This window comes from Petromyzon marinus, chromosome 41 (genome assembly GCF_048934315.1).
Source record: "Petromyzon marinus isolate PM22_M1 ecotype Great Lakes invasive population chromosome 41, UKy_Petmar_22M1.pri1.0, whole genome shotgun sequence".
NCBI lineage: Eukaryota > Metazoa > Chordata > Hyperoartia > Petromyzontiformes > Petromyzontidae > Petromyzon > Petromyzon marinus.
This window is the reverse complement of record NC_133707.1, coordinates 137,676-281,854: the sequence shown is the minus strand read 5'-3', so window position 1 is coordinate 281,854 and position 144,179 is coordinate 137,676. Positions and strand designations below refer to the sequence as shown.

Below are 144,179 nucleotides of genomic sequence, written 5' to 3'. Positions count from 1 at the left end.
AGACAACGACACACACACACAAGACAACGACACACACAAGACAACGACACACACAAGACAACGACACACACACAAGACAACGACACACACAAGACAACGACACACACAAGACAACGACACACACAAGACAACGACACACACAAGACAACGACACACACACACACAAGACAACGACACACACACACACAAGACAACGACACACACACACACAAGACAACGACACACACACACACAAGACAACGACACACACACACAAGACAACGACACACACACACAAGACAACGACACACACACAAGACAACGACACACACACACGACAACGACACACACACACAAGACAACGACACACACACAAGACAACGACACACACACAAGACAACGACACACACACAAGACAACGACACACACACAAGACAACGACACACACACACAAGACAACGACACACACACACAAGACAACGACACACACACACAAGACAACGACACACACACACAAGACAACGACACACACACACAAGACAACGACACACACAAGACAACGACACACACACAAGACAACGACACACACACAAGACAACGACACACGCGTGTGGGCAGCGCGCACCTGCGTGACCGCACGCGTCACACACACAGCTTGGCCACGCCCACTTGAGTTTCACACCGTGGCAGGATTTTAAGGGGACCTAAAGTATATCTATCTTTAACCGTTCAAGTAGGGCATGCAGAGCTCATGTGGACAAATAACATTTTACGTAAAAATGCAAGACATATACAAGCACAGTGTGTACAGATTATGGGGGTGGGAGCGAGGGGGGTTAAAACAAGTTTTTTTATAAGTATGATATTCTTAGAGGCGCGCATGTTGGCAAAGGATATAAAATCGTCGCTTGTTGGTGAAGGAAAATGTTGAATTTGCAAGAAACCGAGCAATATATCCTTAATCTTTTTCGCCACCCCTCATGGAATACCGTCATTCACAGTTTTTGTTTTCCCCCGAACCCACTCTTTTGATTTTTTTCGAAGACTGGTTAAAACACGTTTACTAATCACGGAAACATCTGTGGGAACACCGTTTTGACCAAATATAGTGGTATAGCAATCCAAGGAAAAACACCTTCGTAACGGAATATAAACAAGTTATTTCCTTTGCTCTGTCGTAACAATGACGAGGCAAAAGTGTGAACCGTTTACACAAAATAACATTTTCCTCACGATAACCCTTGCTCTTTAGCAATTAAAACACAGTGGTGGTGGATTGGGGGGGGGGGGTTGTTGGTGGGGTTGGGGGGGATGAACTTAATAATCGGCCATGATTTTTGCTCCGCTCGAAATGAACAGCTCATTGTAGTTATTTTTTGTAACTGCAAAAAATGATGGTTATGTGCGAGACGGTTACCGTATTCACCGGATTACAACATGCTGGTTGTGGTGGAGGGAGGGTGGGCGGTGACGGGGAAATGCTTGTCATCCGGAAAATACGGCGAGTGATGCAGCTGTTTATACAAACACGTGTCATAATACAGCGGCAACAACAAACTATGTCTACAGCGTGTGAATTTCGGCGCTCGAAACCGAGCGTACTCGGGAGTTGGTGGACAATTTCCTGGCTGGGCTTTTTGGGGAGGTGCGTGTTTTTTAATGGAAAAAGAGGGGCTCTACTTCCTTCCCACGGTCATTTTGCGACGAATATCTACTTCCAGAGACAACTCGTATTTCATCTCGCCGCTTTCAACAGGGATCCGGACAGCGGCCGGGCTAAATATAAGCTCGCAGACGCTATGTTTAGACGCACGCACGCAGGTGAGCCTTTTCCAGGGGCTCGCTTTGCCCTGGCTTTGTAGGACACCTTTTGGTGTGCGCTTTGGGTGAGTTTTTATGGTTAAATATCGCGTGAGCTTATTCTGGTCTGTGTGGTACGCAGTCGAGCTCTCTTGCTTTTGTGATTGGTGGTGGTGCTGCTGCTGCTGTATCCTTTGGAATTTATATTGAGGTTTTTATCTCCCAGATTAATCTAAATGTAGTAAATGTACATACGCAGTACGTGTGCGCGCGTGGGTATATATGGTCTATAGCATCATGGGAGCGTGACACGCAATGGCTAGTCGAGTTCGTTGCAGTGCCCATCTTTAAATTATCGAAGTTCAATTCCTGGTCACGAAACAACACCAATTTGTGATTTGGATTCTGAACCTGGTTTACTCTTAGATAAACTCAGCCTTAAATGAGTATCTGTGGTGTCTCTTCGTTGGCACCAGGGATACTACAAGAGTATTGTGCATTCGTAACGTTGCATGCAAACCATATCATCGTTCCAACCTCAATAGGTGCTCGATGCTTGCACTGGTCTATGCTGTTGCTGTGACACGTAGAATATATACATGCACACATTTGCATAAGTTAACACTTGGGATGGGTCGTATGATATAGCTGCAGTGAAGTACTCTGAGTGTGACATCGCCCGTTAAGTTCTCTGGAAAGATATATAGAGGCAAATAGCTCATGCTTTGTACATCTTAACATTCTTAATGGTACGCAGTATTCATAGACTTCTTTCTTTTGCAATCGGCTCAGCTTGTGAGGTGTGCGAAGGAGCGTGTACATATGCACATGTTTACACGCATCGGGGTGCTGTGGTGGAGGCGGTGGTTGTGACGATGGGCGGGGATCTTCTTTGCTGCGTTTTTTTTTGTTGAGACTCCACGGCGGCTCACGTTCTCTGGGGGTGGGTCACGCCGGCTTCTCTTTGCCTTATGAGCTGCTCAGCAGGAGAGACTCTTTGGTTTTGCGATGGCAACGCAAGGGGTGGGGCCTTGGCGTGCGGACTTCACGCCAGATCAGTCTCGCCTCGATCAATCCGAAGGGCCCTCGAGCTTTTGGCGATTTTTTTTTCTCGGTCCCCCCCCTCGCCGTTAAATATTTGCTGTTTTTTTGCTGCTAACATTTCATATTGTGGAGGTGAAATAAAAAACTGCAACATTCCACTGAATTGATTTTGGGTGGGAGTTGAGGGGAGAGGCGTGGGAGCGGGGTGGGGGGAAAGGGGTTAATTTTTAGTTTGCAGTTTTGTGATCGTAGTGGAAATTTACAAAAATAAAAAATAGCAAAAAAATGTACCTGATTAAAAAAAAGCATGCCAAAAAAAACCTGTCACTTGCTTGGGGCCTGCAGCAGCAGGGTGTCTCCTGCTCGGGGGAATGAAGTGTCATTGTCGTAATTCAAGGGGGCACTTTGGGGTGCAGGGCTCTCTTGCAGCTGGGTTCACACTGGACTGCGTGTCGTAATTCCCCACATCGCACGTAAAGGTACGCAGTAAAAGATATATGCAAAGGTCTGGAATTCTCAGCACTGGTGCGGCTGCCCTTCACTCGGTGCGGGTTGATCGTATGAAAGCTGAGCTGTAGTGTTCCCCGGTGATAAAACATTTCATTGCAAGGCAGCAAACGTTTTCTCGCATGTGAGAAAGTGTCCCCCCTGGTTTGCAAATAAAAACATCAACTTGAAGGGATTTCAGAAATAAGTCTGCAGGCCATTCTCCAACACCACGTTGAAATCCTGTGAGAGTTAAATATTTTTTTCGTCTCGGTTACACGACGCAGGACCAGCATTGCGATTTACATTTTGGATAAAGAGTGAATATAAAAACTATTTTTAATTATGCACTACTCGCGTAGATGTAGCTAGGAGCGACCAAGTCTAACGGCCGCCTGCTTGCCGCTTGCACATTCTGCGCAACTGAAACGCGCTTCCAAATCCTCGTGGGCGTACGGGGGGTAAGGGGGGAGGTTCATCGCTCCGTCGTTGCTCTAAGGGGCCAGCCCCGCGACCCCCCTCCGCCCCCCCAAGCGTCAAGCCGCAAGCGATCAGAGCAGTCAGTTGTCTGTTCCACACGCGGCAGCTCGGATTGAGCTGAGATAGGAGCGACTTGAACTCGTGACGCTGCGTACTGCAGTCCAGTGGGAATTCTGCAAAGCCCCTTGAGGATTTCCCCGACCCCCCCCCCCCTTTGCTGTATGCGGTCGCCCTTGCAGCATGGTCCACTTTAACGAAACACGTTTTTGTTGCACGGGAACGCCTCTGAGTTGATGAGACGAGCCCAGTACTCTTAATCTCTTTTTATAGTCATGGCTCTCGCGTTAATTGGCACCGGAGCTGTATAGTTTCACTATCGTCGTGACTGTGTTTTACAAATATTGCGAAGATTGCTAGCTGTTACTCAAATGAGAATCTGTCGTGCAACAATGGGAATTTATTACTTGTAATACAGTTATTAATAATGATGATTATTAGTTCGTTATTTGGATGCTGTGCGTTCAGCTGTGTATAGCCTATAAACCTGGGCACCGATTAGTTCGATTTTCGATTGAGACGAGCACTTGCCCCACCCTCTCTCGTTCACCCACCTGCACACACACACGATCCCTGTCACCAATTCCCTCGGCTTGATAATTTGGTGGTGCATTGGCCTGCATTTGAGTGGTTTGATCCAGCCGTGAGTTGCTGGGGAAGGTTGAAGGCAGGGGTTACGCAGGGAATTCTAATCAGTTTCGTCACTGGTGTCAAGAGAATGTTCTGTTCGAATATTTGTTCTCCCAGGGACGAATATTAAATTCTCCTGAGGGATATTGGTATTCATGGTTTTTTTCGTTCCCACTTGCAAATGTGTACCCCATTCATTTCGTAAGAAGATCAAGTATATCGATGCATTTTCAATTAAAACCCGAATTTCACGACAATTTTCCAAACATTTGTGAAACCGTTGCTCAGATTGTATTTTGATCATTTAACTGATTTGATCCATCCGTTGGTCCTCGCTTTATCTTAACCAATGTATAGCGCCCAACTCCTGAAATTAGTTCGTAACTATCCATTAATTCTACCCTGGAACCATTGGTCCTAACCCCGAATTCTAACCCTAACCCCTAAACACGAATCACAAACCCCTCGCCCATAACACTTTCACCCAGCTCATAATCCTAACCGCTCGCCATAACCCAGGGAAAACAAGTAGGGGGAACAACTTTGCCGGTGGGAACAAATGTCCATTTCCATGGATGAACTCGCCACAACTCGGGTGTGTGAATTGAGCCCTCACTGGCACCGCACCGCCCCTCTGCCGAGCGGATTGCGTCTTCTGTGCAGATTGGATGTAATAATAAAAAAATATTGTCCGCGCACGCGTTGATCGGGATAGGTGTCTCTGTACATACCTACTTACCACTGGGGTCCGGTGAATGTTATTATTGTTATACTAATTATACATGTGATTTAATGGTCAATAAACTTATTGGGAAAATGTCCAGTGTTATCGCCCCGTGATTTAATGCTCGTGTGTTTGTCCTTACCGCGGTAAGTCGTTGGTGTAAAGTTAAGAATCCTATGGCATTTGTAAACAATATATACATTACAATCTCTACCAATGGCGGAGCGAGGATTTTCAAGTAGGGGGGGCAACCCCTCCAGCAATTAAAAATTATCGGCGTTAGTAAGTAAGGACTTGTCCCTTGCTTTTTATTCGACGCGTGTGAGGCGATGGCACAGCCATCGAGCGAGGGTCGAATTTGAACCGCGTTGTGTGATCGCATCGCGCTCGCTGAAGGTGAATGCCTTCAGGGAAGTCGTGGACTGTATACGCAACTGCGCACAATTCTGAGTCACTTATAACTGCTTTGCCGTTACTTATTGCCAATTATGGACTCAGACTATTGTCCTATTATCTCAGAGTCCCTGGCACATAATAATATGCTACACAGTGGCAGTGGGGGTCGCAAAATGCCGATTTATTGCTAATAAACCCCAATGATCCGATCGAAATTAGTTGGGGGGGGGGGGCACGTGCCACCCCCCTCCCACTGGCTCCGCCAGTAATCTCTACAATCTATTGTGCAAAGATATCCAACTGCATCGAGTAACACATTCGTAATCCATCAACCAGGAGGTGGGAGTTGTATATGTTTGGTCAACTTCTTCCGCACCCAACCGTGCTAATCGGAGTTCGCGGTTTACACAAATAACACCGCCACCATTTCCGAGAGTTTTCATCCAGATACAAAGTACGGTGCGCATGAATTTCGACATACAGTACATATTCTTGGTGCTTTCGGTAAAGTCGCGTAAATGGAAACTAAAAAAATAATCAGATAAAATAAAAAAAGAATTATAAAATAAAAATAGAAAATGATAAAAGCAAAAAACCCACGACGTTTCAATCGCAACACAAGCGGTCTTCATCAGGTGCGGAGAGAAAAGTGGGGGCAAGCCTCCAAATGTAGCTGCTTATAAGGGTTCCAGAGTGAGTGGGCGGGAGAAAGGGCTGCGCAAGAGACACGGGGAGAGGGAGGGGGGGGGGGGTAGAGATAGGAGGGGGGGAATTTCACCTCGCTGCACACATCCACACTGCTGACGGTAGAGGTTGGCAAGAAGACAAATTCAAGTAATGATCAAAAGTGGTTGATGACATCTTTCCAATGATTGCTGAGTTTAAAACCGTCATCTCGGTTGAAATTGTGCCTGTGTCCGTATGTAAGGATGGCTTCGTGAACGAATCTTTGTTGATAGCCAGTCGACTTACAAGGTACCATCGTCTTAGAGAAATCAATTTCATGTGAGCCAGCCGCATTAAAATAATGATCAGCTATGGCAGAAGTATTGGTCTTACCGTGTTTCAGATCTGCCTTGTGTACACGTACACGGTCCGAGACATGTCGCTTAGTTTCCCCAATGTAACTGCTGCCACAGATACAGCTTAGTTTGTAGATGCTGGGATATTACATGTCAGGAATCTTGTCCTTCACAGATGGGATCAGGTCACGAATTTTGTACACTGTGTTAAATCGGACCTGGATCTTGTGTTCAGGATTTTTTAAATATTTTTGGTTATTCCTGCTATGTAAGGTAAGGTGATGGTTTTGATTAGATCTTCATATGGCACCTTCCTCACGGTTGGGGTGATGGCTTTGCAGATTGTGTAGTCTGAATATCCATTCGCCTTGAGAGCTTAGTGTACATCTTGGTTCTTTCGGTAAAGTCAGGTAAAAGGGAAATAATAAAATAATAAAACATAATAAAAGAAAATTCTCACGACGTTTCGGCCACAATGCAAGCAGCTGTCCTCAGGTGAAGAAACAGAGCTGTCGGAAAGAAGCGTCTTAATGAACACTGCTAAGCTTGGCAGCGTATTTTAAGCTGGGTGGCAAGAGGAGAGAGCCTTGACAAAGGAGTTTACATATCAACAGAGGAATTAGCATGTTGATGACAAATGCAGATATGGGGTTAGTTACTCCTTGTGGAATGTGTAGACGGTGGGGGGGGGGGTCTTAAAGTCATATTATGCTAGTATATTATGTAGGATTAGCAGTAATAAAGGGAGGGAAATTTTAATAATAAAGAACTGCAGCAGCCAAGCCACCGCGTATAAAGCTAGTGCATTGTTGAAAACAAAAAAAGGAGTTTCTAAAGAACTACAAAAACCCTACTACCATACAATAAACCGATGGAAAAAAACTAAACATTAACTACATCAATATAATCAATGTACTCAATATACTCTCCAATAAGTTGAGCTATTAACATAAAGTAACTGGGTATACACTATACTATATCTTGTTTGGTTCTTTCGGTAAAGTCACGTAGAATGAGAATAAAATAATAAATTGATAAAATAAAATAACAATAATATTCTCACGACGTTTCGGCCACAGCGCTGTTCTCTAGACAGTCTCGTCCCTTCACCTGATGAAGGCCGCTTGTGTTGTGGCCGAAACGTCGTGAGAATATTATTGTTATTTTATTTTATCAATTTATTATTTTATTCTCATTCTATGTGACTTTACCGAAAGAACCAAAGAAGATGAATGCTTGCAGTCACGAAAGCTTTAAATCGAAACTATACTATATAATGAATACCATATAGTAAACTGATTAAACAAACTAAAATATAAACTACATCAATAGTTTTAAATTTTGACCTCTGCTGCTGTAACTTCTTCTAATGCGAAACGAATTCTTTTCAAAACTAGCTTAGCTCTTATCTCAGAAAAAATCAGACTTATACGCACAGAACTAGATCAGTTAGACAAGACAATCTACAAATCACACTTATCATTGACGGCAATAATGTCCACATCGGATTGGGAACATGTAGACAATATGACTGCCTCTTCAGCTGCTACTATGTCGACCAAATGTAGGGAAAACCTGATTTCCAAATTTAACCTCCTCTTCAACAAAAGACCGGACCCACACACCAAAAAGTTAGACGTTAATAAAGTCGTAATTAATCGCAGTAACAGTTCTATTTCCGATGGTCTGAAATCCGTTTTAGCTAAAGGTCTAAACTTTGCAGTCACACCTAAACACATACCAGTTAATGATATAATTGCCCAAGTAGACGTTGCTCTCAGGGGCCTGGGTCACATCGCTGCAGACGTAGCAAGATCTGAAATCGCTGCAACCCTCAAAAACGCTAAGATGCCAGCTAGCAACCTCAGAAAAGATGAGCGTTTTGAATTATATAAATTAAAAAAGAGGAATGATATTGTAGTCCTCTCAGCTGACAAAGGCAATGCTACTGTCATCATGGATAAAATAGAATACAACAACAAAATTAAAGAATTACTCGACGATGGTAGTTATACAAAAATAAAAAGAGATCCCACCAACAGCCTCGTCACACAAACCAACAAAATAATTTCTGATTCAACCGCATTAATTGATCAATCTAAACAGTTTTCGTTGAAACCTTCTGCTGCCAGGCCACCAAGATTATACGGCTTACCAAAAATACATAAAGTTGATACACCTCTTCGTCCCATAGTCTCTACTATCAGCTCCCCCACCTACAAACTAGCTCGTTTTTTGTCTGAAATCCTGCGTCCTTTCACTGGAAAGACCACCTCTGCGGTACAAAATTCTACTCACCTGGTATCGACAATCAAGGGTATTTCCCTGTCCCCAGACGACCTGCTTGTCAGTTTTGATGTAGTTTCCTTATTCACCAAGGTTCCTGTACCTGACACCATTGCAATCATTGAAGACTTGGTTCATCAAGGACTAAACACTGAGGTACCCCCCTGGTGAGACACTGTTTAACCAATACAAACTTCACTTGGAATGGAACTTTCTACAAACAAACTGAGGGCACCCCAATGGGCTCCCCCCTCTCTCCAGTTATAGCTAACATTTTCATGGAGAAATTTGAGACTGACGCCATCCAGACTGCCACTCTGCGCCCAACCTTATGGAAGAGGTACGTGGATGACACTTTTGTCATCTGGCCACATGGCCGGCCTGCTCTAGACCAATTCTTCGACCACATCAATTCCATACACCCAGCCATCAGATTTACCATGGAAGTCGAAATAGATGGCAAGATACCTTTTTTGGATGTCCTAATTAAAAAGAGACCTCATGGTTCAATGAGCCACTCTGTCTACAGGAAAGCTACCCATACGGATGCTTATCTGAAACCGGATTCCCACCACCATCCATCACAGAAGAATTCTCTCATCAAGACTCTGTATCATAGAGCCCAATGCATATTCGACCAGGAACACATAAGCAGTGAACTCAAGCACGTACACCAAGCTCTTAGGGCTAATGGTTACTCCGACTATACAATCCGCAAAGCTATCACTCAAACCATGAAGAAGAACCCTCTTGAGGAGCCTTTCAAAACCATCACTTTACCCTACATTGCTGGGATCACAAAAAAGATCTCCAAAATCTTGAATAAACACAAGATCCAGGTCCGTTTCAACACATTACATAAAATCCGTGATCTGGTTCCGTCTGTAAAAGATGTGATTCCGGACATACAATACCCTGGTGTCTACAAACTAAGTTGCCTCTGTGGTAGTAGTTACATTGGAGAAACCAAACGCCATGTCTCGGACCGCATTCGTGAACATAAAGCAGACCTTAAACACGGTAGGACCAACACCTCGGCCGTAGCAGATCATTGTTCTAATTCAGTAGGCTCACATGCCATTGACTTTTCCAAGACGGAGGTTCTTTGTAAGCCATCTGGCTTCAATGAGAGATTCGTTCATGAGGCTATCCACATATACAAGCACAGAGACAATTTCAACCGAGAAGATGGATTCTATCTTAGCAATCATTGGAAAGATTTGATAAACCATTTCAGTTCTTAATTGATTGTTCACGCTTACAGTGGCTTTCAGACAGCATACATTATAAAAAATTTCGTCTCCCCCCTCCTCTTTTCAAAAAAAAAATAGATGGACTAGTTCTGGGCAAACTGCCAATCGCTGCGCATGACGCCAACGTTTTTTTTATAAATAAATAAATGTGCCGTTTAAAAATAAATTTATGCAAACCAACACACCTGATGATGACCGTTTGAGTTATGGTCGAAACGTCGTGAGAATTTTTTATTGTTTTATATATATTTTGTTATTTTGTTGTTTCTCTTCAACGTGACTTTACCGAAAAAACTAAGAATATACATCAATAGTATCAATAAACTCTCCAATCAGCTGAGCTACTAACAATAAGTCACTATACATTACAATTCTATGTCTAAAAAGTGGCGGTTTCTTTTTCCTCAACGTTAGCACCACGAAAGCGGCGAGCGTTGTTCAGACGGACGAGTCCATCTATGCACGGAACGGAGGAGGGGGGAGAGAGAGAGAAACAGCCACGGTGCGCTCCTCTGTCTTGTGCTGCGTTACAACTATGTTATAAACTAAACTACTATACACTACAATATTATACCTTCCAATCTAAACTACACTGTATAATATCGTATACACAGCCCAATATAACCTCTAACATTATGCATTATATTGATATGCCGCCAACTAAACTTTTCTCTACATTACACGACTATACACCATAATATACACTGCCATAGACAAACCCCACCATTGAATGATACAATGCGTTACTATACACTACCCTATACTTTAGTCTATACTTTAGACTAATATTAGACTTGTAATATTACACTATGTATTATTCTACTGACCCTACTATATACCACACTGCTGTATATTCACTATACAATTACGATACTATATATATTGACTTATAAATTATATTAAACATTACACTTATACTATTTATTATTATACAATATGCTGTAAACCATACCATTGACCGTCGCGTGAAAGGTACTAAGAGGCAATGCCAGCGAATGGACTGCGGTCTGAAAGTCACCGTAAAACACATACATAGTGTAATATTACAAGTCTAATATTATTATAGTCTAAAGTATAGGGTAGTGTATAGTAACGTACTGTCAATGGTGGGGTTTGTCTATGGCAGTGTATAGTACGGTGTATAGTCGTGTAATGTAAAGAAAAGTTTAGCTGGAGGCATATCAATATATTGCATATGGTTTGAGCTTATTTTGGGCTGTGTATACGATATTACACAGTGTAGTTTAGATTGGAAGGTATAATATTGTAGTGTATAGTAGTTTAGACAGAGGAGCGCACCGTGGCTGTTTCTCTCTCTCTCCCCCCTCCTCCGTTCCGTGCATAGATGGACTCGTCCGTCTGAACAACGCTCGCCGCTTTCCGTGGTGCTAACGTTCAGGAAAAAGAAACCGCCACTTTTTTAGACAGAATTGTAATGTATAGTGACTTATTGCTAGTAGCTCAGCTGATTGGAGAGTTTATCAGTTTACTATATGGTATTCATTATATAGTGTAGTGTATACCCATTTACTTTATGTTAATAGCTCAACTTATTGGAGAGTATATTGAGTACATTGATTATATTGATGTAATTTATATTTATTTTTTCCCATCGGTTTATTGTATGGTAGGGTATTTGTATTTCTTTAGAAACTCCTTTTTTGTTTTCCAAATAAAGCACTAGCTTGATACGTGGTGGTTTGGCTGCTGCAGTTCTTTGTTATTAAAATTTCCCTCCCTTTATTACTGCTAATCCTACATAATACACTAGCATAATATGACTTTGAGACCCCCCACCGCTTACATATTCCTCAAGGAGTGACTAACCCTATATCTGCATTTGTCATCAATATGCTAAATTCCTCTGTTGATATGTAAACTCCTTTGTCAAGGCGCTCTCCTCCTCCCACCCAGCTTAAAATACGCTGCCAAGCTTAGCAGTGTTCATTATGACGCTGTCTTTCCGATAGCTATGTTTCTTCACCTGAGGACGGCTGCTTGCATTGTGGCCGAAACGTCGTGAGAATTTTATGTTTTATTTGTATTATTTTATTATTTCCCTTCTACGTGACTTTACCAAAAGAACCAAGAAGATGAATCCCTGCAGTCACGAAAGCTTTAAATAGAAAAAGCTTAATGTACGTGTTTGATTTCACTGGTTTTGTGGTCATGGTCGGAGATACATTGAGCTCTATAGTCTAGTGTTTTGATGAGGGAATTATTCTGGCATGTTTAGTGGTGAAGATCAGGTTTTAGGTAGGCGTCAGTATGGGTTACTTTCCTGTTGGCAGAATGGCTTATTGAGCCATCTGGTCTCTTCTTGATTAGGACATCCAAGAAGGGTAGCATGTCATCCTTTTTCTACTCCATGGTGAATTTGATGGCTGGGTGGATGGAATTGATGTGGTTGAGGAATTGTTTCAGAGCCAGTCGGCCATGTGGCCAGATGACAAACGTGTCATCCACGTACCTCCTCCACAAGGACGGGTGTAGAGTGGATGCCTGGATGCCGTCCGTCTCAATTTTTTTTCCATGAAAATGTTGGCCACAACTGGAGATAAGCAGAAACTTATATACGGACAGAGACACAATTTCAACCGAGACGACGGTTTTAAACTCAGCAATCCTTGGAAAGATGTCATCAACCACTTTGGGTCATGACTTGAATTTGTGTTTTCTTGTCAACCTCTACCGTCAGCAGTGTGGATGGGTGTAGCGAGGTGCAATCCCCCCCCTCCCATCTCTATCCGTCTCTCCTCCCCTCTCTATCCCTCTCTCCGCCCCCCTATCTCTGCCCCACCCCCTCTCTCTCCCCCTGTCTCTTGCACAGCTCTTTCCCCGGCCCACTCACTCTGGAACCCATTTAAGCAGCTGCATTTGGAGGCTTGCCCCCACTTTTCTCTCCTCCTGATGAAGACCGCTTGTGTTGCGATCGAAACGTCGTGGGTTTTTTGCTTTTATTATTTTCAATTAATTGTTTTTATTTTATTACTTTATCTTATTATTATTCTATTTTTTTTATTTTCGTGACCTTACCCAAAGAACCAAGGATATTAATTCCTGCAGTCACGAAAGTTTTAAGTGAATATAGAGTACATAACAAAGCAGCCTTCGCATAGGACCAGATCACAAGTTTCAAGTTTCATTTATTAGGTATAGCCCTGTGAGCCATGCGGCTCTTGAGTCGGGTGTAACCGCAACAAACACAATATGAACAGAGAACATCTTAAAGCGACGACGTGCAACAGAAGCATCCTGGATAAACCAGCAAATCTTCCAGAAAAAAACCCACCGTATTACAACGCTGTGTGCAAAAATCCCAGTGTGATGCAAGTCAAACAATAACAACCATAAGACAATTTAGATTAAAGTGATCAGGCCAACTCCGCACTTCCGCAAGAAACATGGCTTAACCATGTTTTAGAAATCGCCAAAATAAAGCTATAAAATACAATGTAACAACAGTAATCATAGGAACTTTGATTGAAATTTAACAATAAACGATATACATAACATGTACGAACAAACTTGCAGCCATATCTGTCAGCATGACACTCCCCGTGTATGATGTGTGAGTGAGTCAATGGTAGTGAGTGTATGATGTGTGAGTCAGCGTATGATAAGTGAGTCAGTGTATGATGTGTGAGTCAGTGGTAGTGTGAGTGAGTGTATGATGTGTGAGTGAGTCAGCGTATTATGAGTGAGTCGGTGTATGATGTGTGAGTGAGTCAGTGTATGATGTGTGAGTGAGTCAGTGTAAGATGAGTGAGTGTATCACGGCATCCTCCCCGCCAACGCGGCCTCCTCCACGCCATCGCGGCCTCCTCCATGCCATCGCGGCCTCCTCCACGCCATCGTGGCCTCCTCTCCGCAATCGTGGCCTTCTCCACGCCATCATGACACTAATCAAGTAACACACAGAGCCCCGTGTCGGCATCTTCAGGCTGAGTCGACCTCGAGGAGGCCCAGACAGGGTTCAGATTTCTCCCGCCATCAAGCACAGCGAGTTGGTAGTCTTAGCCCAACCATACCAATCGCTGCAGAACATTAGTCTTTCACTTAATGTGGCTTTTTTCTGGTTATATATTTTGTTTGCCCTTTGCAGGGCAGTGCCTCAAGCATGTATGTATATTAAAAAAAGGAAGTCACTCTGGAAAACGCTTTCTCAAGTAATTTCGTGGCCTTTCTGACTCAGGATGGTGCACTGCCCATTGTAAAAACAAAAAAAAATAATCTTCATCTTGTTCGATGCCAGTATAGCACAACTGAAATGCACGTGAAAATAATTTGTTTATAGATACATAAAAAGATGACAACTAAGAGTGTTATTGCTACGTATATGTATCAGTCGGTGGCGGATCATTGTTTCAACGCTGTGGGCACACGTGACATTGTTTTCTCCGAGACCAAGATGCTTTGCAAACCCTGGGGCCACCATCAGAGATTTGTTCATGATGCCATCCAGATATACACACACAGACAAAACTTTAATCGAGAAGATGGATTCAGATTGAGCAATCATTGAAAGGATGTGATAAACCGCGCCAAGTTTTAACTGCTATGAGTTCCATTCACCCACCCGGTTGTCTTGTTGTCCGATTACTAATTCGAGCTCCTTGCTAATTTCTCCAGCCCCACCTGTCCCTGCACGCCACAAACCCCCCTCTCCCCCGTGAACTCCTACAGCCACGACTCAACAAAACTCCTTACCCCCTCGTTGCCCCTCCCCACCCCTCCCGTGCCTATATGAAGCCACATTAGCAGATAATTTTCTCACCTGAAGACGGACGCTTGTGTTGCGACCGAAACGTGGTATTTTCTTTCATTTTTTTCTATCTACGGTACTTTACCGAAAGAACCAGAGAGTACGCATATGTATGTTGGACATTTTTTTTGCGGCGTGCGTAGCCAACCGTGCTAATCGGAGGCACTGTGTTATTTAGTATTCTTGAGCTGAGGTCAAATTGTCTATCATACTCAACCAGAATGTCAAGGTGGACCTGCAAGTAAAATCGGTCAATTGTTTAACATCAAGCGTTATAGTAGGTGACATTACCAGGGTTAATTCCTCTTTTGTGTCGGTATGGAGTGCAATGAACGATTAGGGCATTATAAAAAGCTAGCTGCTCTTGCCATGAAGTGGACAAGGTTTGTTGTGTACAAGGCTTGGGTATTACGAGTCACTTTCCAATTTTCATCTGGTAAATGACGACACTCACTGGTTGGCTTTGTCCATTCATTGACCTGGCCACACATTAACCCATTACGACGATGCCTATCACACCGCGGGTTTCCGCAATGTCTTTGCACGCCACCTGGTGTTCGCCACCGATAATTCCACAACAGCATATGCTTTGGTTCTTTCGGTAAAGTCACGTAGATATAATTTTTTAAAATAAAAATCAAGTGAATAAAAAACCACGAACGTAGACTGTAATCGGAATGAGTGTACTGTCACAATCCTGCGGTGAGGCTCGTGAAGGACGCTCGGCGTTGGCAAAGGAAGGACGCTCGCAACCACGAGCGGAGCGCCGAGCGGGTAAATTGCAGCAAGGTGGCACAGTAGGGGACAGCTGGTGCATCTGCCAGTCATCTCGGTCGGTCAACCCATGCCCCCTGGGTCTGTCCCGTGACCTCCCGTCAGCGAGCCTTCGCCACTTCACGTGGTGACCTCAGGGCACCTGGCCTGGCACAGGCACCGTGGTGACATCACTTCCACTGTGGCGAATGGCGGCTGTTGTTGTTGACATTTTAGGCCCCTGCCAGGAATTATTTCTTTGTACCTCCACCTCCTGACAATGGAGCGCATTGGACATGCCACTACTAAGGGGGCCTTGATAATTTAGATCACAGCTAATCGGGCAAGGAGGTTATTCTTGTCAACGCTTCTGGCTTTACTCAGGAAATGCTGTGCCCTTTCCCTAAGCCAGCCAGGTAACAACAGTGTCCTGAATAAAAAGCTAGAGGAGAATTTGGTGCCAATCTAACAGGCTCGCTATAAAAGCCTGGAAATTAAGCCTAATTTTTACTATCGCATTTGGCAGTGATGCACAAGCACAGATAATAAAAACTAATCTTGTATTAAGCTGACCGGAAGAGGAAAATATAGTTGACATTTCAAGCAGTGTCCTGAATAAAAGAACGGTCTCTGCAATTAAAATCCATTGCTTAACAATGCAGATGTGTATTCCTATAAAAGACCATTGCCTGAATGTTGCCTGTTGTGTAATTGTTCCATTTGAGGGCAGTGTTATTGATGTTTTTTTGGAAATTAAGGTCTGAATTTCAACAAATAGGACTGAACAGGATTTGGAGCAATCAGTACTGGGCAGATATTGAGGAGCTGCTCAAGTCAGATGCGCTTTGCATGTCGAATGTAATATTGACCTCTGAAACTAAACTATTATATTTACCAGGTAAAGTCCACAGAACGTTTAGCTCTTCTTGTTCAAACTTGACCTGGTCGCACATGATAGATCATCGAAGTGGCTTATCGTAATCTGAGATTTATAGTCGCCAAATAATCTGAATGCACGTTTCTAAATGTGGAGGTGCAAGACCTGGATAAAAATCCACGCGACCACAGGTTGAAAATGCAAACTTAATATACAGGGGAGTCAGGGTCGTGATTGAATCCACGACCTCCTGCATAACAGGTGAGGGAGATGATATCTCGTCAGCGCGGCACTTTGAGGCTTGGTGCTGGAGAAATGGTGAATGCCATGTCGTGTAATATTGCATTGATCATGAGGCTTAGTTGTGGAAGTTGTCCAAAAAGGGGTTAGCATGATACCAAATAGAGTAGGAGACAAGAGGAGCCACGATCTTCCAGGATACTTTGTTTATTTTTGTTCACTCCGGGTAAGGGGCCGTCCATAAATGACGTAACGCGATTTTGGACGATTTTTGACCCTCCCCCCCTCGTCACACGGCGTCACAAAAAGTCAGACCCCCCTCAAATATGACGTCACAAAGCTCTGCCCCCCCAAAAAAAAACATGCTTCAAATCGCTTTAAACTATTGTCATTGTAGTGCTTAATTAATGTGGCGCTGCACTCTGACGTTGAAGAAAACATGTATTAAAAAGTCTATTTAATTAAGTAGAACGTGTTGTCTATATTTATTTAAAGTTGCGCATTTTGATGTGACGTCACATTTCTCAAACCCCCGCCCCCCTCGTCACACATCGTCACAAATGTCTGCCCCCCCCCCCCCCCCCAAGTACTTGACGTCATTTATGGACGGCCCCTAAGGCCCATTGAGCTAGAAAGCTTTCTTGTTCAAAAGCGATTAAAGGGGGTGGGCAGAGAGATATCAATGGATACAATAAAAATATGCGACCAGAAATCAGGGTGGCATATCATTGAAAACTTAAACTATAACAGTGAATAATTTGAAAAGGGCTACAAATTGAGACATTCAGCATTGTAGACATTGCAGCAGGGCGTTTACTGGATCAAAATCAATAATAATAAGTTTGTTGAGTCAGATAAGACCCATTAGGTCAAAGGTAGCTCCATTGAGCCGGTCTCTTTTCAATCTCCCTTTTAAAAAGCACACTACAATTGAAGGAACCCCAGGCTGCTTTACACTATGAAGACACACAACCACATATTTAGTTTAGATAAGCAAAGCAATGTAGTTTTAAACGAATTGCAATTTGTGGTGTGCGCGATGGTTGTGTGCAATAAACACTTGTAAATAGTGATAATGGTTACCAAACGTCATGAAGAACAGCACTCGGATCACATACCTGTCAACTGTTGTATATGAGCCTTTTCCAAAATTGATATTAACAATAATATTTGCCGTTATGTATATCATATTTTTTTTAACAAACGAAAAAAATAATCAATAAAACCCGTAAGCCAGGCACACGAAAAACCAGATGTCGGTCATAAACAGGCCATTAATAAATAAAGAAATAATAAAACTCTCGAGGCGAGGATGTTAGCAGCTATCTGCGAAGATCTCCAGATGAACAAGAGTTTGATGTGCCCTAAGGGAGGTCACGCAGAGGGAAGCCCTCCGCAAGCCAGAAACGAGGACGCCCACGGGTTAAACCATATATATATATTTTTCCTCTGTCATTAAAACAACGGTTCAAAATTAAAATGCAATAACAAGAATAAGCTAAAGTTAGCGGTCCTCGCGCTCACTCCAATTAAGACCAGGCCACCAGATACATCAGTGAATTATTATCCAATAATTAATTCGTTATCAAATGATTTTCACCTTTAATACTTTTACTGTTAAAACAAAGCTTGGAGCAGGAATACCGAGTCACATCAAAGGTTATCGAGAAGGAATGAGGCGAACGGGCAAACTTACGAAAGAGTTTAAACAATATCCCAAGCAACCCCGACCACCTTTGTCTCTCCCGAAGAGCGCGAGAGAGGAATTTCACGCCAGGGCAAACAGATCGTTATCGCAGGAGCCATCTGTACACACACACACGAACTCGCACACACAGACCCCGCCCCACCCCCCCTTTTACACTGCGCAGAGAGAATTGCCTTTGAATATAACGGTCAGCCGCATTTTCAAAAGTCAGTGAAGTTAAGTCAAGAGTCAAGACAGATCAGCGAGTCAAGACGTCCACAGGACGAGCAGTCGCATGGAGCGGCTGGCTCCGAGCCTCGCTGAGTAGCGAGGATCGCTGAGTCGCGATGTATCAACAAAAGTGAGTCATACAGCAGTGGAGGAAACCTGCTGTCAGCGAACCAGCACGGGCGCGTTCGCGCACTTCAACAGAGAGCACGTGCGACTCAACTCACTCAACAGAAGAAAGAGCGCGGCCAGCAACGCCAAGCAAGAGCGTGCAGAAGCTCAGCCAGCAGTGGAGAGAAACTGCTATCAGCGAACCAGCATGGGCGCGTTCGCGCATCTTCAAGGAGAGGGAGCGCGCGCCACCAGCGTGCCATCAGCACCAGCATCAGCACCAGCGCGTGCCAACAGCGCGCCACCAGCGTGCCACCAGCACCAGCACCAGCGCGTGCCAACAGCGTGCCACCAGCGTGCTACAGCGCGCAACTTCGCGTCACCAGGGCTGAGAGGGAAGCGGCCCCGCACTCAACACCCATCGGCGCGACGACGGCGAGCGTCGTGCTGACTCATCCAGCCAGCGGTGGACAGAAACTGGCAGTCGTTCGTACGCCCCTCCCCCACACTCCCTTCTCACTCCCCCACCGCTACACAACGAACAAACATTTTTTTGGTTTAACACGTAGGCTTTCGCGACCAATATTATTCATAATAAAGGGTTTTGGGTTAGATCGCGTTTATTTATAAATGTGTCGTAACCCTCCACCACCCGACACGGCCAATCAGCAAAAAAAGTGTCACGTTGACAAAAGACAAACAATTCACTACTTCAGCCCACCGGTGTGTTGAAGAGTTAATCCACATTTACAGTTTGAGTACGACGTTTCGCTGGTAAATACTTCCAGCATCATCGGGCAATTCGCCAGAATGGTAAAGCCCTCGCTTGCTCCCGGTTTTATATAGAGCAGCAGGGTGACGTCATCACTTAACTCATCAGGTGCAGTGATTAGAGGCGGAGGGGGGGGGTAATGTAATTATATAATCGATTAGTAATCAGTCATTGGTTATGATTAGTAATGAGTTGTAGATTAGTAATTCTTTAAATAAAAATGTAATGTGTATTATTTAATAATACGCTTCCAGGCCGCACTAAGCCGGTAGCTGTCAGAGCGATTAAAGTTATTCTTGTTCCTCTCAATTTCAATGGATTCTCTAATTAGTCTTTGCCAGTAATAATTAGTTTTACACACCACTGCAACATTGTCAAAATCAATTGAGTGTCCTTGTTGACAAGCATGTTCTGCCACTGCCGACAGTTGTGTTTGAGATAATTTAATATTTCTCTGATGTTCTTTTAGTCTTACGCTGATGTTACGTCCCGTCTGCCCAATGTAGCAGCTGCCACATGAACAATTAATCCGATATACACCTTCTGTTGATAGTTTAGGTAATGCGTCTTTAGTGCAAGATACTAGTTTTTGAATTTTGTGTACTGTACCAAATCTTACTGTAATGTTTTGCTTTTGCAAAACGCGGGCTAATTTGTCAGTTACTCCTGAGATATATGGAATTTTTATTGTTTTAACAATCTGGTCGCTTTCAGCAGTATTGCTTTGCGATCGTGATTTGGCATTCAGTGCTCTGTTAATTTGAGCATTATTGTAGCCATTCTGTCGTAGTGCGTCTTTAACGTGTTTAATCTCTCTCACTAGACTCTCACCATCTGACACTGTTTTCGCCCGATGTACGAGCGTCTTGATAAGAGAGGATTTTTGAGCTGGATGATGATGTGATTCTGCATTCAGATAGGCATCAGTGTGCGTTTGCTTTCTGTAAACGCTGTGTGTTATTTTACCGTTTAGGCCATGTCCAAGCAAAATATCTAGGAATGGGAGTGTGTTATTCACCTCCATTTCCATGGTGAACTGGATGGCCGGGTTTTGGGCATTGAGATGATTTAGAAAATCATTAAGTGTATCTTTACCATGTGGCCAGACAACCAAAGTGTCATCCACATACCTAAACCAAAAGGATGGTTTTAATGTGCTCGAGGCAAGTGCTCTTATTTCAAAGTTTTCCATGTACAAATTTGCTATAGCAGGGGATAAAGGAGAACCCATTGCTGCTCCTTCCTTTTGTTTAAAGAAATCCTCTCTCCATAAGAAGTAAGTGTTATTTAAACAATGGCCAGCAAGTTTCGGAATATCTTTTTGTAAACCGGTATTCTTAACTAGTGTATCAAGTAATTTAAGCGATTCGTCCACTGGAACCTTAGTGAATAGAGAAATCACATCAAAACTTACCAGAATATCATCAGGAGTAAGTTTAATATCTTTAATCACATTCACAAGATGTTCTGAATTTTTTATGAATGAAGATGTCTTACCAATGTAGGGCTGTATTTGTTTGGTTATATATTTTGCTAATTGATATGTGGCAGAGCCAATTGTACTGACTATGGGTCGTAATGGGATGCCGATTTTATGAATCTTTGGTAGCCCATAGAGTCTAGGTGGTTTTGAGGCCCTTGGCTTAATTAGGTATTGCTCATTTTTAGGGATTAATGAATTTGCAATTATTGCAGTGGTCTTACGTTCTAAAGTATTAGTTGGATCTCGTTTAATTTTAATGTAGGTACTTTCCTCTAGTAAATTTCTAATTTTATTATCATAATCGGCTCGTGACATCACTACAGTAGTGCGGCCTTTATCAGCTGCTAGGATTTGGATATCCTTATTTACACGCAGCTCTCTTAAGGCTTTTGCCTCGTTAGAGCTAATATTTACTTTTGGAACTTTGCTATTCTCAATTATTTTAGCAACCTCATGTCTAGTCATCTCTGCCTCATTATGTGGAAGGAGTCTAACTGCTGATTCTACCTCAGCAATTATCTCATCCACTGGAATTGTGCGTGGGGTAACGGCAAAGTTAAGGTCTTTAGAAAGGATAGAGACCATGTCACCGGTTAATACAGTGTTGGTCAAGTTCAGTACAGTTTTGTTTTTACATTTTTGGTTTTCAGTAGGGATTTGTTTATTATGTAGTCTAGAAAATTTATTAATTTGGTTAGTTTTTGTTAGTTTAAACACATTATCAGCCGATTGTTGTGTTATGTTATCGATTATATTCCAATAATGCATAGATACACTATTGCTTATATCTAAGTGTAACTGCTTTAGCGATTCCGAAATGTAAGATAATTCACTCCTATTGTGCTGTATTCTCTCTATTAATAATAATTCGCTAGCTTTGTGTAGTATTTGGTTAGCTTTAGAAGACTTTATGTGATGTGTTATTTTAACTGCGTTTGGTATTACCTTTGAATCTCTGCACCTTTTGAGGAACGCCAGTGAAGATATCAATTTCATCCGCTTAATGCGAAGCTTCTCCAATTTTCTGGTTTTAAGAAAAGTATCCTCCCCATAGAGGTTAGTCAGTTTAACACGTAGGCTTTCGCGACCAATATTATTCATAATAAAGGGTTTTGGGTTAGATCGCGTTTATTTATAAATGTGTCGTAACCCTCCACCACCCGACACGGCCAATCAGCAAAAAAAGTGTCACGTTGACAAAAGACAAACAATTCACTACTTCAGCCCACCGGTGTGTTGAAGAGTTAATCCACATTTACAGTTTGAGTACGACGTTTCGCTGGTAAATACTTCCAGCATCATCAGGCAATTCGCCAGAATGGTAAAGCCCTCGCTTGCTCCCGGTTTTATATAGAGCAGCAGGGTGACGTCATCACTTAACTCATCAGGTGCAGTGATTAGAGGCGGAGGGGGGGGGGTAATGTAATTATATAATCGATTAGTAATCAGTCATTGGTTATGATTAGTAATGAGTTGTAGATTAGTAATTCTTTAAATAAAAAATGTAATGTGTATTATTTAATAATACGCTTCCAGGCCGCACTAAGCCGGTAGCTGTCAGAGCGATTAAAGTTATTCTTGTTCCTCTCAATTTCAATGGATTCTCTAATTAGTCTTTGCCAGTAATAATTAGTTTTACACACCACTGCAACATTGTCAAAATCAATTGAGTGTCCTTGTTGACAAGCATGTTCTGCCACTGCCGACAGTTGTGTTTGAGATAATTTAATATTTCTCTGATGTTCTTTTAGTCTTACGCTGATGTTACGTCCCGTCTGCCCAATGTAGCAGCTGCCACATGAACAATTAATCCGATATACACCTTCTGTTGATAGTTTAGGTAATGCGTCTTTAGTGCAAGATACTAGTTTTTGAATTTTGTGTACTGTACCAAATCTTACTGTAATGTTTTGCTTTTGCAAAACGCGGGCTAATTTGTCAGTTACTCCTGAGATATATGGAATTTTTATTGTTTTAACAATCTGGTCGCTTTCAGTAGTATTGCTTTGCTAATCATAACCAATGACTGATTACTAATCGATTATATAATTACATTACCCCCCCCCTCCGCCTCTAATCACTGCACCTGATGAGTTAAGTGATGACGTCACCCTGCTGCTCTATATAAAACCGGGAGCAAGCGAGGGCTTTACCATTCTGGCGAATTGCCCGATGATGCTGGAAGTATTTACCAGCGAAACGTCGTACTCAAACTGTAAATGTGGATTAACTCTTCAACACACCGGTGGGCTGAAGTAGTGAATTGTTTGTCTTTTGTCAACGTGACACTTTTTTTGCTGATTGGCCGTGTCGGGTGGTGGAGGGTTACGACACATTTATAAATAAACGCGATCTAACCCAAAACCCTTTATTATGAATAATATTGGTCGCGAAAGCCTACGTGTTAAACTGACTAACCTCTATGGGGAGGATACTTTTCTTAAAACCAGAAAATTGGAGAAGCTTCGCATTAAGCGGATGAAATTGATATCTTCACTGGCGTTCCTCAAAAGGTGCAGAGATTCAAAGGTAATACCAAACGCAGTTAAAATAACACATCACATAAAGTCTTCTAAAGCTAACCAAATACTACACAAAGCTAGCGAATTATTATTAATAGAGAGAATACAGCACAATAGGAGTGAATTATCTTACATTTCGGAATCGCTAAAGCAGTTACACTTAGATATAAGCAATAGTGTATCTATGCATTATTGGAATATAATCGATAACATAACACAACAATCGGCTGATAATGTGTTTAAACTAACAAAAACTAACCAAATTAATAAATTTTCTAGACTACATAATAAACAAATCCCTACTGAAAACCAAAAATGTAAAAACAAAACTGTACTGAACTTGACCAACACTGTATTAACCGGTGACATGGTCTCTATCCTTTCTAAAGGCCTTAACTTTGCCGTTACCCCACGCACAATTCCAGTGGATGAGATAATTGCTGAGGTAGAATCAGCAGTTAGACTCCTTCCACATAATGAGGCAGAGATGACTAGACATGAGGTTGCTAAAATAATTGAGAATAGCAAAGTTCCAAAAGTAAATATTAGCTCTAACGAGGCAAAAGCCTTAAGAGAGCTGCGTGTAAATAAGGATATCCAAATCCTAGCAGCTGATAAAGGCCGCACTACTGTAGTGATGTCACGAGCCGATTATGATAATAAAATTAGAAATTTACTAGAGGAAAGTACCTACATTAAAATTAAACGAGATCCAACTAATACTTTAGAACGTAAGACCACTGCAATAATTGCAAATTCATTAATCCCTAAAAATGAGCAATACCTAATTAAGCCAAGGGCCTCAAAACCACCTAGACTCTATGGGCTACCAAAGATTCATAAAATCGGCATCCCATTACGACCCATAGTCAGTACAATTGGCTCTGCCACATATCAATTAGCAAAATATATAACCAAACAAATACAGCCCTACATTGGTAAGACATCTTCATTCATAAAAAAATCAGAACATCTTGTGAATGTGATTAAAGATATTAAACTTACTCCTGATGATATTCTGGTAAGTTTTGATGTGATTTCTCTATTCACTAAGGTTCCAGTGGACGAATCGCTTAAATTACTTGATACACTAGTTAAGAATACCGGTTTACAAAAAGATATTCCGAAACTTGCTGGCCATTGTTTAAATAACACTTACTTCTTATGGAGAGGGGATTTCTTTAAACAAAAGGAAGGAGCAGCAATGGGTTCTCCTTTATCCCCTGCTATAGCAAATTTGTACATGGAAAACTTTGAAATAAGAGCACTTGCCTCGAGCACATTAAAACCATCCTTTTGGTTTAGGTATGTGGATGACACTTTGGTTGTCTGGCCACATGGTAAAGATACACTTAATGATTTTCTAAATCATCTCAATGCCCAAAACCCGGCCATCCAGTTCACCATGGAAATGGAGGTGAATAACACACTCCCATTCCTAGATATTTTGCTTGGACATGGCCTAAACGGTAAAATAACACACAGCGTTTACAGAAAGCAAACGCACACTGATGCCTATCTGAATGCAGAATCACATCATCATCCAGCTCAAAAATCCTCTCTTATCAAGACGCTCGTACATCGGGCGAAAACAGTGTCAGATGGTGAGAGTCTAGTGAGAGAGATTAAACACGTTAAAGACGCACTACGACAGAATGGCTACAATAATGCTCAAATTAACAGAGCACTGAATGCCAAATCACGATCGCAAAGCAATACTACTGAAAGCGACCAGATTGTTAAAACAATAAAAATTCCATATATCTCAGGAGTAACTGACAAATTAGCCCGCGTTTTGCAAAAGCAAAACATTACAGTAAGATTTGGTACAGTACACAAAATTCAAAAACTAGTATCTTGCACTAAAGACGCATTACCTAAACTATCAACAGAAGGTGTATATCGGATTAATTGTTCATGTGGCAGCTGCTACATTGGGCAGACGGGACGTAACATCAGCGTAAGACTAAAAGAACATCAGAGAAATATTAAATTATCTCAAACACAACTGTCGGCAGTGGCAGAACATGCTTGTCAACAAGGACACTCAATTGATTTTGACAATGTTGCAGTGGTGTGTAAAACTAATTATTACTGGCAAAGACTAATTAGAGAATCCATTGAAATTGAGAGGAACAAGAATAACTTTAATCGCTCTGACAGCTACCGGCTTAGTGCGGCCTGGAAGCGTATTATTAAATAATACACATTACATTTTTATTTAAAGAATTACTAATCTACAACTCATTACTAATCATAACCAATGACTGATTACTAATCGATTATATAATTACATTACCCCCCCCCTCCGCCTCTAATCACTGCACCTGATGAGTTAAGTGATGACGTCACCCTGCTGCTCTATATCAAACCGGGAGCAAGCGAGGGCTTTACCATTCTGGCGAATTGCCCGATGATGCTGGAAGTATTTACCAGCGAAACGTCGTACTCAAACTGTAAATGTGGATTAACTCTTCAACACACCGGTGGGCTGAAGTAGTGAATTGTTTGTCTTTTGTCAACGTGACACTTTTTTGCTGATTGGCCGTGTCGGGTGGTGGAGGGTTACGACACATTTATAAATAAACGCGATCTAACCCAAAACCCTTTATTATGAAACATTTTTTTGACAAGGAAATCAACCTAGGCGTTTGCTCAACGCAAGAAATCAACAACCCTCCCATTAAACATACAAGACTCATGATAACTGCGTCAACTATTAGCTGATAACGAAAAACATCGCCACCCATTGAGTTACGTTGATGAGGCAATCAGAATTATTTCAGTCGAACGCTTTAATTGCATAATCATTGATGAATCAATGAACGAACATCGCCGTGGTACTGTGCTGACGATTTCAAGCATAATAATTTCGCATATCAGAATGTGTTAAGGATTGGATACGAATCAAAGACTGAGTGCCGTGTTGTGTAATCATTCAAGAATACGAGTTTGCATATTATAAGGTTAAGGTTTTGATAGAATAGTTCGCATGTTTTTAATCTCTCTCTCAACAACCGATCGATTGCGTTACGCGTCGGGAATTAACCACAGGTGCCGCTATCGAGGTGAAACAACGCAATCGTGATGGTATCATGTTAACGCTGTGTTGAAATTCCAACATCCCGAGATTGAGTTTCCATATTATCCAAAAATTAAAGTTAGCTAGAAAATAAAATTGATCAAAGCAGAAGGTTTGTGTGTGATTCTTCCTGAAATTCTGCATAATATTGTTCTGCGTATGAGATCTGAATCCTGGGGACCTATCATAAGCACACTATCACCACACATAATCCATAACACACAAAATCCATAATGTTCAATCGAGAGTAATCGTATCCTTATCGATAATACGGAATTAAAGAGCAGAGTCGAATCGACTCTCTCTCATTCACGCTCACAACGCCTGCGTCACTGCATACGATTAATTGCGTTATTCCAATTCATAACACAATCCTCGTCACCGAGGCTCGACCTGATAATCCATAACGACCTGCATTATCATAACCACGCCCACTCGCACAAATTAATACGATTATCTCTCGAATCAGCATAATTTATGCGCATAATTACACTGATTAACATAATTTTGGATAAATTATGCAAATCTCTAATTTCATTTAATTTTCATTATTTTCATCAATTTTCATAACACCTATATATATACAACACAACCCATATGGTTTACCCGTATTCTTGTCCAGGGAAATTGAGTTTTCAGGTCCATATGGCGTACAGCCGTTTCAATATGGGCAACTACAAAAATCATACGGCCAAATAAAAAAAGTCGTTGGACAGCATCAACATGCAAGATCACAGACAGTAGCATAAGTAGCATAATTGACACCTCTAATTTCATTTAATTTTCATTATTTTCATCAATTTTCATAACACCTATATATACAACACAACCCATATGGTTTACCCGTATTCTTGTCCAGGGAAATTGAGTTTTCAGGTCCATATGGCGTACAGCCGTTTCAATATGGGCAACTACAAAAATCATACGGCCAAATAAAAAAAGTCGTTGGACAGCATCAACATGCAAGATCACAGACAGTAGCATAAGTAGCATAATTGACACCAATTGTTAAACTTAGTACATTAAAATTGTTTAGTAAAATATTTTTGGTCTATTTGTTTGTTTCTCCCTTTCGAGGGGGCTTTGTAGGATGAACGTTGACATTTATAAGGGCACGGGGTGACTAATAAGGTCTGAATTGGTCTGTGGTAAGGTAGGCACTGATTAGGGGTTGACAGGTATGGGATCCATATTTATGTAGATAGAAGAAAATCTTATTTTTTTTCTATCTACGTAAATATGGATCTTCAATAACAGGAGTCTTTATTACTTCCATCTATCTACGTGGCTTCACCGAAAGACCCAAAGAATATTAATTCCTGCAGTCACGAAAGCTTTAAGTCAAAGTATGGGATCATTATGTATAGGTGCACATTGCACTCCAATTGTAGGTAGTAGCATTTCGGATAATACCTATTAAGAAATAAAACCCTGCTTACTAATGCAGTGATTCATTCACAACCAAAAAAAAAATGCTCAGTCGACGTTAAAATACTCAACCAACGTTGTGTAGACGGCGTGCGTGACACAGACAGTCATGAAGTAAAACAAGGCCCTCTGATTGGTACTTAACGGGCCTGAAAGGGCATTTGGTTAGAGGCAGGGAAATTAAGGCATTGGAGGAGAAGTACAACATGGAAAGAGTGGGAAAGTGAGGATGATTGAAAGGGATGATGGTTGGAATCCGTTAGAAAAAATTGAATGTGATTGGCTGGAGGGAAAGCAGAAGGTCAAGGAACCTTAGGGAAAAGAGGCTTGAGGGCAAGCGAGAGAGTTCGGGAGGCTTGGCAAAGGAATCTTTGAAGACAGTGTCTCGTGATGGAAGTAATAAAGACGCCTGTTATTGAAGACTACTGTGTCGGGTGTCAGTACACTAATATTTAAACCTAAAACGCATCAGGGCTCTATAGTCAACCATACGTAACGGCGGCCATACAGCATAGAAAACCCAATCTCTGTTACGAACTGCAATGAAGCAGTGTTGTCTTCGTGAACATAACCGTACATAGGTGCATCCCCATGAAATTTGGTGAGAAGAGCTGCCATGCACTTGTGCATGAGTGCATGAGTCCCTTTCTGCGGTAGTCAGGTTTTACATATGCAAATTCCATTCATCTGTTTAAGTGGGTGAGGAGCCAGGCGACCGGATTTCCAGAACCGTCCAGTACAGAGCTATTGGGCAATCCTTTCGATATGCAAACCTGGATTAAGCTAAGACTGTCAGGCTCGCCTCTGTGCTTCCACGAGTTCCACACCAATTCAACGTGGCTTGTATTCAATGTAGACATTTCCAGATCCAATTCAGGCTTTCGAATTCTGCAAAACAGAAAAAATATATGCACAAGTGATTGACTGTCATGTCTTGAATTCACGGCTATGGTTACCACTGCTGAGGTACAAAAAACTATAAAACTCAACTATTTTTATTTTTCTTCTTTGGTTCTTTCGGTAAAGTCACGTAGAATGAGAATAAAATAATAAAATAAAATAAGACAATAAAATTCTCACGACGTTTCGGCCACAACACAAGTGGCCTTCTTCAGGTCTGTACGGAAGACAGAGCTCGAATGTTATCAGCACAAATTCCACCTTTAAATTATACAATGCGTTGCTTTAACCTACCCTATACTTTAGATTATAAACCATTTGACTTGTGATATTACACTGTCTTATTCTATGAACCCAACTATATACCACACTGCTATATATTCACTATACAATTACGATGCTATATATTGCTTTATGAGTTATGTTAAATATTACAATGCTATATTGTTAATTATTATACTACATGTTATAAACCATACCATTGACCGTGGTGTGAGAAGTATTAAGAGGCAGTGTCAGCGAAAGGACTGCGGTCTGAAAGTCACCGTAAAATACAATCAATTAAGAACCGAAGTGGTTTAAAACATCTTTCCAACGGTTACTAAGCCAGAATCCATCTTCTCGGTTGAAATTGTTTCTATGCTTGTATATGTGGATGGCCTCATGAACGAATCTCTCATGGTAGCCGGTTAGCTTGCAAATAACCTCCGTCTTGGAGGAGTCAATGTCATGTGAGCCCACTGAATTATAACAGTGATCTGTCATGGAAGAGGCGTTCGTCCTACCGTGTTTCAAGTCTGCTTTATGTTATTTATGTTATTTTACCAGGTAAGGCCCACTTTTTTGAGAGCTATATATAATAGCTCAACAATGTGGCTTATCACGTGCAAACTTATATCATCCAAATAATCTAAACACATTTCTAAATCATTAGACCTGAAACTTTTTTTTACAAGGAATCATGTGTGCATTAACTACAATACTTCTGGTCAAAATGCAAACAAAAAACACATTCTGATAATATATGTATGAAAAAGGGAAAAACCCCTATTATTATATTTTGGTACTGGCAAAGGAGGTCGAATGATGTAGATGCTTACCCCGAGCCCTCATTACTTTGATAGTGCATTGTCCTTGAGCTGTATGCCTTTTGGCGTCCTCTGGTCTAGCACCAATTGAGACGAGGCTCAAAAGAAAGCTGTCTCTGGTGTGGACCAATCAGTTTGAAGGACAATGCATATATTATCAGTGTTTTTTTTTGCATTTTGACCACAAGTATTGTGGTTAATGCAGACATGATTCCTTGTAAAGAGGTTTCAGTTTTGTTGCCAGAAAAAAAAGGGAAAAACCCTATTATTACATTTCTAAATGCGGAGGGAAAACCAGAGGACCTGGAGCAAAATCCCCACGACCACAGGGAGAACATGCAAACTCCAAATATACAGGCGTCAGGGTCGAACTCACGACTTCCTGTATACCAGGCAAGGTAGTTAACATCTCACCACCATGGCACCCCTGGACATATCGTGGGAAGAATATCTCACATGTCACAAGGGAGCAAAAATACATGTACGATGTTTTACACAAATGACAAAAAAGGCCTTTTTTAATTTCCCAGCAAGACTTATGGATTTCCCAAGAAAGCTACTTCAAAAAAGAGGATAGAGACTGGGAAAACCAGGGAATGTGGAAACCCTAATTCGATGATGAGATCCACAAGACCAAGGTGGAGGCCAAAAAGCCAAGAGGCTGAAGCTCCAGTCAATGCGAAGAGCGTCAGTAAAGGTCGGATCCTCTAGCTGAGTGGTTTGCGACCTGTGCTGCTTGTGGACCACTGGCGGTCCACAAGGTTGTGGAAGTAGTCTGTGGAACTGTTTCAGATACTACAATTGAGAGAGTCGTTTAATTTTGGTGAACAAAGAAACTACATCGAAACTAACGAGCAAATCACCTAAAGACAGTAAACCCAAGATCTAAATAGCACCCCTAAAAATAATATCTGCGTTTAAATATATTTTTGTATGTTCCGGTAATACGAATAATTGAGTGTGACTGTTTTTTATAGATAGAAGCGAATGCGTTTTGTCACTCGGGGTGGGAAAGCTGGGTGGTCCACTTTCAGGTGATGGGTTCTACCCAAGCCCACTTACTTTTCATAGCAATGAACATGATGCCTCTTAACTCGTGTACGTTCTCAAATCATTGTGCTCCTCTGTCTCAGTGTAATTTAAAGCAGTGGTTCTCAAGCGGGGGTATGCGGACCACTGGGGGTACGTGGCAATGTCCCAGGGGGTACGGGAGGTCATTTATTAATGTGTGAAATGATATCATACATGAGAGCCATTGGTGAATAATCGTGTATGAATCTATCAATATAAAATAACTACATTTTTTTATCCATACGGTAACCTAGAACGATGTAAAATACCTTTCTAAACTCATTGATCGTAAAGAATGCGCTTTCCGAGAGTAACCACTGAGTGTGAACAAACGTCGTCTTGCATGCAGAGCGCTCGTTTTTTTAATTCACTTGCAGTTTCCAGCTAGTTAGCATACCTCACAAAATGGACAATTGGTTAAAATATTGATGTACATTTATTTCTCAGAGCCATGTTGGATCAGGCAAGGTGGCACTCTGTTGAAGCAATTCAACAAGGGGTAAAGTAGCCAAAAAAGGTTAAGAACCACTGATTTAAAGCATGCATTTCCATGCCCTGTTAGATGAACTAAATTGTGAACTTCATAAGCAGGAATGGTTTTAAAGCAGAGCAATATAAACCTCTCAGATCACTCACCAAAATACTGGGCATGCAACTTTCATTAATCAATTAATCACCATCATCCATTTTAAATCGCCTTTACATGTCCAAGAGGCTTGTTGAGGGCATTGTAGACCTCAGTGGCTGCGCAAGATAGGGGCACCCATACTAGTCGAATACTTGGCAAGAGACGGGACAAAATGTGGTGCCTTCAACCCCTACTGACCCCATAAATATAACTCACCTGGTACGTTCGGCCGAGAGTCCACGTAAACGTCCATTGGCCCCGACATGCTGTCCAGTCCATAGTACAACCACCCATACGTCTACAGACACACAATTCTGTAGTTCATTCATTATTGCAGTTTAGAGATTAAGATTATGGGAGATGATGACAATGGATGTATGCATGCACGTTGAACTTCTTTCGCACCATACGTAGCCAACCATGCTAAATCGAAGGTGCGTTGGGAAGGACAACAAACCAAACACAAAAAGCAGTTCTAAAGAAATGAGTGTTCAATCTAGATTATTTAAAAGCGCATAGCTCCAGCGGCTTCCTAATGTTGGAAGGAAGAGCATTTCAGACGGCCGCAGAAGCGCGCCTGAAAGAGCGCGATGCGGTGACCATCTTTGTTAGATGGCCAGCCAGAAGCCGCTGCGAGGATCACCGAAGTTCGCTTCATGGTTTATGCTCCTCCACGGAGCAGTATGGACATAACAGATTATAACAATGGATAAAGAGACCTTCAACAATAATGAAACGTTAGGGGAATGGAGATTTGATGACCTTGACTAAGATTTCGATTCTGGACGTATAATGAAGACTCTGATAAGAGATAGGTAAAGTTGAGCGAGGTGAAAGGAGGATGGTGTATTACGGAGATGATAATGACGATGTAGATTACGTGACGATTGTATTTATTACGCTTCTTCACTCAGGAAGGCCTCACCGAGTCCAAGACTATATCAAGAGGAATCTTGACTTGAAGCTTTCGTGACTGCAGGAATTCATATTCTTTGGGTCTTTCGGTAAAGCCACGTAGATAGAACAATAATAAAAATATCACGACGTTTCGTTCGCAACACAAGCAATCATCATCAGGTGAAAAAATATAGCGGGAAAGCTACTGAGGCAGGAAAATGTTTTTATCGGGACAGCTGCTGAGGTAGGATGTTATAAAGGTTTGAGATTGGTGTAGCCCAAGGGTCATAAGCGAAGTGGACGGGGCTAGAGATTAAATTTGCATGTAAATGTAAGATCGGAGAGCTGAGCTTCCCCCACGACGAAAAAGCTGTGGAGGTGGCCATTGTATTAGGAGAGATTAGCATATCAATGTAAGAAAAACAAGAGCCACCGCCACATCGAGGAAAACGAGCAATGGTGGCTGTGTTAGTGATACATTTCGCCTGTGAATATAAAGACATTTAACCTGGTAATGTAACTCAGAGTCGAAAATAACTGCTAACATCGGCAGGTAGGATGGAACATCACAGCCAGTTATGACTTAAACTGGTTAATAACGTCTTTCTGATGATTGCTCAGTTTGTACCCATCTTTTCAGTCGAAATTGTCCTGTGTTTATATATCTGGATGGCTTCATGAACGAATTTTGCTGATAAACAGTGGGTTTGCAGAGTACCTTTGTCTCGGAAAAATACATTTTGTGTGTGCCCACAGCGTTAAGACAATGATCAGTCACGGCTGAGGTATTGGTCCTACCGTGTTTCAGATCTGCTTTATGTTCACGAACACGGTCCGAGACATGTCGCTTAGTTTCCCCAATGTAACTACTGCCGCAGACACAGCTTAGTTTGTAGACACCGGGGTTTTGCATGTCAAGTATCACATCCTTCACATATGGGATCAGATCACGAATTTTATGTACTGTGTTGAATCGAACCTAGATCATGATTTTGGAAATATTTTTGGTAACCCCTGCTATGTATGGCAAGGTGATGGTTTTGATTGGGTCCTGAGATGGTTCTTTCTCAACGGTTGGGGTGATAGCTTTACAGATTGTGTACACTGAATATCCATTCATCTTGAGGGCTTTGTGTACGTGCTACAGTTCACTGGCTAGGTGGTGATGGTCGGAAATACAACGAGCTCTATGGTGTAGAGTTTTGATGAGGGAATTCTTCTGGGATGGATGGTGGTGGGAGTCAGATTTAGGTAGGCATCCGTATGGGTGGCTTTCCTGTAGACAGTGTCCTAATTAGCCATCTGGTCTCTTTTCGATTAGAACATCCAAGAATGGTAGCTTGCCATCCTTTTCTACCTCCATGGTGAATGTGATGGCTGGGTGTATGGAATTGATGTGGTTGAAGAATTGACCCAGAGCTGGTAGGCCATGTGGCCAGATGACGAACATGTCATCTACATATCTCTTCCACAAGGAAGGACGTAGGGTGGATGCCTGGATGACATCTTTCTCAAAATTTTCCATGAAAACATTGGCTACAACTGGAGATAAGGGAGAACCCATTGCGGTACCTTCAACTTGTTTGTAGAATTCTACATTGTATTTGGTGCACTGCCCTCTCCTGTCCATAACGTACCTCTGCAGCATCCTACAGCACCTGTGTCATGCGTGTTGATGGCCCATCCAAGCACTATCCGGTGCTCAAACTCTGCTTAGCTTCGAAGAGCTGATGAGATCGGGTGCATTCAGGGTGCTTTAGTCAGAGGCAATCAGACAGAGCTCCAGTTAATACCAAGCAGGTGCTGCTGAGTTCGCTCACCTCGGCTGAGTGAGGAAGGCAGCGAGACAAGGCCACCATCAGCTCCCTCAAGTGCTGCCTGTTGCGCAGAATGATCATTCTCTTGTATGTGAGACCACGGTCAGCGAATGGAACACACACATGTACGTAGCAACACAATTATCAGTTACTGGTTACAAATTTTGGATATACATTCTTGACCAAAGGCACTCCACCAACTCACGATGACAAGACAAATAAAAAAAGCACTCGTGTTCGAATCAATCTTTGGAAGAACGTAATCAACCAGGTGGGGTGTTGACTGTTGTGTTGGCCGACTCTTTGTGTTGTATTATATTTCAAAGTTTACTATGTTTGTTTTCTCATTCATTTGTATCTGATGATGGTTGATTGTGTTGCAATCGAAACGTCGTATTCTATTATTATTTTATTTATTTCTATGTGACTTTACCGAAAGAACCAAAGAGTAATTCCTGCAGTCACGAAAGCTTCGAACCCATTTATGAGTTACGAAACTTTTGACGTGTCGTCTGCTGGCCTTCGCGTGTCGTCTGCGGCTTTTGCAAAACTCCCAAAAATTCCCCAAAAAATCCTTATTTAATTACTTATGCCGACCCCGCGATATGTCGAAACCGCCATCGGGAAAGTCGCGATGCAGAAGGGTCGACTGTATATTATTTGTTTTTGTTTTATTTAAAACAAAAATGAATATGCAACGGGAAACAATATTAGGGGTCAATTAATTGGGGGGAGGTGGTGGGGGGGGTCACAAGATATCTGAACCACCCTGTGGAGTAATAACCATTCAGCCATGCGATCAATTAACACAGCAGCACGATGAATACACAATTGAGGTATATTAATGTCAGAGCACCCCCTCCAAATGTATAGCGGGCGTTGTGCGTCCGCTCCGTGGTACAATGACAACACATGCCAACATAGAATAACCCACGTAAATCTCGGTGAGATTTAAAAACTAAAATACAGTTACGAGTGGAGTGCTGTGCAGATGCCGATTGTAATTCGGCTGTTGTGGATCGTGGCGAGCTAGCACTGGAAGAGCTGGTTTGTGAGAAATGTATCGTTATTGCGAGCGTGTGTGGAGGTAGTGTATCCCAAACAGGCGTGGTGCACCTTCGTACGTTAAGGGCTCACAAGTGACGTCATCACAGCTACTATATTTTAAGGAACGAAACAGGAGGACTTCTCCACAAATCTGGCTGTTGCCTGATGAGGCGAGTTGTAATTACTGGTGAAACGTCGTACTCAGATTGTAAATGTTGTGGATTTGCTCTCCAACACACAACCGGTGTGCTGTACTAGTGACGAATTTCCATGTTCTGTTTACGTGACAAACCTTACTAAGTTTTCAAGTTTAATTTATTAGGTATAACCCTGTGAGCCATGCGGCTCTTAAGTCGGGTGCAACCGCAACAAACAAAATTGGCTGTGTCGGGTGGTAGCGGGTTTAAAGAAACATTTATATTTACGCGATCTAACACCAAAAATAAACCTGTATGATGGATATGATGATTCAACGGACAAAACGACGAGCTGGCCCGATTGTCCACATTCTTTGATATCTCTCGCATGTGGCTGACTAATGACACCGTTCAAACCACACACTCCAAAACAAATGTTCGTTGCTGTCTGTGGCCCGTGTTGGACTCACCTGTGATGGTGATGATGATGGATCGCTCGCTACCTATGGAGTCGTGCACTACTGCAACGTTCATAGCAGCACACGGGAAACCTCAGGAGGGAGGGCCACCCTTTTGTGTCACATTCCGCTGCTTGTACAGGAATCGCATCGGGTAAGCCAGGTGCGGCATTTTAATTGTGAATGAAGGCAGCGGCGATGCACGGGAGACCGCGCCTCAGCAGCGTGTAGATTATTCAGTCTATCCGTCAATTGTCTCCGCAAGATTTGTTTTGCGTGTGCATACCGGTGAAGCTGATGAGTTTCATCAGGCAAATAGCCCGATGAAGCTGATTGCAATACGGTTTACCCCGTATTCTTGTACAGGGAAATTGAGTTTTCAGGTCCATACTGCATACAGCCGTTTCAATACGGGCAAAAAATGTTGTCTATTTGTTTGTGTTTCTACCTTGTGATGGGACTTTGTAGGATGAACGTTGGGATTTATAAGGGCACTGGGTGGCCAAAACAAGGCTGGCACGGCCCGGTTTTATTCATTCGGGTTTTAATCGGTTTTTATATAAAACCGGAGCACCTGGATCCTGCCCAAATCCGGTTTTATTCGGTCTTATTAAAGTTAAGTCGGGATTTCAGTCGCACGCACCCATTAGCTTTCAGCTCCTGGCCAAGCGGAGGAAGACCCCGCTAGAGTGGTGGCTGACCGACGGCAGCGACTATCCCGCGCTCCAGAAGATCGCCATCAAACTGTTCAGCATGGCCATGTCGACCGCTGCGTCTGAGCGAAACTTCTCGACGATGGGATTTATCCATTCCAAGTTGAGGAACAACCTGGCGCCCAACACAGTCGAGAAGCTCGTCTTCATTAAGTCGAACCTCAACGCGTTCTACGACTACCCGACGACGGCGACAACACTGAGTCCAGCGGCGAGAGCGACGACGAAGACGATGCGGCGGCGGACGACGACGAGGAGCAGGATTGAAGTGTGCACGAGACGCTGATAATAAAACCAGGTTTTAATCTGCAAAATCGGGTTTAATTCCAATAAAACAAATAACCCGATTTGTCGGGCAAAAAAATCGGGTTTTTTCCACCCTTGGCCGCCAAAAAGGTCTGAATTGGTCTGTAATCAGGTAGGCACTGATGAGGGGTTTACAGGTGCGCAATCACCAGCTAAGCGGCGTAGTCAAAATTGTTAATGAGGTGGATTTACTCTCCAACACGCAGGTGTGCTGAAGTAGTAACCAATCGGCACGTTTTGTTTACGTGACAAACCTTCCTATGTTGGCTGTGCTTCGGGTAGTGGTGGGTTAACGACACATTTTCATTGACGCGGTCTAACCCCCCACCAAAACTTCATATTATGAAGGGTATTGCTCGCGAAAGCCTACTACTACGTGTTAGAAACTACGTCTCTACTACTACTACGTGTTCAACCCTCGAGGTTGAGTTGTCGAACTCGGAGCGCGGTGTCCCACGGCGTAAGCATTGCAGAGGTTTGAGACGATGAGAGAGCAAGCGAGCTTCCGGAGAGTTTGGAGCTCGCAAAAATTCAATCCTCTGGTTGAACCGTGAGTTCATCCAGGGACTTGGGTACCTAACGAGCACCGCGATGTGAACGTTGATCCATTGCTGCTGTATTCACAGTCACTCGTGATATTGGCCAGACCATTGCACCCGGGCGTTCATTTTAGGTGGAGTGAAGCGAGATGCCCAGGCTAACGCACAAGATGATCAATTTCCACTTACGTTGCGTATAGCAAGCAGTCGAACCGAGGTCACTGGGATGGGGGGGGGGGATATGCAATGAGCACTATATGATTATACTCTTTGGTTCTTTCGGTAAAGTCACGTAGGTAGAAAAAATAAATAATAAATCACGTTTCGATCGCAACACAAGCAATCGCCATCAGGTAGAAAGGTACCGCGGTAGAACTGCTGAACAAGAAAGGGCTGCTGCAACAAGAGGTTATATAGAGGTTTGAGGTGGGTGTCACCCAAGAGTAAGTAGGCGGGGTCAGAGATGGAAAGGAGTCCCTTCGCCGTGTGCACGCACAAATGCTCCAAGGATTGGCATTGCTCATGCAAACGAGTACAATGGGAAATGAGCCCCGTCGTCGTACGCACAGCAGCCGCGTCCAAGGAGGATTGCCATGCTAAAGTCAACATGGGACTAAATGATAAGACGTCCATACAAAATGCTTTAAAGTAGATAATTAATTGATTGATGCCGATTTTGATACAGGCATGCATTGTCACCGGATCTGAGTACGTGTGCAAAATGTGGAATTGATTGGACAACGGGAATTTTGATTTTTATTACAAGATTTGACCCAGACAAACAGAGGAATGAAGTTAAGTAAAACCGTTGAAAAACTGTTGAATAAAACCATTGAAAAAACAAGTTAACGCTGGACAATTACTTTGATCATCAGTAATCACGATCTATATCCACTGCCAAAAGAAGGTCTCTCCAAGTCAACAGAATCTCTCAGAGTCGTTGTCATGCAGCAATCCATCGAGCACCTGCACACGGGACAATAACATCGCTGCCACCCCACGGGAGACATCCCCTCGGGCGTGTTCCCTTATTTGTAGGTATGAACAGTACAGGAGTTCACGTTCAGGGACTCTTCTACTTACGAACGAGTTAGAGCCATCCACAGAAACTCCTCTACTTACGAACAAGTTAGGTCCATGTGTAATGTGTTTTTTTATGGAGACGGAGATGTTGAAGTAGAAGCAACACGGTGTGTTTATTTTTAGCTTATAATAACTCTCTTACACCCTATACCTAGGGAGGTACGGCCTCCGGGCTATTGTGACCTAAACACTGCCCCCTGCTGGCTTCCAGGCCTCCGGCTATTCATGTCCTAGGGGAGGCTATCCTGACCCGACCCAGCCAAGGTACGGGTCCGACCACTGGTCCAAGCTTGACCCGGCCCTTACAAGGGCAGTGGGCTCGAGGTTCCAGGGTCCTAGTCTAGCTGGCCTTCAGTCTTCGGTCTTCAGTCTTCAACTGCTCTTAACCTCTCCAGAGGTCCGCCTTATATACAGTTTCTATGCCGAGGGGCGGAGCTCTGTGGGATCGTAGAACACCTCACAGCCCCCACCCGTTGGGAGGGGCCACGAGGGATCGTAGAACACCCCGCAGCCCCCACCAGTTGGGAGGGGCTGCGGGGGATCCCAGGATACCCTGCAGCCTCCTTCCCCCGGGCTGGGAATCGTAACGGTTTTTCCCGCCGGCTCGCGGTACCGCCCCTGATGGGCACTGTCCGCCATTGCGGATAATTGCAGTCCATCTACGGCGCTACACACTTATTTATACGTGATCCGACGCTACACATGTAGAGGGACTCTTCTACTTACGAACGAGTTAGGTCCCCCCATCACATTACCATATATAGCTGGCGTTACCAAAAAGATTTCCAAAATCTTAAACAAACACAAGATCCAGGTCCGATTCAGTACAGTACACAAAGTCCGTGATCTAATCCCATCCGTGAATGATGTCATTCCTGACATGCAATACCCTGGAGTCTACAAACTAAGTTGCACTTGTGGTGATTGTTACATTGGGGAAATGAAACGACATATATCGGACCATATTCGCGAGCACAAGGCAGATCTGAAACACGGCTGAACTAACTCCTCCGCCGTGGCTGATCACTGCTATGATGCTGTGGGCTCTCATGATATTGTTTTTTTCCGAGACCAAGGTGCTCTGCAAACCATCAGGCTACTATCAAAGGTTTGTTCATGAAGCCATCTAGATATATAAAATAGACATAACTTCAACCGGGAAGATGAATACAAACTGAGTAATCATTGGAAGGACGTTATTAACCAAGTAAAGTTATAACTGACTGTGATGTTTCCATCCTACCTGCCTGTTTCAGCTATTATTTCCGACTCTCCGAGTACATCACCAGGCTAAATATCTGTGTGGCAGCCCAGGCAGAGGATTCTCACCACCTCCGGTGGCTGGGGACCTTCTCACATTGACATGCTAATCTTTCACATTTACGTACAAATTTCTTCTCTAGCTCCGCACACTTACCCTTGGGTGAGGCAGCCCAGGCACAGGATTCCCACCACCTCCGGTGGCTGGGACCATCTTACATTGACATGCTAATTTCTCACATTTACATTTACGTACAAATTCCTTTTCTAGCTCCTCCCACTTACCATTGGGTTGAGCCCACCAAAATCCGATATAAAGTCTTGTTGCAGCAGCTCTTTCTCCTATGTCAGCAGTTCTCCTGCTGTATCTGTTCCACCTGATGACGGTCACTTGTGTTGCCATCGAAACGTCGTGATTTAATTTATTTTAGACCTACGTGACTTTACCGAAAGAACCAAAAAGTCCTCTACTTACGAATGAGTTAGGTCCATGGACAGTGACTCTTCTACTTATGAACAAGTTATGTCCATAAGGGACTCCTCTACTTACGAACACGTTAGTTCCGTATAAAGGACTCCTCTTCTTACGAACGAGTTAGGTCCATGTGCAGGAACTCTTCTACTTATGAACAAGTCATGTCCATAAGGGACTCCTCTACTTACGAAAACGTTAGTTCCGTATAAAGGACTCCTCTTCTTACGAACGAGTTAGGCCCATATAAGGACTCCTCTACTTACGAACGAGTTAGGTTCATGTGTAGTGACTGACTCAGAGACACTAAGAGTAAGAGGCACTCTGTTTATTAAATGGCCTTAACAGTTGGCACTTGGCAACTACGGTTCCCAGTCAGGACAGCTGGTAGACTGCCTGACTGGCGATGCCGAGATGGTGAAGGCAGAGACGGCGGCGAAGACTCCAGCAGCACGACGAGGATCCCGTTCCACACAACAGCCCCGAGGTCCCCTCCCGGGGCCCCTCTTATAGTGTCAGTGTGGCCTGGCTCCGCCTCCGGCCACGCCCCCCTTCTGAAACCTACTAGCGGGTTCTCGATGTGCCCTTTCAGTGACCTTTCCCCTACATCCCTCTCTGGTCTATCACATGATCTGCTGTCAGTCAGGGCTGCTGTAAGCTGCAGATCCCCTTCCCTGCCAGCAGCCAGCACTATGCTGCTACGTGACCAATTCTATGTCACTACACATGTGTAGTGAGCCACTTCGGAGGCACTAGTAGTAGGAGGCACTCACATTTATTCTAGCCATCACAGGCACAGGGGATAACTATATAACTGGTCATGACAGCTGGCACACTGCCTGAACAAAAACGTCGAGGAGGTGAAGACGTAGACGTAGCACGATGGGTTCCATTCCAGACTGCAGGTATTGTGGTTAATGCATACATGAATCCTTGTAAAAATGTTTCAGTTTTGTTGCCAGAAAAAAAGGGGAAAACCCTATAATTTCATTTTGGTACTGGCAAAGGAGGTTTAATGATGTAGATGCTCACCCCAAGCCCTCATTACTTTGATAGTGCATTGTCTTTGAGATGTACGCCTTTTGGCGTCGTCTGGTCGAGCACCAATTGGGTCGAGGCTCAAAAGAAAGCCGTCCCTTGGTGTGGACCAATCAGTTTCAAGGACAATGAATATATTATCATAGTATGTTTTTTGTTTGCATTTTGACTGCAGGTATTGTGGTTAATGCAGACATGAATCCTCGTAAAAAGGTTTCAGTTTTGTTGCCAGAAAAAAATGGGAAAACCCTATTATTAACTTCATAATTGTTTAATAGTATGTGCATGCATTATTCAAATAATTTAACAGCACAAAATGAATTCGTCATAATCATATGTTTTATCATTGGTAGAGCTATGGAATTATGGAGCATATGGGAGTACGCAGATAGGAGGTGGAGAATATCATTCTGGGTGTTCATGACAAAATGTCACTTTCATTTGCCTGTTTTCTTAACTGGACTCCATATCTCTTCCAGCACGCTGCAGACGATGGCCCTGTGGCTGAGATCGAGTCTCGTAATGCTGCTCTTGAAGTAGAAAATGCTGTTGCCGGTGACGTCTGCCTTAGACAGCCACTCACAAGAGCAGGGGAAGTGTCAGATGAGCTACATGGGACTGCCGGGGATACAGGGAAACCCTGGGATCCCGGGGAACCCAGGGAATCTGGGCCCAGTCGGCCCTACTGGAAGCAACGGGCGAGAATTAAACCAGGGCCAGCCTGGCAAGAACGGCGAGAGAGAAGACCGGGGGGATCATGGCGTGAAAGGGGACAAAGGGGGCGCAGGAGAGGCCGGTACCAAAAAAAACCCTGCACTGCCACTTGCACCATTTCCGGACATTGCAAAGTCTAGTACAGTAGATGTAAACTCAGTAGCAGCGCAGCTATGCGGTGTGTCTATTGCGTTTAGCAGACTGTTTGTAACACATTATTTTTATTTGATGAAGGCTATCATATTCAGCATTGCTCATATATATTTGTTAATACAGTATACATTTTGGGTATTTTTTTAAATGTTCCTACCAGTCAATGGAACAATTAATGCCGTGTTTTTTCGTAAAAACACAAATCAGGCCCGTACTACACGTAGGAGTTTTAAAACATGGCTGTCACATCGTTGCAATTCAATTATGGTCCCATTTTTATGCAATTATATATTTACTTATGAATACAGTTTGACGAAAAAAAAACTTGCCTTACAGTAAATGGAAAAATAATTCTACGGGACATTTTTGCAAGTATCATGATGCCTTGTAATCGGTATATATATTTGGGGCTGGAACATCTTAACACCGCATCCGCGAACATAAAGCAGACTTGAAACACGGTAGGACGAACTCCTCTGCCGTGGCAGATCACTGTTATAATTCAGTGGGCTCACATGACATTGACTTCTCCAAGACAGAGGTTCTTTGCAAACCAACCGGCTACCATGAGAGATTCGTTCATGAGGCCATTCACATATACAAGCACAGAGACAATTTCAACCGAGAAGATGGATTCTGGCTTAGTAACCATTGGAAAGATGTTTTAAACCATTTTTATTCTTAATTAATTGTATTTTACGATGACCTTCAGACCGCAGCTCTTTCGCCAGCATTGACTCTTAATACCTCTCACACCACGGTTAATGGTATGGTTTATAACATGGAGTATAATAGCGCCTCGCAGCTGTCTCTCTCCCCCTCCTCTGTTCCGACCATGGATGAACTCGTCCGTCTGAACGGGGCCCGTAGCTATCCGTGGTGCTAAAGTTGAGGGTAAGAATCCACCCATTTTTTCGCCATATAGCACTGTGATATATAACGACTTATTGTTGGTAGCTTAGCTGATTGGAGAATATAGAGTTTATTGATAACATTAAGGTAATTTATATTTTAGTTTTTTTATTGGTTCACTATATAGTACTGTGAATAGCTCAGATGTGTAGGCCTTGACTTCAACATAGTAATTTCTGTGACCAGTCACTAGCTAATCACTCAGTTATTTAAATGCTAAATTCGCCTAGTTATTTCAATGCTAAATTCTCCTGTTTGATTTGTACTAAGTGCCTCGGTGAATGTGTATGCTCTGACTTTAACGTAGCTATTTCTGTGACCAGTTACAAGCTAATCACTCAGCTATTTCAATGCTAAATTCTATGCTAATTCCTTTGTCAAGGGGTGCCTCTGCGGATGTGTATGCTTTAACTTTTAACATAGCTATTTCTGTGACCAGTCACAAGCTAATCACTCAGCCATTTCAATGCTAAATTATATGCTAATTCCTTTGTCAAGGCGCTTTGTTTCCTCTCACACAGCTTAAAGGTCGTGATCTGAACGTGGCTCTTTCACTCCAGCGCTGTCCTACCAGACAGTCTCGTCCCTTCACCTGATGAAGGCCGCTTGTGTTGTGGCCGAAACGTCGTGAGAATATTATTGTGTTATTTTATTTTATCAATTTATTATTTTATTCTCATTCTACGTGACTTTACCGAAAGAACCAAAGAAGATCTTAACACCTGTTTTATTGCCAGAAAGAGTAAACGACCATTCTTCTTTGTTTCGTCATTCTTTACAATCCATTCGCAGGGTTGCCTGGAAAGATCGGACGGATGGGTCCCGCTAGAGAGAGAGGGGATCGTGGACTTCAGCGTGAAAAGGGAGACAAAGGAGAAGTCCCGGCTGCCATCCCCAGATCCGCATTCACTGTGGGTCTGTCTGTATCAAACCCTCCCAGCGGATCTCCCATCAGATTCAGCAAGGTCATGTACAATGAGCAGAATCATTACGACACACTCACCGACAGGTTCACTTGCCATTTCCCGGGCATCTATTACTTTTCTTACCATATCACCGGAGCATCTGGCACCACCCAGGTCTCCTTGAGACACAATAGACAAGCAGTTCAGAATACATATTTCTAAACCAGCAGCGTTTACAGCCTGTCCGGCGCCTCAGTGCTGTGCTTGAGAAAGGGCGATGAAGTGTGGGTGCAGACCGAAGGTGCTCACATCAAGGCTTACACAGACGTTACCACTGACAGCACTTTCTCAGGTTTCTTGATGTACCCTGGCCTAACTTAACGGTTGCATTCAATTACTCGATTAGCTCTGCTGGAAGTCCGACACTTAACATGTAAGGTACGCGATGCAAAAAACACACAAATAGTACGTGAGCATACGTACACTATTAGACGGTACATGAGCCAACCCATACCTAGCATACTACCGGATCGTTTTTCATGGTTACGCTGCATAGAACTCCGATGTGCTTTTGGTTGTACCGCGTCTTGTTCAGCATAATGCCTGACGTTTTGGTCCAAGTGCTGGTAGCTTCTTCAGAATGCTTCTATCTGATAGGCAAAGAAAAGCTGTCAGCACGCACAAATTTACCCTGGCCGTGCATATTTGTACGTTTTTTAATCTGGAATCTGGATATTCACTTTTGCTATCAAGTACCAGCGAAAACTGCCATTAGCCACGAGTTAAAGACCAAAAAATGTGCTTGCTGGTTATAACAAGTGGACTCCCTTGCCGTCCAGCCTCTCTACAGAGGCTGCTGAATCCACAAGCTGCCAGCATCAGTCCTTCACGTTTGGCAATAACCATATTTTATTATGCCTCTCCATTCTAGTCCGTCTTCAACTCCATCAGTCCATCCTTTCTTAGTCGTCCCCTGCCTCTGTTTCCTTCCACCACCAGCGTTGCTTTTGCTGGATTCCTGTTTGGTGGCCTTCCTCTGGCATGACCAATCCATAGCAGTCTGCTATTTTTAAGAATGTAAATACAAATATACACACGAACTGTGATCATGTATTTTCAAGGAGCATTAACCATCACGCGAATTTTGGTCATCCTCACAGTGGCGGCTTTTGGCTGGCCATCGAACAAAGATGGCCACTGCATCGCGCGCTTTCAGATGAGTTCCTGTGCAATCGGGAACGCTCTTCCTTCCGATATTAGGAAGCCACTTTTAAATCTAGATGAAATACTAATTTTTAGTATTGCGTTTTGTGTTTAGTTTGTTGCCCCCCCCCCCCCCCCGCACCTCCGATTAGCACGGTTGGCAACGTACGGTGCGAAATAAGTTCAGCATACTGCACATATAAACACATGTAAGCCATTTTAAATGCAACACGCAGGCATCTTCATAAAATAATTGTAGGGTTTTTTTGTATATTGCACAATGCAATACTCAAACGTTGATATTCTTTTTTGTGGAAGTATATATACGTGTTAATACAGGTATAAAAATGCACATGAACTCATAATTGCATACCAGTAGCCAAATGCATAAAATATATTATTCAACATAACACAATAGATGATAAGTACACAATTTGTGGTGACTTTATACAGACCAGATTTTAAAATGTTATCAAATCGGATATGTACTCATTTGATATGGTATGTTATATGGTGAAAGATAATATATTTTTAATCTTTGTATTTTAAAAATATATATCTGATGATTGAAAATGAATTAGAACTGTACTTTCTTTATTAATTCAAAATAATCCATTTGAAATGTAATTGTCGGTGTTTGAGAGCAATGCTGATGAGTATATGTCGAGAATGATTTAACATAATCAACAAGCAGACAAAATAAAGCATTACATTGAGTAACACGTTGTGTTTACTGTCTGTTTATACATTTAAGCCACTGCTTCAAGAACTATCATAAGAACAATCATAATGATAAGTCAATGGGTCCCACGTCATCATACTAATAGTCTCCTCTAAAGCAGTTTTCTCGTACAATATTTGGCAATAACAGGCTTTACAGGCATGGGGCACCGCTGTGGTGAGATGTTAACAACCTCACCTGGTATACAGAAGGTGGTGGGTTTGATCCCGACACAGGCGCCTGCATGTTGAGAGTTTGCGGGCTCTTCCCGTGGCCACGTGGATTTGTCTCCGGGTTCTCCGGTCTGTCCCCCCACATTTTGAAACAACGCGTTTAGAGTATTTAGTTGCTATACATTTCCATATGATAAGCGACTTAGTTGAGCAATCATTTGTGGCCAGGTCGCTTAATATATCTAACAACTTAAAAAACTCATAATTATAGCATAGTACAGATGTTATTTGGGAAGCATTGGTGTAGTGGTTTGCACACTGCAATACTGGACATCTGTGAAAAAGAGCTTCATAGCTCATCAGACTCGTTCGTTCGTTTCTCAATCCGCTTGTCCTGGTGAGGGCCGCAGCGGCAGCATGTTGAGTCGGGGGGTCAAGACCTCCCTTTCCCTGACGCCAGACTCTAGCACTACCTTACTATACACTACTACACTATACACTACTATACACTACACTATATACGACTATACATTACTACACTATACACTACATTATACACTACTATAAACAGAATCTAGCTCTTTCTGGGGAATTCCCAGGCGTTCCCAGGTCAGCCGAGCGACATCGTCCCGCCAGCAGCAGCGTGTCCTGGGCCGGCCCCGGGGTCTTCACCCAGCGGGAGGTTGCTGCTGCTGCTGCCCGTAGAGTTCCAGGGGGGAGTCTTTCCGGGGGCATCCTTATCAGGCGCCCGAACCACATCAACTGGCTCCTCTCGATCAGGAGGAGGCATCTGATTCCTCCAGTCTACATAAAGATTTTGATTCTTAAAAAAAACATCTTAGTGGCGATAGATATCTAGACTCGGTCCTGAGCTACCATGTCCAGTGTACATTACCTATGGCATATGGATCAATGTGAATGCATACTTATCTACAGCCCCTTTCGTGAATTCACGACTGCATAAGGGCCACCCCTTGTCGTGTGGGTCACGGTGTTTGTTTCACCATGCTTCACGTTGACCAGTGTAAAGCGAGTGGCGCTTGGCTCCCACGTCAAGAACCCACACTGACCAGCGGGGTCAAGTATGGCCACATAAGCCATACTTATGTGAATACTACAAATGTTGCAAATGACCAGTTCATGATTTCTGTATCACCTGAAGTTGCCTTGGAGGCGCAGATTGTTCTCAGGGTCCGCGTGATGCTGAAGTGCAACAGAATGAGTCCTAAAATATGGAGGGATCATCAGACTCAGAATATTGATTTATACTGGAGGAATCCGATGGGCTATAAAGCTCTTTTTCAAAGATGTCCAATAGGGGCGGGTCAGAACGTTACAACAACAAACAGTACAAGAACACGATAGTGCAAAGTACGAGGAAGGTAACCAAATCACCTAAACACACAAATGCAACTAAACCATCCCCATCCTACCAGCCAAATCCCACTGAGGTATTGGCTTATTTTAAGAAGCGACCTGGCCACAAATGACGATAGCTTAACAAAGTGGCTTATAATTTGGACATTTATAGCAGCAAGTTAATCTAAATAATCTCAATGTGTGAACCGAATGGGATCGAACTGTTGTAGATGTCAGTTTGAGATCCAGCATGAGGTCGAGCTTGGAATTGAGCTGGTATGGGGTTGGAGCGTTGGGATCTTGGATGGGGTTGAGCAAGAATTCTAAATCGCGATTTTTTTGTTCTACCGATTCACGTTCAAATCTGGCTGTCGTACTAGAACTGTAAATGTTGTGTTTACTCTCCAACACACCGGTGTGCTGTACTAGTAACGAATTGCCATGTTTTGTTTACGTGACAGTCCTTACTAGTTGGCTCTTTCAGATGGTGGCGAGTTTCACAACACATTTATATTTACGCAATCTAACCCAAAAAACGCACATTATGTTTTCCTGTTCCATAACTGAGCAAGCACACGCCCATGCAAGCACACCAGCACACATCAAGGTAACCTCATTTGGACATGACACACCTGCATTACTTAAGTATGAAAAATAAGAATTGGTCTTACCCTTTCTGGCAATAAAACAGGTGTTAAGATGTTCAAATACCAAATAGATACCATTTGCAAGGAATGAAGTCCGCATTCACCACACGTACCTGTGGCAAAACATGCAAACAAGCGTGCTCTGATAATTATCATAATATATGGATTGTCTTTGAAACTGATTGGCCTACACCAGAGGTGGCCGAGTCTCATCAGCGTTAGACCAGGGCGAACAGTAACAAAGACGATGCACGTATCAGAAGCATTTATAGCTCGGGTTGAGCAGTTAAGTAGATTACACCTCAAAATATAGATTACACCTTCTTAACATTATAATTATTTGCCATCTCGATATTTGTTATGGACTCATTACATTGCACAGAGATCAGCCGTACCATCCCGGCTACCCACTCGTTGGGTTCGCCATGAATAAAATCCCGCACGTCACCACCACGCAGTGGCGGCACGGGGAGTGTGTTCTTCGCTGCGGTACGATTTCCTACGAACAGGAATGTATTGTGACGCCAGGCGTAGTGTAGAAAACGAATCCGATTATCCGAGGGTTATCCACGAGTATTGACGGACCCTCTTTTTTAACCGGCATGTACTTGAATAAATTATGAACATTACTCATGCTAACATGTTATGTGATAACAGCGATTACTATTGATAGACGATCAACGTTATCAAAGGCCCACCTGAGTGATATAATAACGTCTTTATTTTATTCTTGCATATGGCAGTATGTCCAGGCGCCAAATGCCGAGGTCTGGTGGCCCACTAAAGGGATTCAGGAGAGAGATATGATAGTTCGTGTCTGAAGATGTTTGCAAGCCAGTGTTGCCATCCATTTAGTTCCAGGTTCTTGAGGAATTCTGTACACAGGCCATCACATCCCGGTCCTGTTGCTTGTTTATGCGAATTGATTAAAGGTGATGATGGTGAGTTAATTCTGGGAAGCTTGTTTGATGAGCTTATCATTGGTGCTTTTGGAGATCTCCTCTCAACTGTGGCGATGTGAAGGATGATCATCATGGATCCCATCATCCGCAATTTGATCTCCGAATTTAATCCACTTATCTATTAAATTTTTTGCAGATAATTACGGATAAATGGTCGTCAATAAGAGGTCATATATAATACTGGTGTTTCTGGTGTTAATTTGTATATGGAATACAGTAGAACTCTTATCCTCTGCCCTATTACCCACTGCTTCTATTATCTGTGAGTGCTATAGGGCCCACTAAAACTTCTATTATTTACACCTCAATTCATATTATTCCCCTGTCCATTATAGAACGTTTTACTTTCATCCGTTACTTTTTCTCGGATAGATGTTGTGTGGCAGATTTATTCTATTATCTGGGGGTTATCCATGGGTATTTGGACATATAGGCGGTCCACCGGTGCAGCATAACACCAGAACTCATAAAACTGTCTAAAATCGATGGTTCATTCAGCCTACTGAGACTTGCAAATAAAGGTCAATAATGGCCATTGATTTTGGTCCGTTGAATCGAGGAACCGTCCGACCAAGTCTAGGGCACGAGGAGTCAAATTTGCCTTTGGCATACGGAGAAGCCAATCGTCATCAGGTTGGGTGCTTGCTATACGTCAACAGACTGAGGCTTCGTGTTCAGCCCGCTCATATAAACGTTCTCGAGAACTGATTTTGAAGCACCACCATCACCCCGCAATATTTTCTGACCGGCGTTGCGAATCGTGGGAAAAGAAATAACAATACCTAAAATGTGCTGTTTTTATAAACCGTGCACCACCAATGTACCGCCAATACGTTCACATGCATTATCAAAGCTCCTGAAGTAGTGGCACACATCCTGGACAATATACACGGCAGATGACTCATTGCAATGCTTTATTTTGTCTATTTATGATATGAAATCATCCTCCGCAAATACTATGCAGCATTCTTGATTTGAAGCTTGCGTGACTGCAGGAATCCATACTCTTTGGTTCTTTCGGTAAAGTCACGTAGGCAGAAGAAAAATAATAATAGATCACGACGTTTCGATCGCCACACAGGCAACCGTCTTCAGGTGTCTTCAGGTGACGACGGTTTGCATGTGTGGCGATTGAAACGTCGTGATTTATTATAAAAAAAAATCTACCTACGTGACTTTACCGAAAGAATCAAAGAGTACTATGCAGCTTTGTTTTGACACATCAACCATTACTTTTAAAATGTATTATTTTACATTTTGAAAAGTAATGCACAATAGTTGCAATACAATTGAAGTGATCAGAATAATTTTAAAAAAATGTAATTTACAAACAACTAATCATCATTTAAAAAAAAAATCATAGAAGTACATATGCAACATTTGAATTAAATGTTTTTATTTGTATACAATCAATGCACATTGTTTTAGCAATAATTAACTCATCATCTATTATTGTTGTGTCTTTAGCTATTTGTAACTGTGAGTCTATGTGAATTAATCTGAGAGCCATAGAGCTCAACCATGAACACCTACACACTGGCACGCCATGTACGTATATGCTGACGTATTGTCTCCCAGACTACACACATTTCTACGTGCTGTTTACGTGCTGTTTTGCACCACACCTTACGCGTTCAACGTCAGACTTCAAGCAAAGCTATATGGAGCAGTTCTTAGGTTAAAAAGCGCCTGTTCAAGACAGGTCAGGGTAGATCAAGACACCCGAGAAAGTGCTGTCAGTGTTAACGTCTGTGTAAGCCTTGATGTGAGCACCTTCGGTCTGCACCCACACTTCATTGCCCTTTCTCAAGCGCAGCACTGAGGCGCCGGACAGGCTATAAACGCTGCTGGTTGAGGAATATGTATTCTGAACTGCTTGTCCATTGTATCTCAAAGAGACCTGGGTGGTGCCAGATGCTCCGGTGATATGGTAAGAAAAGTAATAGATGCCCGGGAAATGGCAAGTGAACCTGCCGGTAAACGTGTCGTAATGATTCTGCTCATTGTACATGACCTTGCTGAATCTGATGGGAGATCCGCTGGGAGGGTTCGATACAGACAGACCCACAGTGAATGCGGATCTAGGGATGGCAGCCGGAACTTCTCCTTTGTCTCCCTTTTCACCCTGAAGTCCACGATCCCCTCTCTCTCCAGCGGGACCCATCGGTCCGAATTTTCCAGGCAATCCTGTGAAGGGATTATAAAGAGTTTCTGCACATAGAAAAATGAAGCATTTGCTTTGGGTTGCTGTAAGTCATGATTTTGGAAAACGGAGTTTATTATTATTTTCAGACTTGTATTTATCACGAATATTTTTGTTGGTATTCATGACTGGCCCATAATTTAAGTGTAGACATTTTTTTGCAAAGTCCTACATTTAGTAAAAATATTGTTCTATTTAAATTTTTGACAATGCCAGACTTCACTTTAATCATTTGCCTCAATGTTTTAATGGGATATCAACACATTTATAAAAAAGTTATATTTAAAAAAAACTTTTAAAAACACGCTTTAATGAAATGTACCGTACTAGTAATGGAAGAACTCCACGACTCCAAGAAATGGCCCTGAAGCTGCCATAACGTAAGGGACCGTGGTCAATTACAGCCAACGTGAGTTGAGCGTGGACAATTATACCCAAGACGAAACATAACATATAAAAAAGAATGTTTTAAAATATGTTTTTTTTAATGATAGAATATAGTATTGTCATCAGTATGACATAAGTATACCAAATTTGCAGTCGATATCACATTGGGAAGTGGATTAAAATTGAGTTACAAGATTTGAGGATACAACAACGACGACAACAACAACAGACAGAGTGAGTTAAATAAAAGCGTGTAAAAATCAGTCTTATACGCTTGAATTAGGCAGAATATATCGCATATCCAAAAATATATTTAGGTAATGTTTAGAGGAGGACCTTTGTCAACATAGGAATACATTGGTCTAATAGTCTGCTTAATGCAAGAGGCACACTGAATATGTGTGCTGTCACTAGAGGTTACATCTACTGGAAGGCCCAGCATTGGTGCAGTAAAAGTGCAGGGGATTTACCGGCCTCTCCTGCGCTCCCTTTGTCCCCTTTCAGGCCCTGATCGCCCTGGTCTCCTTTCTCGCCATTCTTTCCAGGCTGGCCCAGGTGACCTTCTCGCCCGTCCCTTCCTGATGGACCGACTGGGCCCAGACTGCCTGGGTTCCCTGGGATCCCAGGGTTTCCCGGTAACCCAGGTATTCCCGTGTAGCTCATCTGACACTTCCCCTGCTCGGCGGGGTGGATATCTGTGGCAGCCTTCGCTGGCAGCAGCAGCATTAGCAGCAGGAGGCTGGATCCCAACCACAGGGCCATCTTCCGTAGCGGCTGCAAGTAACGAAGTCCAGGAACCATAGAGGCAAATGCAAAAGTGACATCGGGGTTATCAGCATCCGCAAGGATATTCTCCATATGACCCACAATTTTTTTCGGCCGACTGATGTTAAATTTAAAAGTAACCGTAACAGGTGCAACCCTGCAATTCCTTGCTCAAACCACTGCTGACAGATGGGCCTACACTTGTGAGCTCTGTAGAGGGTACTTTGCGTACTCTTCCACGCTGGGCAGACATCTTGCCAGAGGTGGGAGTGCCCACACTTTACCTCACCTGTCAATCGACTAACCTGTATCAATGTATAACTGCTGGGTGAACAGAGGCAGTGGGATTAAAGAAACTTGCACCATTATTTCAGCTGCAAGATAGAATAGAATCGATCACGTCTGGGTTGCAAGTCCATTGTGCCAACCTTTACACCAGGGCGGCAAGTCTCATCTGATGAAAAGGTCCCATTATATAACTCCCATCTGTCTACCCCATTATGATCCATAATTCCATAACTCCACCAATCATGTGAACACATAATGAAGCATAATGTACGCTCTGCTGTTAAATTGTTTTCAGTACTAAATTAGCAGACTGCACAAAAATTGTGAAATTGACTGTTTACCCAAATGTTTCTATGCTGAAATGAAGACACCGTTGTTTAATGCCTCCATATCGTTCACCTTGATCCTAAAATCAAGCGCCGAGTCTTTTGCACGGCTTCATTTTGAAGAAGCGCTCCCATGTGAAATTACAAAGCGATAAACAAAACATAACCTCACTTCATTACATGGTTCAACTAAAGCCACCAATTGATGTGTGGTTAGAATTGTGATATTAACTTAAACTTCGACCAGAACACAATGCTATGCGATGCCTCTAGCTGTGGCGTAAGAGAGTGATTGAGGAGCCATTGTGAAAGCCATAAGTCTATTTCCCCCACGGGCCGGGACTCGAAATAAACCGGGAATACCTCAAAGTTACGCGGACGCTGATACGACGCCGGCGGCCGCAACGTTCAAAGGGGAACGGCCCTCACTGATACTGAAGGTAAATGCCTCCTTTTTATAGCTGGGCCAGTAGGCGTGTCGGAGTGCCAGGGAAGGGAACGGGCTCAGGGTTGAGACATTTTGGGTACATGGGGGGGGGGGGGGGGGACAGGCGCCGAGTCCATCGCTCCTGGCAGAGGGACTCTCTGGGTGCGCGGCTCGGGTGACAGCTGACTCGGACATCGCATTCGCAGTGAAGATCAAAGCGATGGAATGAAGCCTGATTACATTCGTGGTTTTTATGTATTGTTCAATTTCAGTACGCTGCAATCTTGCGCCACAAGTTCACGCGTGATTGTTCTCGAGCAAATTATCTGGATTTAAAGCTTTCGTGACTGCAAGGATTCATCTTCTTTGGTTCTTTCGGTAAAGTCACGTAGAATGAGAATGAAATAATAAATTGATAAAATAAAATAACACAATAAAATTCTCACGACGTTTCGGCCACAACACAAGCGGCCTTCATCAGGTGAAGGGAAAAGACCGTCTGGAGGACAGTCTTGTCTGGAGGACAGTCTCGTCCCTTCACCTGATGAAGGCCGCTTGTTTTGTGGCCGAAACGTCGTGAGAATTTTATTGTTATTTTATTTTATAAATTGTATTCTCATTCTACGTGACTTTGCCGAAAGAACCAAAGAAGACAAATTATCTGGATTGAGGATTAAACCCGTGCTTTCAAATAAATAAATAAAGAGCTGCGACTCACTCTGAATCGGTGCCCACGTGACTGCTGGTAATCGAACCACGTCAAGAAGCAGTACGGAGAGACGATACAATCTACAACTTCACCGCCCCATTCTTTGCAGGTCATAAATTAATGTTTTTTATATGCTAATTCAATGTTTAGCATTTTTGATATAAACTGTGAATTGTGACGCTGTATAGTTTATTCTATATGAGCGATTTTCATCACCTCTTGCAGCCGTGTCCCCTGAATGGAGCCTGTCTTGATTACAAAATTAAGGCTGCGCCTGTCAAGGACTCATTCAAATGTTTGCGTAAATTCGTGGGAAAATCTTACATAACCCAAAGAAAATATTTGATGATGATGAAAAAAAAGTGGCATCTCGTGAAACAGTCCCAGTAAAAGCACTTGGTTTTCATCACGAAAGGTAAGAGTTTGTTTTACCTTCGTCTGTTCCCCTTCCCCCGCACCTCCGATTAGCACGGTTTGCTACGTACGGTTCCAAAGAAGTTCAACGTACATGCTTACATTCTCTCGGAGCAGTCATACCGTACAAGCATGCTACCTCATTCGCCATTGTCTCTGGCTGACTTTAAGTCCTTTTATTTAAGGAACTGCTATCAATGTGTGGATGCGTGTGTGCGGATCTACAACACCCAATTGTCTAAAGTTATGCGATTATGACCACTTACATTTCCGTAAAACCTCAGGGTCGGGTCATATGGGCTGACCCCATTGAGAAGTCTCCAGTTTCCGAATGTGTGTTTAGGTGTTTTTATTCCCATTTGAGTTTTTTCTTCCAATTCGTGAAACAGAAGTGCCCCCACCCCCCCCCCCCCTTTTTGTAATCACAGAATGAGCTCACGCACGTGTGCACCCGCGGATGCACACGCGTGTGTGTCGCGTGTGTGTAAGTATCGTGTGGATGTGAGAATGAGTGGGAGCGGCGGTGTAACGGTTAGCACGCAGCGCTACAAAACCCGGCGAGCCGAGTTCGATTCTCGCTCACGACCAACACCAGTGATGATTATCTGAACCAGTGATGATTTTCTGAACCGATCCTGGGCTTCTCCTAGGTCGACTCAGTCTCAAATGAGTACCTGGTGCGGTGTGTAAACATCGCCACTGGGGAGACAAAGGCGGTCGGGCGTGGTGCTGGCCGCCCTCCCCCTCGTGTGCTGTGCCGACCTTCGTAGGTGCTCGCAAACAGCACTTGCCCCAACAATCTGTTAAGGTTATGCGGAGGACCTTTGTCTTTGTGTGCGTGGGGCTGGTAACCTTTCCACCTTAATTACCTAACCAGTTAACCAGGGTGGACACAATGAAATGAGCTTGTGCCGGGGGGACAGGCATCTATGAAATTCTCATTTGGCAGACACGGAAAGAAACCACTGCGGTTGGCCACGTGGAATGTGCAAGTAGTCACTGTGGAGGAGAGACTGCCATTGCTCTGGGGGAACGAGACCAGTATTTCCTACTGGTCCAGTTACTCTGGTGGAATACAGGCGATCCGGTTGATTGGTTGTGGCTCCAATCACCATGAGGTGTGAACAGTCCTCCACTCGAGCCAGGAACCTGCCAAACAACAGGGAGTGGCTCTTCTTCTGAAGAAAACAATGAGGGATAACGCGGAGGGGAAGTGTCGGACGTTGTGAGACTGCCCATCACGTGAAGTGGACACATTTCTCTCATCAACGTAAGGTGAGGAATGGAGGTGATGATGGCTTATGCAACACGAATGATATCCTGTCCCAGGTGCTGTTTAAAGTGGCCTCCCGGGATAGAATCGTCTTATTGGGTGGCTTTAATGCCCGAGTGGATCGTGACACAAGCACCTGGGCTGTAGTAATTGGAAGGCATGGGCCAGATCAGCTCAATAACAATAGGAGGAGGCTGCTCGACGTATGTGCAGCTCACGGGCTTGTAATCACCAACACTGTTCCGGCATCAGCAAGAACATCTATATTGTAGTCACGGAGCAGCAGACGTGTGCCCACGCCCTTGACACCAGGACCTACCATGGAACTGATCTGCCCACTGACCACTGGCTTGTCATCTGTAAGATGCGTCTGACATACTTCCACTGCGGTGGTGGTCATCCAACCTAGGACCCCATGCAAACCCCCAATAGCCTGGTCTCATTTAGCTGATGAAGGTTGCAAGCGAGGATTTCATCATCACTTACAGCTGGGGTTCGTATCGTTCCCCCCAACCCCTGCTTCTGATGCCGTTGGGGAGTGCGTGAGATTCAGAACTGTGGCTAATAGACTGTTGAGGCAAGTGGTTGTTGGTGATTACCTAATGAAGTCAACGCGTACACGGCATATTTGCATGAGACATAGTGTATAGTGGTATAGTGCATAGTGTATTGCTCTGCAATCAGAGTGACCTAGGTCCGATTCCTGCTATGCGCAATGCAAGTGGAAATTATCTGTGCCTTGGCCTGACCTAAAAACACATTCCTGCGGAGGGAGCTGGTAGGAACGTTGGGTTGCTCGGTCAATGGTGGCGTGGTGTATTCCACAAATATGCCCGACTGTGAGGGCAGCCACAAGCCGGCTTGAGTAGGTTAAACGTTGAGTTTTGTAAGGGCACCACAGGGTGACCAGCCCCTCCCCACTCAGCCCCACCCCTCCCACCCCCCACCCCTCCCACCCCCCACCCAGCCCCTCCTCACCCTCCCCACCCAGCCCCTCCCCACCCAGCCCCTCTCCACCCTCCCCTCCCCACCCAGCCCCTCCCCACCCTCCCCTCCCCACCCAGCCCCTCCCTCCCCACCCAGCCCCTCCCCTCTCCATCCAGCCCCACCCCTCCCATTTTTGGATGCACGACGGACGGACGGACACAATAATTCCCTGTGGGCTGGTGTAACCAGGAGGTTCCTACCAGTATGAGTGGATGATGCAATGGCCTGGCCAACATCAGTACTATATAAACAAAGTGTTGGCCACAAGGACTTACTGTGCGTTGCGCAAGCCTGATAGATGTTTGCTAACAGCAATTTCCCCATTTTGTCTATCTCGGCTAAAAGTGGAAATTATGTGCATTGCAAGTGAGAAGTAGCTTTCCATGCATGTGACTGGAGAAATTATCTTCTAACTTTAAGACACCACCCTTTAAAGTTTCCATTGCATGTTTAACGATGACAAATCATGCAGGGAATACCGTTTTCACGGGAATTAAAATTGCTCAGCAAGTCGCAGGAGGGCCACTCCTAATCATGTATATAATGCACACAGAAACCCCACTAAATCTTGACTTAAAGCTTTCGTGATTGCAGGAATTCATATTCTTTGGGTCTTTTCGGTAAAGTCAGGTAGATAGGTTCAAAGAAAATAAAAAAAAAAACCTACGACGTTTGGATCGTAACACAAGCATTCGTCATCAGGAAGAAAAAGAGGGGGACAGCTGCAGAGGCAGACTCTTTTAAAGGTTTGAAATGGGTTTAGCCCAAGGGTCATAAACGAAGTGGGTAGGGCTAGTGATGTTAATGTGAGAAATTAGCATGTTAATGGGAGATCGGAGAGCGGCCTCCGCTACGAGGGCGTGCAGGTGGCTATGTTACTGTGAGAGATTAGCGTGGTAATGGGTGAATGGAGAGCAGCAACGTTGATCTCGGCGAGTGAGGTGGCTGTGTTTCTTTGGGAAATATTACCTGTTAATGTAAAATCAGAGAGCCGAAAATAACATCGGAAAGTGGTAGGATGGGAACATCATAGCCAGTTATGACTTAAACTGGTTGATAACGTCCTTCCAATGATTGCTGAGTTTATACCCATCTTCTCGATTGAAGTTGTGTATGTGTCTGTATATGTGGATGGCTTCATGAACGAATCTTTGTTGATATCAAATGGGTTTGCAAAGTACCTTCGTCTTAGAGAAATCAATTTCGTGAGCCCACCGCATTAAAACAATAATCAGCCACGGCCGAGGTATTGGTCCTACCGTGTTTTAGATCTGCCTTATGTTCACGAACACAGCCCCAATGTAACTACTGCGGCAGACACAGCTTAGTTTGTAGACACCGGGGTATTGCATGTCAGGTATTGCAACCTTCACAGATGGGATCAGATCACGAATTTTATGTACTGTGTTGAATCTTGTGTTTGCTCATGATTTTGGAAATCTTTTTGGTGACCCCTGCTATGTATGGCAAGGTGATGGTTTCGATTGGGTCCTCGGATGGTTCTTTCCCAACGGTTGGGGTGATAGCTTTTACGGATTGTGTATTCTGAATATCCATTCATCTTGAGAGCTTGGTGTACGTGTTTCAGTTCACTGGCTAGATGATGATGGTCGGAAATACATCGTCATGGAGGTCGCCCTCCGATCTTACAGAAACATGCTCATTTCTCACATTAACATCACTAGCCCTGCCAACTTCGTTTATGACCCTTGGACTACACCCATTTTAAACCTTTAAAACAGTCTGCCTCAGCAGCTGTCCCCCTCTTTTTTTCTTCCTGATGACGAACGCTTGTGCTACGATCAACACGTTGTATTTTTATATATTTTTTATATTCTTTGAACCTATCTACGTGACTTTACCTAAAGACCCAAATAATAAGAAACCCCACTTTTAGCCTTAAGACAGCTGGGACAGTTGCTGTTATCGAGCACCTATTGAGGTCAGAATGCCAGATGCCGGTATAGTCGGCCAGCACCATGCATGTCTTGGCGACCTTTGTCTCCTTACTTGTGTGATGTTGACTGCACGACCGTACGTACCAGGTACTCATAGTAATCCGAGTCTAAACTCAGACCAAGGGACCAGAAAGCAAGGAAGCCAGCCACGTGATGTATAGCAAGGATAACAACCTGGATTAATGCGAAAGTAGGAGTGCAATGTACCGTATCAAACTGATAAGCCACTGTTATTCATCCCAAAAAAACAACAATCCTCCATTATAGCCGTAAACAACTGTGGGCACATGTTCCGTTAATTGAGCACCCATTAAGGTCCGAATAATGTACAGAGGGGTCGTGTTGACATAAACATGCCTGGTCACCTTTGTTAACCCAGTGCTGTTGGTCACATACTACTGCCAAAGTGACTTATTTTAGGCTGTGTTGAATTATGGCAGGCCCAGAATTGGACCACATATCGCTCGCCATTGATGTCAGCCGTTGCCGGGAATCAAACCCAGGTCATCAGGTTTGTAGTGCAGTGCGCCAAACACCAGGAGCACTGCTCTCCGCAACAAACAAACTACACACATCCACACACGTTAGCTTTTGGTTGGCCATCGAACAAAGACGGTCTCTACATCGCACGCTTTCAGATGCACTTCTGCGACTGTCTGGAAATATCTTCCTTATGATATAAGGAAGTCACTAGAGTTGTACACTTTTAAATCATCTAGGTTTAAAACTAATTTCTTTAGAACTGCTTTTTGTGTTTAGTTTGTTGTACTTCCCCTGCACCTCTGGTGAGCACGGTTGGCAACGTACGGTGCGCAATAAGTTCAATATACATACAAATGCATCACCAACTCGCACTGTTATTACAAAACAGTCTGGTAGCAGAAGAACTACTTCTGTTTTATGATGTATATCTGATCAAATATTGCACATTCCAAAACTCGTAAGTTCTCATTGTGGTAAATCTCGTTTACCAATTTCATCATGCAACCCAAGGGACACTTTGTTCACACACACATTGATAGAGCGGCAATGCAGCGGTTAGCGTGCTGCGCTACGAATCCAGCGACCCGAGTTCGATTCCCGCTTATGGCGAACACCAGTGACGATTATTTGAACCGGTCCTGGGCCACCCCTAGGTCGACTCTGCCTCAAATGAGTACCTGGTGCGGTGTATAAAATCATCGCCACGAGGAAGACAAAGGTGGACGGGCGTGGTGCTGGCCACCCACCCCCTCGTGTGCCGTGCCGGCCTTCATAGGTGCTACTCGCTAACAGCACTTTCCCCAACAGTCTGTTAAGGCTATACGGGGGATCTTTGTCCTTTTGATGGCATTTACTGGTAGAATGTGCGTGAGATGACTACTCAGACACTGCGGTTATTATTGCCACTGCTTGTTGTGTGACAAACAAGTGCTTTCGTTTGGAGGTTTTTTTTTTAGCAGATATAAATTTTGCATTTAACAAAATATTTGTAAGTTTATTATGCAAAGTCTCCTGTATATGCATATATATATAACAGGATCACTGCGTGATAAAATAGTGCTATCCGTGGGAGGTATAGCTATGTGATGTACGGCCTATTTGTCACTGCTGGAATAGCGTCTCTCCATGCCATGTTGTTTGACCATATTTCACCATGCTGATCATAATCAGAATCTTTATTTAGACTGAAGGAATCCGATGACCTATGAAGCTCTTTGCGGGTTGGCCAAGTGAGGAAACTGTTCAGAACCGGTTTTAAATATCACTCGCAATAACCAGTTTTAGCAATTATCGTAAAATAAAATTCAAGTTGCCGGGGTTCAAAGGGCAGTGTGCTAACCACAGCAAAATCCCTCTAACCCGGTCACCGATGGCTCACATCCTGAAAACATCTCCGTGGACCAATCTGTTGTCTGCACATCATATTATTGCTATTACCTGTGATTTGAAAGCGGCCTCTTTGAAGCCAATCATTCATCCTGTTATCCAAACTTTGTTGATAATAGCATCAGACAATAGCATCCCAAAACATTTGGCGCTGGTATGAGGCGTTTCACTGAAGTAGTTTAATGGGGTTTTTTATTCTCACAAGCAGCATTGTGATGATTACAATGTTGGATAACTTTTCTTGATGTGCCTGAAATACGCCTTTGAAAAAGAGACCTAGGGAAATATTGGGAACTTAGGTCAGATCCAAAAACGATGAAAAGATAAAGAGTTTTGTGTGGAAATCAATTTATTAAAACGAAGAGGAAAATATATTTCGAATTAGTAAAAGTGCACAGTATAACAATGCAAAATATGCAAATATAAAAAAGCCAACACGAAAAGTTACATCAGCTATCATCCTCATCATCACCGTTAACATCATTATCATCATCCAAAATTACTTCATATTGTTACATTTATTTGGAAATAAACGCTATGAGGTGAAGCAGTAATGCAGTGGCGTGCGTACAGCTTTATGCACCCGGCGACCTGAGTTTGATTCCCGGCCGCGTCTAACATCAGTGGTGAGTGATAGTAGAACCCACCACTCCCCCTTCACCAACCTGGCATGAGCGCCGTGTTGCTGAAGAAGCGTGGGGAGGCCTTCAACATTGGGGGAAGGCCTCCCCATGCACCATGGATGATCAAGATACTGTGTAGGGTGCACACATCCACACAATGAACCATCCACACATTTCCCCCCAAGAAAAGCAATCATCTCCAAAACTAAACTATTTCAACATAATTTATATTTATAAAAGCGCCCTTAAACAATAGTTCTCAGGGCGCTATAATAGAAACGTGAGGGAATATTTTAAAACATTCAGACAGACGAGCAAGAAAAGTAGGGGAAGATACCAAAAGGAAACAAACAAAGAGCTAAACAAGAGGAGAGGAGAATCTGAAGGCGGCGGGAGGCAAGGGCGATGAGACGAGATGCCGGCGTCACCTGCCAACCCAGAAATCAGAATGTTTATTTTACCAGGTAAGGGCCCACTGAGCTACGTAGCTCTTTTTCAGAAGCGACCTGGCTATCACAAATGATAAGCTCGACGAAGTGGCTTGTCGTGTGGAGATTTATCTCAGCCAAATACTCAAACGTACGTTTTTAAATGTGGAGGGGTAAAAATCGGAAGACCCGGATAAAAATTCACGTGACCACAGGGAGAACATGCAAACTCCAAATATACAGCAGGCGTCAGGGTCGGGATCGAACTCACGTCCTCCTGCATACCAGGCGAGGGAGTTACCATCTCCGAGCCACCGTAGCGAGATCTCACAGCGCCGTGGTGGCCACTTTCGGCACCGTCCCTCATCTTTTTGTCAATGCTTGCTCCAGCTGCTGCCTCAGCGGTAGCGTCCATATCGGCTCCATCCCCTTGTCTCGCACTGGTTGCCCTGCCGATACCGAAACCTCCGACCGGTCCCCCCCACCGGCCACTCGCTTTGGTGCTCCAGCACCCTTCCACCTCTTCAGACCCAATCCTTGCTCCGGCAATTGCTCCGGCGCCGGCTGCTGCCCGGCCCTGTGGCGGTGCAGCGTCTTCATCCGGGCGTGCAGCTGCAGGACGCGCCTGCTCTCCACCTCGGGGAAGAAGGAGGCGGCGATCTTGCGGCGCAGGCGGTAGGCGTACGAGCCCAGGAAGACGAGGACGAGCGCCAGCAGCAGCAGCGCGTACACGCCGATCGTCGCGTGTGGCGCCGGCGGGGACAGCTCCGTGTGGCACCGCGCGAACTCCAGGGTGAAGTTGGGCCGACGCAGCACTTTCGTCAGGTAGCGCCGGTTTTGAAACGTCTGGTCGATGTAAACCTGCAGGGCCCCACAGAGGGATTCATGATGATCATGGTGCTGATGGTGCTGATGATGATACAACTAGGAGTTTGCATTGGCGATGTCGGATTAGCCGAAGGCGGCGTTTTCTAACCGATGGAAATTAATTATCGGAAACTATTTAAGAACTTCATAAAAGAAGGTTGCGTGGAGGAAAATTAATGGCAAACACGGCAGGACATTTATACCTTGGCAAAATTATTAAAATCTGATTTAAGATACAACCAATTAAATATATCGGTAAACAATAGGATTAATGTATATGGTGCTTTTTCTGGAAGATTTAATTGTTTTTATAGAGGATGTTTAAATTTGCGTGCAGTAAATTTTAAATGTATCTTGTAATTTTATTGTTTGTTGCGGTTGCACCCGAATAAAGAGCCGAATGGCTCACAGGGTAAAACCAAATAAATGAAACTGAAAAACTGACGCTGATGAATTTATCTTGGAAAAAAATATTTGTTCATTAAAAATAGCATTACATCATTGCCAGCTATGACGGACTGACCAGAAACATTGACAAAGATAATGGGGAAAAAGCTGAAATGTGCACAAAAAGAGCGTGGAAAGGTGCACGCTTGGCATTACACTGACACAGGAGGAGGAACACGTGGGTTCGAGAAAAGTTAGAGACAGGGTTGTCTTATCATCCCCTTGGGCTGTCCCATTCTATCAACGAAGCTCCCCTTACTGCTTTCTCCACCATTTGGCGTGGTCCCACCTCTGTTGGCCAGTCTCAACACTCAACAGACACCCAACAATACTCACCACTCAGCCCACAAAACTCATCACTCACCCGACACCACTGCTAAATCACCCACATGACATTCAAAAGATATCTGACACTCACCAGGCGCGACTCACTAGATACCTCACCACTCCCACGACACTACCACTAATCATTCATCCACCTCTCTCATTCGTACCTTATCCAAGCACGCATTCCTCTTATTCATTCTTATTCTTACCTCATTCAATCACTTATTACTATCATTATTTTTCGATTTAAAGCTTTCGTGACTGCAAGGATTCATCTTCTTCGTGTTGTGGCCGAAACGTCGTGAGAATATTATTGTGTTATTTTATTTTATCAATTTATTATTTTATTCTCATTCTACGTGACTTTACCGAAAGAACCAAAGAAGACTATCATTATTATCTCATATAATAACGTATTCTTCTTATTCATTCTCATTCTCAACTCATTCACCCAATCATTCCATCCAGCACCTCCCGCGAGGCTCCCTGATACTCTCCTGTGACCTCCGGCAGGCCCAGCCATTGCTAGGGACGCCTGTCAGAATCACTATTCATACCGGAGGAATCTGATGAGCTATAAAGCTCTTTTTCACAGATCTTGTTGCTCGGCTGATGGGCCTTTCGGCCAGCAGAGAAACGTTTGATTTGGTAGTACACAAGCTTGTAAGAGTTGATAGGTTTTTTTTTTAAATGCTGCAGTCCATATGTAGTGACATCGGGGACATCGGGGATGTCACTGAATGGTGCTAGCCCGTGCCGTTCGATGTTCATGCATCGTGGACAGCATCGTGGGGGTGGCTGTGTGTAGTACCAGCCCTAACGGGGCTTGACGAGCACTGGGATAGTGCGGGCACCACGCACAGCGTGTGGTGGGGGCTCCCCCGAGGGGGAGGGGGTGAGTGTGAGCCCAGGGGCAGGGTTGCCCCGGGCCGTGGCACTCTGGTTGACCCCGTAGACACGTGATTGGGACTGTCCACACAGGGGGCCCCAGGTGGGGGGACTAGTGGGTGATCACGTGTCCGGGGAGAGCTCTTGAGAAGGTTGGAGAGGGAACGAGAATGTTCAAGAAGGCGGGCAGGGCCGAGGGCAGTGCGGCCCCGACCGGAGAGGGATATAAGGCGGGTCCCTGAGAGGGACCGGGGTTTCTTCGTTCTACAAGCTGGAAGCTCTGCGTCTCAAGCTGGAAGTGCTTTTTCCTACGAGGGACCGCGTGGTCGGAGACCCGAGTGAGGGTCCGACCCTTCGTGGCAGTAACTCCCTTGTATAGTGTAGTTAGCTGGGTGGTCACCACCCGAGGTTGTGGCCTGGTAAAGGGGCAGTTACCCCTTTGTGTTACGGTGTTACAAATAAAAGTGTTGCCCCTAAAAGGAACAATGTCTGCAACTCAGTTGGACCCACTACACATATAAGAACATTTTTAGTTTTTCTTCTTTGGTTCTTTCGGTAAAGTCACGTAGAATGATAATAAAAAAGATGAATCATTGCAGTCACGAAAGCTTTAAATCGAAATTTTTAGTTTTGTGCCCATAACTCGGCAAGGTCTGGTGGCCTAGACTAATGATGGAGTGGCAGCCCTAAGTGATATCCATTTTATTGACCACAGACGAATGCTGGGCTGAGTCGACCTCCAAACCAGATTTGAATTCACAACCTTCCGTTGAGCACTCTTAACTGCAGTGCCACTCAATCAAACATTTACACTCTGGGATGCTGCTGTGGTGTAAAATGGTTAGCACACTCGACTTGCAATTCTAAGGGTTGCCGGTTCGACCTCAGCACGGCAGTTGAAACAACGGTGCCAATTTATTTAACCTATCCCGCGGGGCTCTGTCCACCATGGAGCATAAAAGGGGTCACCACAGTTAGTTTAATGGTAAGTCTCGAGTTTTTTTTTAATGGGGGCCCTTCCACCAGCAATGGCATGAGCAAGCCATTTTAGGGCCACACTTTTTACCTTTCTAATGATGAAATAGCTTGAGACAAAGATCCCTCTTATAGCCTAAACAGACTGTTGGGGCAAGTGCTGTCAGCAAATAGCACCTATGAGGGCCGGCACAGCACACGAGTTGGTGAGTGGCCAACACCACGCCCGGCCGTCTTTGTCTCCCGAGTGGTGATGTTTTACACACCGCACCAGGTACTCATTTAAGGTGGAGTCAACCTAGTTCGATTCCCGTGAGCAGGTATCGAATTCTGATCGCCGGGTTAATAACGCAGCGCGCAAACCGCGACATTACAGACTCACGTACGTGCCTCATAGTAGAGTCGCACTTCGGCATGTGCCGGTGGGATGGTATCGGCCAGGGCGAGCAACGTGTCGGTGAGAGCGTAGACCCCGTACTCGACGCCGATTGCAAGGGACACGAGGAGCAGCCAGGTGAAGAGGGTAAGGATGCTTAGGGGCCAGTTCTCCGTCTCCTTCCTTGACAGCCTCAGCGAGGTGGAGTCGACAAGCTGCCGCCTGCCATCCGCCTTGAGGCACCTCATGGCCTCCCCGCTTGGGTCGGTCTGCCGAGCCAGCGCGCGCAGCTCCTCTGTGATGTAGATGTTGTCGAAGAGGACGTTGGTGAGGTAGCTCCGCAGGTAGGCGGCCGACAGCGCGAGCACCAACAGCACAGACGCGACGGAAAACACCGTGCTGAGCACCGCGCGGACCTTCTCCACGGTGGCCTGGAACGTCTTGAAGTTCGCCGCAACGTTGCGCGTCACGTTCTCCACCTTGAGCCTCAGCGAGTCGAGCTCCGTCGAGACGTCTCTGGTCTTGACGTCAAAGACGTAATTTGACTGGACGGAGTGGAACTGCAAGAGGCCCTTGACGGTCTGCGTCTCGACCGTGGCGTATTCGCGCACGACGGCCTCCCTGCGCGCCGAGTTGTTGATGACACTGCGGATGCCGCTCAGGGCCTTGCACAGGGACACCTCGCCCAGCGCCCTGAGGTTGTGGAACGTGTTGGGAGCCGTGTGGACTGCGAGCAGCCCCGCCGCGGCGTACAAGATGTACTCGCGGCCACGCTTCGTGCCCAGTGCCGGCACGACGAGCAACGAAATGCAGCGCAGCTGCTTGGAAGAGAAGAGCAACGCGGCAGTCAGGGCCACGTAGGTGGCCGTCACGCCCAGGCGAATGGGTGGCCGCACCTCCTCCGCCTCCCACACCACCTTGAGCACGAAGCAGCTGCTGAGCGTGGACGTTAGCAGGCACAGTGCGAGCAGAAGGCCACGCTCGCCCCGCGTAGTCGCGTGCGGCAGGCGGTACACGGAGTAAGCGGCGCGCAGGAGCTGTGCCGAGGCACAGAATGTCACCTTCGGCCGATCGCGCGAGTCATTCATGGTGGCGAGCGGCGGTCGATCTGTGGGCGGAGAGATGCGCAGAGGCTCCTTCTGGTTAACGGAAATCCACGTTCGCACACGCTCATAGCGTGGCATCCTTCGATAATTTTCATAGGATAGGGCCACTTTCGCTAATAAGATATCATCAGCGTGAGGGCCATCACACATTTGAAACCATTGGGGTTTGACAGCACGATGATGGGGTGTTTTCACATGTGTACTGTTGGAGGCCGCACGTTAGGGGCCGCACTGAAGGCCACCAGGGACCGCCATTGGCCTGTAGGCCTTGCAGTTAAGAACAGTGTCCTATACTGATTGAAATTTAAGAATAGCCCATGGTGTGACTGAGGTCATCAATCTCAAACCATGAAGCACAGAGTACAGCGCTGCCTTGTTCAACCATTAGCCAGCATAATTTCAGATATTCATCAGACTGCTCCTGAAGCTATCCACCTTGCCACTGAACATGCTAACATTGCCGATCAACACTCAACCATACGAAAGAATGGGAAAGCCAATCGGTATAAAACGCGTGTTTGATGAATTCCCAAGAGACAATATTTATGTAATGAGATATATAGGGAAATAGGCATAATGTTCAACTAAAATCATCATACGACTATTAAAAATAATATATACCTCCAGTTTCTGGCTGGCTACTGGCCGGGTTGCGGGCCGTTTCTCACAAAACTAGCTGGGTAGCTGGCTGAAAGGGATTCTCCGTGCAACAATTAAAAATTTACATGAATTGAAACGGCACAATTTTGGAAAACTTATGACAGCGACACCGAAGAGCTGGGAGTAACATATACCCATGACTGACACGTTTTTTTATTGCTCAAACTGCTAGGAATGTAATTATTTCACAAGAACATTACTTTTAGTACTCCGATTACAGGATTGCAGGAAGATTAAGAATGACAGCTGTCTCTGATTTTAAGTAAAGTTAATTTTCACACTATTTTACATTTTTAAATTATATTTTACCAGGCAAGGCCCACCGAGCTATATAGCTCTTTTTCAGAATCGACCTGGCACATAAATTATAGCTCAACGAAGTGGCTTATCATTTGGACATTTACAACAGCCAAATTCTCTAAACGCATGTTTCTGAATGTCGAAGAGAGAAAACCGGAGGACCCGGAGAAAAATCCACGCGGACACGGGGAGAGAGAAACGCAAACTACAAATATACGGGCGTCAGAGTCGGGATCGAATCCAAGACCTGTATACCAGCAAGTTAACAAACACAGCCCACTTCATCTAGCAGTGGTTTGAAAAATGACTGTTGAGAATAATTATTGTTATTACTATATAGAACATGACATAATCGTGAGTCATTGAAATCAGTACATGTGAAAAAGTTAACCTCTGTTTTTTTCACGAGTAGAAGTGTGCAGCTTACTTTGCTGAGGAGAGTGTTTTCTCATAGCTGAGTCTCGTCTTCGCATGAGCGACCACGAGGTTTCTCCTCCAAGACACCTCTTCAGGAGGAAGTAATTTTTTTTAAGTTGTTGACAGATTGCAAAACCATAATCTCCGTCTCAAAATGAGAAAAGAGGAAATTCGCACATGACGTACCTACCCCCGGTCCCTTTTCCGTGAGCTGTTGGTTAATGATCGGCGCAAACAGCAAGGTTTCGCCAGCATGGGAACACGTCGATGTAGGTGTCATGTCACTGAAATGCATTTTTTTTAAAATTAATCTCTTTATTTTATTAAAGAACGTTTCAATTGCAGGTGACACTATGACCTTGTTTTGTAAATAACTGTCAGGTTAATGTAGGCCGTGCAATTACATATAATTAGTTTGACTTGCAATGTTCTAAAATTGTATGGTGTAAAAATCTGTATTTTGTTCATTTAATTATACATCGTTTGCTGGTACTGTTACTGGTGCTCAAGCACAAATAACAAAATAACTTTACACATTTGTGAACAAAAACTTCCTTAAAATATTGTTTTTCCTCTTAAGGCAGTGTTATTGCACAAATAAAAAAATAACTTTACAGTCCCCACCAAAACTTCCTTAAAATATTTTAGTTTCTCTTAAGGCAGAGTTATTGTGCAAATAATAAAATAAATGAACACACTCGTCAACAAAACTTCCTTAATATTTTTTTTCCTTTTAATGTAGTGTTATTGATGAATGTGAGCATTTCGTAGGTTTGTTTAAAGGTTTGTCAATGAAAAATCAAGCATTTTGGGTATGTACGTTTGTAAACATTTTTTTTATCACATACTGTATAAATGATGTGTATTTTCCGTATTTCATGTGTTACTTGGTAAGTGTCGGAGAATTTTGATTTATTTTTAGTGTGCATGTGGGGCTAGTCTGTTCTCCTGTAACGCGTCGTTTTCATAACGTGAAATGGATATAACGCGATTAATGTATGAGGGAACACATTTTTTATAATGCAGATGCAAATTGGACATGACGCGATTGAGTATAAATAAGCGGTTGTACGGCTGCCTCAGCATAGTATCACGCAAGGCAGGATGCTGCTCGATGCTTCGAGATGCTACGTGTGTACGCATTTAATAATAATAATGCCATTTATAATGCGCGCAGATTTGCGGACGTAATGGCCGCAGCTTAGAGGCGCGGAGCCAAGCTCAGAGTCACTCGAAAGCGTGGTTGTAGAGGTAAGTTTTTAAGTGTCTCTTGAAGGAGACAATTGAGGTGATGCTGCGAATGTGTTGAGGGATGGCGTTCCAGAGTGTTGGGGCTGCCACCGAGAAGCGGCACATAGACGTGATCGTCCTGGATCTTGGTATCAAGAGGAGGTTGTGAGTCGCACTGCGCAGGCATCTGCCATGTGCTGTGCCACAAGTCGTCAATAATGAAGAGAGGTACGGGGGGCAGGCAGATGTGAAGGCGCGGTGGCAGAGGCAGGCGATCTTGTATGTGACCCTGCTGGCGATGGGTAGCCAGTGGAGGGCACGGAGAGAGGCCGAGCGAGTCGAGACGGGGATGAGTGCGGCCAATGACGACGCGCGCCAGGTCGTTTTGAAGTCTTTGAAGTTTTTGAGGTTGCCAGAGGATGACTGGACTAGGACGGAGTTGCAAAAGTCGAGGCGAGACCCAACTCTGCAACATGCCAATGTGTTGGCAGTTTCATTGAGAGGACGTAGGTGTCTGAGAGCCTTCAGATGAAAGTTACATGAACTGATGATATGATTGGTTTGATGGTCGAAGGATAAAGTTGAATCTAGGATGACACCGAGGTAGCTGAAGTGATCGGTGAGCCTGATGCTGTGACCAAAGATGTGTACGTGTGTCGGGAGCACGGATGAGTTGAGACGTTGCCTGGTACCTAACATGATGGCTACTGACTTTGACGTATTAAGGGCAAGGTTGTGTGCAGAGAACCACTGTTGCAGGGCAGTGGTGCATTCCGAGAGCCTCTCAAATCCAGACACATTGGTAGAATTGATGGCGGTGATCAGAATAGTGTCGTGGTGCTTAACACCGAAGCTTGCGATGAGGCGTCCGATCGGGGAAGGGTAGGCCGTGAACAGCAGAGGACCGAGGACGGAGCCCTGGGGGACGCCACATAACGCTTGTTTCAGGAGATGTGGACGAGCCCACCCTGACTGAGGATTGCCGATCAGAAGGTACGACAGTATCCACTTGAGTGCTGAGCCACATATACCGAAGTCGGATTTCAGGAGGGAAGTAAGGAGCAAGTGGTTGATGGTGTCAAAGGCTGATGAAATGTCCAGACTTACAAGAGCAATGATGGAGCCGGAGTCAATGATCATTAAAATGTCACCGAGGGCTCTGGTGAGTGTTGTTTCTGTGGAGTAGTTTTGACGGTAAGCTGACTGGAAGGAGCAGAGGTGATGTGGGGTTTTGGCTGGGCAAGGGCAAGTCTTTTGAAGAGTTTAGAGAGGTTCGAGAGATGAGTGATGGGACGATAGCTAGACGGGTCATCAAGGTCGAGACTTGGTTTCTTTAACAGGGGAGAAACCAGGCCAGATTTGAGGTTGGATGGAAAACACCCCATAGAGAATGAGGCATTTGCGATGTTCCTGATCATGATGGCGAGTTCTGGAGCACATTGCTTGAAGAAGGAACCTGGGAGGACGTCGAGTGGAGATGACTTCATATGAAGTGATTGAATCAAAGAGAATACATCTTTTGAAGACACCAGCTTGAAGGTGGTTAGAAAGGTGTCTGGGTGAGTGCTTAAAATTTCAGAAAAAGGGAGAGGAGTACGATGGTGCAATGTGAGGGAAGACGTGCATAAGTTTGCGATGGTGATCAGCTTGTTGGTGAAGTAAGTTTTGAAGGAGGTGGCAAGTTTCAGTGAGGCCAGGGGATCGCTAAGGTGAGGGACCATGTTGTTACCAGGATGTAGAAGATCCTTGAGTATTTTCCAAAGGATGCGTGGTTTTCCGGTAGCTGTTTTGATGCGTTCTTCAATGTAGGAGAAACGTGAGGCAAGGATAAGTTCGTTGGTTTTCCAAGCAGGCAGCTTTGCAGGCAACTCGATCAGCAAGAAGACCACTGCGGAACACGATCCTTTCAAGGCACCTCCTGATTCGCTTAGCAAGGATGGCATCTCTTGAGAGCCAGCGAGCGTCGTGGGAAGGCTGCCTTGTGGTTCGTGGTTTTAATGGTGCCAGCTTGTCCAGCGCTGCCCTCAGGTCAGCTTCTAGTTGAAGAGCGCATACAGTTGGATCGGATGATGGGGATAACATTGAAGGTGAAGTTGCGAGGAGGTGCTGTAGAGTGGAAAACTTGATACCCTTGAAATTACGGGAGTGGCGTGTGATTTTGATGGTGATTGGCTTGGGAATTTGAAGGAAAAATAGTATGAGGTGGTGGTTGGTGTAAACCAGTTTGGAAAACTCCCAGTGCTGAGATGCGACGATCCAGGTCAGGTTCCAGAACCAGGTCGAGCATACTCTCAACATTTGTTGAGGAAGCTCTGGTGGGGCCTGAGTTGGTGATTTCCAGGTTATGGCAGGCCAAGTTTGACTCAATGGAGGCTGGGGTAGTGACGGGGCAGTCAACGTCTCCAGTAAGCACGAGCCTGTGAGATGGGTTAGGAATGAAGTAAAGAAATTCGGAAAGCTCGTTTAAGAAGGTCGTGATGCTGACATCTGGAGGGCAATAGATGGAAATGAGGGAAAAGCACTCGGTGTTAGTAGTGAGGGACACGGACTGGACCTCAAAGGTGGCGGGAACCATCGGTAGATAGAGCTCTTCAATTTCCCAGTGAGCATTGTGGATGACCGCTAAGCCACCACCCCACTGGTTAGTTGCGCGAGGTTTGTGAAGAACCTTGTATCCCGGGGGCGCGATATCCAAAGAGTTGGCTGGCGGGGAGTCTGGCCTGCGCCAGGTCTCGGTAATAAGTAAAAGGTCGATGTGGTGGTCCGAGATGGTATCGTGAATCAGGGCTGATTTATTGGTAATGGAGCGTGAGTTGAGTTGGCCGAGGTGGATGGGTAAACGTGGATGTGAAGATCCTAAGAGGCGTGGCATCGAGAGTTTAGAGGAAATAGCTGGTTGAAGGTTGACCTGTGAAAAGCGGCCCCTACCGCCTCTGCAACCACGGTGCCGATGCAGTCTCTGACGTTGACCGCGAAGAAGCCCGAGGCCAGAGAGCGTCTTCAGGAGCGCGGATTCCAGGTGCAGGTGATGAAGAGATGGTGCGTGTCGAAGCCCTGTTATATCAACCCACGCTGTACGGGTGGTGGTGTTGGGGGGGGGGGCAGGATTCGGGTGGACTCCGATCAGCGGCTGTGCTGCCCGGAGCAGCTAGTCCAGGTAGTGGTGGCCAAGATCTATGCCGTCAGCACATGCTCCCACGCACGTGGCGGGTGCGTACACGCCTACGTGGACCTTCGCTGAGCACGCACGCGGGAGGACAAGACCACGCACGTGGCGTGTACGATGGAGCGGCCAGAAGAACACGCGGTCCAGTGGAGTAGCTGCCACGCGCTGTGCTCCAGGTCGCAGATGATGCGGCAGGGTGGACGAACCTCGCCGAGCTCCTATTCACTGGTGATGCTGGGCAGCAGGCAAACCCACTCTCTCGTGTTGAGCAGTGGACAGTCTGCGTCACGTTCCCACTCGCTGGTGGTGTTGAACAGTGAATGGAACACGGCGAGCTGCCACTTGCTGGCGATGCTGAGGCACGCCAAGCTCCCACTCACTGATATAGGCGGAAGAGGTGCTTTGTGAGGACGTCGCTGGCAGGAAATGGACCCGGGACGGCTGTTAAGCTGCACCGCATTAACAGTGCAGCCGGCGTCCTCCAGCCTCGTGCGTGGGAGCAGCCGGCCTCGTTCACCCACACAGCCCCTCAAGCTGTGCGAGGCGGCAGGTAAGCCGGGATGTGCCACACCGTGGCAGCCGGCATTTGACAAAACTCGGGCGTCGCCAAAGTAATACTGATGAAAATAACAATAATAAGAAAGATGTCGTGAAAGATGCAAGTAAAAAGAGCAGGGGATAGTGAAGACCAGAGGCGTCCTCTGGTCTAACACCGTTTGAGACGAGGCTCAAAAGAAAGCTGTCTCTGGTGTGGACCAATCAGTTTCAAGGACAATGCATATATTATCAGAGTATGTTTTTTGTTTGCATCCTAACCACAATCATTGTGGTTAATGCAGACATGATTCCTTGTAAAAGGTTTCAGTTAGGTGTTTTAACATCTTAACACCTGTTTTGTTGCCAGAAAAACAGGGGAAAACCCTATTATCAGAGATAGGATTGGTCGATTGATAAATCGGACATATTGAGAATGTAGTGACTCGCTTACCATTTTCTCTTTTTCACTCCTATCATTTTCTTTGCATTGTCCTCTGTTGTAACTTGCTGACTCGCCAATACTGGACATCTTTGTAAAAGAGCTTCATAGCTCATCGGATTCCTCCTGCAGACCAAATAAATATTCTGATTCTCAGTGCACCGCGCTGCTAGCCCAGTGCCCTGAGTCCGTTTCGCGGCCACAGCTAACATCAGTGGTGAGTGATAACTGAATTGGTTCTGGTTGACCCAACTTTCACCAAACCACACGGACCAGCGTGGTGAAGTATGATCACATCCCCCCCCCCCCCCCCCCCCACGACTTTCGTGGTTAAACAAGAATAATATGTTAAAGAGTCTACCTCTATTCTGTCACGTAAGCAGGTCCCAATGAGGCTGGACGAACTTCTTCCAATCTTTTTTTTATCTGCCTCGCCCGGTATGCAGGAGGCGTGGGTTCAATCAGGAACCTGACACCTGCTGTATATTTGGAGTCTGCATGTCTCTCCCCGTGTTCGCATCTAATTTTCTCGGGGTCCTCCGGTTTTTCCCGCCAACATTTATAAACTTGCGTTTAGAGTATTTGCTGCAATTTCCACTTCGTTGAGCTATGATTTGTGATGGCCAGGTCGCTTCTGAAAAAAAAACAGCTTCATATCTCAGTGGGCCTTACCTGGTAAAGTAAAAACAATTAAGAGTTATAGTTTAATATAGAGGGAGCTCATGAGAACCACTCAACAGGGTATCTGTCCTACTCTTCCACGCTGGAGTACCCGCACATGACCCAAGCACACGCGGCCTGCTGATTGACCAACTGGTGTGTAGCCACATACACTGCGGGCTGAAAAGAGGCGGGGAAGAATAAACTTGCCCGTTGTTTGTGCTCGGAGATCGAGTCGAACTGGCAAATTCTGGATTGCAGAGTCCAGCGTGGTAACCATTATACCGTGGTTAACTTTTCCTTTGTGTTTGCCTTCCTCGTTTGTTGTAAGCATTGTGTAAAGAAAGAAAATTTCCGTGGGTGTCGCTAACCAGGGCCCGAGTTCTCAATGACGGCCTCCCAGAGCCTCTCGTCACTGGCATTCTGCGGAGGCACCCTGCGCTCACCCCGGCAGCGGCTGGGCCTCCTGGGTGGCTGCGCGCTCATGTCGTCCGTCTGCGGCGCCGCGCTCTTCTGCAGCCTCTGCTTCGGCTTTGGCTGCGGTCTCGCCACGTCGCTGCTCGTGGCCGGGCCGCTCGCCGCCGCTGCCGCCGTCCTCGCGTTCCTCTCCCGGCAGGTGCGATGCCTGGCGGCGCTGGTCGTCCTCGCGAGCGGCGCCAAAGAGGCACGGGCCGCCCTCGCCTCGGCAGCCGTCGTCCTCGCGCTCACGCGCAGCCTGAGCAACGTGACGCGGAACATCGACATCCTCATCGATTGCTTCGAGTGCGTCGTCAAAGCCTCCCTGCAGGGCATCAAAGAGTTCGTGTGCACCGTCAAAGAGGCCGTCGATTTGCTCTATGCCATCACTAAAGAGATCATGAGAGCGCTCAACGACTTTTTCGGGGGCATGACGTTTAGCAAGATTGGGGACGAGCGCTCCGTGGGAACCGTGGTGACATGCAACGCGAGCCTGCAGGTCATCGAGGGCATCAGGAACTACACGGAGGGCATCTTCGCGCGGCTCAATGTTATCGCCGACGTGCTCTGTCATCCGCTGTTCAATGCCGTCCTGGTCATCCTCAACCTGCTGATCATGCTCATCTTGGCAGGCCACTACTTCAGGCGCTACAGGCAGAAGCTAAGTTTTGACAACGTCTACATCACCAACCAGTTCTGCAGCATTGACAGGGAGCTGAGGCGGCGTGGGGAGGAACACGTGCTCCCATTGCTGAAGGTCGAGCGGGAAAAATTGGTCATCCTCAGCTCCCTAGCACTGTCAAGCGTGGAACGACGGGCGATGGTGCGTTACGCCGTGCCGGTTATTACCAACGGCCTGCTCTGTGTCGTGGCCATTGTGGTGGACTACGGGGTGTTCCTGCTCGTCGATATCGTCTACAGGCACATGGACAGCATCGCACACGAGCACATATCATTGGATATGAACGTCGAGGTAGGAGAGCTGAAGAGTTTGTTTCTTTGGATCAGATCCTTAGATGTACGAGAGATAAATTGCATATTTACACGTTTTAAATTTGGGGGCTTTCAAAAAAATGTGAATTATTTTTACGTTTTCATATCATTTAAATTGTATAATAATGTAACGTGCCTTCGTGCTAGCGAAATTGACATCATCTGATGGCAGGTGACACAACAACCTTGTGGGAAATGGGTGGAAGTGATATCAAGGAAGTGGTCACTTCTTGCGAAATCACACCTTTAGATTAACATGACATAAAAACAAACTCGGTGAAAGGCCTTCATTTGCACATGTCTGAAGTGCAGAGAACTGGAGGAAAGGTGCTGCACATGGCGATGTGCTATTTTTCAGTGCCATTTCTTCATAGGCAAGGGTTTTATCTGAGCACTCGAGTCTCCTGTATTGGCCAAAGCTGTGTAATACAAAGAGGAACCTCTTAAAGAAGAACACACATAGGATAGATAATTTTTGTTTCCTGTCCTTTATATAATTCGCAATTGTTGGCACAAGATAAAAATAGAAATGACTGTCATGAATATCCTAAGGCAATGTTCGTCGGGAACATAAGGTCTGGATAATTAATGCTAACCACTCCTACTTCACATCCGCTTCACCTGAGTGACCTCATTTGAGCCTGACATTAAACTCAATGCATTTCTGAGTGTTGTATTAAGCTCATACGTCTGTCCGTCTATCGTCATTGCTCTACTAACTTTGGAAATGTTTTATTTTTGTTTATCCTTCTTTCAGGTCAACTTATTCATGATTGTGTTTTTCCCCGTGCTGAAGAGAAGCCAATCGTTTCAGAACAACCTGTCACTCATTGCCGACAAGTGTTTCGACAAAAATCGCCCTCCGACGCCTCCCGACAAGGGCACGATCGTCAAGGTGTGCGTGCTCTTCACTGCGCTCGCCCTCTTCTCGCTCTCGTCAGCCTTCATCAACCGGCTGCGGCGCAAGGTCGTCAGTCTATTCTACCCCGAGAGGGAGGTGCAGCGCATCCTGTATCTCCACAAGAAGATCTTGGACAAGCGCAGGAAACGGCCCAGGGAAACCATAAAACTGCACAGGACCTTACTCCAAAGGTGTGTGAGTAGGTCCCTATCAAATAATAAGTACATTCTGGTGTTCTCGTCATTCTCATCGGACGATGCTATCACGGATGTGCTACATTTTTCAGTGTGGTAGCTTTTGCAGTAGGCAGGCAATGTATATTCTAAATAAGAGTAATTTTCAGATAAATTTTTTTTAAAATTTTGACCATGTCACGGGACCTTTGACATCCACTGTGAAGTAGATACAGTAATGCATCTCTGGTTAATATGCTAAGTGTTATCCAGGGTCGGCCATGTGTCTTGAAACACGAATCTTTGCAACAAGCGGCAAACGTGCCACTTCTCGGCTCTACTCTCTGAGAGCCTTTTCTGGTTAGCATTATAAACCAAAAATCTTTTATTTTACCAGAACTGTTTAAAGGAGCAGCACGACAGTGACTCAAAAAGGGCTCCCACAAGAGAGCTCAAGAGGACATTTTGGCCCACTCTTCCATGCTGGACAGATGGTGTAGAAAGACCCACACTTGACTCCACCACACGTGACCTGCCAATCAACTGTGGTGTACCAATTTACACTGTCGAGTGTGAACTATGTGTTTAACTTCTTTCGCACCGTATGTAGCCAACCGTGCTAATCATAGGTGGACAGAGGTGGAGAATTTAATAAACTTTCCCAACTACCGTACTGGTAAATGTTACAAAATTGTCGACTTATGGATTACAAGTCAGTGTATTAACCTGTAAGCCAGGCAGTATCCTTCCCCAAAAAAGCCTCACTGAATCTAAACATAACTTTTCACGCACAATGAATCTGGCATGATCCACCTCTATAAACGAGTGTCCAGTGCAGCGTGTTAGAATCAAAATATATATGATGCGCTATAAAGCTTTTTTCACAGATGCCCAGTTGGGGCGGATCAGAAAGTTATAACAATTTAAACTTCTTAACTAATTTTTAGTTTACCAGGTAAGGCTCACTGAGCTACGTAGCTCTTTTTCCGAAGCTACTTGGCCACAAATGATAGCTTAATGAAGTGGCTTAATACGTGGAAACTTATAGCAGCCATATACTCTTAAGCAAATGTTTCTAAATGTGGAGGGATAAATCGGAGAACCCGGAGAAAAATCCACACCACCACAGGGAGAACTTGCAAACTCCAAATATAGTATAGGAAAGGTAACCACATCACTAAAAATATACAAAAACTAAACTTTTATTTTACCAGGTAAAGCCCACTAGCTATTATCTTCTTTTTTCAGAGGTTACCTGGCCACAAATTATAGCTCAACCAAGTGGCTCATCATCTGGAAATGTATGGCAGCCATGGGCATTGGAAAATATAGGCAGCTGAATGTTGTCACACGATCACTTTGTGCGCTGTACCCGCCTTCATACGGGATTACAAAAAATATATACTTGTCCTAGCAATAAAGAATTAAAGCTTTCGTGACTGCATAAATTACTCATTGTTTTTTCGGTAAAGTCACGTATGTAGAAATGCCATAAAATTATATTAAAATAAATCAATCACGACGTTTCGATCGCAACACAAGCGATCTTCATCAGGTATAAAAAAAATCACGGAGGTAAATACAACCAGTATAGACAGAGTGAACAAATACGAGGTACAAATAAGCAGAAATACATATACAGAGACACCAAGAGGCAAGGAGAGGAAAGACGGACAGAGAAGCAAGGAAAAATAAAAAAGGGCCGGAGGAATGAAAAGGGCCGGAGGAATGCCTTTTAAATAAGTGGAGGTGGGGGGGAGGGGCCGGAGAGAGAGGCCACGGCTGCAGAGGCGGGGGGAGGGGTAGGAGCGAGCAAAGGGGTGCACTACGTTTAGGACAGAATTGTAAAGGTAACTTCCCCGTAGAAGTGTGTTAATAAAGAATTAAAGCTTTCGTGACTGCATAAATTACTCGTTGTTTTTTTTCGGTAAAGTCACGTATGTAGAAATACCATAAAATTACATTAAAATAAATCAATCACGACGTTTCGACCGCAACACAAGCGATCTTCATCAGGTGTAACACACTTCTACGGGGAAGTTACCTTTACAATTCTGTCCTAAACGTAGTGCACCCCTTGCTCGCTCCTACCCCTCCCCCCGCCTCTGCTGCGTTGCAGCCCTTGCTTTCTCCTGCTCCTCCCCCCCGCCTCTGCAGCCGTGCCCTATCTCTCCGGCCCCCCCACCTCCACTTCTTATTTAAAAGGCTCCTGTTCATTCCCCCGGCCCTTTTTTCTTTTCCTTGCTTCTCTGTCCGTCTTTCCTCTCCTTGCCTCTTGGTGTCTCTGTATATGTATTTCTGCTGACTTGTACCTCGTATTTGTTCACTCTGTCTATGCTGGTTTGTTCAATCCAGAGGTTGAACACGAAATTTAACACTTCTGAAATTCGTGGTCCGCCAGGTGTCTGTGTTGTTGGCCTGACTGGTTGTGCATCGTATTTTTTGTTAGGTTTGTTGAATTCTCGTCTCTCATCTTCTTGTTGTATTTACCTCCGTGATTTTTTTTTACACCTGATGAAGATCGCTTGTGTTGCGGTCGAAATGTCGTGATTGATTCATTTTAATATAATTTTATGGTATTTCTACATACGTGACTTTACCGAACAAAACAATGAGTTGTCCTAGCAATGTTTGATAAGGATCTTTTTGTCTTCGTACATCAAAGTAAATGATTTCATGTTATTTATGCGCGACACATTTTTATTACACACGTATCCAATTATGGATCTGTGCAGAATATTAGCAGCATATACTCATCACGTGTGCTTCTCCCGATTTTTTGCAGTATAATGAAACGTGGCAAGCGGGACACCTCGAAGGAACTTGAGCCACTTGGGAGTTTCTAATCTATGTACCTTCTGCCTTCATCAGTGAGAGGCAGCAATCACGTAAACAAAAATCTTACCTTGTAGATATGTCCAGATTGTGTGTTAAAGCTGTCGAGCACATTTATAATCATTATCATTGCTTTTTCCTAGCTGTCGGCATCTCTCGATGTAACAATCCTGAAGGTTCCTGCACACGAGATGTTTTCATCACTTCATCTCCATAATGGGTGTCTGCTCGGGAATGTTCCCTTCTGTTGGCTGCCAATTCATTATTAACATTAACCACCCAGCTCCTAATGAGTGAAGTGTCCAGCCCAAGACCACTTAAGTTAATATTTCTGCCTCTTAAAATGCATGGTCTCGAATCCATTTACCCTTTTTCTGCCTCTCGGTGTAATTCCAAGCACGCATCTCTCTCCGGTTCTGCAACTGTTAAAACTTGTATCCCATGTACAGAATAAAATCTTCACGAACTATGCCTTTTCCTTCAACCTATCACTTGACTTGGCGATGACAAAACACTTTCTACAGATGTGCTCCTGCAGTGTGCTCCTCACATTTATTGGTATAACCAAGGGGGTCTGCAACCAAAATAAGAGCAATTTTTTATCGAATTCGGTAAAAAAAAACATTTCCAGAGCCGCAATGCACGTGGTGAATACGAGAGTCCCCAATAAATAACGTCAGGAAGCAGTCCTTACACAGCCGAACGGTTCTGGAACCGAACGTTGCCAACCCCTGGTATATCCTGTTGCACTGTTAATAACATAAACGCTCACTGTGCACCCGAATCAAACTGGCACGTGAACTGAATCAACGGAAGAGCGCAAAGTCTCGAGTGCCTTTGAGTATACACATAAAACCATTAATATGTAACTGCATCTACATCTTAAATGACACTATATGGTATGTAGCTGCAAAAATTCCAGTATTATTTCATGTGACCATATCGCCTGGAGTGTGCCGATCTCATCAGATTTTGGAAGCAAAGCAGTGAGCCTGGTTAGCACAGGCCGTTCGTTATATGCTGTGGGAGCTTCGTGGTGGGCAGAGGAGCAAAATCCATTGTTTCACTACTTCTATGTTCACACGTCTGCCTTCGCCACTGACTAGTCTTCAACATGGTCAAATGTCTCAACCTGCACGGCTTAGGAGGCCCTCATCCAGCAATGAATTTATAAAAGGGCTATAGGTGTGTATGTACTTATTTAGTGTACACAATCAGGCCTTGTGACAACTGCTTATTAAGATGGCTCGACCTGTGATCGCAACGTTGCGAGCTTAAATCCCAGTGGAGGGATAACTCAGCCCAAAAACCCAATCAGGGCTACGAAAACTATTACGGTGTTGTGAAGTCAACAGAAGTTGTTCAAGTAACACCTCAACCTCGACCAGATATTCAACTTTTCCCATTGGCTCAGGACTGTATGGCAGAAGGATAATTAAAACGCAATCTACATTAACAACCATTAAGTTTATAAAACTGTTCACTATAAGATGGGAGTATGGGTGAGTATTTAAAAAAGAAAAACAAGTCTAAAGCATATTTATTGCTGCAACAATTTCACAAAATATCAAAACACATCACAATAGAACGTATTTCATCTTATGCTATTGTGTCAAATATAGTTTGCCACACCACTGTGCAGAACACTTGCACTGCATTCCTGTACTTGTTCTTCAGTAATACAATGAGCCTGAGGTTGCAGTTTGCATCTTCGTTTGCTTGCAACTGACAGAAATTTAGTATTTGCTACACATACAAACGTGAAGTTCTGTGCATTTATGCACAAACGCTACCTCGAATTTAACGTACAAAATGACATGTAAATTGCATTAATGTTACTTTAAGATCTGTAGATTTCGCTTCATTTGATAAACAAGTCTAGTGGTACAAAAATGTACATGAGGACCAATTCTGAGATCTGGCCAAATTGCAATCAGACGTGATCCAGATGAAGTGGTAAAAGGGACCTGCCACTCATTTCCCATCGCACTGATCAAACCCTTAAAATTACAGAAGTAATATTTTAACTCAACCGTTCCGTTCATCAACTGCACTCCACAAGCTCAACACAACTTTTAATGTGCTATGCTATGGGTTTGCAAGGGCTAAGCGCAAACATATGCAGTGTCAACATACGAATGCACTACACCTTACCCACAGCAATGAGATCATCACCATCCCAGCAATGCCACCAGCAAAAAAAACCCAACTGCGTACGACTGAGAGACGACTGGCCATGTGCACATGCCCTGTTGGCTCAAGTCTTATGGAATCCGGCTCTGGTGCAGTGCTGCACAAACCTCGTGACACGGACATTTACTTAAGCTTGGGATGTACAAAACGCAGGATACAAGAGTATACTCAAAGATAACGTGGGCAGACATTCAATGCCCTGCATATAAATGGGGATTTATTTGCAGACCCCTCAAAATTTTAACGTTTAAAATAAATTAATTTAAAATCACACTTGAAACCCACTTGAACAGAACTCAATGCAATGCAGACCAGTTGTCAGTTACGTGTGCACGCTGTGTGGAAATGTCACGTGCCAGAGTCCCAGTTAAGAACTATACTGCACAGCATTTAATGGTAGCACTAGATTGTGCGTTGCAGAAATCGCTCGTTGATCTTCGTCAGTTTCGGTGTTTTTTTCTCCAACTTTCCTTTGTATTTTCATCATGTAAAAAGTAAGCTAAATAAAATTACAAGCTGTAAATGTCCTCAATTTGCCCACGATGGAAATAGCAGGGTTTTGTTGAAAAAACCCCCAGATATTTCCGGGGCACCCATTCCTTTAATTTTATAGTATTTCTTGGACACACCTTAGCATAAAAAAATTCCCAGAAAGCACAATGGCTCAGCACTAGACAATTCCACAGTGGCAGACCTCTATAAAGGTGTGAACACAGGGGGTTCCGTAAGGACAAAGAAATGATTCTCCCACAGGGGTTGACTTTGTTCTCAGGTATTAATATGGGTGTTTTGGTTCGGCACCCAACAGAATCAGGAAACGCACCAAAGAACAAGACTGTCACAAATCTGACTTTTTTTTACTTACACGCATTAATATGCTCTACTTTCCTGTGGCCAGATTACCATGTTGCCAACAGACAACTGCGTTATCACCACCGGACCACGTGCACCAGCCAGCCGAACCCCCACTAGGAGCGACGGCTACAGTTTTTGCCACAATTACATCATCCACCAATCTCTGCAGGTCATGCGTCAGCCCCATTCTCCACAGGCTCTTCCGCTGCCGGTTTCGTCTCCTCTTCGAGTTTCTGTTCAACAGAAAATAAGACGTTGGTGAAACAAAGCCTTGGGCCAATGACTGATTTTCGCTCAGCTCACAAAGGATCATGGTCTCTTTAATGCTGTCAATGCGAACCATAAGCACTTGCGTCCCATCAAATTTTGTTCTGTGTCTCGTGATTATCATACAATTGCGGTTCTTATTTTACAAAGGTGTAAAATGAAGCAACCCAAATATGTAATGTGTAATATGAACTGACATCCATTGCCTCAATATGGCTGAAACCCACTATACACCACACATCATGATGCAGCTGTAGTGCCAAGTTTTTCCACCTTGTCTCGAAAGTTATGGCAGTGATGTCACGATGCACGTCATGAGGGCGCTTTTGCGGCGCTGCTTAGTCATGTGTGATGACCCACAGCCTAGGTAAAACACATCTAGGAGCACGTATGGTTTTTGTGTTGCATTTTCTTTTAATATAATGAATTGGGCTTTAACAGACGCTCAGACAGCAAGGAGACGTGGCGATAATGAGCTCACCTCCTTGACAGCGCCGGTGATGCCGGCCAGCAGGTTGGAGAGGCCAAATGAGGTGCTCTGCAGCAGCTTGGTGAAGGCGCTGTGGCGCTGCTCTAGGCTCCGTAGCTTGTCCTCCACCCCGCTCAAACGGCCGTTTGTCTCCTTCAGCTCCAGCGACAGCGCCAGGTTCGTGTCCCCGGTGGCACTCATGCTGGCGTTGAGCTCCTCTGCACAAGTGAGAAATTGCCGAAACCGGGACGTTTCAGAAGTTTAAACGGAGTCCTTTATGTGCCAGACCTTGCCCTCGTGGAACTATGGCAGAGAGGGTAACTCATAATTGTGAAGTTGTAAGTTTTAATCCCAGCCTTCAACTCGCTTGGTCAAGCATCATTGAGGGGTTCATAAAATTATCATACATTTGTGGAAAGTCAGCAGAGGTTGTACTATGACTTGAATTTAAAGACACATTTACTCATTTTAAAAAAAAATATGTACGTAAAAATGTCCTGCATGGGATACCTACTCGTTATCATCCACCTTGTTAATCTTACAAAAAACAATATCACACACACACACAACTTTGAGGAAATGCCAAATGCTTACCCATCTTCAGCTGTAGAGCCTGATACTGGCACTCCAGGTCGTCGCGCGCTCGCTCGCTCCGCTCCAGTTTTTGCAGGAGGCTGCCCACATCCACCAGCGCCCCCTGATAGGTGACCATGCTGGACTGAATTTCCGCCTCGCCAGGCTTCCTCTTTGCCGCAACCCTGCTGAGCGTGAAGGGCAGCATAGGCCTGTTTCCTGCGTCGTGGCCATACACACATGGCACGGGCAAGGTCACACGTCGCTATCGCGGCCGTCATCCAGCAGCAGACTGACAAAAGGGACCGTAACGTGAGCACTTAGAGACATTTAAGTGGGGTGTGGTCAGACTCAGATAACCTCCCCCCCACCTTGCGCGAGAATTTCCTCCAACGTGGAGCTTTGTTCGGGCCGCGTCTCGCTCACCGACTCTCCCTCCAAGGCGTCCGTCAGCTTGCGGTAGTTACACACGTCGCGTACCATCACTTTGGACAGCAGCTTCTTGATCTGGAATGCAGACGAAACGTCAACACCGTGACTGCCGCCCCCCAAGTGGGGTGTGCAATCCACGACAATGAATATTCGGCGATATTTTCAGGACCGCTCCTTAATATCATTCAGACCATCCACGTTTAAATGATTGTGGCGGAGGATGCAGGAGATGGGTACATGGGCACATTGTCATGCAAGCCATTAGGTAACCCAGTTTTAAATTTGTAATTACACCTGCAGGTCATGGGGGTTATTTAACCATATTTTACAATGCTGGTCAGTGTGAATTAAAAACCCAGAGCATTCATTTGAGAGCAAAGATGTACAGTAAAACAAGGTAGTTTGACAGCCTTTAAGACTTGTTATGAAAGGTGGTAAACTATACAAGTACTATCCATGCTCAAACCAGCTTAACTTCCGAGAAATTACATTAGGCACATTCCAGGCGTTTTGGTCAAAGGCTCATTCGTCATAGCAAATGTGTCACTAAATTTATACAGAGCCACGTTACGGGAAGGTACAAATTAGGCAAGAGTCGTGCAGTGCATTAACTTTGGGGATGGCAGGTGTGTCTATTCGTACTTGCGCTCGTGACATGTGCAGACCCAGCGTGTACAGGATTTCCTCCAAGTCCTTCTCCTGCAGGTAGCCCGTGTGGCTCTGGTCAAAGTATCCGAAAGCGAGCAGGAGGTCTCGGTATACAGTGACCTTCTTCTCCTGCCAGGTCAGCACACAAACGAGGCGTGTAAACACCCGCCAATCAAAAAAGAGAAGCATAACATTGACTTAAAGCTTTCGTGACTGCAGGATGTCATATTATTTGGGTCTTTCGGTAAAGTCACCTATCTACGTGACTTTGCCGAAAGACCCAAAGAATATTAATAAACATAACATTATAGTCTTGGTTCTTTCGGTAAAGTCACGTAGAATGGAAACAATAAAATAAAAAAGTATATTTTATTGTTTCCCTTCTATGTGGCCTAACCGGAAGAACCAAGAATATGAATTCCTGCAGTCACGAAAGCTTTAAATCAAAACATAACATTGTCGACGTGAAGGGGCTTTGGGTTAAAACGCACCTCAGAATAGTAGTTGGCTATGTAGGGTACGAAACAAGTTAAACATACATACATACGTAACTAAGCACCAAGGATTTGTGTTCCCGGGCTGCCCGCCGTGAGTTTAAAGTCAGTGATAATGTTCACGTATCTTTCAGAGGTTTTCACACCACAGCGACATTGCTGGAATGCTACTGGCGGCAATCCTGAAGTGAAGTTATTTTTTCATTAACGAAACTTCAAACTAAGACAGCCTAGGAAAGAATCTACATGAGATATCTTCTTCATGGAGGGCTGTCTTCCTTTAAGCCACACTCCAGTGTCTCTATGGCCGCAGTTCCTTCTGGTTTTCAATTCAATAGAGTTCTAAAAAACTTAACCGAACCCATTATTGATATCATGTTTAAATAGGCCTTTTTTCAGTGTTTTCTGCTGTTAAGCAGTTAAATATTTTAAGCTCTCTATGAAACGTGTAGGATTCTGGTATACGAGGACTGAAGTTGTGCACCCCTACTTTAAGTTCCCAAGTGATAATTATGAAGTTTTACAGTGACATTTTTTATTATAACTACCTTTTCTTTCACAGTTTTTTCTTTGGCTTTCCGGTCTCCTTTTTTGTCATCTTTTTTGTCATCTGCAATTCAACAAAACAGCAGGCAGCATAAATTCGTAACACGTTGTAGCTGTGTTCTGCGACTTGTGATATTTTGGATTTAATATTCTTAATTATTTTAAACCTTGCTTGCAGGAACAAGATGAGCACTTTTAAGCATAATTTTCGACCAAACAGCATGTGTATATTGTAGAAATCCATAACATTGCATGTAGGTTCCCACCAGTTTTTGTGGCTGTGGCGAACTCACCCTCTTTATCATCATCTTCATCTTCCTCGTCGGCCGAGTTAGAAGCCTCCTCTTCCCTCGACTCGGAGTCCTTGTCCTCCTCCTCCTCCTCCTCTGCCCCTCGCTGCCCCTCGCTCTCCTCTGCCTTTATATACAAACAGAACATTATCAGCATCATAGTCGCCATCACCGAACATCACCAAAAACCGTCGCCCACATACCCAGTTCCACCCGAGTAAGAATTGTGCGGTGACTAACACAGGGCATGTATGGTGCTTTGTTAATGACACAGCTGAAATGCAGCGAATAGTGGATTTCTAGTTTATGAGATTGGTGGGGGAAATGAGATGCCAGTCAGAATCATTATAGCAAGTAAGTGTCCAACAGGCAAGCGGTATAGTGAAGTGTTATCAACACCCTCTGGTTTCCTTCTACATGTAACAATGTAAACATATAGGCCTTTTTTTTCAATCCACTGCTGGATGATGGCTTCCACACGCCATGCTGGTCGTGGGGGTTATTTTAACATACTTCAACAGGGTGGTCAGTGGCGGGATGGTGAATGTGGGAATCACTGATGTTGAAACATTGCTGCATTTCCCTCTGCTGTACAAAATGTATAAATGTTAAAATACTTTACATCCCGAATTATAATCCATCTGAAAATTCATCTCTATAATATAGTGAGGATTTCTCTTGGATACACATCATATTATGCTCTAATAAATATTAAGGCACACAAAAAAATGCAACCAAGTTAAAAGCATACTCTTTGGTTCTTTCAGTAAAGTCATGTAGATAGAAAATTAATAGATCATGACGTTTCGATCGCAACACAAGCGATCGTCTTCAGGTGAGAGAGAGAAAGCTACTTGTAACTTTCTCTCTCTCACGGTCGCTTGTGTTGCGATCGAAACGTTATCATCTATTAATTTTCTACCTACGTTACTTTACCGAATGAACCAAAGAGTATAGATTCCTGCAGTCACGAAAGCTTCAAATCAAGTTAAAAGCAGAAAATAAAAGGATTACTTTTTCATCTTTCTCGTCGTCGGTTTTCCGTTTCTTGGCTTTCGGCTCTTCCTGATCTTTGCTCTCGTTTTCCACCTTCTCCTTTTTCACTACAACCTTCTCCGTGTCCTTGTCGTCGCTGTCCTTCTTGGCCACTTTCTTCTCCACCTCTTTCTTCTCCACCTCTTTCTTCTCCACCTCTTTCTTCTCCATCTCTTTCTTCTCCACCTCTTTCTTCTCCACCTCCTTCTTCTTCGAATCCTTTTTGTCAGTCTCTTTCTTATCCCTCTTGTCCTTTTTCTCATCCTTCTTCTCTGGAGCGGCCATCAGCGCCCGGTAGATGCGGAACCCAAAGTCCCTCTGCAGCATTTCATTGAAGAGCTCTGCAAAGAGCGACACCTACGTGGGAGGTGAGGGGGAGTGGGCAGTGAAATCTGAGGCAGAGGCGTCAGCTGGACTTGCGCTGCAATGTGAAGTACGTGAGAGCTGGATACAAGCACACCTTATCGAAGTAACACATCCTAAAATTACAGTGAAAGTAATTTACTTCTGTTTACACGCATTCAACGAGAGGTGTGTGTGGTTTCGGCTTTAAGTGGATCATGAGCCGGGTACCTCAAACGAATGCTCCTTGTTATCTTCAATTCGGTAGTCGAGCAGCACGCTGAGCGACATGACGCTGCAGTCGAACTTTCCGCTCTTGGCAGTGCGGTTGGGGTGCACGATGATGGAAGGCATCTCGGGCAGCGTGTAACGCCGCTCTTTGCGCAGGCGTTCGCTTTCCTCCTGCCGCTTCTTCTCCTCGTCCTGAGACAAAGCGGTTATACGGTCGAATTTAGTTGCTGAGTTTATCCAGCCAGGTGGTGGGGTGAATTTTGACTTGAAACTTTCGTGAATGCAGGAATTCATATTCTTTGGTTCTTTCGGTAAAGTCACGCAGATAGAAAAATAATAACAAAAATAAAGTGAATAAAAATAATAAAAATAATAAAAAGAAATAAACCACTAATGTCGACTGTAGCCTGGTTTTGATTTAAAGCTTTCGTGACTGCAGGGATTCATCTTCTTGGTTCTTTCGGTAAAGTCACGTAGAATGGAAATAAAATAATTGTTTTATTTTTATTATTTTTATTTCCATTCTACGTGACTTTACCGAAAGAACCAAGAAGATGTAGAGCCTGGTTCTTAATCGGAGTGAGTGTACTGATCAATCTATAATGTGGACTGTAGCCTGGTTATTAAGCTGGGTGAGTGTACTGGTAGTCTATAATGTAGAATGTAGCCTGATTCTTAACCTTGGTGAGTGTACTGGCAGTCTATAATGAAGACTGTAGCCTGGTTTTAAGCTGGTGAGGGTATTGGCAGTCTATAATGTAGACTGTAGCAATGGTTATTAAACTGAGTGAGTGTAATGGCAGTCTATAATACAGACCGAAGCCTGGTTCTTAACCTGAGTGAGCCCACTGGCAGTCTATAATGTTGAGTTATACTGGTTCTTTCAGTAACAAAAAGAAAAAAACAAAAACCACGACGTTTCGATCGCAACACAAGCGGTCGTCATCAGGAACAGGGGGGTTAGCCTCTGAAGGCAAACTGTTTATAAAGGTTTAGAGATGGGCGGGGCAGCTAATGTTAATGAAGGAGAAAACCCTGACACCGACAGTAGGTCTACACCAATCAAAGCATTGCACCTCTCTCAACACATCCACACTGCTGACGGTGGAGGTTGACAAGAAAACACAAATCAAGTCATGACCCAAAGTGGTTGATGATATCTTATGACCATCCTCTCGGTTTAAATTGTGTCTGTGTCTGAAAAAATGGATGGCTTCATAAACGAATCTTTGTTGATAGCCAGTAGGCTTGTGAAGTACCATCGTCTTAGAGAAATCAATTTCGTGTGAGCCAGCTGCATTAAATTAATGATCAGCCACGGCAGAAGTATTGGTCCTACCGTGTTTCAAATCTGCCTTATGCTCACAAACACGGTCCGAGACATGTAGCTTAGTTTCCCCAATGTAACTGCTGCCGCAGATACAGCTTAGTTTGTAGACACTGGGATATTGCATGTCAGGAATATTGTCCTTCACAAATGGAATCAGACCACGAATTTCATGTACTGTGTTAAATCAAAACCATCACCTTGCCATACATAGCAGGGGTAACCAAAAAGATTTAAAAAATCATGAACACATTATAGACTGCCAATATGCTCACCAGCTTAAAACCAGGCTGCAGTCTACATTATAGACTGCCAGTACACTCACCCAGCTTAACCATTGCTATAGTCAACATTGTAGACTGCCAGTACACTCGACAAACTTAATAACCAGGCTACAGTCCACATTATAGATTGCCAGTACACTCACTCCGATTAAGAACCAGGCTACAGTCAACATTTTGTGGGTTGGTTAAAGAACCTGTCTCTCATTCAGGTCACAAGTTTAAATCCCTGAAGGGTGCCGACCAGGACTATTATCAGGTAGTTGTTACTTGCCTACTCATTTGGAATAATTTTGGAATACTTCGATGATAAATAAAACAAAAAAGAGTGTGTAATACATCAATGAACGTTCATTGCAACGAGTGGCATCACCTCTTCGGTCTCCTCGGCGGGCTTCTCCTCATCCACCTCCTCAGCCTCGGCCTTCTCACTCGCTTCCTGCTCCTCCACCTCCACCTCCTGCTTCAGCTGTTTGATTAGCCGCGCCACCAGCTGCGACTTGAGACCCTTGGCATTCATGCTCCTCACCTCTAGCTCCTTGCGCAGAGAACTCACCTGCCGGAGTGAGCATGGGCACGGCACAGGATCACACAGATACACACACGTTCACAAGTGAATCATTGCATACGATATGGCCCATTACTTGTGCAGCCCTTTGTAAATCCATTGCTCGATGAGGGTGTCTTTCCACCATGTGCAGGTTGTGGCGGTTGACCATTCTGGTCAGGATGAGTTAGCAAAGGAAAAATAGATGTGGTGGCATACAATTACAGATGTTTTATACTGACAACTGCTTGCCAGCACGTAGCCCGGCAACAACTATCCCATGACACATATGCATACTAAAGACAATTTAAACATGGTGATCAAACACCAAAGTTTGAAAATGTGTGATGCAAGCAAAGAAAATGAAGAAGAGCATGCGAGCCGCAAGGTCAAAATACCATCATGATCCTAAGCTGCTGATGTCACCAAACGCCTCCATCTATTATGTTATGTTTCTAGACGCCATAGCCATTGCAGCATCAACCCAAGCCTGTTCTGGCAGTGTAAACAACGGTCAAGCAAAAATCCACTTGGTCTTACCTTCATCGTCTTGGGATCCAGCTTAGAGTGGTGTGTCGGAGTCGTGAGTTTACCATTTTCATCCTTTTCTTCATCATCCTGTCCAAACAGATTGGAGACACGCTAAATTAGCCACGCATAGAAAAGGCACGTCCTCCCATGCAAGCTGCCTTCAAACCTTCCACCAACAGCGCTTGCTCTCGTTTGGAAAGATATACTTCCTTCTGCTTAAGACATTCCTGTGACGCTTTAGACACAGTCCGAGATGCCCCTAAGTGAATGGACACATGAGCTCTGATGCAACAAGTCAATCACAAGAGAAATCTGCAAATCACAAAAGCATTTCATCAGTGTTGGGGTAAACAGGGCAAGGGCTTCGGTAGGGGGCATAGATGGGACAAGACACAGGGAGGGCAAGGGTAGGGAGAAGCTTTGACAGTTCCTACCTACAACAGCACGCTATTCACTATGAATTTTTATAAACTTACTGTGTTTTTTAGTTGATGGAGTGGAACTGTAAACTTCATACGAGGACATAGTAAGTATGGAAATGGCACAAAAATCCAGCTGTAAGATTATCCTTGTTTGTAGTGGTCTGGAGCTCTCCGATTACATTATTACTATACCCACGGCCAACAAAGGATGGCCGCATTTTCACAAAAGACTACGTTCGTGTATTAAAAATCTTACTTCCAACAGTGGAGACATAAGGACACACTCAGGGTTTTTTCTTTTCTTTAAAAATTTGGCTCCAGGCACTCCATGCGTCTCCCAATTGGAAACGTTCAGATGAGGCACGAACTGCACCAACGGGGGACATCACGCTAACGAAAAAGCCACGAGAGTTGGCGCACCGATCCAAACCACAGGCCGCGCATCTTCTCGGCGGCGACACTGAAAAGTAGATCTCCTCCAGCTGGCGTCGAGCGTCAACCGCGACAACACAAAGGGAATGATTTTGAAAGAGGAGGACGTGTAGAACGCTACACTGGCGACATTGGCTCAGCGAGTACACTTTGGCCAACATCATCTTCCCGTAGTCCACCAACACCACCAACAATTCAACGTCAACAACAACACCAAAGAGACATGTGCAGCCTAAACGGTATAGGAAGCGGGAAGGGGGTTCCGGGATTGAGGGGGGCAGGGAGCGGGCGGTGGAAGTAGAATGAAGGGTTGGGGTAATGGGGGAGAGCGCAGGAATGACGGGAGCTAGGGCACAAGGGCAGGCGGGTGGACGAGTGGGATTGGTTTCAGTGCCTGTTCTCCGTCCACCTCCTTGTTCGCGGCCTGCGATTTGCCCGTCAGCTGCTGCTTGTAGCCTCGCGAGAGCGCCTCCCACTCCAAACGGGTGGGGGTGCAGTGCCAAACATCCGGGAGAAAAATAACCACAGTCTCCACGCGAGCCGCCACCTTCCGCCCTTTGTGCAGCTCCTCCGGGCGGTGGTAGCGGATCTCTGCAAAACGGTACCTGCCGCCCCCGTAAAGGGGCGCACCACCGGAAAAGGAAAGACCTGTCAGGACCTTTGTTATTAATGCTATTAATATCATCTTCATCGTCAACATCGTCATATCTTAAAAAATAAAAATCACTTACCACTTTCACAAATAAGACAGGATAATTCTGAACGGGTTTCAGTCACCGATAAGAGTGTAGGCTTATTGATGGAATTTGTCAGAGAGAATGGGTGCAAAGGAAGAATGAATTTCGACCATTGACAGTTGACGAGTGCACAAGACGTGGGGACGCGACACTCTCACCCTCCCTCCCTCGGCCCTCCCAAGGAAGCACACACAAATGCACAGGAACGACAGCTGTCACGTGGGGGCACGGTGAGACAAAAACGGACAATCGTACACGCAGCGGCACAAGCAGACACCAACGACAGCACGCGCTTTGGATACTTGACAAACGCTGTTAAAAATCGCATGAAGTGCAATGCTCCTTGGGTTTGTCTTGAGGGTGGTATAAAGGCACAAAAATGTCACTGTTGGCAGATATTTTTTGGAGTGAAATAAGCAAAGATTAGATATAGCTGGGCAATGGAAAAAATACGTACATGGTTTGTATACTCATTGCTAATTATATAAACATACATACAACTATAACAAAATTATGGATATTAACATGAATGTACATTTAATTTCAGCCAATATCTGTAAACATACAGCTTACAAATGAAGACAGGCATGTACAACTTTCACGTGTTTAAAGGACAAGACATAAAATCTTAATTACCCCTTAAAATAACGAGGAGCTAACATTTCGAGTTGTCTCTGGTTTGAGGTCGCATGACTTGTTATTGGGACTTTTCAGCTACAGGATTTGGAAGTTGAAAAGTTATTTTAATTATTCTTCAACTAATTAAGCAATCATTGGAGGACAAGTTGCTGCATATTTTATATTTTGATATCATGTCATTTATATATCTAAGAATGGCTTCAATGAGTACCGAAAGACACTTGCATTTGTATGTTTGTGCAAATCCATTTTAATGCATTATTTTGCATGTGGGTAAACCAGGGTACCTGGAAAAATAATCCTTGCATACCATAGCGTGCAAAGATCCATAAAGACAGATTCATGAACCCACTCGCTCTACTGCAATCTCGTGGCCACCCCACAACTAGTAGGTTTTGGAATTTCCCAAATGTACATGATCTACCAAAACTTTCCTACAAAACACTGGATTACAGGCCATGTGCCAATTCACCCGCTTCATGAGTTGCATCCGAAATATAATTAACCTCGTTACAACAACATCGAAAAGTTTTCCCAAATTTTTAAGCACAAAGTGAATTGTGTTAGGCCCCTGGGCCCTGCTTACCACTGCGTGCAGGTACTCAGGTCGATGCCGGTGAGGGCCCGTGTGCAGCGCACGGCTGTTTTGATGAGCACGGAAGGGTCCATGTCAGGGTTGGGCCCATCCAAGGATGGGGACCATGGGCCTCCGATGGCCATGGCCTCGTCTTTACCCTTTTGTCCGACAAGGAACTGAGACAATGATCGAGGGCGGTCAGTGACCGAGCGGTCACATCACAGGGTACTACTGTACAAATCATGCTGTGCAATCATCTCTGACAATGGTGTTCTTCTACGCAAATAAATTACACCTTTATACCGCATTTCAACATCAATGTGGCACATGAAGGTTAGGGTAACAAGTTGTTAAAATAGCTTAGGCTTGTCATTAAATAACACTAGCTTAAAGCGGGACGTTTCTGGTTGGGTCAGAGTACCAAGCTTGTAACACAGATCCTGGATTCAAATCTGAGTAGCCGTCCATGGTTGAATCAGGTTCTCTAGTGAAAAAAATATCAAGTTGACTGCCATGCAACAAACAGTACCCTCAAGCATGGTGGGTGGAAAATGTCACCTAGCCTGGATCCAGAAGTTACTCAATATATCATAAGCAGTTCTGAAATAGATCCTTCCATGGAACATTCTCGAACACAGAGGGCTGCACTGCTCTGTGAATGTTCCTCCCGGATTCTTAGTCTCATGCAATTAAGGTGATGGATAGCACAACTGGGATTACAATTGAGAAAAATAAACAGATTAAGGCAAGGTATTACCTTGATAAGCCGTGCCGGATGTTGGAAAGTCTCCTTGGCTTCATCTAAGACCTCAGCCAGAACACAGGACTTCTGATAAATCTCGTCCAGCGATGGGCTGGCCATGAGCATCACCTGAAAACAACGAATGCACCAGACAAGACCATGTATGTTTAACACGTAGGCTTTCGCGACCAATATTATTAAAAATAAAGATTTTTGGGTTAGATCGAAACCCTCCACCACCCAATACAGCCAATCGGTAAGGGATTTGTCATATAAACAAAATGCCAAATAGTTGTGGATTCACTCTTCAACACACCAGTGGGCTGAAGTAGTAACTATTTCTTGACTTAAAGCTTTTGTGACTGCAGGAATTCATATTCTTTGCGTCTTTCGGTAAAGTCACGTAGATAGGTTGAAACCTATTCACGTAGATAGGTTTCAACCTGTCTACGTGACTTTACCGAAAGACCCAAAGAATCGTAACTATTTGGCGTTTTATTTAGGTGACAAATCCCTTACCGATTGGCCGTGTCGGGTGGTGGAGGGTTTCAACACATTTATATTTACGCGATCTAACCCAAAAATCTTTTTTATGAAGACCATGTATGTACTCATATCAGTATATGGACTTCTACAAATAAATATATCCATTTTCCATCGCATTTTCACCATCCCATGTGTACTGTTTCTAATTTCTCCGTTTTATTTGTACAATTTTGCATGATTCGTTCGCACAAAAAACATTATAATATGATTTGCATATAATTCGTCGTAAATGAGTTCTTAAATGCAATCGATGAAAGTCTAACATAAAAATCTATATTAATTGATGAATCGATGCATCATTACCCACCTGATGGGTACATATCTCCATGTCAAATAGTTTTTTTTGGTTGGGTCTTTCTTATAAAACGCAAAGACTTTGTCAGTCGGGCTTGCTCAATCATTGGCAGTAAAATAACACTCTCGACACTGCTGGGCATCTCATATTTGATTTGTTGTTGTGTCTTTCCCCCCCTTCCCTGTTACTTTGTCCCCTTGTCCCTAACTTGTTCTCCCTACGTCCTTATTACCGATTAAATAAAACGGTAAAAAAAGAAAGGGGAGCAAGTGTTAGGAGCTCGTCGTAACCAACCTTGGCACTGTACAGGTGGTTGACATCGGAGGGCTCGAGGCTGGCCGAGTCACCGGCATGCAGGGGCTCCACCTCCTTGTGCATGACGTGGAAGCTGCACGTCTGGCCCAGCGCGAAGGGACGTGCCATCGGGAAGGCTTCCACCCACGTGAACTGCGTGTCAAAGAAGTCGCTGGGGATGTACAGGTTCTGGTAGCGGCGCCGCAGCTCCATCAGGTCGCAGCCAGCACTGCCGCACACATAAGGGCGAGGGGGGGTTTGCGGAAAGGGACGTTAGAACTATCAAGAAGAGCTCAAAGTGGACAGGTGTCGAATATGGATTTGACACCTGTCCACTTCGACAACGATTGATTGGTATGGTGACAATGATAACGATGGTAATGCCGACGACAACGGCAACGTTACCGACCAGTCGAGGGAGAAGCGGGAGAACTCGACGGTGTAGCGAGGGGCCGTGCGGCGGGGCCGGCGGGGCGAGCGTTCGCGTTCTCTGTCGCGGCGTGGCGAACGGGAGCGCTTCCTCACGGGCGAGCGAGAGCGGCGCCGGTCCCTCTCACGGCTACACCACACAAGCAATCATGTGGGCACACATAATCCACACACGTGGACACAAGCACACACACACGACACACATGTACCATTTTCTGTCCACCTGCCTCTCCGAGGTTCGGAGGACCATTTAATCAAGTGTTTGAAACCCTTTATAATAATAATCGTCAGCGATTAAACTCGTCCAAACTTCCACGATCATCACCACACGTGTTAATGACCATACACATTCAACATAAAACATTACTCGAGTGACGTAGATACAAATTACAAATTGATGTTGATAGAAATTACAAATTAATGTATATACAAGTTAACTGTGTCGTGCAAGTTAGATACAAATTACCAATAACTTTTAAGACATGCAATTTAGATACCAATTGCAAACTACAATTGTACGAAAGGAGATCCAAATGAATTTAGCTACTGCCCATAGCTGTTAAGAGACAGGGGAATCTCATTTCAAATTTGAAGCAGCACTCACACCGTACGCTTCATGTACCTCTGGTTCTCTCGCCGGGGAAAGGAAGCCTCCAAGCGGTCGGGCCGCACTGACATCCTCCCTGTAGGCTCCATCCTGCGCATGGGGGCCGGGCTGTTCATGGGCCGGCCCTGGTTCTGCAGCATCCCCACTGTGGTGGGGTGAACACGGCAAGTGTGTGCAGGGCGGGAGGAGAGAAAGAGAAAACAAAACATGAGGCACCCGTGACAACTGCTGCGAGTTGGCAAGGTGCAATGAATTGTTTTATTCATTTAACCATTTTAATTTTACCAGGTACGGGCCACTGAACTATATAGCTCTTGTTCAGAAGCAACCTGGCCACCAATGGTAGCTCAACAAAGTGCCTTATCATGTGGAAATTTATAGTAGCCAAAATACTCTAAATGCATGTTTCTAAAATGTGGAGGGAAAACTAGGAGGTCCCGTGGAAAAATTCACGCGACCATGGGGAGAACATACAAGCTCCAAATATAGAACAGGCATCAGGGTAGGGATATAATCCACAACCTTCTGCATACCAGGCGAGGTAGTTAACATCTCGCCACAGTGGCGCCTCTGAAGTCGATGTTCCAGCAGAACTTAATTTGGCCACATCATCTTGCATTGCAAACATTTTTTTGCAGTTTTTATTTCTGCTTTCTTTTTTACAAAAGCGTACACATATAAACTTAGACATGTATGCATGAATGTGATGTGAAAAGAGTGTTCAGTTTCTAATCTCTTTCGTATGGCTGAATGAATAGCAATGTATAAGTCAATTTCAGTGTAGTTAGATAGGAAATGGCTTCCATGGACGTATGTCAGATTGCTTTCAATGTCTTGGCTTAATTTTCAGCATTCACAATGGTTCCCGATTTATTTGGTCAATGGTCTGGTCAGTGTTACCGCAATTTCAGATTTAAAAAATCTATGTTATTAGGGTGCCGTGGTCAAGGGTCTTCTTGAATCGAAGTTCAGAGGTGGCTTTAGTAAACTGTGGTAGGTACCCATCTGCCTCGATGTGCGTACACCGTACAGAGACAGGAGAGAAGCACGTTTTCTCTAGGAATCATGATACGTACATCCAAAACAAACATCGTGGGAGTGTTGTGATGTCCAGATGCTGTTGTTGCTCTCCAAATTCACACCTATGGAAGACAACAAGCTATTTGTACATACAAGTGAAGCTGAGGGGGGAATGAAGGGGCAATGGTGCAATGATGATGATTGTCATCATCATCATCAGCCATGGTCTATCCACCGATGGATGAAAGCCTCCCCATTCCATCACCATCTGATATGGTGGTTTGCATGGGGAGGCATCGGTGGTGATTGGCATGGGGAGGCCCTCATCCAGCAGTAGATCGACAAAAATTGGCTGTATATGTAAATGTACCTAGGAACATTATCCAACTTTACAGTCTTCACACGAAAAAAAGTGAAGAGCAAGCAAGGAAGAATGCGTTCAGCCCATGTTCAATTCAGGACTCCGCGCTCACCTTGCTGCAGGAGCTGCTGAGCGGCCTGCGGTTGCTGTGCAAACAGGGTGGATGCGAGCAGCGCCCCCGACTGCAGCACCTGCTGCGTTTGCAGGGCCTGCTGCGCCTGCTGCGCCTGCTGCGACTGCTGCGCCTGGAAGGGCTGCATCGCCGCCTGAGCCGCCTGAGCCGCAGCAGCCACAAACGCCGGTGTCTGCATGGGAGACTGGGTGGGCTGCCCCATGTTCTGCTGGAATGAGATGGACGGGATGGTTACATTTTCGGACAAAGCAAAATACAAATTGGTATATATGCATAACTTCCCACACCAACGATTAGCATGGTTGGCTACGTACGGTGCGAAAGAAGTTGAACATACATACCCCGTAGACCATATTTAAATGCAGTGCTGCATTAGGGCCTGCCCATGCTGTGTCGGTAATGGGGGCCGTTTGAACATAGGCGGTCTCCGACGACCGGTCGGATTTACGACGATCCACATTTACGACATTAACATGCCACCAGAGAATGATTTATAATGCAGAAACTCGATTTACGACGCAGCTTCCAACATGACTCAGAACACATTTGAAGTCAGTTTGGTTTCCGATGTGACTTGGCATGGAGCTTTTATTATTCCCAAGTGTTTTGTGGATTTTTCCTATTAAACCCTGTTAAATATGGACGATATAAAAGGAAATGCACATCGGCAAGTGATGTTTTTGTTGACTGTCCATGGGAAAATAGGGTCTGATTTATGACGATCCGATTTACGACAGGCTTTCCAGGAATGCATTGTGTTGTAAAAGCAGGTTCCGCCTGGACTTCTAAACTGAAATTCAACTTAATTTTTACTTAAAACTTTCGTGACTGCAGGAATTAATATTCTTTGGTTCTTTCGGTTCACCTAACCAGTGAACTCAAACACGTTCACCAAGCTCTCAAGGTGAATGGTTATTCTGACGACACAATCCACAAAGCCATCACCACCACCGTGAGGAAGGAGCCATCTGAAGATCCAATCAAAACCATAACCTTGCCATACATAGCAGGGGTAACCAAAAATATTTCCAAAATCATGAACACAAGATCCAGGTACGATTTAACACAGTACATAAAATTGGTGATCTGATCCCATCTGTGAAGGACAAGATTCCTGACACAATATCCCGGCATCTACAAACTAAGCTGTATCTGCGGCAGCAGTTACATTGGGGAAACTAAGCGACATGTCTCAGGCTATGGTCGTGAGCATAAGGCAGATTTGAAACACGGAAGGACCAATACTTCTGTCATGGCCGATCATTATTTTTACGCGGCTGGCTCACACGAAATTGATTTCTCTAAGACAATGGTACTTTGCAAGCCTACTGGCTATCAACAAAGCTTAGTTCATGAAGCCATCCATATATACAGTCACAGACACATTTTCAACCGAGAGGATGGTTATAAACTCAGCAATCATTGATTTGTGTTTTCTTGTCAACCTCCATCATCAGCAGTGTGGGTGTGTGGATCTAGGTACAATGATTGCCTGGCGGCCCTTTGATTGATGTAGACCCACTGCGTTATTGTTGCTTCCTTAGCTGACCCGCCCATGCTGCTGACACACTTGGGCTATGCCCATCTCTAAACCTTTATAAACAGTTTTCCTTTAGAGGCTAACCTCCCTTTTCCTGATGACGACCGATTGTGTTGCGATCGAAACGTCGTGGTTTTTGCTTTTATTTTATTCAGGTTAAGAACCAGGCTACAGTCTACATTACAGACTGCCAGTACACTCACCCAGCTTAATAACAATGGCGACAGTCTACATTATAGACTGCCAGTACACTCACTCTGATTTAGAACCAGGCTAAAGTCTACATTAGTGTTTTTTTTATTATTTTGAGTCACTTTATTTTTATTCTATCTACGTGACTTTACCGAAAGAACAAAATAATATAAAACTCAACTTTCTTTATCAGGTAAAGCCCACTGAGCTATTCGTTATTTTTAAAAAGCGACCTGGCCACAAATGTTAGCTCAATGAAGTGGCTTATCATGTAGAAATTTATAGCAGCCAAATAATCTAAAACCCATGTTTCTAAATGTGAAGGGAAAAACCAAAGGACCTGGAGAAAAATCCACACAACCACGGGGAGAGAACATGCAAACTCGAAATATACAGGTATCAAGGGTCGGGATCGAAGCCACGATCTCCTGCTTACCAGGCGGGGGATATAACATCTCGCCATTGCTTGGCAGTGTGGACTAGTGAAAGGGATTGAGGACCAATCCAGATATTACACGCCAATGAAGTTAGTCTCTTCAAGGAAATCGAACTGAGATTTCTGGATCCACCACGCAGTGCTCTATCCACTGCGTCATCACTAAACACAGTGGTACTTTTATTGTTGTAGATATCATAAATGATTTCAAAAGCAAATAGAGCATTATCCATTTAAAGTAGAAAGATGCACATCTAACGCCAGTGCTTTCGAGGCAGGTAAGGGAAATGTATTATCAATCTTCTTTGGTTCTTTCGGTAAAGTCACGTAGAATGAGAATAAAATAATAAAAAAATAACACAATAAAATTCTCACGACGTTTCGGCCACAACGCAAGCAGCCGTTTTCAGGTGAAAGGTACAGACCTGTCGAGACGACAGAGCTTCAATGAACGATGTTAAGATTCGTAGCGACTTTTAAGCTGGTTGGGAGAAGTGAGGCACCTTGACAAAGGGGTTTACATATCAAATAACTGAGGAATTAGCTTGTGACTGGTCACAGGAATAGCTATGTTAAAGTCAAAACCTACACATCCACAGAGGCAACTAGTAATTTAGCATTGAAATAGCTAAGGGATTAGCTTGTGACTGGTCACAGAAATAGATGTTAAAGTAAAGGCCTGCAGATCCACAGAGCTTCAATGAACGCTTTTAAGATTCGTAGCGACTTTAAGCTGGTTGGGCGCAGTGAGGCCCTTGACAAAAGGGGGTTTGCATATCCCAACCAGCTTAAAGTCGCTACGAATCTTAACAGCGTTCATTGAAGCTCTGTGGATGTGTAGGCCTTTACTTTAACATATATTTCTGTGACCAGTCACAAGCTAATCCCTTAGCTATTTCAATGCTAAATTACTAGTTGCCTCTGTGGATGTGTAGGTTTTGACTTTAACATAGCCATTTCCGTGACCAGTCACAAGCTAATCCCTCAGCTATTTGCACAAGCTAATCTCTTAGCTATTTCAATAATAAATTACTAGTTGCCTCTGTGGATGTGTAGGTTTTGACTTTAACATAGCCATTCCTGTGACCAGTCATAAGCTAATCCCTCAGCTATTTGATATGTAAACCCCTTTGTCAAGGTGCCTCACTTCTCCCAACCAGCTTAAAAGTCGCTACGAATCTTAACATCGTTCATTGAAGCTCTGTCGTCCCGACAGGTCTGTACCTTTCACCTGAAGACGGCCGCTTGCGTTGTGGCCGAAACGTCATGAGAATTTTATTGGTGTTATTTTTTTATTATTTTATTCTCATTCTACGTGACTTTACCGAAAGAACCAAAGAAGATTCATCCTTGCAGTCACGAAAGCTTTAAATCGAAATGTATTATCAATGTTTATACACGACGATGTGGATTTGTACACTGTATAAATACAAACGCATCTCAAGACACCGTACAAAAACTGTGGACAAATTTATTTTAGAGGTAATCGGTCATAAGAAGAACAAAATGAATGTCTTGAGTCTGGACTTGAACAGGGGCAAAGGGTAAACACCATGGATGGCTGGGGAAAGAGGTTTCCGGACGATGGAGACAACACAAGGCAATGAGTGACTTTTGCACTGATCCAAGGTTGACGGGGGGATTCTGACAGTAGGCCATGGTTACTGGAGCAGAGAGCACACACAGAAGGGGGTAGAGAAAGATGGTCACGGGCAGATAGGCAGAGGCAAATCCACAGAGAACCTTGAGGATGGTGAGTGCAATCGTGACATTGAGAGCCAGTGGAGCAGTTATTGTCGTCACATTATTACCCACATCCTTTAAGACGAGGGAGTGAACACAGTGCACATGATTTGAAAGTCGTCCTGTTATGCAGAGGGGCTTGTTGTGTTGCATTCCTACCTGTTGGGGCATGCCCTGCGACGCCACGGTGTAGCCCTGCTGCTGCATCATCTGTGCCGCCTGCATGGTGGGAGCTTGTGGAGGCTTCATGAGCCCCTGACTTTGCTGTAGAAACAAATGACAGGAGCAACTGTCGCACCTATACTTTGATGTTGAAATTGTAAAGGAACTGGACAAGTGTCCAAGGGGGGTGATTCATTTACCGTATTTTCCCACATATAACCCGCGGGGTATACCACTTTTTACAAACAAAACAAGACCCTGCAGGGTATATGGAGGTGCGGGCTATCCCAAAAATATTTTACACGTGTGACATATCATAACTCGTTTAATTTTCTCATGGTAGGATTATCCACTATGCAACACTTACCTTTGACTAAAGCACTGCTGAATAAACCACTCACACTAAAATTGCACATGTTATCACGTTTTCAATGAATTGTTTGTACAATTAAACGACAATATTTGAAGTGCGCCGGCGACGGAGAGCTGGGGGGAGGGAGAGGTGGGGGGTTGGGGGGTGGGGCAGCTGGGGGGAGAGAGAGGTGGGGGGATTGGGGGCGAGGCAATGGCGTTACCGTAGTGTGGCAGTGCGCAATCTACCAGTGCTAAAACTGTACTTATCTACTAGTTATGTGTTACTTATTTATTGGATATTTACTTTTGTTACTTATTAAGTTCACTCGTTTCCGGTTAGTTTGTTTTCTTTGTGCACGTTATGATTTTAATGTTAACAATTGATAGTGGAATGTATTACAAATGTAAACTTCATATTAATATGATGGAATTAAGCTGCGGTAACGACGTTAAATATATCAATGCATGCGGGATATATGGAAGTGCGGGCTATCTGAAATGTGTTTTAGACAAAACGCTATTTTTGCGGGGTATATGCGTCTGCGGGTTATATACGTATGTGGGCTATATGCGGGAAAATACGGTACAAGTAGACAACATACACCTGCCATCATAATTTATGATCAAATTACTTAATCAATGTGCAATCTCCAAAAAATATAATTAAGTCATTTGTTAATCCATTACTAATGAAGGCCTCTCCACCCTGTTGGTCATTGGGGATGTTGGCTATACTTCGCAACGTTGGGTAATATTGGTTGGAGAAGGGGGGGGTGAATTCCAGGACTAGTTCAGATATCATTCACCACTGGCATTATCGGCGGCTGGGAAGTGAACTTGGGTCGCCCGATTCAATGCGGGGCGAGGTAACGCACTGCATCACCGATTTCCCACCATCCCCACAAAGAAAAAAACATACGAATGTACAAGTTGTGAACCAGTGATAAGCTTTCCAAAATAAAGTACAGAATATAAAACAGCTTGCATGGGAACTTATATTTGTGGGAACTTACATGAAGATAATATTCAAAACAAATAAAGAGGGAAGTCATAAAAACAAGTGCTCTATCAACCTCAGGACAAAACTAAAAACAGCTAATGTGCCTCGGGCACTGGCCATAAACCATGACCGCGACACTGAAGCGAGTGCGGCAGTGGTGGTTTGTGGTGCATAGGCACAGCGCTTACTGCAGTGGGCAAGGCTTGAACGCGTTGAGCGTTCCACTTGAAGGGCATGTTGGGATTGTACGTGGCTTCCACCAGCACACGGTCACCTAGAAGAGGTGCCTTACCCTTCACAGCACTGCAATTGGGGGGGGGGGGGGGGAAGATAAGAGAAAGTCTGTGGTGCATGCGGGTAGCGGAACTTTACAGTGCAAGGCACCTGCAAACCATGTTTTATTCATCACTTATCCACGTTGAGTGCAACGACACATAGTTGCTCGTTTTAAATATTGACTTAAGCAACCTACCTTTTTAAATGAAGATTGTTTGTTGAGCTACAATGGTTAACGCATTAAAATGCTCCATATAGCATTGTAGGGATTGCTAGACGGACTAAACGGTACATGAGTCAATACATTAAACATTTTACACGAACACACATACGGTTGTGGCATGTGTATCCCATTTAATGTAAGCGCAATGTTAAAAAATACTTTTTTTGTCCGACTCCGCAATTTTCCAAACACGGGAGAAGACAGACCGCCTGCCTCACACGTGTCTAGAGTGAATAAAGTCGCCTGCTCTGCGATGGCTCAAAATCTCACCACTGTGGCTCCCAGTGGCAAGCGGAACGAAGAGCCATCACTCTTTTTCATATCAATACTACACTACGATTACACACTTTACAGAAGCCTAACGTGTACATTTACAGAAGCAAACAATAGATTTACATATATTATGACGCCACAGCCAATGACAGTTCCTTCAGTATTGCTGCATTGACTAAATGAAAGGAAGCATTCACCAGTCACGGGAAGATACCACAATGCCCTCTCTGGTTCGGAGTTTGGAATTCAGCTGTTCAGACTCACCTTAGCTGGAAGAAAACGTCATCATCTATAAATCCAAAATTATCGTGCAGCTTAGTGATGACGCCTGTGAAGACGCGCTGCTTCTGAGCGACGCTTTGCGTCACAGAGACAGCTGCCGCCTGTTGCTGCTGTTGCTGCTGTTGTTGTTGATGCTGCTGTTGCTGCTGCTGAATGATGCGCGGCGTTGGATAGGACACGGTCATCTGCTGCGCCTGCTGTGGAGCGGCGAGGCTCGTCGGCATCGTCAGCGTCTGCTGCTATCAGACAAGTCAAGTAAGAGTTAATTCCATTGTCCTCATTAAGACAATTTCACTTCCAGTAGTGCTGATGCTGCATGCAATGTTCACTGATGTGTGCACGCAGCAGAAAGAAAAAAACCATACCTGCTGAACATTGTAGAGATTCTGTTGCGTCTGCTGAAATTGCTAGAATGACAAAAAAATATCTGAAAGTTAACTTTTAATACAATTTTACTCGTCAAATTCTTCTCTGGTAGCGATTCCCATAACGAAAGAAAAAAAAACAGTGCTTAGGTAATGTGGTGGTTTGAATTTAACCATTTGTGGGAAGACAATATCTTCCTGAGGTATGTTTTCAGGAAATTAAAATTGTTGGTTAATGACCGACAAAACCAAAACAATTCATATTCAGGGTTCTAAGCATCTTGAGAATGCAGCTTAAATGGAATTAAACATCGTCTTTCAGCAAGCAAAATTAAGCCATTTAGTCTAAATTACTTCTTACCAAGTGAATTTTTACAAAGCAAATCTTGATTCAATATTGCTTGTTGCCTGCAGTCTGTGAATGTCATCATGTTGCCAACAAAATCACACAACACTGTTTATCCTGGCATAACAACACATATTTATAAAGCTCTACATTGTGCACATGAAAAACATGAAATACTTTAATGACCAACTTTAATATTATAGACTTCAAAGGGCACATTTTATTTATGCGATTCCATCCAGCCTTAAAACTGTAATCACTTATTTTTAAATGTCGGTGTGATTTTATTTTTAAACATAAAGCAAGACAGATCCATGTCCAGACAGAAAAAATGAAGCATTGTGCTACTTCTCATTTTAGAATTTAATAGACAGCATTGTTCTTTGTTCAAATACAACTTACGTAATCTAGTTATAATAACCTTTTTGAATGGTTTGCAATAATTTAATTACATTGCAACATTAAAACCATATTCCTTGCACAAAAGTAGCTTTTTTTTCGAAAAGGGGCAGTTAGTGCTGACATATGATGAGGGCTAAATTTAAACTGTAAATTAACACAACATACTGAAATATGCACATATATTCCTTTCACCGACTTTTGACAAAAGAGTGGTAATTGGAATGTTTTAAATGTCAGCCCAATAAATGAAAAAACACAATTCGAATTTGGAGTTAAAATTTTACAAATGCAAGTCAATGTCAACATTACATTTATAAAGCTATTTTTACACATAGCCACAACATGGTTTATACACAAAACAGCAGAGAAAATGCCACATTATACAGATGTTCCATTACATGTACCTTAAAGGTCTGTAATGATGTAAATTTCTGTAATTTCTCATGTGAATTGAGAGTACACGTGTAAGCTAAAAGCTTGTTTTACCAATGTAAGCTTTAGCAAATGTATAGGTGCCATTTATTAAAATTTACACGTGACTATCTGAAGTGTATTTTCTACAAAGGCCACAGGTCAGAGGTCACAATATGCATGGGGGACACAAGTCAAACTTGCAATCACCAAGTAACTACTCACAGTACATGGTGTCAACAATTTAGCCTTAACTGAGAGTAGAGTATCAAGAGATCTCATTGCCTGCACTGGCTGATTACCTGCAACACGGCAGCTTGCTGTTGCTGTTGAAGAGCTGCCACCTGCTGCTGTTGTTGTTGTTGCTGCTGCTGCTGCAGAACCGCAGCCGTCTGTGCGATGGGGTAGGCGGCGGTGGCCTGAGTGCCCATGCCGGTGGCAATTCCCACCGATTGCTGGCCATAGAGAGCAGGCGACACGCCCAGAAGCGAAGTCTGTTGCTGCAGAGCTGCAGAGAGCATGCCCGCGCAGTGTAGGTCATTCGTGATACTTGATCACACTTCACCACGCTGGTTATTGTAGGTGTGTGAAGCCGGGGAGCATAGAATAAGAAAGTTTCGACCAAAAATGTAAATATGCTGCACATCCCTCTGCTGACAATGTAGCTCCACAATTAGCTTATGAAATATCTTTTATGCATGCGAGTCACCCATCCAAACACTATCCAGGAGCAACTCATTTATATATTACAGAAGTCCTCTGCGACCTGTCACTACCCTTAAAAACACTTCAATGATAATAATGCAAATGTTTCTCACTAAGGAACAGTCAAAAAGCAGATTATGATACCATCACAAGGCAGTGTGAATAATGAATATGGCGGGTTATTTGTCCCGGCTAAAGTGTGCACATAAGCATGCATACAAGCTTGCGTAATACGAAACTCATATCCCGATGGGCCAACAGTACATATTACTAAGGTTTTTTTCAGTTTCATTTATTTATTGGGTATAGCCTTGTGAGCCATTTGGCTCTTGAATCGGGTGCAGCTGCAACAAACAGAAACATGAACAAGAAAACATCTTAAAGTGTTGATAGAAAACATACCAAGTTATCTACAGAACACAAAAAAACGTAATTAATAAAAGCACCACACATTGAAAAATATAATGCTCATGAAAATTTGTTTTGAAAGTGACCGAGAATTTTGTGGGTATACAAATAAATAATTACATTCCATAAATTGGATTCTTTATTGCTGTACAGCAATATCGTATTGGTGGAATTAATGGAAAATGACACAATGTGTCTGCACGTGCAAGTGTATGGAAAAACAGTAAATATGTAAACAGGTACACACAAAGACCTCAGTGAACATATAAAATTCACTGTTTTTGTCCAGCTCCGTATTTTTCCAAACACGGGAGAAGACAGACCGCCTGCCCCACACGTGTCTAGAGTGAATAAAGTCACTTGCTCTGCGATGGCTCAAAATCTCACCACTGTGGCTCTCGATGGCAAGAGGGACGAAGGGCCATCGCTGTGCTTCTTATTAATACCATAATACTGGAGTGTGCCGGTGATGCACTGCCCTAGAAGTCCTGTTGACCAGAGTTCAATTCCCACCACGGTTAACATCTGTGGTGAATGATATCTGAACTGGCCATACTCACAAGCTACGTGCAATATGGTTAAGCAACCTCCATAAACAATACTGTGCGGGGAGACCTTTATCCGGTAGAGGATTATAATTAGTGCTCATTAAATAAAACAAATGTAAAACAATGTAAACACAAACGGTGACATTACGACGATAAAGCACACACTTACAGGGTTGGGGAACGCCGGTAGAAAACTGCGTTGCCCACGGAGGGTTCTTCTGTCCTCCATACTGCGCCATTGTCGTCGAAGACTTTCTGGCAAAGACGTGACTTGCAAGCACAACACAAAAAGAAATCGGTGAATTCCACTTGATATTCTTTTGTATTTTTGTGTCTAGCTCTACACTGCTGGGGTGCCACGGTGACGAGATGTTAACTACCTCGCCTGGTATGCAGGAGGTAGTAGGTACGAACCTGACCCTGGCGTCTGTATATTTGGAGTTTGAATGTTTTCCCCGTGGTTACGTGGATTTTTATCCGGATCCTCCGGTTTTTTCCTCCACATTTAGAATCAACATGCCTTTAAGAGTATTTGACTGCTTTACATTTCGCCATAAGCCACTTCGTTAAGCTATCATTTGTGGCCAGGTCGCTTCTGAAAAACAGCTATATAGCTCTGTGGGTCTTACCTGGTAAGATAAAAAATTGTTTAGTTTCGTTTTAATAATGTAATAAACTACTCTACAAACTATAACACTGCGAAAGGGAATTAAGCAATGAAATTGTAGTTGTGGTTTGTTGCCTTTTGCTGGATGTTGTCATCAGGAGTGCCATTACAGTGGTGGTAAAACCCTGGGAGATTTAATAATGATGATAACGACGAGGGCACATTACCCGCATTTAACAGCAATGTTGCAAATCAACATAACCGTATGTACAAAAATAAACAATTTCCTGCTGTGCCCAAAGTTGGCACCTCATGCTCGTACTGCCTAGATAATTATATGAATGCCTATGCATTACTTTAACTAAAGTGCAATGTTAATAAATGCCACTCTCGATGGTGTAAATGATGAAATGACACCGTTCATGAAATGCAATCCAATGGCTTCCCAAATAACATACGTATCGACTACGTAGGTGTCTTACCCCACCTTCAAAATATCCGTCATGGCCCTGACATAGATAACCACTGACATAATTGCAGCTTTATCTCACACAATACATGCTTCAATTCTAATCACAGTTCACGATACAGTAGCCTCGTTTCCATTGAAAAATCTCAAAGAATTAGTCGTTATGTGCACGTAAAGTTGATACAAAGCTACGTGGTTTCTTTTGGGCTAATAACCCTGTTTACAAGAATGTATGCACCCAAAACATTGACTTTGCACGAGGTGGCAAATCGAAATTTATGTAATTTTAAGTACCATTCGGTATTCTGCGCACATTGTTTGTGACACCATTTCACGACAGTACACGCACGACACGTTAAATAACTTTGCAATAATGTCCGTAATTTTGACTGTTTAATACAAAGCACCTACTTAAGCCCTCGAGAGCCTTCGTCCAGAAATGAATTAACCGAGGCTCACGATCTAAGGCCCTCACTCAGCCATTGGTGCAAATTCGACATTCCTATGACAGGCACCACGTCGCACCGGTGCTGCTCCACAATGTACCCATTTGATCGATTTCAGAGGTTTTAAATAATTCTACAATCGTGTATAGTCAAGCACGTTGCCCGAGGTAAAAAAAAACTATGCTTCTCCGCTCAATCGGGCAATGGCGTACATAATATCATAATCCAGCAATGTGAATTCCATATTAAACACGGGCAGGTCCATTTTCCACGCAGACAACCACTGTCCACAACTGGCTCTCTCGTCCTTGTGTCGCGTGCACAATCGCTTCGGCGATGCATTATAACCATGTTCATCATCATCAACTGCAGCAGCAGCGAGCAGTCAAGTCTACCGCTCAACGCGGGCCTCGCCAAGCCGCCATCGTTCACGACGCTGTGCGATGCAACAACCAACCCGCCGAGCACCGCTCGCAACACACACGGCCTCGTCGCATCATCACTGCCCCGTGTCGTCATCGATGCTGGTGGTCCTTCTCAATACGCCTTACACATTCCTCTCTCCTTTTTAGATTTTAGTCGTGGGTGGCGCGTGGGTTGTGGGGAGGTTAAGGCCGCGCGGCCTACAGCCCGGGCCTCGCGTTTCAAGCCCGACTCTGGCCACCACCAGCAGCAGCATTGACGCGACCCGAATCACTTCAACTCACCTTTTTTGTTGAATAAATATTATTAGGCGCAACTCGAAGTTGAACTTTGCATTGAAATTATAACAAAAAGATAGAGAGTAATCGCTCACTCGTACATTTGTTGTTGCTGTCTTTAAACAACAAAACCATCCCCGACCACCGCGCTCTCCCGCTAAGCGGCAACTCCGAGCGATTGAATCTCCCAGCGCGCTTCGGCAGCGGGCCTGCCGTGAGCCGCTCCGATTGGCCGACAGCAGCGGGCCGCGTGTACGAGCGACGGGTGGTGGGGGGACAACGGCGCTTATTAGCCGTGGGGAATCGGAGGCGGTGCGCGTGCGGTAATTGCGGTTGTGGGGGGGACGGTTACCAACCCGGTTTCGAGTGTGTGAATCCCCACCACTTTTGTAAAACCTCCAAATATTTCGCGGACCAAACCACGCGCTGCTAGTTATGTGACATTGTGTATTAGCCTTGGTGAGGATGTTATTTTTATTGTTCCGCGAGCCACCAGGGGACGGGTGTCCGAGAGGCACATGTTGGGAAACGCTGGCGTTACGGAATTTGTGTGAGCACGTGGCGAGTGTGTAGGTTCGGAACGCGCGCTTCAACCCCCCCAACACGTGTCCCAACATCCACGTGTTCGGAATACTCTACATATTCTTTGGGTCTTTCGGCGAAATCTACGTGGCTTTACCGAAAGACTCAAAGAATATGAATTCCTGCAGTCACGAAAGCTTGAAGTCAAGATTTATACTCTACATACTTTATATACATAAAAGCATAGGCTTTATACCCTTTGCTGCAATAATACAGGCGTTAAGATGCTTAAGCATCGAATGGACACCTATTGCAAGGCATCAAGTCAGCATTCGTCACACATGCTTATGGTAAAACATGCAAACGAACTTGGTTGATAATGATCTGTATGCATTGTCGTTGAAACTGATTGGCCGATACAAGAGATAGCCTCTTTGGCAGAGAACGCCAACAGGCGAACGGGACAACGGCAATACGATACCAAGTATCTTTTTCAAGGGAGACTTGGAATACAGTCATAAGTCAGTCTACCCTGCCTACCCAAGCCCATACCTGTCAACCCATACGGGTTAACCCTTATTCTTGTATAAGGAAATTTAGTTTTCAGGTCCATGCGGCGTACAGCCGTTTCAATACGGGCAAACGTTTTGTCTATTTGTGTTTCTCCCTTGTGATGGGACTTTGTAGGATGAACATTGAGATTCATAAGGGGCACGGGGTGACTAATAAGTTCTGAATTGGTCTGTGATAAGGTAGGGCACTGATAAGAGGTTGACAGGTGTGCAAGCCTGCCTTGCGATGCTACAATCTATAAGCACGTGCGCACGAGCTTCATTACATCGCTCTATCTCCGCGGCGGATGTCATCTCGGCCGCGTTCTCTCTTCACCTTTGGCTAGAAACTCCCGTCATTTGGTCTCGACCACCGGTCATCGTCCCTTTTAGCCGTGTCCTGCCAAAGTCAAAGTCAATAAGCGGTCAAATACGAAGTCTCTCCAACTTGCTCTACAATTCACGTGGTTCCTCCCCTAGTCTCTTTCGAGCGTAATCCAAGGCGCGGAACTGCTTCGCGCACGTCCACACGTTTGTGAAATGCTTATCCGTTGTCTTGTGTTTCTGAGCCACAGTGTCACGTGTCGTAGCGGGTAAAATTCAGTGATGAAAACTTAATCATTATTCAGGCACAATTGTTGGGGTGTTGATTTGCAACACTTTATTCAGTTTTCCAAAATCACAACCTTGCACAAGAAGGCAAACGGCCAGTAACGTTCACTCGGAGACAACAACGCACGGTGAGGATGTTCATCGTTACAGGAAAACATTCAGTTTTTCTCTCTTGATTTGAAGCTTTCGTGAATGCAGGAATCCACACTCTTTGGTTCTTTCGGTAAAGTCACGTAGGTATAAAAAAAATGTTTAAAAGTCCCATCACAAGGGAGAAATTTGTATTTAATTTTATTTTATACCTACGTGACTTTACCGAAAGAACCAAAGAGTATTTAGTCTTCTGTTATATCATCCAGAAGTTTATTGACCGTTATTCGTATTATTTAATACATTACTGGAATAGGAAACATCAGTAAAAGGTTACATTATTACCGTAACATACTTTCAATTAGCATAGATTATTGGATGGAGTATATGAAATAATGATTCATTGACTTATCTGTTATCTATTCTTAGGGCTCAGGTTTTTTTGGGTTAGATCGTGTAAATATATAAATGTGTCGTTAAAACCCGCCACCACCCGACATAGCCAACTAGTAAGGGTTGTCACGTCAACATAACGTGGCCAATTCGTCACTAGTACAGCACACCGGTGTGTTGGAGAGCCAAGCCACAACATTTACAATCCGAGTACGACGTTTCACCAGTGATTACAACTAGCTTCATCAGGCGACAGCCAGATTTGTGGAGAAGTCCTCCTGTTTCGTTCCTTATATAAAGGCGTAGATGTGGTGACCACGCTTCTGCGCTCTTGCACATTTATATATTTACGCGATCTAACTCGAAAAACCTCTATAATGGATGATATTGGTCGCGAAATCCTACGTGTTAAACCGAAGTATGTAGCATCACCGTATCATCAATTCATATGGTTATACGATAACGCGCATTTTGTATTTGTCTGGAGACGCATTTTTTTGTTACCTGTGGCACAGCACGCGAAGAGGTGCAGGGTAATAATGTGTGTATGTATATTATTTGTTCTTTCGGTAAAGTCACGTAGAACCTGCAGTCACGAAAGCTTTAAATCATAATGTGTGTATATATTCTTGGTTCTTTCGGTAAAGTCACGTAGAACCAAGAATATGAATCCCTGCAGTCACGAAAGCTTTAAATCAAAATGTGTGTGTATGTTGAACTCCATTCGCACCGTACGTAGCCAACCGTGCTAATCGGATGCGCGGGAGAGAGGGACAGCAATCTCGACTTAAAAGTTATCGATCGAGAGAACGTATGGAAAAGGGGGGAAGAGAGGAGAGCTCGGATGGGAAATCATGTGAAAGGGAACGAAACGAAAGGTGAGCATAAGGAGGAAGAGGCTTATATAAGGGCCACCAGCTGAACGGAGTGTGTTTTCACAGAGGGTTGAGGGTTGGGGATAGGCTCAGAGTGGTGGGAGACCACACACAAGTCACGGCATGTACGGGAGGCTTGAGATGATTTAGATATCTAGATCGGGAGGCGTGAGCCAAAGGGATTTTATGTCCCGAAGGTGCAGACGTAGACCGGCGGCGGAAAATAAAGTCTCGTGCCTGGATTTTAACACATGTGGTGTATCTTGCAGTGTGGTCACACACGGGCAGCAGTGGAGAAGGAGCAATCTCTCATCGACTGGAGCTTTTAACAAGAGGTGGTGTTGGACTGGCATCGCGAGCGTAGCCGCATCTAAAAGTCTAATACCAACAATTGCAGCAGGTGGCTCCACTTTAATAGGCACTGTTTTGATGTTTGTCTCACTTGGGTTGTACAGAAGGAAATTGATTTATCAATAGGCTTGATTTTACCAGCTAAAAGCTCATTGATACTTCAACGACACCACCTCTTCAAGTCTATATTTGAAAGGTGGCCTGGACCAACAAGTGACAACCAATGAAGACTTAACAGCTGTTTACTCCATTTGTAACACAAGTAAACTTAGACTACTATTCCCACAGATTTGTGACGAATCTAAACCGAACCTAAACCCATACCCCTAATCCGTAACCATAATTGTAACTCGAAACCCTACACCCAGACCCCTAACTACTAACCCTGAACCATATACCGAAATCTTAAGTGTAACACGACTTTAACCCCTGAACCATAACAGTGACACCTAAGCCCTGAACCCTGATAAACACCTAACCATAAACTCTAACAATAAACCACAACCATAACCCGTTAATCATACATGAAAACGAAACAAGTGGCATCCCTTCATTTCGCGAAGACAGTGAAACCCGAGGAAGGTCTGTGATATAAATATAACCTTGTTTATGATTGGATATAAACAAAAAATCCGGTGGCAGAAGTCACTTCCAAATAAATATTGTCCTATTTAGCTCTTGCCTTAATATAGGTTTTTTGGGTTAGATCGCATAAATAGAAATTTGTCGTTGAACCCACCACCCGATGTAGCCATTTAGTAAGGGGTTTGTCACGTAAACAGAACATGCCAATTCGTTACTAGTACAGCACACCGGTATGTTGGAGAGCAAATCCACAGCATTTACAATCTGAATACGACGTTTCGCCAGTAATTACAACTAGCATCATCAGGCGGACAGACAGATTTGTGGCGGACATCCAGCTCTTGCCTAAGAGCAAATGAATCAAAGATGCACACATACTTCAGTACAGTACTTGTGTGGGTGAAGTGGCTGGTGGAGTGGTTAGCGCGCGCGCCCCGCGTGCTGTGAACCCGGCAACGTGAGAGTTTGATTACCGGTCGTGGCTAACATCAGTGGCCCCCTCCACCGACTGGCACTGGCCAGCATGGTGAAGTATGGTGAAATAAAACCCCCCGTGAGGCCTACGTCCAACAATGGATTGATAAGGCCATGTGCATTTTAGACAGTACTCCTACATGTGAGTGTGTGTGTATTAAGGTATGCCAAATCATGTCTTTGCTATGGAACTTATTACCAAGCAATGCTGCTACCAAGGCAACAGAGCCACAACAAGGCAGACCTATTGTTACAACAACCATCACGGCAGTGGCAACTTAACTTCCCCGATGCTGTCACGTTTAAAATGTGACCACCGCTACAGCAGCTACAGCTAAAGTGTATATATTGTCGTGCTCTACTTGCTGTCCTTTGGCATTCCCTCTTGTGGCATATAAAAGGTAAGTACAGTTTTAACCTCAACCATTGACCGCTGCTCAGTAATACCTGGGGATCTATAATACTTTGAGCTTCGTATTGCACAGTTGCATTGTGTATTTACGGCATGTACGTACACGTGCAGCCCTTTTGTCAATCTACTGCTGGATGAGCGCCTCCCCAAGCTGAACGGGTTGTGAGGATTATTTAACGATAGTTCACGCTGGTCAATGTTAACGCTGTAGGGGGAGATCTTTGTAAATATATTAACTGTACCATATATATGCATGTGAGTGCTTGTGTGTGTATATATTGCGAGTGTTTGTGCGCGTGGCGACAAGGGTCGCACACAGCCCAGCCATGCCGAGCGACGGTAAAACGGACATGGAGCGCGTGGGGCTCTTCAGCGAGCTGGGCTACATCAGCATCGGCGACAAATACAAGTCCAGCTTCAACAGTGCGTGCCACTCGCTCGCTCACTCACATCACAGGTCACACTCATTACTCACATTTGCTTGCCACAAGTGAACCACAACACCTTGCTGATCTCGTAAAGGAGTATAAATCACCATCACCCGAACTCCGGTGGTTATCCTCGCAACAGCGGCTTTTGGCCGGCCATCGAACAAAGGCGGTCACTACATCGCGCGCTTTCAGATGTGCTTCAGCGGTCGTCTGGAACGCCCTTCCCCTTTCGATATTAGGAAGCCACTGGAGCTATGCACTGTTAAATCTAGATTGAAAACTCATTTCTTGATAACTGCTATTTGTGTTTAGTTTGTTGTCCTTCCCCCACACCTCCGATTAGCACGATTGGCTACGTACAGTGCAAAAGAAGTTCAACATATATACATGGCTTTGGGATAAAAGTTGGGGAAATTACAAAAAACTTCGCAGTGCCAGCGCCTCGTTTCTGCTGTTCCCTTGAGTTGACTCATCTCTCCCTCTGGCCTCTCTCTCTACTTTCATCTCTTCGTCCGCATGATGGCTTCTGCACTCTTTAACTACACGACCTTTATTTGACACTTGCATGCATACATACACACATATACACACACATAACCCTTTTTGTGAGTCCACTGCTGGAGGAGGGCCTCCGCACGCTGTGCATCATGGGGATTGTTATTTGGCACACTGACCACACAACGATCGTACTGGTGAGTGAAGGTTGGTGAAGTCGGGTAGTGGGGGGGACTGAGGGGGATAATGTTGGCCACAGCTGGGAATCAAACAAAGATATAACCAGGTTCAGAGCGAAGTGAATTAGACACTCAAATGGCCAGGCGTGGTGGTGTAACGCTACCAACCAGCACTGCTCTATAGCTGGGTTTAGTGGAATCGTACAGAGATTGTGATACGCATTAGGCACCTTCCTGCATGGCTTTGAGGTTTCGAGTGAATGGCAGTACAGCAAGTAGATTTTTGACCCTTGTTAGTTCCCCTTCCAGGTGTGTGGATTTCCTCTGGGCACTCCGGTTTCCTCCCATGTAACCAAAAAGACACTCCATCAGGTGAAGATGCAGCCCGGTAATTAATTGCTCACACCACTGCTGGTGGAAAGGCCTTCACGAAAGGATGCTCTAGAGCCCCTCTAGAGGGTATTTAGCGTACTCTTCCATGATGACCATACGTCTTGGAAGAGATGGGAGTACCCACACTTTACCCCACCACACGCGACGTGCCAATCAACGCACTGCAGCGAACTCATGTATACTGCTGGGTGTACAGAGGTGGTGGGGAGGGGGGGATAAAAACAAAACTTGCTCTATTGTTTCAACTGCCACGCTGGGAATTCGAATCAAACCAGCAACCTCTGGGTTACACGTCCAGTGTGCTACCCATTCCTCCAATGTCGCAGCGGTGCCTATTCGCGGTGGTTGATGCGGGCGGTGGGCCCCTGCTGCGTGCCCAACAGAGGCGTTCAACGCGGCGGCCAACCGCGGCCGCCAGATGCTGACGGAGGGACCCAAGTCGCGCTCAGCGCTCCCGGCCGGGTACTTCTCGCAAGGGTTCACACGCGTCATGCAGGGCGAGGCCTACAGCGACCCTATCAAGATCCGCCGCCAGCGGCGCCTGCAGGAGGCCAAGAAGAACCTGGGGAAGGCCCTGCTGCCGAGCAGCTGCCCCAAGAAACCGTGAGTCTCTGGGTGGTCGAGGCAACGTGGGCCGTAGAGCTGGAATATAACCGTGCGCTCGGTGGCGTAGCTGTTGAATGTGCAGGCCGTGCAACTGCACTGGGGCTCATGGGCCAGAGGAGCCCAGGCACCTGGGCTATGAAGAGGTGAAATTCGACAGGGAACAGAGTTCGTTACTTATCACTCCTTACAACCGTGCCACAATACTACATACGTTTATTCATCTGGTGATGTCATGCCGTTGTTTAGTCCATGTGAACGACTGGGTAGTTCTGATAGCTTAAAATACTTGTACGAATTTTATGTGTAACGAAAATGTAAACAATTAGAATCATAGAATTTATATATTACCATATTTTTATTGAGAGACTTTGTGTTGTCTTAGTATGATCTGCAACTGCTTTTACTGTTGTTTTACTGCCTTACCCAAGCTTAGGAATTGGTGTACTTATGCAATTTGAACTTATATACTTTCTCTATTTATATGTATTTATTTTTAGTGATTTGCTTACCTTACCTATACTTTACACTCCTATTGTTTTTTTTATTGTTGTAACTTTCTGACCCCGCACCCCAACTGAAAAAGAGCTTTGCAGCTCATCGGCTTTCTCCAGGATTAATAGATTCTGACATGAGACCCCGTGGCGGCTAAAAGTCACTTATTTTCAGAATAACCCTGTGTCAAACAAAGTAAACACCTTAACAATTATAACGATGTCAGAGCTCTGTCCCACCAGTGTGTGAGATCCAGAATTTAATATTTTTGGCCAGCCGCCAAGACGGTCAGCTGACATTTTACCAATGTGGTAAATGTAAAAAAATGTGGTAAATGTGCCGTTACGATATCGTTGATGTTCAATCTTGGTTTTAAGCTTTCGTGACTGCAGGAATCCATACTCTTTGGTTCTTTCGGTAAAGTCACGTAGGTAGCAAAATAAAACAAAAAATTATATATCACGACGTTTCGATCACAACACAAGCGGTCGTCTTCAAGCGGAAAAAAAAATCCAGCAGTAGAACTGCTGAACCGATAACCTGACCGCTTGTGTTGCGATCGACACGTCGTGATATATTATTTTTTATTTTATTTTTCTACCTATGTGACTTTACCGAAAGAACCAGAGTATCGTTGATGTTATTAAGTAACCTACGCTGTGTGCACAGGTCTGGGCTGGGCAGTTATTACGGCACGCTGGGTGGCCCGATCCCAGCCTTGAGTCCAGCCCAGCTCCCCAAGAAGCCATACAGCGCGCCGGGGAGGAACTTTGTCACGAACCCACCGAAGAAAGGAACTGGATATGGGTACGGATGGACAAGTGGGCAGTTGAAACCAGATTTTTTTTTCCGTGTTGCACCTCATCGTCTCTCAGTAAGGTACTGTTTAAATACCCTGAATGTTCTTTAATTTGTGTTTTCTGGAAGATTGAAAAGAGGAAGACGGAAGACCTAGGACTAAGAAGGTGGTAACAGATAGAAGGTTGAGGGAACTTCGGCGGACAGCACAGGCGGATATGCATAATGCTGCCTGGCGATGAGGGTTTTTTTTTCATGATAATTTTAAGTTTTGGTGAATGAAAGCCTCTTCAGGTGGACTTTTTGGTCATTGTAGCTTTGTGGCTACTTAAACTTTCGGGAGTTGATCTGTTTTTTTCAAGTAGTGGTATCCCAAACTTTCACAGCTGCTTATTTCTCTCCACTCACTCACTCACTCCACTCACTCACTCCACTCCACTCACTCACTCCACTCACTCACTCCACCCACTCACTCCACTCACTCACTCCACTCACTCACTCCACTCACTCCACTCACTCCACTCACTTACTCACTCCACCCACTCACTCCACTCACTCCACTCACTCACTCCACTCACTCATTCCACTCACTCACTCACTCTACTCCGCCCCCGCTGCTGGTCCGTCATGGTCCCCACCCGCTCCTGGTCCATCATGGCCCATGCACCTCCTACGTACATCATGCTAATTTTTATGCTAATTCCTTTGTCAAAGCGTTTTGCTTCCTCCCACACAGCTTAAAGGACGCGACCTGGGCTTGGCTGTTTTCTCTCCAACGCTGTCCTCATGACAGCACGGTCCCTTCACCTGATGAAGGCCACTTGTGTTGTGGCCGAAACGTCGTGATTTTTGTTATTTTATTTTTTACCTACGTGACTTTACCGAATAGAATCAAAGAGTATGGATCCTTGCAGTCACGAAAGCTTCAAATCTAGAATTGATCTGTTATGTTTAGACTCGAGGTGGTTTGCTCTCACGTATGGTGATGTGACTGCGGCTTTAATGTCCGTGAGACATTCAGATGGTAAGGAAAAAATGCCAAACGACTGCAACACTCAAATAGTTGAGTTTGTGACGGCTTGGCTAAGTAACAAACACACTTACCTCTTTGCTAACAAACAAACCCGTTGTGTACACGTACAGCCTTTGTGAACAGGCACAGCCTTTTTGTCAATCCACATCGTGCATGTGGTGGAGGTTATTCGACCATACATCACCATGCTGGTCGATGCGGATTGGCCAAGGCGGGGAGCATAGAAGTACAGTACAATTTTGACTTAAAAGCTTTCGTGACTGCAGGAATTCAGATTGAATTAGGTGGGTTACTGGTGCCCTGGGGCCAGCACAAGTGGAGATGGTTATGTTAATGTGGGAAATTAACAACTTGTTGTGCTTGTTGGGCACACTGCAAGTGCGGTGTGCTGGCCCCAGGACACCTGTACCCCGCCCACTTCACTCTGACACTTACACTACGCCCGTCTTAAACCTTTAAAAACAGCTTGCCTTTTGGAGTTTTCCCCTCTTTTTTCCAGCTGAAGCCGGTCGCTTGTGTTGCGATTGAAACGTCGTGGTTTTTTGTTTATTTTTTATTCATTTTGAACCTATCTACGTGACTTCATTGAAAGACCCAAAGATTACAGTACAATTATTTTGCTGCACTGCCCTCTGCTGCCCACAGAACCCCGTAGCGTATATCGACCTGTTATTCATGTTGGTCGTCTTTCCAAGCACTAACCAGGCTCAAACCTGCTTCGTTTTTGAGATCTGATTAAATCAGGCACATTTCAAGTGATTTGTACGGTTGGCTACGTACGGTGCGAAAGAAGTTCAACATACATACATTTGGTCATAGGCCATTTCTTGAAGGTGTCTCTGTGGAATGTAAATGTTCGTTTTTTGGTGACAGGTACCCCCAGGTGATGATTGGATCCCTGCCTCCATATATGCCGGACCCGTACGACCGCGCAAAAGAGATCCGCAGGGTAAGCAATTAAGTAATCGGTAACAAACGTTACCCTGTAGGTGAACTCTGGCTCCAACTGGACAACAAATTCTGGCTGAGTTATTCCAAAGAGCACATGTCACACGTGGCTGAGAGCTTATAACGATGCGTTACAAACCTCTTTTTAATTAATATCCCAATTGAATTGTCAGCCGCAAGTGAGCGAGTTGCTGTGCGTCACCTGTTATAAGAGGTTCAGCATAGCCTCATGAGGCACGCAGTGAACAAGTACATTCGGCTCACACGCAGATTTCTACGCTCGTTAGAAAATAATTTTCCAAATAAAACGCATTCTAAAAACAAACCCTAGGCCATGTGTTTCTATGCAACAGTGGTGCTTCGTCAGTCGCGGCACCGATTGGTGAAACATTAATCTGGAGGTCAAAGTTGTTTTCAGTATTCTTGCTCCTGTTTTGAGAATCGTATGGAAATTTACCAGCCGTTCGTTCATTACCCAGATGTAACGAAACCCACGGAACTCTCGGTGATGCAAGCTAAGGTACCGTTTGTGTGCGGGCACTCGCTGATGTGTGCCTCCTGGAATTGAGCCATGTTGATGAGGGTGATCCATTCATTGTACTTTAAAACAAATGCTAAAGACCTGCATGGTGATGAGACAATGAAAATTGTTTCATCACAATTGCTTGACTACCGTATTCTCCATATTATTTAGAGTATTTGGCTGCTATAAATTTCCACATGATGAGCCACTTAATTGGGCTATCATTTGTAGTCAGGTCGCTTCTGAAAAAGAGCTATATAGCTCAGTGGGCCTCATCTGGTAAAATAAAAATAACAAAGAAAGACCCAAAGAGTAGAGTAAAAATAGTTAAGTTATAAGACTCTACAGAAATTAAGATACACCCTAAGCTTGTGCACGTTCTCAATTTATGTCATAACAGTCTGATCTCAGGCACACAACTACCAGATTGGAAGACACCTGCCCAACTTTGTGCTCTGAAATACAGGGGAATGAGTGCCTCTTATAATCCAGAGAACACGACCTTCGATCACGAATCTGGAAAAGCTCATTCTCTGAAATCAGTACTCTATAGTGCCGATTTTCTCTTCTCTTGAACTTCTGGCGTTTGTAACTTAAACAATTAAACTCAACTATTAACCTATTTTTATTTTACCAGGTAAGGCCTACTGAGCTATATAGCTATTTTTCAGAAGCGACCTGACCACAAATGATAGCTCAACAAGGTTGCTTATAGCGTGGAATGAATTATTTTTAGTTTCTGTCTCATTTGTGCCATTTTCTTCACACTATGAACCTAAATGTGATTGTAGCATCTACTTTGCAAAAGTAGAAAATTACTTATTCTCATACCTACAATTCGAGCATGTGTATCGGGATTTGAGCCATCAATTCAACTCACATATCAATGCATCGTTACTTGCTGCAGCACCCTTTAACAGACTGTTGGGACAAGTTCTGTTAGCGAGTAGCACCTACGAAGGCCGGCACGGCACACGAGGGGGTGGGTGTCCCAACACCACGCAGGTCCACCTTTGTCTTCCCACTGCTAATGTTTACGCACCGCATCAGGTGGTCAAGGCCGGGTCGACCTAGGGAAGGCCTCTGGACCAGTTCAGATAATCGCCACTGCTATCAGTCGTGATCGTGAATCGAACTCGGGTTGCCGGGTTTCGTTGCACTGTGCCGCTAACTGCTGCGCAGCAGCTCCCCAGCTACGGCAGCCGCACTTCGGTACGGACGCAGGCGTCACTACCCACAAGGGGGAGACCTTCGCACGTGTTCACTGCCACACGTGACAATGAGGGTGGTTGGGCAGACAATCAGTGGGGCAAACTCGCCTGAGGATTGTTACCATGGGCAACACTGAGCAGTGCTTCAAATGAAAAGCAGCAGGAAGAGAGAGAGATAGGAGGTTTGGTGCTGGTGTGGAAGAAAATGCTGAAAAAAAATCGATTCCTAATTAGTTTATTTCAAGTCAGATCGTGCCAGTATAATGTCAGTGTTTTTTTTTTGTATTATAACCCTCCAACACCCGACTGAGCCAATAAAATAAAGTTGTCACGCGGGCAAACATGCCAATTGATGTGGTTTATGAGCAAAACCAGAGGAGTGTTAAAAAGTTAGCAAATTATTGACAATATTTGTAGAACGTTTCGCCGGAGGTTACAACCAACATCATCAGGCTTTAACAAAAGCTCAGTTCTTGCGAATGAAAGCTGGACATACTTGTATATGTACGTATAGTTATGCTGTGTACTTCTATATGTACATGCACCGCCCTTTTGTCAGTCCACTGCTGGATGAGGGCCTCCCCAGGGGGACATTTGACCATACCCCACCATGCTGGTTAATGTGGATGGTTTTATGAAGGCAGGTAGCATAGCCGTGGTAGCATAGATCTACTGTATACTACAGCATAGGCATACAATACAACTATTATGAGAGTGCCGTGGTGGGAAAATGTTAACTCCCTCACCTGGTATGCAGTAGGTCGTGGTTTTGATCTCGACCATGATGCCTGATTTTTTTGGAAATTTGCATGTTCTCCCCATAGTCGAGTGGATTTTTCTCTGGGTCCTCCAGTATTTCCCTGCACATTTATTTGGTCGCCATACATTTCCACGTGATAACTTCGTTGCGCTATCATTTGTGGCCAGGTAACTTCTGAAAAAAGCTATATAGCTCAGTGAGCCTTAACTGGTAAAATAAAAAAATGTTTTTAGTTTAAGATCTTGCTTGAGCACCCTATGGGGACCACCACCACAACAACCGCCACTAAGTGGCGGTGACGTCACCACAACGCTTGTGCCAGGCCACCACCACATAGCACAGTGCCACAGCCACCTATAACAACCAGGCGTGCATCGTGGTTGAAGGACTATCCAGGCTCAACCCTTGCTTAGCTTCTGATATGTGAGGAGATGAGGCAATCCAATCACAATCGCTGATCCATTATAAAATGTTGATGTTTATACGTCACACGATGGCACTTTCGCCAGAGAAAGCAGCCGGTACTCCGTGGAGTAGCGCCATTGCGTGTAGCTTTCCACTGCATGTAACGACGACAGTAATACATTTGATTCAGCCAGTGAGATTGCACACTCTGCATCATAATTATATTGCATGTATTGAGTTTTGAGCCAACTGGCCAGGATTGAAGACATAGCCAGCTATTCACCCAGGTAACCGGTGAGAGGCAGACTTGGATCGTAACTGACTTATCCTGACAAAAACAAACAATCACCTATATTTAAGAATGCACAATTGAAGAGTAAATAAACAACACAATTAAGAAGAAGAAAGAATCAAATCAAGCTTAAATATCTTATCAATGATTCTTGTACTGCCTGGGACAACATTCCAATATGGAACAAGGCTACTGTTGAAAACACCGATAGAACCAATCGACCTCTTGAGAGGAACAACGTCACCATGAAAGTGCAGTACTTGGTGAACGTTGGTATAATCTCTCACTCTTTTGATTTTGCTTTACCGTGAATACTTCGTAGGTATTTGCCGTTGTTTTATGTAGCTCTGCGATTGTGTTGTCGGATAGTACCACGTGTTGTTGGATACGGTGTCCGACGTTTCCACGCACGTGCTGGAAGCGCCTTCTTAGCTCTTAAAGAAGCTCCCAATGTAAACACGTACGTTGAACTTCCTTAGCACCGTTCGTAGCCAGCCGTGCTGATCGGAGGTGCGGCGGAAGGGCGACAGCAAACTAAGTACAACAAATGTCGGACACCGTGCCGAACGACGCACGGTCCAACCCCGAAACACATCGGAGAGTAGTCACTATTTTGACGAGTTGCGCAGTTGAGTCGGTGATGCTGGTAACTAAAAGACAAAGAGTCAATAACTAAAACACATTCTTTAAAACTCTTTTAAACGCTTTCCAACAAATGATCGCCACTTTAAATAAACTACGCAGCCTCACCCGTCAAATTACGAGTCAACGCATCTCAGCTACGTTTAACAATTACCTCGCCAATTACTTTAATGGCCACCTGGGCCAAAAATAACCCACGCGCTGAGTCTCGAAAGACAACCCAGTCTCGTAGCTGTTAATATTCAGCCTGCGCACTTTAGCATGGCAATTGCCGAAGAAAGGGACATTATCTCGGGCTTGGTTACTCTTAATGACGCACCTGGTTTGCTTGCTTTGCAGGAGAAAGATCCCCCCACCAACCGTGCGAGTGAGTGAGTGAGCGTGCGTGCGCATTCGTGACCTTTGTAAAGGTGATGTCGTGGCTTTGTTTAACTCGCTAGACCCACTGGGGAGATTTTCAGAGTAGTTCTTTGCAGACGGTAAGCAACCTAATTGTACTGTCTCGGCAGGTGTCTCATGCATATGTGACCATTTATTTACTGACAACGAGGTGAAAGTCTATTGAGTCTTTTTCAGGGGACACCTAGGAAAGTAGAAAAGTTCAAATTACAATGGTCACACAGCATAGAAACAAATAAAGTATCATTATCAACATCTGTGATTAATCCACTGCTGGATGAAGGCCACCCCAAGTTGTTGCCATCTTTTTACTGGTTCTGCAATATAACAATCCACCTAGCATCCGCACGCGAGCTCATTTCGTTGCTCCATCTCCACGATGGTCATGCTCTCGGACGTGGTTCCAATCCTTTAGCTAGTGAGGGAAAAACGCATTTGATCCCCTGCTGATTTTGTACGTTTGCCCACTGACAAAGAAGTGATCAGTCTATAATTTTAATGGTAGGTTTATTTGAACAGTGAAAGACAGAATAACAACAAAAAAATCCAGAAAAACGCCTGTCAAAAACGTTATAAATTGATTTGCATTTTAATGAGGGAAATAAATATTTGACCCCCTCTCAATCAGAAAGATTTCTGGCTCCCAGGTGTCTTATATACAGGTAACGAGCTGAGACTAGGAGCACACTCTTAAAGGGAGTGCTCCTAATCTCAGTTTGTTACCTGTATAAAAGACACCTGTCCACAGAAGCAATCAATCAGATTCCAAACTCTCCACCATGGCCAAGACCAAAGAGCTCTCCAAGGATGTCAGGGACAAGATTGTAGACCTACACAAGGCTAGAATGGGCTACAAGACCATTGCCAAGCAGCTTGGTGAGAAGGTGACAACAGTTGGTGCGATTATTCGCAAATGGAAGAAACACAAAAGAACTGTCAATCTCCCTCGGCCTGGGGCTCCATGCAAGATCTCACCTCGTGAAGTTGCAATGATCATGAGAACGGTGAGGAATCAGCCCAGAACTACACGGGAGGATCTTGACAATGATCTCAAGGCAGCTGGGACCATAGTCACCAAGAAAACAATTGGTAACACACTACGCCGTGAAGGACTGAAATCCTGCAGCGCCCGCAAGGTCCCCCTGCTCAAGAAAGCACATATACATGCCCCTCTGAAGTTTGCCAATGAACATCTGAATGATTCAGAGGACAACTGGGTGAAAGTGTTGTGGTCAGATGAGACCAAAATGGAGCTCTTTGGCATCAACTCAACTCGCCGTGTTTGGAGGAGGAATGCTGCCTATGACCTCAAAAACACCATCCCCACCGTCAAACATGGAGGTGGAAACATGCTTTGGTGGTGTTTTTTCTGCTAAGGGGACAGGACAACTTCACCGCATCAAAGGGACGATGGACGGGGCCATGTACCGTCAAATCTTGGGTGAGAACCTCCCTTCCTCAGCCAGGGCATTGAAAATTGGTCGTGGATGGGTATTCCAGCATGACAATGACCCAAAACACACGGCCAAGGTAACAAAGGAGTGGCTCAAGAAGAAGCACATTAAGGTCCTGGAGTGGCCTAGCCAGTCTCCAGACCTTAATCCCATAGAAAATCTGTGGAGGGAGCTGAAGGTTCGAGTTGCTAAACGTCAGCCTCGAAACCTTAATGACTTAGAGAAGATCTGCAAAGAGGAGAGGGACAAAATCCCTCCTGAGATGTGTGCAAAGCTGGTGGCCAACTACAAGAAACGTCTGACCTCTGTGATTGCCAACAAGGGTTTTGCCACCAAGTACTAAGTTATGTTTTGCAGAGGGGTCAAATACTTATTTCCCTCATTAAAATACAAATCAATTCATAACATTTTTGACATGCGTTTTTCTGGATTTTTTTGTTGTTATTCTGTCTCTCACTATTCAAATAAACCTACCATTAAAATTATAGACTGATCATTTCTTTGTCAGTGGGCAAACGTACAAAATCAGCATGGCATCAAATACTTTTTTCCCTCACTGTACCACTACCGTCACTGCTGTAATCTTTTTAACTAAGGTAGGGCTTAAAACAGCCATGCATTCATATTGTTTGAGCACTGAATCTTAAGAACCCATTAAAAACTACCGGGAAAGGAATTGTTATTCAATGTAAAGCAGATGCAACACCCACCCTGCCTCCGGGTGGGTGGATTACAGGCGTGCACCACCACCACCACGCGATCTCTAAGCCAGGTATAGCTGAGCCAAGTCCTAGAGAAAAAAAAAACATTTATGCCACAAATATATATTTTTACAAGATAAACAAGGTATTCTAGCTTAATTGGAACACATTATTCAATCTTAATTTGAGGCTTTCGTGACTGTCGGAATCCATACTCTTTGGTTCTTTCGGTAAAGTCACATGGATATAAAATTACTAGATCACGACGTTTCGATCGCAACACAAGCAATCATCATCAGGTGAGACAAACAGCAGGAGAGATGGCTGCAAAACAAACTGAACAATTCACATTTTGCAGCCACTTCATGCGCCTGGACTCAACAAAAAAAAATACGTTGCCAACGAGAGGCACAGAGAGACAGGCACAGAGGCATATGTAGAGAACGATGCGGACAAAGACAAAAAAACAAAAGACACAGATACAGAGATAAATAGATGGACGGAACTATTCATAGGCACTACCAGATAGTGGGTTTTGAAGATAATCGTGGAAAGGCACTGGATGCTTTAACCTCAGAGTTATGTTAAACTGCACACGCGTGTCCTGGACTGTCTGTGCAAAATCTGTTCACAGAAACGATGTAATTAACATGTACGAGGTTTTCGCCACCAATATCCATTATCGAGGTTTTTGGGTTAGATCGTGTAAATATAAATGTGTCGTGAAACCCGCCTCTACCCGACAGCGAATTAGTAAGGTTTATCACATAAACAAAATGTGCCAATTCATTACTTGGTCAGCACACCGGTGTGTTGGAGAGTAATTGTAGATGTTGTGGGTTTACTCTCGAGCACATCGTTGTGCTGAACATATAATCAATCGGCACATTTTGTTTACATGACAAACTTTACTATTTGGCTGTGTCGGGTGGTGGCGGGTTTAACGACACATTTATGCGATCTAATCCAAAAAAACTATTAGGGGTGTAATTTAAATCAGCTGTAGCTTGACTCTTTTTTTGTTGTTTTGAGAACAAGGCGTCGGATTATTGTGAGGTTTCCTACCTTCGGATTCCACACCTGTGTGTTCCCCAGTCATGGGACCGGACTTTGGAAAATAGAGGTGCACAATGGCATTAAGGAAAATTGGAGTGGAAGTGCCCTCTTAAGCCTTCCTGGCACATTCAGTAAAAACAAGAGCCTCTGTTTAAATAGGGAAAGAGAGAGAGAGAAAATAATGGTGTCAGTGGCCCAATGAAACCCTGTAGATAGAACACTGACACCTTTGTCTTCCCCTCCCCCCCCATTGGGAATTTACTTAGACCTCCTCTGCTTGTATTAACAAAGAAAGCGGCGAAAGTGGACAACTATGTTTCAACCCGAATTAACCGGCCAAGGCTTCGTACTCGATGTCGGGAATGGCTGGACACTCGTCGATTAATATGGATTCGTTTAAACGTCGCGGCGATAAAGCCGTCAAAAACTTTAAAATGGCCACGTTGAGCTGTTAAAGATGCTGCAAAGGTGTCAGGCAGCCATGCGTGTTCATGCATCAGTTATCGTCACGTGCCATGTCAAAATCTTAAAGGTCCGTCGGCTGAAACGTCAAGATATTCCTTCCGAGTGACAGAATGAACTACCTGGTTTTTTTACACGTGTTATTCTAAGTGTGTGAGATCGCTGAAAGCTGTGTATGTAAGTATGTGGCATTACATAAGACTGAGGTGGCACTCAGGCATCCGTGTGCCCAAAGAGGAAAGTTTTCAATCGGCACCTGCTACCAGGTACTACACATGTGTTGTATTAAAAAAAACACAGACACTGACGAGGAAAATCGAACACCTGGCGGCGTTTTGTCTCTCGCCTACAGAAGGAGATGGAGACCCACAAGAAGATGGTGAAGGGGGCTCCCTTCCGCCTCAACCTGCACCCCCTGGACATCTTCGACGTGAACCCGTACCGCTCGGACCAGCCCGCCCGCGCAACCCACCCGCCCCGCGCCACCAAGTCCTCGGAGAAGGCCTTCAAGCCCAGCTCTCCAGCCAAAAAGGTCAGAGAGCGGCCGCCTCCGTTACGGCAGAGGTGCCCAGCTGAGAGTGTCATGCTTTCGCCCTCTGCGATAATATAACTAAATTTAAACTTTTTATTTTACCCGGTAAAGCCTATTGAGCTATGTTGCTCTTTTTCAGAAGGGACCTGCTCCCCAAATGAAAGCTCAACTTAATGGCTTATCATATGGAAATTAATATCAGCCAAATACTCTTAAACGCATGTTTCTAAATGTGGGGGGAAAAACCGGAGGACCCAGATAAAAATCCACATAACCACAGGGAGAGAGAACATGCAAACTCCAAATATACAGGCGTCGAAGTTGGGATTGAACCCACTGCCTTCTGCATACTGGGCGAGAGAGTTAACATCTTGCCACCGCGGCACCCAGGGGAGCTTCGCCGAGTTCCAAGACTCTTATTCAATGAAAACTCAAAACACATTTGTTAATAACATGGCCTAAAAAAAACACGTAACAGTTGATGTTTCTACTGCAGTGCTCAATGAGGCATTATGCAATATTTATTTTTGAACTGACAGCCCGTAGTGTAGAGAGGGAGAGGATACTTACCAAGAGCGCCTGGTAACCCATCAGAAATCACCTTTTGTGTGTATTTTACTCCGATGCGAGGAACACGGCGAGCACTCACCGGTAGCTTCAACGATGCTAACGACGGCACCGGTGGTGATAATTGTGACAATATTTTTTTTTCCCGTCCTGCACGACTCGAAGTGGAGAGGCAGCAAGCCTTTGGCAGGGCCCACTTTAACGTTGACGCGTTGTTTGCGGCGGGCAAACAGCGGGCCACAGTTCCCATGCCATCAAACACCTTTGGCACACAGTGCCTCAACAAGGACAACAATTGAGTGTCTCGTTGAGAAGCAATTATCGGCTCTCGTCCCCCCCCCCCAGCCTCTCCCATCCACTGACACAACAGCAGCTCGGTACAAACTCGGTAGGCCAGTGGTTGAAAATTGCATCGTGCATTGGTCTTCAATTACATTTCTGGCGGACGGCTTAATAAAATTGGCACATATGCTAACGAGCCATGTCACACGTCATGCACGTACAGGCGTGATGACGTCGCATTGCGTCGTGACGTCATGCCGTTGGCATATGCGGGCACTTATCTGTGCCTCTTCCTTGTCTCCAAGTTTCTCATCTCTCTCTTATCTCTCATTCATCTCACTAATCTGTATCTCTTTAAGTCTTGGGGTGATCCGTAGCGCTCGGTAATAGGGCAGCATTCAATTGCGGTGACGTAGCTCCGCTGCGGTGAAGTACGGGTGCAGCCCTTTGCCAATTCACTGATGGATAAGGGGTACCCCACAGTATTCGGGTTGTGGGGGTCACTTGACCATACTTTACCACGATGATGATTGCGATACCTCCCTTGATTTAGACTTTATAAAATGGAGAAAATATTACAGTGGCAAAAAGTTAAAATGTTACTTCATCTGCGGGAAGAAGTAGTACAATAGACCTGTCAAGCTTCAACAAGGCAACTTATCAATCAAAATGCATAAAAAAGCAAGAACACGGCTCAATTTGGCGGCAATTAAAGTGGTTAATTTCGCGAAAGCTTATGTCATGACTGTAATCATGAACTGTAGTTACGCAGAAATTATGTTTTAATCTGCGATCCATCGGGCGGTTGTGTTGCATCATGCGAGAGGGTGGCTCGGTCGGGATTTGCTGGACCAACATCGGCTCCGACAGAAATCACGCGCTCAGAGCCACTAAGCCGCGTTGACTTTGCCGCGTCTCTGAGAATCGTTTTAGACTCATTTTCTCACAGGCGCTGTGATGTTCTGGATATTCGGGGGTGTGGGTAAAGTTATTTTTCTTCAGGGCAGGGGGGGTTGTGTCTGCACCAGTCAGAATCCGTTTTTGTTGTTGTTGTGCCGCTCTTACGAGGTTATTTAGTTGAACATTCACACATTAATTTACGTGCGTGCTTAGTAAGCAACTCAAACATCGAAAGGACCTATTTATAGATATCCTAGCGGGAAGTACCCGGCGTTGCCTGGGCGAAAAAGACACACACACATCGACTTACACACAGACATCGACCCACACACATACAAACACATCGAATTACACACACACATATGGACTCACACACACAGACATCGACTTTAGACACACACATGGAGTTACACACGCACATCGACTCACACACACATAGACTTACACGCACACATCGACTCACACACATACATAGACTCACACACACATCGCCCCACACACACACAGATATGAACTTACACACACACATGGACTTACACACACACATGGACCCACGCACACACATGGACCCACGCACACACATCGACTTACACACACACATCGACTCACACACGCACATAGAGCCACACACACACATCGACTTACACGCAGACATATCGACTTACACACACACAACAACCGCCATTCGCCACTAAGTGGCGGTGACGTCACCACGACGCTTGTGCCAGGCTATGTGCACCTTGAGGCCACATGAAGTGTCGAACGCCCGCTAGCAGGAGATCACGGGGGAGACCCAGATGCCACGGGTCGACTGACTGAGACGACTGACTGATGCACCACCTGTACCCCCTACTGTGCCAACTTGCTGTGCTTTAGCCACCCGGCGCTCCGCTCGTTGTTGTGAGCGTCGCTCCTCCGCCCTCCAACTGCCCAGTAGCGTCCTTCACGAGCCTCCTCCACAGAGGCCAATCTTGACACCGCTGGTACCAGTCATCGGTAAGTCCACTCAGCTCCACACCCTCCTGTACCACATCACTCCATCTCTTCTCTAGCCCGTGCCACGCCCATTTTGACCCCTCGATCCGGCAGAACAAAAGCTGTTTAGGCATGCGGTGGCTGGGCATGCGGGCTACATGATCCAGCCAACGCAGCCTTGCCTGCCGAAGGAGCTAACCGATGGGACTTTGCCCTGATCTTTCAAGGATTTGTGAGCTCCTCACACAATCCAGCCTGGTTAAACCCAGAATGGATTGTAGGCAGGCCAGCCTAAATGTTTCTAACCGGCGAAGATGTTCCATTAGGGAGGTCCACGTTTTGCAAGCGTAGAGAAGGGAGGGAATGACCGTGGCCGAGAAGACCTGAAGCTTCGTGTGGAGCGAGAGACCAGGTAGCTTCCACACAGCGTTACGCAACCGATGAAAAGATAATGCCGCTCGATTGATTCGGAGTGTGACCTCTTGTTAAACCGGAGCCAGTCATGAGCACACTGCCAAGGTATGAGAAACTCTCCACTCTCTCCACAACTGCCGTATCACCAATTGGGAGTTGTGGGGGTGGAGTGTCCAATGGTACAAAATACCCAGGCAGGTGCTTAGTTTTGGTGGGGCTGATGGTAAGGCCCCACCTCTTGGTGGAAAGCTCCAAGTTCAGCAGCAGCGCCTCCAACTCCTTCTCTGAGTGAGCAGCAATTACCAGATCATCGGCATACATAACGTGGTTGAGAAATAGGGAGCCATCCCTTGACTGCACCCGGGCATCGATCAGCCTCCCATTGTATCACAACCCAGATGGAAATTCCTCCTATACAGCTATTGAAGGCTTCACGAACTACGTGGTCAAAATAGATCTTAAATAATGTGGGATCCAGAGGACATCCCTGTCGCACCCCAAGGTGTACAGGGAATGGCTCTGACTCCCTGCCACGTAGTTTTACCCGGGCCCGCTCACCATCATGAAGGTCCTTAATGATCGTGAGCAGATTGTGAGGGACTCCGAAAGCACGAAGAACAACCCAGAGCCCAGGCCTACTGATGGTATCATAGGCCTTGACCAGGTCAATAAAGCAAAGATGTAGGTTTTTTTGGAATTCCCTACACCTCTGCTGCAGCAGACGGACAGAAAATAAGGCATCTGTGCAGGACCGCCTTTTCCTGAAACCACATTGGGGCTCTGCAAACCTCTCCTCAGCATGCCTAGCAAGGCGATGTTGAATAATCCTTACCAGGGCCTTTCCGGGCACACTGAGGAGTGAGATGCCCCTGTAGTTGTTACAGTCTGTGTGGTCCTCCTTCTTAAAGAGGGGGACCACCAGGGCATCCTTCAAATCCTGCGGAACCTGTCCAGTGGTCCAGAATGTTGTTATGATGTCATGTGGGGCAGTCTGTGCACAAACGCCACCCCCCCCTCAGCATTTCGCTTGGGAGATCATCTCTGCCCGGAGCCTTTCCTGGTCTCAGACTCTGGATCGCCCTCAGCACTTCCTCCACAGATGGCACCTCAACCAGCCACTCACAGGGGGTGACTCCTTCCAATATTTGAGGCACTGCAGCCTCGGCAGGGTCATCCCCACTTTGTCTCACGTTTTTCTGGGTGAGGGATTTCCCCTCCCCCAGGACCTCACAGAAATGCTCAGCAAATCTGCAAACCTGTTCCTGGGGGTCGGAGATTGGATCACCGTTATTTCCCCTAATGATGGTAATAGGTGTGGCGCTGCAGGTTACTTTTTTGATGGAATTAAATAGCGATTTGTGATCGTGGGCCAATGAGGCAGACTCCATCTCCTCAGCAACCCGCTACCACCACCCATCCTTGCAGCGCCTCACGGCTCTCTGAACCTCTGAACGAAGGCTGCAGTAAGCCTCATCCTTCTCCGACGTGGGATGCTGTAGCCGATGAGAGTGGACCTGTCGCTTTTTCTCAGCCAGCTTTAACACCTCCTTTGTCAGCCAGGGTCTCTGGGGAGGTCTGGACCGTGTACCCAGAGCAGCCATTGCAGCTGCATGAGCCACAGTCCTAAACCTCGCTCATTTCCCCTCAACATCAGGAGGAGTTGGGGACCATGCCAACCCCAGCCGCAAGCAATGATTAAATTAATGCTTGCAAGTTTAATCAGCTAGCTGAGACTATGCCTCTAAGGGTTTGAATGGGGTCCTGGGTGTACACCCACCACTGGAGTGGAAGAATGGCAGGCACATCTTACAGATGACAAGTCGATGGTCAGTGGACAGATCAGCTCCACTCGGGCATTGAAGTCACCCAACAAGATGACTCTATCCCGAGGGGCCACTTGAGGTAGCACCTGTGACAGGAGGTCATATAAGGCATCTGATTCATCGGTCTTGCCTGCATCCCACCATGGATGTTCGTCTTCAGTCAGGGCATAAGTAACCACGACCACCACTCCTCGCCTCTGGTTGATGGGAAGGCGAGCCCAAAGTAGCCTGGGGCTTACAACTTCCTACACCTCACCGCCACGCTCCCACACTCCCTTCATTCTTTTGTTCAGAAGAAGAGCCACTCCCTGTTGTTTGGCAGTCTCCTGCCCCGAGAAGAGGACTGTCCACCCCTCATGGTTACAAGAGCCAGAGCCGGTCCACCGGACCTCCTGAATACCACAGAGATCGAGGCGGTACCGGTCCAGCTCCCGACAGAGGAGTGGCAGCCTCTCCTCTGCAGTTAGCGTTCGAACATTCTACGTGGCCACACATAGTGGTTTTTTATTGTTTCTGGATGAGCCCCGAGGTTAAGGATTCATTCTCCTGGCTACGCCAAATGGGGTTTGGCCAGGATACGTCATAGACGCCTGTCCCCCCGGGGCCTCCGGCACAAGCATATTAATTTAAAAAAAATTGTCGTGGTTTAGCAGTAATTAATTGAAGGTGGAGGGGTTACCAACCCCTCACACCCATCCAGAGCCCCCTTTTGGCCGCTGTGGTGGTCACAAATGCCATGAGGGGAAAGGCCAATCGGAATTGGCCCTCCCCCCACAGCACTGCCCACGACAGCGTTGCCCATCCGGCACCACGAGGTAGGGGGTTGTTTTTTCGACTTATATACACACACACGGACGTACACACACAAATTGCCGCAGACACGCACATCGACTCACACGCACACATAGACTTAGACACACACGTTTTTATTTTAAGATTTACTAACTAAATATTTAAATATTAGTTGTCTACACACACACATTATTATTTTAATATTTCTGAACTGAATTTTTAAAATATAAGCTTTTATCTACGCGAGTTTAGCGAAAGGAGCAAGAAAATAGTACTTAACAGTGCCGTGGTGAGGCCTAGTCTCATGCAGAGCCCCCGGCCTCACCTAGATTGCCCAGCCGGCCAAGGTCGCACCTTGGCAGGCTGGAGCTGGGCTGCTGGCCCTCACCCCCCCCACCCCCCACCAACGCCCACTCTGCAATAGTAGCTACGGCCTATAGTAGTAGCATCTACCGACTCTATAGTAGTAACTGCACACATTGGGGTGGGGGGGAGAACAGGACATTACACTGTGAAGAATTAACCTCAGCGTTGTGTGTATTTTTATAGCATTTTTTTACGCGAATGAGAATTTCCTGCCCCCTCCACGTATCGCGCGTGTGCGTTGCTAGAGGCAACCCCCCGGTCAGCTTTGTCGCGCATGCGCGAATGCGTGCTTTGGCTCTCACAGAGCGGCGTAAGTAAGTAAATAAAAATAAATAGCACTAAATTGTTAATTTAACTAATTTAAAGTTGACGGATGGGAAAATGGAATAGCGCTGGCTCACCATGGGGCTTATGGTGTGGTACCTGGCTACTTATTTTAAAACATAAACCCCAAGGTTTGCGAGCCAAATCCTTCGCAAGTTTCGTCCACACACACAGACACAAACAGACAGACAAAAAATGACATTTATAGGTAACATATTTTTTACACTATAAGAAAAAAGTATTGCTGGCTGGCACGTGGGTAACGTTACCGCGCAAATCTGCGTTTTGGCATCACCCGCATCTCACAGCATTGAGACTGGTTCGTGTGTCACGCTGACGTCACATCTCTTCCCTGCCCACCCTCTACCCTGGGCTGTGTATCTGGAGCAAATACACGGCCATTGCGAATTTTCATTGGGAAATTAAACTCCCTTGCTGCAGAATTCGAAGGCTTGTACAGCACCGATCAATATTTGTGTTGAATTATGTAAAAAAAAACATTTCACTCAACCTCATGACTAATTCAGGAATGGTCCTGGATTGGGATGGTTGGCAAATTCACAGGGTCATAGAATAGTGGGACAGTTTGCCCTAGCCCTGAGATCTGGGGGAGCCTCACAAAGGCCTGAGGTGCCCTAAATAATTGTCCTTCATGCGTAAGACAAACTGGAGCAGCCATAAGAAAGCCATTTCACGTAAGTAGATAACTCACATAATTCAGTATGGATAGGTCAACAACCCACTTACTGTACTGTCACCTGCGCGTACAAGTAGATAATTCACAAAAATGTGTACACACCACACCAGGTACTCAGAGGTTGAGTCGGCCTAGGGGAGGGCCAAGATCAGTTCAGATAATCATTACTGGTGTTGGTGGCTGTGAGCGGGGAACGAACTTGGGTCTCGTGCATTGAGGTTATTTAGATAACTTTTTCCAATAAATTTCCACATGATAAGCCACTTTGTTGAGCTATCATTTGTGGCCAGGTTGCTTCTGAAAAATAAGTTAATACTTCAGTGAGCTTTGCCTGGCAGGATGGGGATGGTCTAGTTTTATTTGTTTGTGTTTGGGTGATTTGTTTACCTTTCTTGTACTTTGCCCTCCTATCGTGTTTGTAGTGTTTGTTGTTGCAACGTTCTTACCCGCCCTGACTGGAAATCTGCGTACAAGAGCTTTATAGCTCATCAGATTGCTCCGGTCCAAATAAATATTCAGATTCTGATTTGTCGTACAGCACGCTAACCGCGAAATTATCGCTCTCCACGAAACACATCCCGTTTGCGCAACCCCTCATGTTTTCTGCAGATGGGCGGCATGAAGGCAGGCACGTTTGACTCGTACCCGTCGCACTCGGAGGACGCGTACATCGTCAAGCGAGCATCGGCCCTCGCGGGGGGCAGCAGCGGCAACAAAGGAGGGGGCCACGTGTTCCGCCCGTCACCCGGCCCCAAGAGCACGCCGGTCCGGAGCATCATAGATGCCAACATCATCAAGTAAAGATGGCCGGTGGTGGGCGGGCAGGCAGCACTTGCAGACGATGGCTCAAGGGGACACTTGTTCCCACTCTCATTACATTTGCTTTTGGATTTTATCGTTGACTCGATGGTTTCCCCGCGGCTTTGCCACTCATGATATTAGCTTTGTTGAGCTTTTGGCATTAATGTTGAATCTTCAGTATCCCGAGTATACCTCTCAGTTTCACTCTGCGAGCTTCGAGAAATAACTTTGAGCCCTAAGAATCCTACAATTGTTTCACCATACCTAACCTTACCACACTGGTCATTGTGGATTTGTGAAGTTCAGAGGACGGAGCTCCAGGACTGGTTCAAGTATTGCTCTACACTGATGTTAGCCGTGGACAGGAATCAAACTCGCGTAGGTCACCAGTTCATTGGGCTCGTCGCGCTGTGCGATAACTACCGTGCCACCGCGTACCATTAATTGCGAAGACTTGTATGTATGTATGTTGAACTTATTTCGCACCGCACGTAGCCAATCGTGCTAATCGGTGGTGCGGGCAAAAGACAACAAACTCAAGACTTGTGCAAAACGAGCCTTGTCATGTTCAGGGCACAGTCTTGAGGGTGATCGGCAAGTGCACGCAAAACAAATCTGAACCACGTTCTTTGCCGACACGATGTTTAATATATTCTTCCCTCTAAGACTCTTATCGTCCACTTGAGTTTAAGTAAGTCTGGCGTCATCGCTTTCGTTGAGAGGGGGTGGCGGGGAGAATAAGAAGCGCAGTGCCTTTAAATTGTTTACGCAGCTCCAGCCCCACAGGTAATCTCTCGCTCAATCAAACAGAGCGGGAGGCCCTGTGATGCCCACAGGGTGGTCGCGGGGAGTTGCCTGATGATTCTGGGTTGAAAAGTTGACATCGTCACTCATTCCCCCAGCTGTGCTCTTTGTGCCTTTTATAACAACGTACATCACCCCTTTAGTCAGTTCCACTGCCGTTGTTGGTTGTTGGGGGTTGTTTGACCATACTTCATCGCATTGGCGAAGGGCTGGCTTAGCTATCGCTCACAATGAATGCACGATAGCGCTTGTGAATTGCCGCCACGGTGGCGAGATGTTAACTACCTTGCCTGGTATACAGGAGGTCGTGGGTTCGATCTTGATGCCTGTATATTCGGAGTTTGCGTGTCTCTCCCCGTGGTCCCGTGGATTTTTATCCAGGCCCTCCGGTTTTTCCCTCCACATTTAGAAACATGCGTTTAGAGTATTTGAGCTATCATTTGTGGCCAGGTCGCTTTTTAAAAAGAGCTATAAAGCTCAGTGGGCCTTACCTGGTAAAATGCAAAATAGTTAATAGTTTTTTACAATTTTTTAAAGTGTCATTGGGTTTGTGCAGTTATGAATAACAATGTTGTGAAACCCCACACTTTACCCCACCACAGTGCATCCTGGCGGATGAAAAGAGCAATTGAGGCAAAAGTTAAGGAAAAGTGCGCTTGTGCAGGACACGTCGCTGGAAGACATTATGATCGATGGTCCGAGGCTAATTACGGAGCGGCAGCCAAAGGAGGCAAAAAAGAGACCCATCCATCGCAGAGATGGAGCGGTGAAAGCGGCCAAATGCACAGGCACTTGACGGATTGTTGCATCACAGCACCGTGAGATGGAGCAACAGCTTGGGAGGCCTCGGGCAAGCGCCAAGGGACCGATGATATTGTCGATCAAATAAAGAAAACTGATGCTTGTCATCTGCGATTAACAATAGTCGGCGGTGGCCTGGGAAGCACTGGCTAACTGACGAGCATGCCGAGGGCCACACCTGAGGGCGGTCCACGGAGACACGCTTTTAATTAACCGTCCCATTACGCCCAGGCCGTGAGCTCACAGCGCTTGGCAATTGCATCGCCATCCCCCCCACCTCGAGCGGGACACTCCCCTTGTCACCCACCCCCAACTCCATGATTGCTGCTCATCCCGCATTGACTCTAATTCTGACCCTTCGAAACGACAGGGGCATGCGCTTAAATTTTTATCCACGGGCTCTTATTTTCCCATTCAATGAAAGTCCCCCCCTGCCCCTCCTTCAACTGCCCCCTTACGCTGCCCCCCCCCCCCCCCATTTCCCTACGGTCGGCAACAATAGCTGCGATGATAATAGCGGCGCTGGTCCAGAATGGGGGGGGTGTGGTTTCTTTTGAGATTGTGTATTTTTTTAGTTTTGACTGTCCGGGTGTATTCTTGTTGCTATAGTCCCCGTGATTAATGACGTTACGATTCGAGGGTGCGTGCGTGCACGTGCCCAGCACCCCCCCCCCCCCCAGCGTGGCGCTGGAATGTGCCGCCACGGTTGTTTATTCGGTCCCCCCGCGTGTGCGCGAGAGACTCTGCCTTTCCCAGGCTCGCGTGGCACGGAACAGGCTCCCTCTCTCTTGGCAGCCGCTCCCGTCGGAATGTTAGGCAGCGCTCTCTACTATTGCCTTGCCAGCCTTGCCCACCTCATTGACTTATATGTTTTAATTAACCAGAAGTCAACTCTGCAAAAAATATTTTTTTACGTATATTTTTGTTCCCCTAATTGTATTCCGGTTGGGTTAACGACGTCACGTCCTGAGACAAATCCGTTTTCATCTCTCGCAGAGTAACACAACCCTTTATTTTTTTATTTAAAGCTTTCGTAACTGCAGTGATTCATATTCTTGGTTCTTCCGGTAAAGTCACGTTGAAGGGAAACAATAAAATAATAAAAAAATATAAAACAATTAAATTCTCACGACGTTTCGACTGTAACACAGTCATCATCAGGTGTGAAAAAAACAACGGTAAGAAGCATTTGAAAGAAGTGGCGGTTTGTATTTATTAATTTATTTTTCAACGTTGGTCTTATTTATTTATTTTAAAACGGTGTTGGTATTTATTTTTTAAAACGTTAGCGCCACGGATAGCGATTTGACAGTTTGTTTAGAAGGACGAGTCCATCTATGTTCGGAAAAGAGGAGGGGGGAGACGAAAATTTAATGTATGCTGTCTGAAAGCCCCCGCAATAGTGAACAATCAATTAAGACCCGAAATGGTTTATCAAATCCTTCCAATGATTGCTAAGCCAGAATCCATCTTCTCGGTTGAAATTGTCTCTGTGTTTGTATATGTGGATAGCCTCATGAACGAATCTCTCATGGTAGCCCGATGGCTTGCAAAGAACCTCTGTCTTGGAGAAGTCAATGTCATGACATTGACTTCTCCAAGACAGAAATGGTTTGTGTTACAGTCGAAACGTCGTGAGAATTTTATTGTTTTATATATATTTTATTATTTTATTGTTTCCCTTCAACGTGACTTTACCGAAAGAACCAAGAATATATATACAACCCTTTATGTTAGATAACAGCCCATGGAAGTGGGTATGACAGAGCTACCTCTGAGATCCCTTCAAATAGTATCTGGTAAGGGGCAGAACTTTCCCACCTACTCTTCTGCAGAGAGTGGTGTTTGTGGCATAATAAAAATATAAAACAATAAAATTCTCACGACGTTTCGACTGCAACACAAGCAATCATCATCAGGTGTGAAAACCACAGCAAGAAAATGTCTACGTGACTTTACCGAAAGAACCAAGAATATGAATTCCTGCAGTCACGAAAGCTTTAAATCAAAATTTAACCGCCTCTACGGGGAGGGTTTCCACATAACTTTGAGATCCTTCAACAAACTCCAGGATAAGAAGGCTCAGCTGATCGAGTCTCTCACCTTTCTGAAGAGATGCCGCGACTCTGGGGTAATACCAATCCCATTTACACTGACCTCTGCTGCTGTAACTTCTTCTAATGCGAAACTAATTCTTTCCAGAACTAGCTTAGCTCTTATCTCAGATAAATTAGACTTAATACGCACCGAACTAGATCAGTTAGACAAGACACTCTACAAATCACACTTATCATTGACGGCAACAATGTCCATATCGGATTGGGAACATGTAGACAATATGACTGCCTCTTCAGCTGCCACTATGTCGACCAAATGTAAGGCCAACCTGATTTCCAAATTTAACCTCTCCAACAAAAGACCGGACCCACACACCAAAAAGCTAGACGTTAACAAAGTCGTAATTAATCGCAGTAACAGTTCTATTTCCGATGGTCTGAAATCTATTTTAGCTAAAGGGTTAAACTTTGCAGTCACACTAAATACATACCAGTTAATTATATCATTTCCCAAGTAGACGTGGCTCTCAAGGGCCTGGGTCACATCGCTGCAGACGTAGCAAGATCTGAAAGCGCTGCAACCCTCAAAAACGCTAAGATGCCAGCTAGCAACCTCAGCAAAGATGAGCGTTTTGAATTATATAAATAAAAAAGAGGGATGATATTGTCATCCTCTCAGCCGACAAGGGCAATGCCACTATCATGGATAAAATAGAATATAACAATAAAATTCAAGAATTACTCAACGATGGCAGCTATACAAAAATAAAGAGATTCCACCAACAGCCTCGTCATACAAACCAACCAAATCATTTCTGATTCAACCACATTACTTGATCAAACCAAACAGTTCTCGTTGAAACCTTCTGCTGCCAGGCGACCAAGATTATACGGCTTACCAAAAATACATAAATTAGATACACCCCTTTGTCCCATCGTCTCTACTGTCAACTCCCCCACCTACAAACTGGCTCGTTTTCTGTCTGAAATCCTGCGGCCTTTCACTGGAAAAACCACCTCTGCGGTACAAAATTCTACTCACGTGGTATCGACAATCACAGGTATTTCCCTGTCCCCAGACGACCTGCTTGTCAGTTTTGATGTAGTTTCCTTATTCACCAAAGTTCCTGTACCTGACACCACTGCAATCATTGAAGGCTTGGTTCATCAAGGACTAAACACTGAGTTACCCCCCCTGGTGAGACACTGCTTAACCAATACATACTTCACTTGGAATGGAACTTTCTACAAACAAACTGAGGGCACCCCAATGGGCTCCCCCCTATCTCTGGTTGTAGCCAACATTTTCATGGAGAAATTTGAGACTGACGCCATCCAGACTGCCACTCTGCGCCCAACCTTATGGAAGAGGTACATGGATGACACTTTTGTCATCTGACAACATGGCCGGCCTGCTTTAGACCAATTCCTCGACCACATCAATTCCATACACCTAGCCATCAGATTTACCATGGAAGTCGAAAAAGATGGCAAGCTACCTTTTTTGGATGTGCTAATAAAAAAAGAGACCTGATGGTTCAATGAGCCACTCTGTCTACAGGAAAGCTACCCATATGGATGCTTACCTGAAACCCGATTCCCACCACCATCCATCCCAGAAGAATTCCCTCATCAAGACTCTGCACCATAGAGCCCAATGCATATCCGACCAGGAACAAATTACCAGTGAACTCAAGCACGTACACCAGGCTCTCAGGGCTAATGGTTACTCCGACTACACAATCCGCAAAGCTATCACTCCAACCATGAAGCAGGACCCTCTTGAGGAGCCTTTCAAAACCATCACTTTACCCTACATTGCGGGGATCACAAAAAAGATCTCCAAAATCTTGAATAAACACAAGATCCAGGTCCGATTCAACACATTACATAAAATCCGTGATCTGGTTCCGTCTGTAAAAGATGTGATTCCGGACATACAGTACCCTGTCGTCTACAAACTAAGTTGCCTCTGTGGTAGTAACATCGGAGAAACCAAACGGCATGTCTCGGACCGCATTCGTGAACACATAGCAGATCTAAAACACGGTTGGACCAACACCTCGGCCGTCGCAGATCACTGTTATAATTCAGTAGGCTCACATGACATTGACTTCTCCAAGACAGAGGTTCTTTGCAAGCCATTTGGCTACCATGAGAGATTCGTTCATGAGGCTATCCACATATACAAACACAGAGACAATTTCAACCGAGAAGATGGATTCTGGCTTAACAATCATTGGAAGGATTTGATAAACCATTTCGGGTCTTAATTGATTGTTCACGCTTACGGTGGCTTTCAGACCGCATCCATTATTTTCGTCTCCCCCCTCCTCTTTTCCGAACATAGATGGACTCGTCCATCTGAATAACTGCCAAATCGCTCTCCGTAGTGCTAACGTTAAAAAAAAACGCCACTTTTTTCAAATTTTCTTGCTGTGGTTTTCACACCTGATGATGATTGCTTGTTGCAGTCGAAACGTCGTGAGAATTTTATTGTTTTATATTTTTACTATTTTATTGTTTCCCTTCTACGTGACTTTACCGAAAGAACCAAGAATATGAATCCCTGCAGTCACGAAAGCTTTAAATCAAAATTCATTTGAGTATTTGGCTGCTATAAATTTTCACGTGATAATCCACTTTGTTGAGCTATTATTTGTGATAGCCAGGTCACTTCTGAAAAAGAGCTATATAGCTCAGTGGGCCTTACCTAGTAAAATAAACATAGCGCTTATAGTTTTAGATCTCAGGCCGTGGGGCTCAGACGGCACCGTCTCATGTCGGGTTGTTGTTGTTGTGTTGTGCTCCCCTCCCCATCGCTCTAATCTGCAGATCCATTAACAGGCAGAACTGCAATCTGGTGCAGCGGGTGATGGCTTACTGAAATCCTCACCCAGGTGCCGTCACGGGGCGCTTGCAGCGGAAGTCTTGGACCTGCCGCGCTCTAATCTCCGCGCAGGGCAGGAGGGCACGCGGCAGCGGGGGTCCGGTGGAACAGCAGGGCAGCACCCGGAGCCGAGGCAATGACCCAGTTGACCCCCTCAACTTATCACTTCAACAACAAACACCAAGACCGTGCTGCGTGCACACAAGGGCACGTCTTGTTGTTTTACATACACACGATCCATAAAAGATAGATTTACGATCATTTTTGGAAATGCAATGCATCTTTGTCTGTCCCTTTTATCTGCTCGTCATCGATGATGGGGCCCAAACTAATTTCCACCATGGTTCTCTTTCGCTAGCCGATACCACTGCTTCACTCGCTCTCAATCCTTCCTCTCAGCTATCTTCATCCTGCATCGATCCGCATGCATGTCTTTCCCCTCTTCTTGGTTCCTCCCAGTGTTGTCTCACATTGGCAAGTACAGGTTGATCCTGTCCCAGTCTCGTAATGGGGGGTGGGGGCTCCGGGACCACTGCATCGTGCCATTTTATCAAGTAGGCTTTAACTTAGCAATTTGTTCTCACGTTCTCTAAGTCTGCCACCATAGCCAAAGTAAGTCGTTTGCACATTTATCCCTTGGAAATTAAACACGATAGCACAAAGGTGGAAGATACTAAATAAGTCAGTCACTGTAACACGAGGTGGATTATTTAATAACTTACACAGAATAAAACAAATATTCAAATCTCTTGTTTTTATTCGTATATTACACTGGCAAGTACAATTCATAGTCTTTGCCTGGTGTGCGCGTTTAAAAAAATACTTTTGTTGAATCCTGTACGTGTTGAATTACAGTTTATCGTGCAAACTGGTTTAATTACAAATAATTAGCCTCGAGAGAGAGAAATAGAAGTTGTTGGCATGTTTGGCCTGGAGAAGGGGAGGGTGTTGTGTTCCGGGGGGCCCCGGTTAGGATTATAGAGGCATGAATGGGCCGGCAAAGCTAAGTGTCGTGTCTTGGCACACCCAACGCGGCACATTTCACATGACTTATCGCGCACCAGATAGTTCAAGTCATTTATCCCTGATTGGCTAACGTGCGGATTA

At 44.7% G+C, this 144,179-nt stretch overlaps 5 protein-coding genes, 1 long non-coding RNA gene and 1 other non-coding gene across 19 annotated transcripts; 2 read left to right on the top strand and 5 right to left on the bottom strand.

The window, feature by feature from the left end:
* Positions 1-26,372: 26,372 nt before the first annotated feature.
* LOC142930540 (uncharacterized) lies at positions 26,373-35,119 on the bottom strand. Its single transcript, XR_012946493.1, has 3 exons — positions 34,510-35,119; positions 32,009-32,090; positions 26,373-28,993 (listed from the first exon to the last, which is right to left on the bottom strand). It is a non-coding gene; the product is annotated as an uncharacterized LOC142930540 (long non-coding RNA).
* Positions 35,120-50,205: 15,086 nt separating this feature from the next.
* Positions 50,206-53,743, bottom strand: LOC116950949 (adiponectin-like). Its single transcript, XM_032969152.2, has 3 exons — positions 53,641-53,743; positions 52,369-52,672; positions 50,206-51,495 (listed from the first exon to the last, which is right to left on the bottom strand). Exons 2-3 carry the CDS (start codon positions 52,658-52,660, stop codon positions 51,002-51,004), a joined length of 786 nt encoding a protein of 261 aa, XP_032825043.2. The 5' UTR covers positions 52,661-52,672; positions 53,641-53,743; the 3' UTR covers positions 50,206-51,001.
* Positions 53,744-61,089: 7,346 nt separating this feature from the next.
* OCSTAMP (osteoclast stimulatory transmembrane protein) lies at positions 61,090-68,610 on the bottom strand. 2 transcript variants are annotated; one of them, XM_076073194.1, is made up of 3 exons: positions 68,339-68,610; positions 65,856-66,953; positions 61,090-62,826 (listed from the first exon to the last, which is right to left on the bottom strand). In XM_076073194.1, exons 1-3 carry the CDS (start codon positions 68,382-68,384, stop codon positions 62,111-62,113), a joined length of 1,860 nt encoding a protein of 619 aa, XP_075929309.1. In that variant the 5' UTR covers positions 68,385-68,610; the 3' UTR covers positions 61,090-62,110. The 2 variants fall into 2 exon arrangements, with proteins under 2 accessions (XP_075929309.1, XP_032825110.2); XM_032969219.2 differs by having other exon boundaries at positions 62,177-62,826; positions 65,860-66,953.
* DCSTAMP (dendrocyte expressed seven transmembrane protein) lies at positions 68,548-80,189 on the top strand. Of its 4 annotated transcripts, XM_076073195.1 has the most exons (5): positions 68,965-69,140; positions 69,506-73,274; positions 74,735-75,789; positions 76,567-76,901; positions 79,669-80,189. In XM_076073195.1, exons 2-5 carry the CDS (start codon positions 73,151-73,153, stop codon positions 79,727-79,729), a joined length of 1,575 nt encoding a protein of 524 aa, XP_075929310.1. In that variant the 5' UTR covers positions 68,965-69,140; positions 69,506-73,150; the 3' UTR covers positions 79,730-80,189. The 4 variants fall into 4 exon arrangements, with proteins under 4 accessions (XP_032825112.2, XP_075929310.1, XP_032825113.2 ...); XM_032969221.2 differs by lacking the exons at positions 68,965-69,140; positions 69,506-73,274 and adding an exon at positions 68,548-68,597; XM_032969222.2 differs by lacking the exon at positions 69,506-73,274.
* Positions 80,190-81,240: 1,051 nt separating this feature from the next.
* CCAR1 (cell division cycle and apoptosis regulator 1) lies at positions 81,241-115,371 on the bottom strand. Of its 6 annotated transcripts, none has more exons than XM_076073193.1 (26): positions 115,243-115,371; positions 107,849-107,949; positions 106,321-106,526; positions 104,860-104,901; positions 104,477-104,733; positions 103,629-103,743; positions 102,084-102,188; positions 97,993-98,221; positions 97,576-97,641; positions 96,515-96,644; positions 95,873-96,022; positions 95,464-95,692; positions 94,344-94,457; positions 93,596-93,762; positions 92,028-92,238; positions 90,789-90,866; positions 90,075-90,257; positions 88,094-88,285; positions 87,500-87,877; positions 86,489-86,612; positions 86,198-86,259; positions 85,150-85,284; positions 84,447-84,582; positions 84,097-84,294; positions 83,515-83,720; positions 81,241-82,999 (listed from the first exon to the last, which is right to left on the bottom strand). In XM_076073193.1, the coding sequence occupies exons 2-26, from the start codon at positions 107,916-107,918 to the stop codon at positions 82,937-82,939; spliced, it is 3,846 nt and encodes a 1,281-aa protein (XP_075929308.1). In that variant the 5' UTR covers positions 107,919-107,949; positions 115,243-115,371; the 3' UTR covers positions 81,241-82,936. The 6 variants fall into 6 exon arrangements, with proteins under 6 accessions (XP_075929308.1, XP_032825104.2, XP_032825107.2 ...); XM_032969213.2 differs by lacking the exon at positions 115,243-115,371 and adding an exon at positions 109,909-110,144; XM_032969216.2 differs by lacking the exon at positions 115,243-115,371 and adding an exon at positions 109,909-110,144 and having other exon boundaries at positions 92,043-92,238.
* Positions 104,102-104,249, bottom strand: LOC116951096 (small nucleolar RNA SNORA79). Its single transcript, XR_004404117.1, has one exon. It is a non-coding gene; the product is annotated as a small nucleolar RNA SNORA79 (small nucleolar RNA).
* Positions 110,252-143,817, top strand: CFAP96 (cilia and flagella associated protein 96). 4 transcript variants are annotated; one of them, XM_076073196.1, is made up of 9 exons: positions 110,252-110,774; positions 113,215-113,345; positions 115,053-115,190; positions 116,649-116,868; positions 118,033-118,170; positions 120,068-120,143; positions 128,400-128,579; positions 136,329-136,516; positions 143,018-143,817. In XM_076073196.1, the coding sequence occupies exons 1-9, from the start codon at positions 110,599-110,601 to the stop codon at positions 143,067-143,069; spliced, it is 1,299 nt and encodes a 432-aa protein (XP_075929311.1). In that variant the 5' UTR covers positions 110,252-110,598; the 3' UTR covers positions 143,070-143,817. The 4 variants fall into 4 exon arrangements, with proteins under 4 accessions (XP_075929311.1, XP_075929314.1, XP_075929312.1 ...); XM_076073199.1 differs by lacking the exon at positions 110,252-110,774 and adding an exon at positions 110,983-111,715 and having other exon boundaries at positions 115,075-115,190; XM_076073197.1 differs by lacking the exon at positions 110,252-110,774 and adding an exon at positions 110,984-111,715.
* The last annotated feature ends 362 nt before the right edge of the window (positions 143,818-144,179 follow it).

Excerpts from the sequence above, each read along its gene's own strand:
- LOC116950949 (XM_032969152.2), bottom strand. The coding sequence starts at position 52,660 with ATGGCCCTGTGGTTGGGATCCAGCCTCCTGCTGCTAATGCTGCTGCTG. Across the intron at positions 51,496-52,368 it reads AGGGAGCGCAGGAGAGGCCG|GATTGCCTGGAAAATTCGGA; the intron begins GTAAATCCCCTG and ends ATCCCTTCACAG.
- OCSTAMP (XM_076073194.1), bottom strand. The coding sequence starts at position 68,384 with ATGCGAAGACGAGACTCAGCTATGAGAAAACACTCTCCTCAGCAAA. Across the intron at positions 66,954-68,338 it reads AAAACACTCTCCTCAGCAAA|ATCGACCGCCGCTCGCCACC; the intron begins GTAAGCTGCACA and ends CTCCGCCCACAG. Across the intron at positions 62,827-65,855 it reads GCGACTCTACTATGAGGCAC|GTTTACATCGACCAGACGTT; the intron begins GTACGTGAGTCT and ends GGGGCCCTGCAG.
- DCSTAMP (XM_076073195.1), top strand. The coding sequence starts at position 73,151 with ATGGACCCGGGACGGCTGTTAAGCTGCACCGCATTAACAGTGCAGCCG. Across the intron at positions 75,790-76,566 it reads CATTGGATATGAACGTCGAG|GTCAACTTATTCATGATTGT; the intron begins GTAGGAGAGCTG and ends TCCTTCTTTCAG. Across the intron at positions 76,902-79,668 it reads CACAGGACCTTACTCCAAAG|TATAATGAAACGTGGCAAGC; the intron begins GTGTGTGAGTAG and ends GATTTTTTGCAG.
- CCAR1 (XM_076073193.1), bottom strand. The coding sequence starts at position 107,918 with ATGGCGCAGTATGGAGGACAGAAGAACCCTCCGTGGGCAACGCAGTTT. Across the intron at positions 96,023-96,514 it reads CCCCGGCGAGAGAACCAGAG|CCGTGAGAGGGACCGGCGCC; the intron begins GTACATGAAGCG and ends TGTGTGGTGTAG. Across the intron at positions 93,763-94,343 it reads ATCCGGCACGGCTTATCAAG|TTCCTTGTCGGACAAAAGGG; the intron begins GTAATACCTTGC and ends TCATTGTCTCAG.
- CFAP96 (XM_076073196.1), top strand. The coding sequence starts at position 110,599 with ATGAATTCCTGCAGTCACGAAAGCTTGAAGTCAAGATTTATACTCTAC. Across the intron at positions 110,775-113,214 it reads ATTCGTCACACATGCTTATG|TGTGGTCACACACGGGCAGC; the intron begins GTAAAACATGCA and ends TGTATCTTGCAG. Across the intron at positions 136,517-143,017 it reads ATAGATGCCAACATCATCAA|ATCCATTAACAGGCAGAACT; the intron begins GTAAAGATGGCC and ends TCTAATCTGCAG.